At 40.1% G+C, this 144,179-nt stretch overlaps 3 protein-coding genes and 1 non-coding gene across 4 annotated transcripts in view; 3 read left to right on the top strand and 1 right to left on the bottom strand.

Moving 5' to 3' along the window:
- Window positions 1-29,276: 29,276 nt before the first annotated feature.
- Window positions 29,277-103,374, bottom strand: CYP39A1 (cytochrome P450 family 39 subfamily A member 1). Its single transcript, XM_022582055.2, has 12 exons — window positions 102,702-103,374; window positions 97,354-97,489; window positions 93,948-94,122; window positions 92,296-92,445; window positions 90,954-91,047; window positions 81,553-81,660; window positions 76,173-76,263; window positions 60,460-60,593; window positions 53,183-53,278; window positions 52,027-52,115; window positions 38,541-38,628; window positions 29,277-35,138 (listed from the first exon to the last, which is right to left on the bottom strand). Exons 1-12 carry the CDS (start codon window positions 102,876-102,878, stop codon window positions 35,067-35,069), a joined length of 1,410 nt encoding a protein of 469 aa, XP_022437763.1. The 5' UTR covers window positions 102,879-103,374; the 3' UTR covers window positions 29,277-35,066.
- On the top strand, window positions 73,304-73,410 carry LOC115801790 (U6 spliceosomal RNA). The gene has a single exon (XR_004022136.1). It is a non-coding gene; the product is annotated as a U6 spliceosomal RNA (small nuclear RNA).
- SLC25A27 (solute carrier family 25 member 27) lies at window positions 103,083-132,963 on the top strand. Its single transcript, XM_022582057.3, has 9 exons — window positions 103,083-103,620; window positions 106,112-106,303; window positions 108,087-108,171; window positions 111,620-111,742; window positions 113,954-114,066; window positions 117,869-117,953; window positions 122,323-122,415; window positions 123,023-123,125; window positions 128,256-132,963. The coding sequence occupies exons 1-9, from the start codon at window positions 103,515-103,517 to the stop codon at window positions 128,325-128,327; spliced, it is 972 nt and encodes a 323-aa protein (XP_022437765.1). The 5' UTR covers window positions 103,083-103,514; the 3' UTR covers window positions 128,328-132,963.
- Window positions 132,964-141,850: 8,887 nt separating this feature from the next.
- Window positions 141,851-144,179, top strand: part of TDRD6 (tudor domain containing 6) — an 11,449-nt gene continuing 9,120 nt past the window's right edge. The window contains exon 1 of the mRNA XM_089918646.1: window positions 141,851-144,179. This exon is cut by the window's right edge and continues 3,747 nt beyond it. Coding sequence (XP_089774772.1) covers window positions 141,851-144,179 — 2,329 coding nt within the window.

The following is a 144,179-nucleotide window of genomic DNA, read 5'->3' as shown; positions in this document are numbered from 1 at the left end:
CTGAGCCTCATGTTCCTCTAAACTGGGGGAAAGAATACTGAACTTGCTGACTGTTATCTCAATCAAATGATCAAGTGAGATGATATCACAAGGATCTCTGGCGTGCAATAGGCTGGGTTTATTATCACTGCTACCATCAGTAATTATGCTCTAGGGTTGTGCCCCGGCAACCACACTCAAGTACTTATCCATTTGTCAGGCACCCAGTTCACTTGCTCAAAGCCCTTACTTTGGAGAGTCCAGGACTTTTTGCCAAATGGAAAGGGCAGCAGACCCCGGTGAGGGAAGCCGGCATAGATGAGGGGTTAATTGCATAGGCTTTAGAGCCAGTCAGCCTGGATTTAAATCCTGGCTTGTCTACTTATCAGCCTGCTACCTGCGGACCATTGGAAAAGCAACTTAACCTCTCAGGGCTTCTGTTTCCCTATGTGCGAACTGTGAGTAATAGTACCTACCCCATAGAGGTATGTTATGAGGGATTCATGCACATGAAGTCTCCAGAACAGTGTTTGGCACACAGCTAGCCCTCAGTAAATAACGGCTATACCTGTTAGCTCTTATTTTCCAACAACCAGCTCCTCTTTTCCCTAGATGTCCAACACCCCATTTTGTTCAGATATGGGGGTGCAAGGTGCTCAGGGAAGGGGCGGTTCTTCCCTCCAGCCCCAGGGAATGAACTATGATTGGTACAAGTGATCTCTTCTCTTATTCCAGTTTAGGTATGGGTAAGTGGCTGAAATCTGGCCATTGGCACCTAAGGGGAAATCTGCTGGTAGCTTCTAGGGAACTCTGTTTGCCTCCTGTATTGAATGCTGCGCGAGAGGATGTGCAGCCAGCGTATGGCCGTGAAAGGAGCCAGGAGAACCACAGAGAGGCTACCTCAGAGCCCAGACATCACTGAGCTGCAGAGCCATCTACCCTTGTTGTTTTTTTAGCATTTTTTTTCTTTTCATTAAAAATTTTTTAATGGAAGTATAGTTGATGTACAATAATATTACAGGCGATTCACAATTTTTAAAGGTTATACTCCATTTATAGTTATTATAAAATATTGGCTATATTCCCCATGTTGTACAATATATCCTTGTAGCTTATTTTATACCTAATAGTTTGTATCTGTTAATCCCCTACCCCCATATTGCCCCTCCCCCTTCCTTCTCCCCACTGGTAACCACTAGTTTTGAACCATCTACCTTTGGACATCTTGTTATGTGAGATAATACATGTCACTTTCAGTCAGGGTTTCTTTTACTTGCAGCCAAAAGCAACTTGGCAAATAGTGGAGGTCACAGAGTTGGAGCAGTATCATTATTCCCCGTGTTGTGGGTAAGGAACTAAGTTTCAGAGAGATTAAAATCACGTTCCACAGGGTTATACAGCTAGTGAAGAGCAGCGAATGAGAGGGGAGTAAATAAAATATATTTTCACCTTGGCCATTGAACTTGTTCTTGGTCTATTAATTTATTTCAAAAATATTCATGGAGGGCTTCCCTGGTGGCGCAGTGGTGGAGAGTCCGCCTGCCGATGCAGGGGACGCGGGTTCGTGCCCCGGTCCGGGAAGATCCCACGTGCCGCGGAGCGGCTGGGCCCGTGAGCCATGGCCGCTGAGCCTGCGCATCCGGAGCCTGTGCTCCGCAACGGGAGAGGCCACAACAGTGAGAGGCCCGCGTACCGCAAAAAAAAAAAAAAAGTTCATGGAGTCCAGAAGACACCTTTATAGGCCCTGTGGAATTTTCTGAATTGAGGGCTTGGGCGGAGCTTCCAGTGGACAGAGATGTAACGTATGTATTTCTAGTCTTTGATGACTTGTTCAGGGAAAGGTATGCCACTGCATAACTGAGGGAACAGTCTCTAGTAGGATAAAATATTTCCAAGACGTCTGAGTTGAGAATTTTGTTTCCCACATTTTTGAAAAATCAGAGTCCACAAGCTGTTTAGTAATTAATTATTAAAGCTAATAGTAATCTGACAAGATACTTGATTTGACGCCAGTATTTCTTTGGCACGTAAAAAGTCAGGACCAGAAAGAAAGGAACCAGAGTTACCCAGTGTAAGCCCTTGTCTTCCTTCCCCTTTCCGGTATCTCTATCTTTAAAAATAACTTGGATCCACCAGCAGGCTTATAGCTTTTCGTCTTACTCATTTACTCATTCTTTTACTTATTCATTTATTCAAGGAATTTTCTAAAGCAGCCACTCTTTCCTCATCAAGTTGGGGAAAACAGTTAATATAAGCAAACCAAGTATAATCATATCACAACAGCTATGTTTTCCTCAGGTGCCTTACAGACGTTATGATTAACCCTCTAAACTATTTTTTCAGGAGACACATCATTTTTTCCCAAATTATGAGGAAACCAAGTTTTAGGGAGGTCAAAGCCATTTTCCACAGGGTCATACAGCTAGACAAGTGCGGACTGGGGTTTGAATCTGGGTCACTTACACTCCAAAGGCAGAACTTGTCCACAGCAAGAAAGTGGTGTGAATATGGCAAAGAGAAGGGTTTGGGAGACCAAATCTTGTTGGCAATGCTGGGATCAGAGTGAGAGCTATAAAATGGGAAAGATATGTGGAGGACAGGAGAGAAATGAGTATGAGAGGAGAAAGGGTGTGTGACAGGGCAATTCACCAGGACAGCTTTGCTAAGGCAAAGATATCTAGAGTTAACTTAGGCCATCACCTGTCATAGTTGGTTGTTATATAGAGAGGATAAGCCCCCCTTTTCTTTTTCGGAGACATCAAGAGAATAAAGAAGGCAGGGTGGCAGGATATACACCAGAGAGGCCAACCTACTAGCAGCTCCAAGACCCAGGAGGGTCCAAAGACATGAAGTCTTTGCCCAATATAAATTTTTTTTTTAATTTTATTTTATTTATTTTTTTATGCAGCAGGTTCTTATTAGTTATCCATTTTATACATATTACTGTATATATGTCAATCCCAATATAAATTAATTGCCAGTACTTAATAAGAAGATTTCTTTTTTTAAAAAATGTTTATTTATTTAGTTATACCCCCCCCACCCCGGCTGTGGCGGGTCTTAGTTGCAGCACGCGGGATCTTTCATTACGGTGCATGGTCACTTCGTTGTGCCTCTAGGGTTTCTCTCTAGTTGCGGTGCTTGGGCTTCTCTCTAGTTGTGACGCACGGGCTCCAGGGCACGTGGGCTCTGTAGCTGTGGCCTGTGGGTTTCAGAGCACGTGGGCTCTGTAGTTTGCAGTATGCAGGCTCTCTAGTTGAGGCACGCGGGCTCAAAGTTGTGGCTCGCGGGCTTAGTTGCCCCGCGACGTGCAGGATCTTAGCTCCCTGACCAGGGATCGAACCCACGTCCCCCGCTTTGGAAGTCGGATTCTTTACCACTGGGCCACCAGGGAAGTCACAACAAGAAAATTTCTCATAAATTCTGCATATACAGTAACTCTTGAAAAAAAAAATCAGAATATCTGGTTCTGGTTTTTTGGAGCTCTCACTTTCAGAGAAAAATAGGTCGCCCTAGCTGAGTAATGTCTGCCGTCTTTCAATGGCAATAGGCCCACCCACGCCCTACTGTTTCACTCTCAGGCTGCTTTGCAAATTTCCAACCCCTGCATGGGTCCTGTTGGCATTGTAGTTTGCTACCCTTAATAATCATAAAAGTATTAGTTGCAGGTATCTCTGGATAGTGAGATTGTTGCGGATATATTTTTTTAATCAGCAAATTACCTGACTGCATCTTTAAAATTTCCCCCAATTATTGTGTACGGCTTTTATAATAAAAGAAAATGTGAATGTTATTTTTATAGCTATCAATTCCACAAATATTGAGGGAGAGGAGCTGTGGCTTGGCAGGCGTCCCTGTGAAAAGATCCAGGGGTTTTATTGAAGTCAGGCCCCATGTGAGGCAAGATCATGACACAGCAGCTAGAAAACAAAACAAAACAAAATCCTAACCCATCATTGGACACCATGGCCTCGTGGTGCTTGGCATGGGTCAGGCCTCATGGACCATAAGCCACATTTTGTTGGAGAAAATAATAAACCAGAGAGCGTTTGCTGCTGGGAAATCAAGTTAGAAGGAGTCTAGAAGTCAAGTCACGTGAGAAACAGTTACGAGAAAACGGACATTCTTAGATTGGGCTTCTTTAGAAAAACCAAAGAGACATAGGATAGCTATGGTCAGGATTTGGAAAAATGACATGTGGTCAAGACAGTGCCTATATTTATCCACCATTGATGCGATAGACAGGGAAATCACTAGTGAGAGATGGAAAAGGGATTCCACTGTGACCAAAAAAGAGGGATTTTAAAATATGAATTTATGCAACAATGCACCACCTTGTGAATTGGAAAGCTCTACCTCATGAGAAATCTTCAGGCAGAGATCAAATGGCAGCCAATTTTAGGTCGAAGTTTGGACCAGGCAACCTCAACATGCCCTCCAGATCCAGGGGTCCTTTCTTCCTCTCAGTTCAGGACTGTTTACAAACATCCAAGTGCAGACCACTGGGATGATGACAAGAAAAGCTGATATCAGTCAACCTTCAGGAAGACATGAAGCAGGACCGCTAATGGCTAATCTGCCTGAGTTTCTCCAAAACAATCTTCCTTTGTGAAGCGGAACACAAAGCATTTTCTAGGCATCAAAATAAGCACGAGGCTCACCCACCATATCTGTGTCGAAACGTGAAAATACCCTCAATACATCTATGCGGGGAAAGCTCAGAGAGCTCACGCTTTTTTAAATTAGAGGTTATAGTGTCCATACTGCCAGGAAAACAATGGTCCCCAGGTTTAGACAGCACTGGGCATTTGCTTCAATGGTCAGAATTCTGATTTCATTTCCTTAAACCCTAGAGCCTTGTATTTTTAAGATACAGCCAAGTAGTCTGTCCTCGCTGGAGCACAGATCTCAAAGGTTCCCCAAAGGATAATCAATGCATCTCCTTCAGATGAAAGGAAGCGGACCATATCTGAGAGGTCCCTTCCTTAGACCGGAAGAGACTTCTTCCAGCCTCAGCAATTTTTTTGGTGAAGCACTGAACGAATAAAATCAGTGCTAAGTGATGAGACGAGTGGGTACCGTGGGGAGGTTTCGCCACAGGGACAAACAGCTGAAGCTACAGGTTCAAGGTATCTGGGAGCCAGCTGCAAAGGGAGAGTTGCCAGTCAGGTTCGTAGGGTAGCAGCGTCTTCTCTAGAGTTTCTTACCTGGAGATCTCTGACCTCGCAGACTCCTCGTAACTATGAAAGGTGTGTAGAGGAGTTGATAGAACCTTTCGGATCATGTATACAGCTGGGTTCAGAACCTGATAGAGCTGTGGAGCTTAATCATTCTCCCTTCTTCCTTCTCCATCCATTCCTGCCCTTCTCTTTCTGGCTCTGTGCCCTGGCTGCATCCCGTCCTGGCTGGTGGCTGGTTCCCAGTGGGAGGTACTGGAAGAAGATCAGAGTGGAGCAGAGATAAGTCAAGGGATCTCATTTCCATTCCAAGCTCCCTCTGCACTTTGCACTTTTGGCAGAGGTGGTGTCCCTCCATCACCACTGCTATGGTCAGTTGGCCTCTCTGCTTGGGATCCAGCTCTTCCCCCTCAGATCTCAAAGTGGTCCTGCTGTGCCCGTGTTCCCAGCACCTCAACAGCTTTTGCTAGTTCCCTTAATACTGCCTGCACATCTACAAATAGTCTCATTACTAGTCTCTAACTACCTGAGCTGAATTCTTTTTCCTGCCACATTCTGGCTGGTACAACTGCTTCCCGGCTGTGTGACCTTAATTATTTTGAGTCTTAGCTACCTTAGTAGTGAAACTGAGATCAAACTTGTTAGGATCGTTTTTGATGCCTAAGTCTCTGTCCTGTCTCTTATCGTAAAAGCACCCTCAATTTGTGGGGGAGAATCGCTCTTTCCAGAATGAACTTCGAGCATGTAACTGAGACTGTATCCATGATCTGGCCAACAAGAGCATCAGATCCCCCCGGCAGCAATGATTGGATCTGGGCTGACCACATGACTCATTCAGGGCCAATGAGATACTGTCTAAGATTTGGGCAGAGGGTTTCTTTCCCCCGCTAGACGGGGAGCTGTAAAGATGTAAGAATGGAGCTGCTGGAGGTCACAGTGTAGAGAGAACCTGCCTGAGAGTAGCTAACAAAGAAAGAAAGCAGGACCAAGAAATTAAGAGACACAGGATGCCAAAGAGCTTGTTTGGGCCCCTGGATACAGCCATGCCTGCACTCCACAAACTCTGGGCTTTTCACTGATTAAACCAATGAATTACCTCTTTATTCTTAAAGCAGTTGGAACTGAATACTGTGGCAATTGCCACAAAGGGTCCTAACTGATATAACCATACATATTCTGTAGAGCTGTAGTGAGGATCAGAAAGAGGATATATAAAATATCCACTTCAATACTTACAGAGTTCATCATCATTCTTTCGAAAGCACAGAGACGTTATCTTCTATAAGAAACAACTGTATATTAGACGTTTTGAGTAAAAAAATAGATCTTAGAAATTATCTGGATCTGTAGGGCAAGGGTTGAATAGTGTTCCCTAAGGTAGCAAGAAAAATCATTATCTCCTGGGTGGTCTCGATTTGGAGGCTCAGATCTGAAATTGTGACCTGTCACCAGACCAAGATTAATATGCTCAGTGGAGGAATAGGCCCAGGGACTCTTCAGGTTCTAAACTGTCTGGGTAAGAGTGCTGAGGGGAGTACAGTATCTGCAGCGGCACCTCAGAGGTGTCATTGGCAGTCGTGGACACTTTGAGAAAGGTCCCGCCAACGCTTCAAAACTTGTTTAAATCTCTCCTCTTTTCCAATTCACCAGATCATTCCATCCAACTTCTTCTCTCTCCTGCTCTCCTGGTTCACTTCCGAGGAGCTTCGATTACAGCATTGTTGCAGCCTGGTTTTTTTTTTCTTTACATCTTTTTTGGAGTATAATGGCTTTACAATGGTGTGTCAGTTTCTGCTTTATAACAAAGTGAATCAGTTATACATATACATACGTTCCCGTATCTCTTCCCTCTTGCGTCTCCCTCCCTCCCACCCTCCCTATCCCACCCCTCTGGGTGGTCACAAAGCACCGAGCTGATCTCCCTGTGCTACGCGGCTGCTTCCCACTAGCTATCTATTTTACATTTGGTAGTGTATATATGTCCATGCCTCTCTCTCACTTCGTCCCAGCTTACCCTTCCCCCTCCCCGTGTCCTCAAGCCCATTCTCTAGTGGGTCTGTGTTATGTTCCCAATAGGAATGGGAGCCTGAGGAGGGCAGGGCAGCATGGTGTTGTTCTTCAAATCATTTTATTTTGATGGTCATTTATTTATGACCCATCACCTCCCAAGCACTACAACAGACAATGGAGCTACAAAAGGAAAAAGAATCAGAGGTCCTGAGTCCATTACCCAGTGGAGACAGCCAAGGTAAGGGAGTGAACTAAGAGTTTCGGTTGCATGACAGGGGCTTTGCCTCCAGAAACCATTTTGAGAATGGGATCGATTTGAATTGGAGCTCAGGTTCTGTTTCTAAAAGACTAAACTCCTGGTTTTATCCAGATACTCCTGCGGTGGTGTTCCCAAGGCAGCCAGACACCTGAAACCAGAGGAAAGACTCTCATTATCAAAGCGGATTCTGGAGCCACACGTGGAGGCAGGACATTTGGAAGCTGAGAGTGAGAAGGGGATTGATCTCTGAGGTCAAGTGTTCAGAAGAGAAGGGAAAGAAAACAATCATCCAGGGTCAACGGCACGGATTGTAGCATCATTAAAGTATGGGAGAGGGGGACTTATGTCTTGGAAATTGTCTTCACCCAAAATATGCAGTTTTCTGGGCATCCCTGGTGGTGCAGTGGTTAAGAATCCACCTGCCAACGCAGGGGGCACAGGTTCGAGCCCTGGTCCGGGAAGATCCTACATGCTGCAGAGCAACTAAGCCCGTGCACCACAACTACTGAGCCTGCGCTCTAGAGCCCGCACGCCACAACTACTGAAGCCCGCGCGCCTAGAGCCCGTGCTCCGCAAGAGACACCACCGCAACGAGAAGCCCGCGCACCGCATCGAAGAGCAGACCCCGCTCGCGGCAACTAGAGAAAACCGGCGCGCAGCAATGAAGACCCAAGGCAGCCAAAAATAAATAAATAAATATGCAGTTTTTACATGGCCAAAATATAAATGCATTCAATTTACAGATCAGAATTTAGGTAGCTGATTTCATCAACTTCTGACATTTCTATCATATTTTTGATTTATTTTTCAGTTGGAAATTAGAGTGTTGGATCTCTTGGTCTTTACCTGCTCCCAGCCTCACACCTCAGCTGAAAATTCCCCTTCCTCTGTACCCCGGGGTACAGAAAATGGGGGGAATTTCCACAGCTTCAGACTTCGGGGCAGTGGCTCAGGGGGACACTGGTGAGAAAAGTCTCAAGCATTTGGCACGAATATTAACCTGGGCTTCCCCTGCATAGCTGGGCAGTCTACCCACAGTCCTTCATGTGTTCCAACAAGGTGTGTCAGGCCCAGTAAGTTTATGCGCTGACAATCCCTGACATCTGTGCTCTTCTTTGGCCATTTAGAGTGTTCTTTGTTTTATTTTCCGTGTGGTTTCACTAAGTTATTGGGCAGAGGGCACGGGGGGAGACACGGAACGGGCCTTTGCAAGCTCTTTTCCTCACGTCTCTCTCTGACATGCAGAGATAGCCCAGGACCTCCCTACCTGCTGACTTCTCTTTCCATACGGGGATGTCCACAGCAAGCACGGAGGTCTGAGCCTTGGAAGATCATAAAAACAATAATAATAATTGATAATGATGATTATGGCGCTAACCCTTATTGAGCACGTAGTCTGTGTTATGCCAGACCCTGTTCTGAGCGCTTTCCGTGTGGTCTTCTCTAGAGCTCTATGGGGGGGAGGGTACAATCAGGGGGAAACTGAGGCACCCAGAGGTTCATGACTTGTCTGGAGAATTGGTGAGGTGGCAGGACCAGACCCCATCCACTCTGTTAGCTCCCCCGCTGTCGTACATCATCTTCACCTTGCTCTCCTCCCCCAGCAAACACCACTTCAGAGCACTGGAGTGCTCCGTGGGTGGGTGGCCATCCTCTCTCCCACCCAGAAAGGACATGCTTACACTGGGGCTGGGGTTAGACTCCCAAAGAGCTGGAAGAACGCACTTGTTTTTGTCAGATCATGGCTAAATTGGTAAAAGTGTTCAAAGCCCTAGTTCAGAATCTCCTTGTTCTTGGAATAAAGTCTATTTCTTTTTCTATAAATAGCCATGAAACAAAAAATGAGGGAATATAATTTAATACTTTATTTTATAAAGTTAAGTAATCAAATTCCTCCTAAGAGGAGACCATGGCTAGATTTCTAAATGTCCTCAATGCTATTTTTAGCACTTTAAAAGCTCTGTGCACAATCTCTTGTCATTTCCTAATTTTACTGTCTGAATATTTACAGTAGAAAATTACATCTTTCTCTGGTTTTCGTTCTCCTTATTGACTCATATGAAAGACGTTTGATACTTGAAACTGCTAAATCTGCCCTGATTGGTTTACTTGTTGTTCAAATAAGACTAGAACATCTTAAAATGTTCATCTACATATTTAATTGCATAAAACAATGTTCACCATACTGTAAGTACAAAGAGCAAGTTTATAAAGTTCTCTTTAGTATGATACCCTTTTTTTTGTAAAAAGAGTTAAAATATGTATAAATACGTACATACAAAGATACAGAGAGAAGCAAATTTTTTAAAATGTATTCAGAATATTAACAGTGATTACATCTGAGAGCTTTATATCTGAGCATTGAGAATGTGGAAGGTTTTTAATTCCTTATGCTTCCTTATAGCTACTTTGTAAAGTTTCTGTATTAAGTTTTACAAAGAGAAAAAATACTATTCCTTTGAATAAGAACTAACATTTGAGTTCCAGGCACTATTCTAGGTACTTTACATGTGTTAACTATTCTAGGTGCTTTACGTGTATTAATTTGTTTTAAGTCTCACATCAACTTTTTGAAGTGGACATTACTTGTGAGGAAACTGAGGCAGAGAGTGGCTCCATGGGGCCAAGCAGCTGGGTTTCGGACCTGTGCTCTGAACCACTTCAGTGTCTGGACTTACTGAAGCACTAAGTCTTCTGCTGAACAGGGACTACTTTCTTGGCCCGACCTTAGGACTATGGCAACCCCTGTGCTCTCTGTTTCAGTTGTGCATTTAAAGTTCTTTGACCTGGAGCCAGCCCTGACCCAATGTTGGTCAGGCAGTCCACTCCGATCTCTTGAATATTTAGCTTGCGATATCTCTGAGAAGCTGAACACTCAGATTCAAACAGACAACTAGTATCACAGAGCAGCAGATGTCAAGTTTCAAATGTGAGTGCTTCAGGGGTCAGAGGAGGGGAAGAGAGTTCAAAGAAAATAAGGGTCACTACAACCTTACCATTCAAAGATATCCACTGCCGGTAGTTTTAGTATGTTTATTTTCAGTCCTCTCTCTTAACCAGCCTTAACTTAATGTTGATCAGGCAGTCCACTCATACATTTCAAATATTTAGCTTACAATTTCCTTGAGAAGGCAGAATTCATTAATCTCTCTCTAACACTCTCTCTCTTCTATCTATCTATCTATCATCTATCTTTCTTTCTTTCTTTCCATCTGTCCATTATCTGTTTCATATCTATCTACCTACCAAACACATTTCTTTTTAACTTTGTTTGGAAATAATTTCAAACTTACAGAAAAGTCATAAGAACATGACACTCTCATAATGCGATCCTATCTGTTAGGTTTTGTAATCTACTTATTTCATTTAATAATCTACTGACATTTTTTCATATTCATGATTCTTGCTTTTTTTTTACGACTTAATCTGAATGTTAATGGCATGATGGTTTTTTATTATTTGGTTCTTAAGCTAATTTATTTTTCCAACCCCTTTCTCCTGGATATTTAGTTGCTTCTGATTTTTTTCTTTTTTTTTGCTACTACAAACGATATTATAAAGAACTCTTTTGAGGATATTTCTTTTTATACTTCCATGATTTTGTTAAAATAATTCCTGGAAATGAAATTCGAGGATCTTGGATCATGAAGTAGAAGCCATGTGCTGATAATGGTGGAGCATCGGTGGGGGGGGTCCTCGCCCTGGCATCCCAGAGTCAGTGACTGCATATTCCTGGACTACTCTTATGGGAGAGATAAATGTATTTGCATACTACTTAAGAAATTGTTCTGTAAAGTTAAAAATGATGCGTGGCCAAATCTCATTGTAACTAATATAGACATCTACCTGACCACACCCCCCAAATTCCCTTCTCTCTTAAAATTAGTCTGAGTGTGTTAATGTCACTTGCAACAAAAAAGTCCTCACTGAGTTAGATATATGCTGTATAATGTAGTGTATAATTATGCACACTTCTCTGTATGTGCACATGTAACATGCATCCATTCACTCACACTGTTCAGAATATAAGAGCATTTACACATATATGCAAATGTGTGTGTGTGCATGTAAATTTGACTTGGGGAAAGATATAAGAATATTCAAAGGAACATACTTATTTCCAGTCTTGGGAGCAGGCCATGGGGTATTATAACCAAAGATATGTATAACAAAGTATATACTTTTGAGAATGCTGGAAAGATTTTGTAAGGGTTAGAATTTATAATCATTTTAGAATCTGGGTCACAGTTTAGTTTTGGCCTTTAATGAAGGTCAAAGGAGCAGGTCCACTAGTCCATTCTGATGGTGGCTGTCATTTGTTGGGGCAATTTTTTTTTTTTTTTTGCGGTACGCGGGCCTCTCACCGCTGTGGCCTCTCCCGTTGCGGAGCACAGGCTCCGGACGCGCAGGCTCAGCGGCCATGGCTCACGGCCCCAGCCGCTCCGCGGCATGTGGGACCTTCCCGGACCGCGGCACGAACCCGTGTGCCCTGCATCGGCAGGCGGACTCTCAACCACTGCGCCACCAGGGAAGCCCTGTTGGGGCAATTTGTACACATGTTCTTCACATGAAATCTCTTTCTCTTTATAACAACCTTACAGGGTTGGTGCTTTCACTACATTCTCAGGAGTGGAAACTGGAGCTCAGAGACGTTAAAGAACTTTTCTAAGGTCTAACAGCCAAGAAGAACAGACAGGACTGGGATTCCACTCTCTTCTCTAAGCACTCATTAATCGACAAACATTTCCTGAATTCACATCTTCTTTGACTTTCGATGGGGTTACATCCTGAGAAACCCATCCTTAGTCGAAAACATCGTAAGTAGAAAATTCATTTAATACACCTAACCTAACCTACACAATATCATAGCTTAGACTGGACCACCTTAAACATGCCCAGAACACTACAGTTGGGCAAAATCATCTAGCACAAAACGTATTTTATAATAAAGTTGAATATCTCAGGTAATTTATGGAATACTGTACTGAAAGTGAAAAACAGAATGGTTGTCTGGGTACAGAATGGTTGTAAGTGTACCAGCTGTTTACCCTCGTGATCGCGTGGCTGACGGGCAGCTGCCACTACCCAGTCTCGCAAGACAGGATCGTACCACATATCGCTAGCCTGGGGAAAGATCACAATTCAAAATTTGAAGAACAGGGCTTCCCTGGTGGCGCAGTGGTTGAGAGTCCACCTGCCAATGCAGGGGACATGGGTTCAATCCCTGGTCTGGGAGGATCCCACGTGCCACGGAGCAACTAGGCCCGTGCACCACAACTACTGAGCCTGCGCTCTAGAGCCCGTGAGCCACAACTACTGAGCCCGCATGCCACAACTAGTGAAGCCCACAGACCTAGAGCCCGTGCTCCGCAACAAGAGAAGCCACCACAGTAAGAAGCCCGTGCACCGCAATGAAGATTAGCCCCAGTTCACTGCAAGTATAGAAAGCCCACGTGCAGCAACGAGGACCCAACGCAGCCAAAAATAAATAAATTAAAAAAAACAAAACAGAATTCGAAGTACAATTTATATTGAATGCGTATTGCTTTGGCACCATCGTAAATTTGGAAAGACATAAGCCAAACCATCGTTAAGTCAGTCTGTACTTAATCTGTAATACGTGCACGTTGTGGTGAAAAATACAAATGAAAGCTAAAACACAGCCTCTATCAACAAGGAGGCAGTAGCCTTAATGGAGATACAAAGTAAAGAACAGAAAAGGTGGCCGTGCTATACCCACCAGGCTTACTCTCAGAGCCAGTGAGCTCCTGGTGGAGGCGAGAGGGGCAGGATGAATCACCAGGAGGGCTTCCCTGAGGAAGGTGGTCCTGGAAGGAAGAATAGGGTTGGAATAAGAGGGGATGGGTATTCCAGGGGAAGCCTTATTGGTATGAAGATATGGAGGTGGGAACAAGATAAGTATGGGTGTGGGACAGTGAAGAAACACACGACAGAATCAAACAAGCAGGTCCACCAATACAAGGATGTCAGGTAGGGCTGCAGGGTAAGGTCAGGTTTGCCGGGGCTCTGAGATTCCAGCAGAGCCGCATGGGTTTGAGGCAAAGAGCACAAGGTATACAAAGATGCCTCCTTCACGTATGGTCAGGCAACCAAGGCATTATCATTTCATACTCTAAATAAAATGGACATTCCATGTTGACTCAGGTTGATGATAAATAAAAAAAGAAATTGACTGGCTTAGAGGTTTTAAAACATTCCTGAACTTGTTTATACAGGGAAGGATCTTTCGAAGGTCAGACTTCCACTGCTGTAATCACCTTTATATATCTATGTTCAGTATTACTCTAGTTCCATAAACAGGCTTAAAATAGAAGTTGCTAATACCATCTGATTTTAAAAGGGGAAGAGCTTCACATTTCTGCATATCTACAGCCAAATACATTTTTTTTAAGCAAGGTCAGTAGTTTTGAAGAAACTTTGCATTTTATGGAATGGGTTTAAGCAATTCACCAGGAATAGCTTCAGTTTCTTTTTTGTGTAGCATCAAGAATGAGGCTTAAGAGTACATGTAGTCGCATGAAAACTTGCTTACAAACATTAATGAAAAAATAGCGTACCATTAAAAGAGCAAATTCCCACTTTTAGATTAAAACTAGGTACATAATGCATAGGAAGTATATATAGAATATACAGCTATGGTTTTGTCTAGGGACAGAATTGCAGATGGTTTTAGTTTTCCTTTTTATTATCTGTAGCTTTTCATTTTCCACAATAAGTATTCCTTGTGAAATTTTTCTTCAAGTTAGTGTCCAAGGACATAAAAACTTGGGTACACATGAGATGTTAACACATGGTTATATTTGGGACAGGATCATAAAGGGACTTTATAGTTTTGGGAGAGGGATGGGAAAACTAATATCAATATTTTTCATTTAAAAAAGAACATTATAGTAAAATTATAGCCTAACTGCTCTTATATATAAATGGTTGTGATGACCTTGGGTAAGTCACCTGAACTTCTGAGCCTTATTCTCCTGTATGTGAAATGAAGAGTTGGATCATCGTAAGTGTCCTTGAAAAAAATTACCATGACTGGCACCTTCTTCAACAACCTTGGGACATGATGAACTCACTCCTGCCACCTTTCCATCCTAATGCTAAAAGAATGTTCTGATCCTGACCTACATGCCCAGAAAAAGCCACATTATCTAAGAGAGTTAACCTTAGTGAAGCAAGGGCAGCCAATAGAATCTCTTGTAATCTGGATGTTCCTTAGGCCCTAGGATAAACTCTACTATTGAAATTGCTGGTGAAAGATCAAGTTAATTACTGGATTTTCTAATTTCAGAGAGCATTGTACATTCCTGTGTGAATTCCCTTTCCCTTTTGTTTCAGGAAAGTTCCTCATCCTTGGATGTTTGCCAGTGGGCTGTGCTCTGTCCTTGGAGCCACAGTTTGGCAGGGTTTAGTTCATAAGATGAGAAGATAACGGGAAAACAGTGCCCCTACCCGTCACCTTCCCATATATATTTTCTTCATGACTTTCCTCAATTGTTGTTGTATCAGCCATTTCCATCCTAATTCTTCTTATTCCCCAAGGTTCTGCATTCATTTTTCCCATGAAGCATTGACCAAGTTATTTTGCCCACAAAACCCACTCCCATGTAGGAGTTTCTATGTGCCTATTTCCAATACCACACAAAGTAACACGTGCTATATTTTTGTCTGAGTTTTCATCCACTTCTTTACACAAGTCTTTTCACTCTACCTTGATTAGAAAGACCTCAGTAATAGAGACAAAGTCCTTAAGGGTTCTTACTATTCCAGTAATTCCTGACATATCCTTCAGGCCACAGAAGGTGGTAAGACATACATTTTGATTGATGAAAAAGTCACCAATAAACGATTTATTTTTGAATACTATTTGGAATCTAATATGGTACCTGCAACAGGTATAGAAAAAGACCAACACTTAGAACTACAGGTTCAACCTCATGATTTTTGTGATTCAGGAAAGGGGGTTCTATTCCACCATCACAATCAGTACCTAACTTCTCTCCTGATAATCCAGTAGGAGCCCTGTGGAGCCTGGGATAACTTGGGCTTCTAGGTAAAGATTTAATAGAAAGCAAACTGGTAAAGAAGTACCATAACAGTAAGATACCTGAATGCCTTGAAAAATCAGGAAAGAGAGAAAAGGTTATGAATTTGGGGCCATGATGGAATCAGAAAACTGGAAGACATATTAGAAATAATCTATGAAATCATCATTTTACAGAAGAGGAAAGTAAAACTCAGAGAGTAAATTGCCTAAGGTAGTAAAGTAGTAGAATCAATACTGGACCCCAAGTCTCTGGCCTCTCACATTCAGGATTCTTTCTACTCTGATCATGATTTATTTTTCCTATAGTATTCTGATGCAACAGGATGCACTCAATAATTGTACCCATTTTCTATCAGGAGGCAATGCATCCTAGAAGAAGGAAGGATATACAGTGGAATGTTTCTACTCCCCTACCTCCCATGATATGCTGCTCCCTTTCTTCATGCCAGTAGTATGATCCCACTCTTTATATTACACAGCTCTGAAATCAACATTAAGATGAAAACTAAACAATCAAACCAAAAGAGCATACCACTAGTTCAGCTTTGGGTTAATATTAGGTATGACACAAGAGGAAATTCCTGATAACTGAAAACATTGATATAAGGTAGTGCTCTGTACTAGTGGGCTTTTAAAAAGTCCTTCATGGATGTTCCTTAAGCCCGAAAAATATGTTTCATTAAGCTGTCTTCTAAAATGGTGTTCGTAACCAGTTATTATCAAAGTTAAATTGTTGTTGCATTTGGTTGTGTGTGGCCCACTGGAAATAGTGCAGCCATGTAAGACTGGGGGTAGCTGACTCTCCTCCAGGATGCTGTGGGGGGAAAACCAGTTGGAGACTACAGTCCATGGTTATTATTATACAGCTGACATACTGAATTCAACAATGGCTTGTTGAGATTTTCTCCATCTTTAGAACATTTTAGGGAGCTAAGGAGAGAGTATTTCATTAGCCAGGGACCCCTGTTAGCTTGGTTTGGGTGTGTTGACCAAAAAAATGCACAAACTAAAAGTTGAGAATTATGTTTTATTCCATGGACAAACTGAGGACTTAAGCCTGGGATACAGCCTCTCAGATAGCTCTGGGGGACCGCTCCAAAGAGGTGAGAGAGGAATCAGGATATATAGGAGTTTTTGCAACAAAGACCAAGTAGTCAGAACATCAAAAGATTGCTGTTGATTAAAGAAAACCAGACATCTCAAGTCAAGGAATTGACTTTTCTATGTATGGGAAGATGCAAGAGTCTGGGCTCACTGAAATCATTCCTTTGATACGCACCTCAGCTATCTGGGGCCAGTATCCTGTGTTTTCTCGTCCTGAGTCTCTGAATGCACCACAGGGGAGGCTGTAATGTGATGGCTCGATGGCTGCAACATCCTTTGTTTACTGATATGGGAGGCAACAGTTTTTCATTGATAAGTGAAATACGATGGGAAGTGTCTAGGTAAGCTGTGGCTCAGAATGTGGCCTGTCATACACGATACTTGCTGAATAGCTCATTTCACACCCATAAAATAGAACACTAATTTTACTTCTTCACTAACTGAGTCAATAAATCAGCACTCTGTGAGTCATCATTGTGGAAATCAACACAGACATTCCGTTTTCCCCATTGAATCTCCAGGGGGAATTGAAAAGACTTTTAGGGGGAGAATACATTGTTCTCAAGCAAATATTTCAGAAAGAAGCTAGCATCACACGGTCCTCCAGGCCCTTTACATCAGCTTGGCTCCTCCTCCAGATAGCGGGATATAGCGATTACTATCCCTATTTTCAGATGAGAAAAGTGAAGCTTTGAGAGTTTGAGTAAGTTGCCTAAAATCATCTCTAGTAAGCGATGGAGTGATGGAAATGGGCATGGTGTCCACATGTAAAACTTCATGAAGTTTCTGGCATATTCTATTGCTTGCCTTATAACTGAACCAGACCAAACCAAAGGCAGATCTGCTGGAATGTGGTTAACTCTCATGAAACAAAAAAAGAGGGAACCCCAACAGATCCCCCTTTCACATCAGAACTTCAAAAAAACCTCTCCAGTAGCTGAAAAACTAAACAAAAGTAACTCCCTAATCAGTCCAATAAGTTTCGTCAAAGTGGGTAGTGTATGTAAGTATGATATCTAGAGTTTATTAAGTTTCTGTTAAGTCTGTGTAAATATCTCATTTTAGAATTACAAGACTTATGGGCAAAGGATTATCTTCCTCCTTTTCCCTTTGTGCCAAAGCTTCATCTTTATAACAGTATTTCCCAAACTGTACTTTAATGTTAATAAGTGTACAGAAAGAGGGAAAAAATAAATTTAAACTAAAATTTAAAAACAAGTTGAGAAAAAAAACCATCAGGATACATTTAACACATGTTAGTTACTCTGCTTTCCGATGTCTCTGAGACTTTCATATACCACCATTCATGAGCTGGTTCACAAACATACTTGACCACAGGACCTCTTTCTTGGAAGGTGCATCAATGACTGTCTTATGTCTGCTAGGACCTACTTTAGAAAACATTGCTCAATACAACAATTTCAAAATTAGTTCCCTGGAGAGCCCAAAGCCTGAGGATTTCCAGGTTTTGCAAGATCTAGGAAGAAAGCTGCATCTGTGACTATAAACCTTGTGGACTAATAACTGAAGAAAATGCTTCCAGAATGAACTAAATAGAGCTCTATAAATTTAAGTCAAATAAATGTAAAACAGTGCTTGTTGAAGAAATCTTCAACAACAAATCTAGATCGTCCCATCACTGGTTCTTCCTTATCACTCAGGACTTTTCTGATCATCTGATTGAAAGTTCTTTTTGCCTCCTTCATATTTACTGAGTCAATTTCTATCACGCAATTCTGTTTAATTTTTCTCATAGTACTTAATCATTATCTGAAATCATCTTGTTGGTTGGTCCAAACTTCTAATCTGAGATTCATGAAAGTTGGGTCTTGTTTATACATCCAGCAACCACTTCAGTGCCAAATATATAGAGAATAAATGAAAGTTGTTTCATTCTTTCATGTATTTATTCATTCAACAAACATTTACTGCATACATACCACGTGCCCCAAACTATTCTGGTTCTGTATGTAAAAATATGTAAAACAGACATCAGTTCACTCCTTGAATTGTTTGGACATTAAATTTTTCTGAAAATTGAATGAGACATTGCATTTCCTTTGGGGATGGAATATTTTAAACCATTGTAATTATTGGGTTGGCCAAAACATTTGGGTTTTTTCCATAACATCTTACAGAAGCCCGAACGAACTTTTTGGCCACGTCAATGTTATTAAAAATGCAAATTATCAGTAACTAACTTACCTACTTCAGTAAACATGAATTTCCATGACTGTTTTTGTTCCAGTTTGTTGTTCTTTGTTTAAGGTAGAAGGGCCAAAACATTTATGTTTGTTACCTCATTTAATTCCGGCCACCACCTTCTGGAATGGAGACTATTACCTCTGTTTAACACATGAGGAAACTGAGCTTATAGAAATAGTTTACCCAAGACACTTAATTGATAAATAAGTAGTATCTGAATATAAGCTCAGAAATCTGAGCCCACATCCTTTTCTACCACACCCACTGCCTCCTTGTTATATCAGTATAGCCCAACTGTTATTAATAGGGGAAAAAGCCAAAAGCACCAAAAATGACTAAGTCAATGGGACCCTTGCGTCCCATTCCATAATCACATAAATTCTCTCTGATTCCTTTGTACCTGTGCTCCCTTTCTGACCTCTGGGTGTTGCATCTCTTTTCCTCCCAAAGACCCTGTCCGAGCCATAATTAGGTGCCTCACCACCTCAGAGTCAGTGCCTTCTGTATTTCTGACACTTACTGTCTTCCTGATGAATAAGACCAAGTGGTGTATTTCATCACATGGATGCTGCAAAGGGAAGATAATACCAGCTAAAGGAAATCAGAGAAAAGAAGAAGATAAGGAGAAAAAAAAGGCAAGTTCACAGTGAACCAAATTTAGAAATGATTGGAGTTCCACTGTTCAAGTTAAAAATTTGTCTTGTTTTCCAGCTGTCCAAGTTCTGCCAGTAATTTGATGTGTGACCTTATCGGGTCTCTTTGCCCTTCTACATGTCAGGTTGATGACACTATGGGGTGTCAAGCCAGTCCTGGACTGCTGACCTCAGGCATCCTTAATGTGAGATCAAGAGCCCTTGTGTGTTTACATCGCTATGTCCTGGAATTTTTCCATTATATGCAGCAAAACAGAAACCTAATTGAGACAATTGGTGTACAGTTTTAGTATTAAAAAAGTACATTTTGAAAGAACCTCTTGAGACTTGATTGAACACTCAAATAATTGGAAAAGGTATGATGTAAATAGTGATGAGGACAAGAATAATAAGAAAGAAGAAGAAAGAGGAAGAGGAAGAAAGAAGAGGAGGCAAAGAGAAGAGTGAGGATGAGAAAAGAAAAGGAGGAGAAGTAGAGAAGAAGAAGAAGAAGAAGAAGGAGAAGGAGAAGGAGGGGGGAGGAGGGGAGAGGGGGGAGGAGGGGGAGGAGGGGGAGAGGAGGGGGAGGAGGGGGAGAGGAGGGGAGGAGGAGGAGGAGGGGGAGAGGAGGGGAGAGGAGGGGAGAGGAGGGGAGGAGGGGAGGAGGGAGTTAGAAGATGGAGGGGGATGAGGGGTAGAAAGGAAGAAAGGAGGGAGGGAGGAAGGAAGGAAGAAACAACAACAACAGGAACAGCAACAGCAACAGCAAAACCACAAACAACAAAACAAAAGGAAGAAGATTCAAATACAGACGGAAACTCTTCCACTGACGTTCAGATAATATTTGCCAAACTCTGAGTAACTTTGGGGGTCCCCTTATTCACTAAATACAACTTTCCCCAACAATTTTGTTATTAGATTCTCCTGTCATTCCCACCAAACCCCATAAAACCAAGGTTCAAAGTTCCTATTGTGTATTACAGACCAGTAATGCTTTATCTTTTAAGTTAACTTGACCAAACACAAAACTCATTCATTAACTACATTTTATCAACTACGCCTTACTAATCTTAGTATTCTGCCAAGGTTTACACTTTCCTCACTGAAGCCAAAATCTTCCTGAGATTTGTGTCTGGCTTCAATATTTCTCTCAAGCTTCAAACCAAAATCCCCTCCCTCTGGCTCTTTGACACGCCAGTGTGGAGTTGGTCCTCTCACTAGGCTACGGGTCCAATCCTGGCTAAGCAGATTAGTTAGAAGGAGCTCGTGGCAGGATAATGGCCTTTCCCTAAGAGGGGACTGCAGTGCTCACCACACTGATATTCAGCTCTGTGATTTGCTCTGATCAATAAAACGGGAGAAAAATAAAACTTGAGAAATAGAAAGGCTCTGTTCACCCCAACCCCCAGTTAGAAAAAGATTCTCTGGCAGTGGGAAGAAAAGAGGAAGGGGAAATAAAAGAGAGGTCAGAGGGGAAAGGGGAAATGGTGGCAGCATGATCTCAAGGGGGCTGAAAGAGGAGAGAGATGAGCATTTGAAGACGCCCAGCCTCTACTCCATCAACACCTTGCATTAGCCTCAGCCAGGGACCAAAGAGGAGCCAGCCTGGTGCCCTTGCTGTACATCCCCTATACTCAGGGGCCGCACTAGCTGTCCTTACGGCTGGCATAGGATGAAGACGTTCCTTAGCGGCAGTTGGCACGATCACTGTTTATCAGTTAGCAGGTGAGAGCTCATTTGAGCTCCGTGGCTTTTTTTCAGCCAGGTTTGACTTGCCTTGTATGGAGAATCCCCTGCCCTGTTCTCTACCACCAGCATGTCTATGCTCACAGCACTCTTGAACCCCAGGGGGCCCATCACGCTCGCAGGATGGAGCTAACTGGTAAGGGAAAGTTTCAGACTTGGGACTTGGGTGGGCCCAACACACCCAGCCTGAGATTTTCCCTGAACTGGTGCCATGATCATACATACCTTTGTTAACCTTGAACTTACTTCATTGCTCAGTCTTTTGGTTTAGCAGCCGTCTTTGGGCTCGTGTGCCTACAAGTGTCTCTCCTGTAGTAACTGATCCTTGGCTTTGCTTGCAGGTTCCACTGACTGGAATGAGTACACGCAGTCATTTCTTTCCCTTCCATGCCCGTGGTCAGCCCAGTCCCGACTCTATCAGCCTTCTTCGCCTGCCAGGTGTTTCCCTTCTGCAAATGAGCTTTTTTTTTTTTTTTTCTAGAATAAGGATTGGAGAGGAGTTAATGAACCTCTGACCACTTAACAATCACAACTTTGCCCTTGTACTCTCCTTTACTAGACCAGAATCTCCTAGTAAAGAAGAAAAAAAAGAAAAAAATTGTTCTGGGGGCTCAAAGCCTTTGAAGCTAGTGCTTGTGTTATTATTAATTTGGACTAAGTGGATGCTTAGCAACAATCAAAAATACTGAATTAAATATAAAACTACTTTCCGAAGTAGGAGCTCGGAATTACAAAAAACAAGCTCATCGGGACCCATATAAACAAGCTCTGGAAGACCCATATGAAAAGAACATAAACATTTGAAAAGTATATAGAGATATCTCACCATCTCATTTGTTGATGGATGAAATACAGAAAATCAAATCAAATTAAATTTTAATCTGCTTTAAATTAATTTTGTTTCATTTCATTTTATGGTATTTGCACTCCAAACTAAGAAAACTTTTTAGTTTTCTTCATGGCATGGTAACAGAAATAATTTTCAAGTGTTGTTGAAGCTTATTTAAATCTGATTCCAAGGACAGCACAGCATTTCAATTATGTTACACAATTCTTATGTAAACATAAAGTGTTGGTTATTTGGCAGAACTAACAATCCCAAAATTTTAGTGGTTTAACACTGAAAACTTTATTATGTACTGTCTTTTTTTAACATCTTTATTGGAGTATAATTGCTTTACAACGGTGTGTTAGTTTCTGCTTTATAACAAAGTGAATCAGTTATACATATACATATGTTCCCATATCTCTTCCCTCTTGCGTCTCCCTTCCTCCCACCCTCCCTATCCCACCCCTCCAGGTGGTCACAAAGCACCGAGCTGATCTCCCTGTGCTATGCGGCTGCTTCCCACTAGCTATCTATTTTACGTTTGGTAGCGTGTATATGTCCATGCCACTCTCTCACTCTGTCACAGCTTACCCTCCCCATATCCTCAAGTTCATGCTCTAATAGGTCTGTGTCTTTATTCCCATCTTACCCCTAGGTTCTTCATGACCTTTTTTTTTTTTGTCTTAGATTCCATATATATGAGTTAGCATACGGTATTTGCTTTTCTCTTTCTGACTTACTTCACTCTGTATGACAGACTCTAAGTCCATCCACCTCACTACAAATAACTCAATTTCGTTTCTTTTTATGGCTGAGTAATATTATGTACTATCTTTACATTTCAATGCACATTGGGCTGGGAGGAGGTCACCCTTCTCTGCACAGTCATTCAGCAACCCAGACATCTTCCATCCATGGCTCCAACATCCCTGAGGGACTCAGAGCCATTCACTGACACCCTGATGGAGGAAGAGAACAAAGTGGTGCACAGATGGTTTTTAATAGGCCTAGAAGTGATGTATCAATTTTGTCCACATTTCATTGGCCAGGACTTAGTCACATGGCCACACCCAACTGCAAGGAAGGCTGGGAAATGCAATGCTGCTCTGTTCCCAAGAGGAAAGGAACACAGTTTGGGGAAAAGTTTCTGAAGGTGTCAGTGGAGATTGGAAATGGCTCAGCAAAGGAAAACCAGAGATAACAGAAAGAGGCATTTGTATGAAGGGAAAAGACACAAAGCAAGGGCTCTGCAGTTTCTACTTTTGCCTTTCCAGCATGAAAGAAGATGTGGATCACAGCATTAAAAAAGGCTGAGGGCAGCTTCAGATGATAGAACTTCCTTTGCGTTCTAGAAGACGTGGATTTGATGCCCACCACTGAGGGGTGACACGACTCTTCGGCCACTCTTGGATTTTGATAGCAGCAGTTATTTCAGCATCCACTGAGGTTAGTGATGGTCTATTATTTTCTATCATTTTCTGCTTTTAAATGTATTCATTTAATCTCATAATAAGGATGCATGCCCTATATTTCAGAAAGTCCCAGTAAGATGTGTTGTATCTGTGTGTGTGTGTGTGTGTGTGTGTGTGTATGTGTTGGTGGGGGTAATGGATGACTGTTTTTTTTAATTTTAAAAATATATTTTATTTAACCCAAGGTACCCCAAATATTATCATTTCAGCATGTAATCAGTATAAAAATTATCAATGAGATATTTTACATTCTCTTCTTAATTTAAAATAATTTATTTAAATCAATAATGGAAACAATAGTATTGAATGCCTTTTCAATATCCATTGAGATGGTTCATTTTTTCCTCATATTTGGTCTATCAAAGTGATGTTTTATTTCATTAGCTTGCCTAATATTAATCCATTCTTTTCTTCCTAGATAAAAATCTTCTCAATTATGGCAATGGATGACTGTTGAAAAGACAGTGAGCTGAAATGTACTGATAGGAAAAATATTTAGTAGAAACTAGTTGCCTGGGAGAATAAGGTTGAATGTGCTTCCCCCGCACCCCCCCCCCCCCAGCTACACTCTCAAGCCTTATAAATGCTAGTCATTGCTGGCTGGTAGCTGTTTTGTTGGAAATGTATCCAGATTTTGCAGCATTTACGGCACTTGCCATCTATCACACATTGAGTCGGGAGATTGATCCTGTGGGTCCATGGAATGTTGATGGAGTTCGGTAGATATTTTCAGCGTGAAATCACAGAAGCATCTTGATAACAGGGCTAACAAGCTAGACAATGTGAATGCTTTTTGTTACTGTTTAATTCTCCGTCCTCTGATTATGTTATTCCTCCCAATGATGGCAGTGATAGGAAGTGTGAAAAGATTTAGGGAAAACGGATTTTTCAAGTAAGAACTAAAAAGGCACGAAATCATCCTCTTAGTACACAACACTGCTTCATGAGATTTAAAAGGTCTCAGATATGTTTGGGCTTATAAAGTACTGGAAGAGATGACTGTCTACTTGATGTTTAGACAGAGGTGGGGGGATTTGAAAGCCTTCAACATAATATCTGAAAACTCTGCGTGACTCACTCCTTTGAGGGAAAGCACTGACAGTTGACTATGGAAGAAGAAGCTAAGACAGTTAGTAGCACAGGTCCTGGATCCAAAATGCCTGGGCCGAATCCTGGCTCTCCGCCTCCTCCCTGTGTGACTTAGGAAATTACTCAACCCTTCTGTGCCTCAGTTTCCTCTTTCGAAAAATGAAGATACTGTTAGTACCTATGTCATAGGATTGTAATAGATACATCATATTAGAAGGGGTCTTGGGAGGGAGACAGTCTAACTCCTAATAAGGACATTCTTGAGGGCAGGGTGTGACTCTCCCTCTTTTTTTTTTTTGCCCAGTGCCTGTCACTCTCTTGGTTCATTTTTGGTGATGAATAAATGAGTGAACCGATGAATGAATGAGTGGATGAATATCCTCAAAAGTAGTTTCTGGCTTTCCATGAAGTCATCTTGAATGACATATTATGATATAGGAAAAGCTCAGCAAAATCTCAACATGTAGAGTCTTTCAAATTTGATTGTGGTTTGGGGGCTCATCTAGAAACATTTTTATGAAGGTTACTCTATTTATGTTTCAGACCCTGACCTATGGAGGATAATGCCTTACTTTTTTATTTTGGACTTGTTTCTCCTTTTGGACCGATGACAAATTAACACTACATGGGAAAAGAATGCTGAAAATGCAACTCAGAGGCTAGACACGGTTTTTTGTCTTGTATGTTGGGTTTTGGTCTTTATCTCCCCACAAAGAGCATTTTCGTGGAGAAGAAGGTTCCAGGATTCGCTGTGGCCTCTTCCACAAGAGAAAGAAGGGGAGATAGAAACCTTGAAAATTTAAGTTAGAAAAGAACTGAAGTTGTTCACAGCAAGCTGGCCGAGGAGAATATGAAGTACGTGAGGCTCAGATATGAGCCTTGTTTGCCTGAAACTGCAAGGAAGGGTCAGGACAACTGTGACAGGGAAAGCAGAGGGCGGTGCTTACAGCTACTGGAGAAAAGCACAATTGAGTTTCCCCAGAATGACAGCTAGACATTTCCTAGGTCTAACAGTGCCGAGAGCTACAGTGAAAATTGAAGCACAGGGGCGGGGAAGTTGATCCAGACACGTCTTTATCATGGTTGAATCTCGTAACTGTATGATACTTGCTAGGCAACGGAGTTCACAAAGTGAATCGTCCTAAACACTAGGGTAAGGCAGCTATTATCATTATCCCTGTTTTATAGGCTAGGAAACTGTGGCCAAGAGAGGTCAAGTAGTAAGAGAGCTCATGAACGCATGAGCCAGAACTGGGATGGAGAGGTTTGAGCCTAGAGTCAGGATTCTTCCCACTGCTCCAAGCTACTTTGCCCTTCATCCTCTTTATGATAAAAGATTCAGAAAGGCCTATAGCTGGGGCTTATTTACTCCACAGAGTCTGCCTTTAATAGGCACCTACTATTGCGATGTTTATTGCACAACCGTGTGTGCAGAGCAATCAGAGGACGTGAGGCATGTGGAGGGTCTTGTGGCTTCTCTAGTCTAGGCCAGCCTTCTCATGCTGCAGAGGAGAACAAAAGGCCCGGAAGGCATGACTCAGCTGTGCAGCTGGGACTCAGTTTTAGAGCTTTTGCTTCTAAGCCCCACTGTCCAGTCCAGGAAGGCCCTCCCTTCTTTATCCTGGGCTCTCTCCGTGAGACAGTGGGTGATCTCTGTTGAGTGTTGCAAAGAAAAACATTGCCTTGCAAGCTCTTTTTCTTAAGTGAAAACTCTGCTTCCATTTCTTTTGATGGGTAAATGAACTGAAAAACAAAATGCTCTTTCCTATTTTCACCAGCGTAAGCAACTATACAGCAAGCATCCCTGGTGTCTTAGCCAATGTCCTCAATAAAGTATTGTAAACAATTTCAGGATGCTTATTTTATGAATTAGTTTGTCACATTTCTTGGAACTGAGGCCCAAAATCAAGATTTCCTTACTGAGTGTCGTTCTTATTTGCTCTTGACAGAAGAAAGGTAAAGCATGGAAAGTGCTTATACCATGCCGAACACAAAGACTCAATTAATGTGTGTTTATTTTTATTGTTATTAGCATTAACTTATTATTATCTGTAACTCATGGTATCATTATATCAAGGTATATATAAACCTCCAGAATGCTCTAATCTAGCAATTTAACTATTCTCTTTGTTCTTTTCTTTGCTGTACCAGAAAAATGGAATGTAACTCTTTCTCATCACTTCCTGGAAAATTTTTAAGTTTAAGCCATTTCTGTCCTTAAAATTGAGCTAGGTTGTGAGTTTTATGAGCCATCAAGGCCAATTCTTTAAGAACAAGTAGAATTGAGTTTCGGGGACACCACAGTGAAGCTTGGTCCCTAGGCCGGCGAGGGGTGAGATGGCCGAGCCCTGGAGACCGGAGTCTGATGGAGATCTGAGACCCAGGGAGTCCAGGCAGAAGAAAACACAGGCTCCAAAGTCCTAGCCATGCTGAGCGAGGCACAGAAAACGCAGCAAGTTATGGGATTTCAGTGGACAACAACACTGATGACGAGTGGCACTTGCCCATTTTTCTAAGCACCAGATATCATCCCTAATTCTACTCTGAAGCTTGGGAGGATAGAGGGCCTCTGAATTAATTATTCATAGAGAATTTACAGCTGGCCCCAAAGAACAGGGCCTCAGAATCAAGAATTATGATGCTTTACAGAGTATTTAAAAAGTTGCATGTTTGGCCTTGAGTTCTAAGAGTTAAACTTACCATACTGATTATTTTTCACAACAGCCTTTTTCCTTTTTTTTGGCTGCACCACACATCTTGCGGAATCTTAGTTCCCTGACCAGGGATTGAACCCAGGCACTCAGCAGTGAAAGCGTGGAGTCCTAACCACTGGACCACCAAGGAATTCCCCGTAATAGCCTTTTAAAAATAGTCTTTACTGAGCTATAATTGGCATAACACATGGCCACCCATGTAAAGTGTCATGGCTTTTAGTATATTCACAGAGTTGTACAACTATCCCACAGTCCATTTAAAACATTTTCATCACTCCCCCCAATAAACCCTGTGCCCTATAGCTATCACTTGCTCAATCATCCCATACCCCAGAGCCCTAGGCAAACACTACTCTACTGTCTTTGTGGATTTGCCTTTTCTGGAAATTTCGTATAAATGGTATCATACAATATGTAGTCCTTTGTGTCTGGCATCTCACTTAGTGTAAATTTTTCAAGGTTCATCCATGTTGTAGCATTTATCAGTACTTCATTTCTTTTTATTGCCAAATAATATTCCATTGTATGGAAATACTACATTTTATCTATCCATTCGTCTGTTGATGGACATCTGGGCGGTTTCTACTTTTTGGCTCTTATGAATAGTGCTGCTGTAAACATTTGTGTAAAATTTTGGTTTGAACATCTGTTTTCAATTCTCTTCGGTATATACCTGAGACTGGACTTTCTGGATCATATGGTAACTCTGTGCTTAACCACTTGAGGAACTGCCAGACTGTTTCTCAAAGCAACTGCACCTTTTACGTTCCTGTCAGCATTATGAGGATTCTAATTTCTCCATATCCTAACACTTGTCATTCTGATGATAACCATTCAGGTGGGTGTGAAGTAGTATCTCATTTTTATTTTGATTTACATTCCTCTGACAGTTATGTTGAGTATCTTTTTATGTAATTATTGGCTATTTTTATGTCTTCATCAGAGAACTGTCTATTCAGATAATTTGCTCACTTTTAAAATGGGTCATCTTTTTATTCTTGAGTTGGAATAGTTCTTATGTATTCTACGTACAAGTCCCCATTCAGATGTATGATTTGCAGAATTTTCTCTGATCTTGTATTAGTCCATTTGGTCGCTAGAACAAAATACTATAAGTTGAGTGGTTTATAAACAACAGAAATTTATCTCTCACAGTTCTGGAGGCTGGAAGTCTGAGATCAGAGTGCCAGTACGGCTGTCCTCTGGATGGCACATGGCTGACTTCTCCCTGTGTCCTCACATGGTGGAAGGTGGTGAGGGAGCTCTCTGGAGCCTCTTTTATAAGAGGCACTTTATAAAGGGCACTAATCTCATTCACAAGGGCTCTGCCCTCCTGAAGCTAATTACGTCCCCAAAGCCCCACCTCCTAATATCATCACCTTGGGCATTAGGTTTTTAACCTATGAATTTGGGTGGGGGAATGGACACACATATTCACACCATAGCACAGCACACATAGCACACTTTTCACTTTCTTGATGGTGTCCTTTGAGGCAAAGATGTTTTTAATTTTGACGATGTCCAGTTTATCCTGTTGTATGTGCCTCTAGTGTCATATCTAAGAAAACATTGCCTACTCCAAGGTAATGAAGATTTATACCTATGTTTTCTAGGAATTTTCTAGATCTTATAGTTAGTTCTTTGCTCCATTTTGAGCTTATTTTTGTATATGGTGTGAGATAGGGGTCCATCTTTATTCTTTTGCATGTGAAAATCCAGCTGTCCCACACATAGTCTTCTGAATTAAGAGTACAGTATGATGTTTAACTTGTGAAGAAACTGAAGCTCAAAGATCTGAACTGATTTGCTCATTATTATATGAAACTGAAGGACAAAGCTAGAATTTGAACTTGTATCTTCCCACAGTACAACCATTATTCTTTCTTTTATACAATAGTTTCCTACCTATCTCCTACTTCAGAGAGCTTTGGACATCAACTGGATTTGTTCCAGTTTTGAATTGCTATTTTCTTTACTTTTAAAAGTGGAAGAAAATAATCTCTGTTAAACTAGTTAGTTCTGCTATGGTTAGACTCATGTGTTAATGAACAGATAAGGAATATTACATTAGATGTGATGGAAAATATTTAATGCAATCCATGAATCAAATTAATTAAATACACAATGGCTGGTTAACAGATTGAAGGGGAAAGAATAAATCCCTGGTTGCTTTTAGACAAACATTTCATATTGAGGTGATTAAATGAAGGGAGAGAGCAATTTAAAATAATATTCCTGATTACCATTCAATCGAGCAACATATTCTAATAGAACTAAGTATTTTTCCTGTTCTTATACTTTTGCATAAGAAATTATTAGTGATCTAATAAGACTTTTTTTATAAAACAGAAAGAAAATTTCAGTCTTGATGATAGAGTTGGTTAAAGTCACCCAATCAATAATATTATGTTACTTGGTCTGTACTTACCATGGCTCGACTTTGTATTGGAGTACTAATTCAAGCCATAGCAACCTTAAAGAGTGGGCCTTATTTGCTTCACTGTAGTCCCGAGGCTTAAGGAGAGGAGTAACTTGCAAAAAGCCTCACAATCAGAAAATAGTGGAGTTGGATTTTGAATGCAAGTTATTGGATATCAGATTTTCTATACTGAACCTCTACGCTCTATTCCCTATAATTACCTCTTACACAGTAGGTGCTCAACATAAACTGGTTGTTATTAACATCTCTTACACGAGTTAATAACCTACGTGACTCACTTAGAAATTATTTTGTGTGGGAACCCTTTTCTATTTAATAAGCCAATTGATTGCTCAGAAAATAAAGGACAGCAGCCAAAATATAATTTTGACTGCAGTGTTACGACCATAAAAAATGTTACTGCATAGCATATCCGTGAAGTCAGTTTAGTATAATCCACTGCCACCCTTGAGCTGGAATGCAGCACGCTGGAACTGTGTATTCCTCTGAAAGATATGAGATTAAAGAAGGCTAAAAGCAAAAAAAAAAGAACAGGAACTAGAGAATTCCATTTCTGAGATTGTTCGGATAGGCTAGTTTATGCTGTGGTAGCAAACATCCATGTCTCTTGCTCACGCTGAACAGCCAGTGCAGACAATGGGAAGGGCTCTCTCCTCCTCACTGACACTCAGGGTCTTAGGCTGATGGAGGCTCTGCCTTCTTGTTGCTGCATGTCTCCTCCATCGCAACATCAGGGGAAGAGGGAAGTAAAGACAATATATATCCTGATGTCCTTCTTCAGCTTGGAACTGCCACTCATCATTCTACTTATATCCCATTGGCCCAAATTGGTCACATGACCCCGTGAAACTGTCAAGGCACTGCGAAATTTGGGGAAGCACCTAACATTCAAGGTTTATCTAGTTCAGTGTTTTTCAATATGTGCTTCTTTGACCCCTAGGGCTCTGCGGAGGTGTGTAATGCATTCTGCAAACAATGAAGTATACTCAACTAAATGCTGAGTTGGATCTATCAGCTTTAATCTGTTTTGTCCTGGAGATCTATAAACTAATGTGTTGTAGGAAGAAAAGTTTTGCTGCCAAAAGAAGTTGGAAATTTACTCATTTGTTCCATTTTTTCTGTCTTCAAAGAATCATTCATTTAAACCATCTCACCCAGAGGGTTGTCTTCGCTAGCCATGGAACATCGAACAAGTGCACATAACGTGACATTTCTCCCACTTGGATTTCAGCTTCTTAAGCAGCAAAGACAGGATGTTAGGCTGATCTCTCTCCTTCTGTATTATCATTCTAACGTTCCCCTCCAGCAACGACAGCAATAAAAAATCAAAGGGGAGTCTACAGGCATCTGAAGTAAACATCACTCCCCTTCCCTTAAGTGCTTTTCAAAATAATTGTTCAAGTCTCTTACATGAGTTAATAACCTTCCCCAAAGGTTATTTCTTCTGCAAATTCCAAGTCACCTGAAGACAAAGCTTGAACTAAGACTGTTCAGATTTCATCTAGTTCCTGTCTCTGCCAGAAGAGAAAAATCCATATACATTCCTTACTCAATGGCCTACTGGGTCTCTAATGACCAGGGCTATTTTTGTGAAGGAACAAAGTAAAACACTGCTCAAAAAAAAAAAAAAAAAAAGCTAATTGCTGTGAATAGACAGTGCATGCTAGAATATAGCGCTAGAATTTATAACATTTGTTCAACATTTACATTTATATGCCCTCACTAAAAAGATGCATTTTTATCAGCTATTTTTCTTCAAAGAGTGAATGCCCCCCCTCTCACATCTGCTAGGTCTCATCCTAGGCTGGTCTATTGCATAATTCTCACAAGGATCGGGGGTATTTGGGGGCTTCCAGAGAAGGAAGCTGAGGAGGAAGGAAACTGGCATACAACAGGAGTCCTTTTCCATTTGTAATGTAGGTTATACAACAAATTAGCCACTTTTTCCCTAAGACTTAAGAGAGAACCCAGAGTGTAGATTATGATGACAACAAAGTCAATGGTGCTGTCTCTTGTGGGTAACAATTTTCTCTTTAAGAAGGATGTAGCACTATTTAGTGTTATGAGGACGTGCTTTGGGGCCAGGCTCCCTGGGTTCAAATCCTGCCTCTGCCACTTCCTAGCTAGGTGACCTGAAGTATGTCACCCAGTCTCTCCAAGCTCGATTTCTGTCATTTGTAAAACAGGGATGATAATAATAGAAACCACCCTGACACACTGGATTATTGTGAGAATAAAAGTGGGTGAGTGAAATGGGCTTAGCAAAGTGCCTGACTCACAGTAATTGCTCAAGTGATAGAAGCTCACATTATTGGTTTCTAGAATGTAATAGGCATCTTATCAGGAAAATAAATAGTTTATAGAAGTTGTACCCTTGTCAGTAACCACCCATAGCCATTAATTAAAATACCAAGAAATAAGATTTAAAAACTAACAACAAAACTCTAATAAGTTCATTTTAATTACCCAAACCCAACATTAATGGAGAAATATGGAGACATTTATTCTAAAAACGTTTTGAAAACAAAAGATGCTATGCTGATGAAAGCCAGGTGTCATGGTCCACTCCTGTGTGGATGCTCACAGAGACAATCCCGGGCTCCTGGCTGCTTCATCAAGAGATGGGGGGCCCCCAAGAGCAGGATTCATCTGCATTTCCAAGTGCTGTCCAGGGCCCTCCTTCAGAGCAAGATATATAGCTAGACTTCTACTATACTACTTAGGAAGTTAAGCAACTGTGGAGGATTACTTCCTGCTATGGTCTGAATGTTTGTGCCTTCCCCAAGTTCACATGTGGAATCCTCCCAAAGTTGATGGTTTAGGAGGTGGGGCCTTTTGGAGTCGATTAGGTCATGAGGGTGGAGCCCTCATGAATGGGATGGTTACTTTTATAAGAGACCCCCTCACCCCTTCCACCACGTGAGGACATAGAGAAATTACTGACTATACCAGGAAGAGGGAGAGAAATTACTGACTATACCAGGAAGAGGGTCTTAGTAGAACTCAACCATACTGGCACCTTGATCTTGGTCTTCCCCACCTTCAGAACTGTGAGAAATAAATTTCGGTGGTTTATAAGCCACCCAGTCTATGGTAGTTTGTTACAGTAGCCTGAATAGACTAAGACACTTGCTTTTTTTTCCACATTAAAATCTTGAAAGGACGTGCCTTTTAATGAGTACGAAACTCTGACTAAATGCTTACACTTAAGTTTCAGCAGGTGACTTCCTAATTTAAGTTTTAACGGCCCCTCCTTCCCCATTTCCTGCTTTAATTACAAGTTTCCAAGGGTACCACCATTTAGTTCTGCAATTCTGTCAGTAAATACGTGAACTCTTCCTTGTTTCAGGCTGCCAGGTAAAAATGAAGTTATAATTTGTGCCCCTGCCTGTTGGGGGACAAGAGAAGAAAGAGGGTTGCTATTAATTATTACACATGCTGTGATGGCTACCTGCACAAGGATGTCCTGCATATAGGTGATCTCACATTTGTATTAAAACATGATCAAAACTACACTGAGAATTCCATGCTCATCACCTAACCAGCACTCCAGCCACCCCTCACGTGCCCACACTTGAACGTGGTCCCCCCACCCCTCATTGCTTGTCCTCTGAAATAGGGGCTAGGACATCTACCTTGATAACGTAACTCAATTACGGTGTATTCTTTCCGATCCCTTATTTCTGCTGCCTGGGAGCACGTCTCAAGTCAACTGTCTGCACTGCACTCAAGTCTGTCTCAGACTCCGCTTTCTGGAAAACTCAAGTTAACACATATAAATGTATACCAATGTATGTATTTTTACATATATATATGAATATACATTATATTAATATACATAATATAGAAACCCAGGCTAGGGAGATAAAAAGAAATAGGGACCTCCAAGTATATTCATCTCACCAGGTATCATTTCAAAGGTCAGTACACCTCCTGCATCTGCACTGTTTTTTTAAAGTGCATGAACTTGTCAGCTAAGGTTCATCCTTACCAAGCAATAATAAGGAGATAAACACTGCCCTGAGGGTCTGCAAATTCAGCTCAAGTGTTTATTATTTGCAAATACAGTGTATGGCTGTGGGCCTCAGCTGCTTGGAGGAGGACAAGCCTTCCCTGGGAACACACCTGCCATATTTAGAAGAACCCGCCAGGTAGTTGTCTGCCGTTCTCAGATCTCCTGTGGATTCTAAACTGCTTTCTTTAGCCCCTTCAGTCTCCAGACCTCCGCGCCTGCTAAGCTATGCTGTAAACTGCTAGCTAAGCTTCAAAATCACTGTATTAGTCCCGGAGAGTTAATGCATTCCAAAGCACTTAATTTTCTCCTAGGGAGTCATCTGCTCGTTGGTAGGAAATAGATGACTAAGCAATCGTTATCAACCCCGCCAGATAATTCTCGCACAGGGGAGCAAATAATCCAGAGGACAACATGCACTCCAAAACTTACTTATTGTGAAATCAAGGAGGCAGGCGGCATTTCACTGACTGTTAGAGGACAAATCATGACATCACCGATCATGCTGTTATTAGTATCATATATTTTCCCTGAACATGATAGGATTTCTTTTCTGGATTTCATAGTAAGTATTTCAGGCAAAAGTCTTAAGTAATAGATTGAAATGTTGTTATTTGCCTTGACACATCATTTGAGTTTCTATAAATTAGGAAAAATATTATCTCAAACTACAATTACAAACACCTTGAGTCAAAGGAGTGCTTTTATCGTAACTAAAATACAAATCAGTACACCAATCGACATACATGTATTGAATACGTCCTATAGAGAAGGTGCTGTCCTAGGCATAGTTGAGTGTAGAAATGAGTGTCAGACATGATCCCTGACCTCACAGGTGTTAGAAAGCTATCATATTATTCATACTTTTAGTGTTAGACATGTTTAATAAAGTTATGTTAATAGCGGTTTAAGAATTTCAGTTGCTAGAGTTAAGAATCATATTAAGAAAAATAGAAAATTTCCAGAAATCATTATTTAATACTTTTTAGGGTCTAAGACTTTTAGCCTTTTGCAAAATAGAAGTTTAAGTATGTCGTCTTCACAGTAAATTTAATATAGTAAAATTTTCATGCCTCTTTTTGGATCATGGAAACATTTTCTATAAACCCTGTATTGGGGTCTCTATATCAATAGATATAGAGTGATGTCAGATTCTTGGTCTACTCTTGAGATACCAAACACACATCCCATCTGGACACTGTCTTGAACTAAATCCTTAAACAAAATTAAGTGATAGGTTTCAGTCAAACTCAGGTCTAGGTGCTGCCAGGCTAGAGGATGGGGGGCAGTCACTCCTCCAGAAGGCCTTGGCCCTCCTTAGGCCCAGCAGACGTCATTTTCTTTGTTTAAATTGAATTCGGCATTGTCCTTCCGGCTGCTGGACACCCACCAAATGGAGAGAACTCTAAAAGCAGAAATGCAGAAAATATAGAAGTTAAGGGACATAAGCCAACAGTTTGGACCTAAGGTTTATTCAATGTGATTGTTCCTGAAACGTACAGAGTTTAGGTTTGGAAGACTGGAAGGTTTTGCTTGATGAGTTCTCCATGGCAAGCATCAATTTTAGCCTTCTATTCAAGGGACAGCAAAGGAGGCAATTCCCTTATTCTAATAGCAGTCTCTTCACAGTTTCACACACCCCAGTGCTATGGGCCTGCCACCCACCTTTCACTTTATATCCGGATAAAGAGGATACCCTTTAATAAAAGCTCTTTCTACATTCCTGGCCCCCAATCTGTGACACTTCATGTATAATCGCTGGGTGAGACCTCTATGCCACATGTTATAGATGTTCATAAGACAACATGGTGTTTTGGTGGTGCGATCCACTATTACAGGGGACCTAAGATCACAATTTTCCATAAGGATCTTTTGTGGTTCCAGATGTTCTGATACGTTATGTTATGTCTTAGTTATGAACAAAGGGTGAATGTGGGGGGGGGGGGTGAGGGGAGGTCGGTTCATTGCAAAGAATATAGGGTTGACCAAAAAGTTTACTCGGTTTTGCTCGGTAACATCTTACGGAAAAACCCGAACAATCTATTTGGCCAATCCAATATAAAGAGGTTGTTGAAGCTTAGGAGCTTGAATAAGAAAAGGAACCTGTTCTGTCAGCCCTGAGGGTTGGGGGAAGAGTGAGGAAGGAGGAGGGCAATCCAATTTAGATCATCTGTTTTTTTGTCATCAGTTTGAAAGAAAGGGCTCCTCCCCAAGGGGATTCTTAGGACAGTTGACAGAATGAGTTGCAGAACTACCACGGACTCTCTGAAATTGCAGTCACAATTTTGTGTGTATGAAGAGGTGTGTACTTTTCTAGAAAGGGGATCCATAGGTTTTGTGAGATTTTCTACGAATCCATGCCCCTACCCCCAAAGGTAAAGCAGAGCAAAACCAATCAACCAAATAAAACCCCACTGTGTTGGCAAAAAATGTGCTTGCTTTTGAGAGAGAATTGAAGTGGGTCTTCTTATGAATGCTCCAACTGGAGTAGTAGTCCCCATTGCCAGCAACTGGACGTGGCTGACCAATCACGGATCCTGGAAAGTTTTGTAATGTTTCCTTATTGTTTGGTTCTTATTGGGAGAGAACTAAGATTAAATTACTTTCTTCACACCGTTTGAGGTAAAGTAAAACACTGTTACAAAAGTAAAATCACGGGGATGTTAGCCTTTGATTTTTGCTCTTGTGGCAAGTATATTCCTTTGGGGGAGCTGGTTTCCAAGCCCTGTGATTTCCCTGCACTTGACAACAGAGTGTCTGGAACACGCCCTGGCAACCCATCCCCCTCCTACAAGAGCTTGGTAATTGGAAGGTCATTTCCTGTATTTTTTGATCACCTGCTTTCACAACTTGGTAACATAAGTCCAATAATTAAATAATTTTAATTGATCTTTCTAAAATAGAAACTGTGAAATGAAATGCCCTTTGAGATGAGAATTCTCTTAGACTTGTATTTTTTACAAACTGAGGTAACATTTCTTTGAAAAATGTTCTTAGTTGGGTCAAAACAGAAATAGGATGTATGTTTTTAAAAAAAAGTATAGGGGCTTCCCTGGTGGCGCAGTGGTTGAGAATCTGCCTGCCAATGCAGGGGACACGGGTTCGAGCCCTGGTCCGGGAAGATCCCACATGCCGTGGAGCAACTAGGCCCGTGAGCCACAACTACTGAGCCTGCGCGTCTGGAGACTGTGCTCCTCAACAAGAGAGGCCGCGATAGTGAGAGGCCCACGCACCGTGATGAAGAGTGGCCCCTGCTTGCCGCAACTAGAGAAAGCCCTCGCACAGAAACGAAGACCCAACACAGCCAAAAATAAATATAAAAATAATTACTTAAAAAAAAGAAAGACCTAAAGAAGAAATACATGGCGAATATCTTCAAAAAAAATTTTTTTTAATTAAAATTAAAATTCAAAAAAGTATAATAGATACAACTAATAGAATCCCTAGCTAGGAAGAAAGTGCTGGGAAAAATCCTGCCTAAGGATCTGGTCAAAATGACTGATCTCCAGAGTTCGGTGTCACATGGTTTTGACAAATGACATCCTTCTAATGTGAAAAGGCATTCCTGTGTCTTCTTGCTGGTGGGAAAATAGTTAGATGCTGAGTCAGTCGTGGGCAAAACTGTGACATCTAACTCGGAGGATGAGAAACTAGTATTTGGTGCCTGTAAATCCTGGCCTCAATCTTCATTTTGCCAACAAAACTGTACTCAGTGGAAAACCTTTGTGAAGGGTGTTTTGATTTCCCTTTCATCATCAGATTTTGAGAGCTCTTTATCGCTGTTGCTTGCACTCAAAATAGAAGAGTAAAAGAAATCAAGGCAAAGTGCTGAAATGTGCATACTTGTGAGTAATATAATATTTTCTGTGTCATTTATACATTTACAGAATTTCTACTGAAATGTCACCCAAGAGTTTATCCCTCCATATATTAGCCCTTAATAATCAAGAGTAAATCATAGCACAAAATGCTACGTGAATAGCCCTGAGATTGCAATACTTAATTTCTCCACTTCACACTCAGTTTAAATAACACCTTTTTATCCAGAGTTTTCAAAGGGACTTCCAAACATTTGGAATTAAATGGAACTTTCCCTTGTTTCCTAGGACAGTGGTCCTCAAAGTGAGGCATCAGCGGTACCCAGAGCTTGTCAGAAATAGAAATTCTCAAGCCCCTCCCTAGATATACTCATCAAGAACTCTAGGGCTAGGGCCCAGGATTCCATGTTCTAACAACCCCCCATCCCAGGTAATTCTGATGCTCACACCAGTTTGAGGGCCATTGGTCTAAGAGAACAGAACTATAGCAACAGAGAGGAGTTAAATGATTGAGATATCCAATGGTCAGAGGTCAGAAAAGGTCATGGCCTTTTCATTTATGTTCACTGTTTCTACTGTGGGTTAATCTCCTTTGTGCCATTGCTTTCCAAATGGACTAAGGGTTCTGACTTGCCTCCAAAACTCACGGTTCACTTTTGGACCCAGAGACATGCCTTTCTAGGGAAACAAGCCCAACATCAAGGCCATGTCTATTTTACCCTGGGAAAAGGGTTAAAACTGGTAAATTCATTGAGGAGCTCCTAACACTAAGTGGTGGAAATGCTACTATTAGGTCCTGGTCTTGTGATAATGGGGCACATAGAATTGACCTGGAATTAAGGGAGTATCTTCTCAGTCTGCAGAGATCATCTGTTAAGATGAGTCTAAGTGAGGAAATCAGTCAGCTCATCCCCAGTAATGAAAACCAAAGAGTTAGAGTTTATATCAAATTTGAAAGTCATGCTATTCAAAATTCTGAAAACACTTACCTGTCTTGGCAATGGGTCTAGAAGACTACAGTCATAATAATACAATATTAAAATAATAAATATTTGAATCTCCAACAGAGCCAGCCACCTGAAAGAAAAAGAAAATAAAATTGGTGCTTGGTTGTAAAAGATGCATAAATATCTACCAGTAAAGAATATCTATAAATTACACATATTTCACAGCAAATGTGCTCTTCTTTGCAATATAAACTTTTACTATTAAAAGGATAGAGTAAAGAAGGGTAGTTGGGATGATCACATTGCTTTAAAATGTATGTAAAATGCTTAGCCAGTGGAAGCACTTAATGAATGAGATCCCAGGTCTCTCTCCTAAGTTTTATATCTGTCCTTTCTAATATGGTAACCAGTAGCTACATGCGGCTGTTATTTAAATAAATTTAAATTTATCAAAATAAAACATTTCAGTTCCTCAGTTGCACTCACCACATTTTAAGTGCTCAATGGCCGTAAGTGGTTACCGGCCGCCATACTGAACAGTACGTATTTAGAACTTTTCTATGATCACAGAAAGCTCCATTGGACAGTCCTGTCTGATCTAGACCCTTATTGCCCACTGGAAATTACTGCCTAAATGTTCTGTAGGCACCTAAAATTCCCCATAACTACCAAATATTTTCCTTTTGTAATCTTGCACTCAGTCTCCAAGTTTTTTGATCATACACCTCTCATAATAAAATGTTTGAGCATACTCTACAATATATTGAGAATCATTTATTTATAGATTGTATAGCATACAACCGTACTAGTTTATTGTCGACTTTGTAGACACATATACATAGAAATTTAAAAACCGAGAAAAGTGTAAATGGAATTCTGCTACATCTCCTGGCATGCCAGTGGGTTGTTTTGAGCTCTCTTTAGGGAAGGCAAACCATTTTAGGGGGAATGGCCCCTAATAAGTACGATTAGTCCAACATCAGAGAACTGTTCCTCATCACAGACGGAATCCTCTCCATTCCCCTTCCTGCCCAGTTAGGCACCGAGGTGTTTTATCTTCCAAATGTTTCCCCGGTCCCTCTCCTTATGCCCTATCTCCAGTCCATCCACTGCTCCCCAGGGCAGGTCTTCGTCATCTATTTATGTCCTGGATTCCTGAATCACCTGGGTTTCCAGATTGGTTGCTTTGTTTCCAGTGTCACTTATCTCCACTCTATCCTTCACTCTCCCACTAGAGTAAACTCTCTAAAACAGAAATCTATCACTGTTTCCTCATTTTACACACATACCACCTGTCAATGCTTCTCATTTCCTTCCAAATGCCACAGGGACCACCACCAGCCCTTGAAGATCTGCTCCCTCCCTATTTCTCCAGACTCCTTTCCCCCAAAGCTCCTCCTTGAAACCCATGCTCTTGCCACACCGCATACCTGAGTTCCCTGAATGGCTATGTTCTCTGTTGCAAGCCCTTCCCCTGCCTGAGGCTCAGTTTCCACTGCAGGCATTCCCTGGTCTCTTGCTTCTGGGCTGAGGTGTCCTTCCTCTCCATTCCACGGCTCCCAGTGCACATTTCAGCCTTTGTATCTATTGCACTGAACTGTGATTGCTTATTGGCCATCCCTCTCCTGGGGTTATATTTTTAGGCCTTAACACAGTGCAGAGGGCTCTGCTGGTGCCTAATAATGTTGACTGAATAGATGATGGAAGGTGATGCCTCCATAAAGCAGATTCAATTTCCTTACCTTTCCATCCTTTTCTATGTTTCTGTGGCACTTGTAACATCCCTCAACTAACACCCTTATCCTACAAGCCCACTCTATTACAGTTAATTGTTTTCATGTCTGTCTCCCCTTATAGACTACCGTCTTCACAAAAGCAGGAACCATGTCTTATTTATCATTGAATCCTCAATGTTTGTTGATTGCATGAGTGAATGAATGAACATGAATGATCTGCTATTCATATCAGATAATTAGATTTGCTTCCCGCTGGTATTCTTGAAACATCTTGCCTATATTTTACTTCAGATGAAATCTGGACCACTCCAGGTGTTGTTAGGACCTACTTGGATACCAGATCAATTCTTCACGAATATTTGTGACGTAAATTTAATCCTACCTACTTAGAAATGCTAAAGATAATTCATTCCAACTGAGTGTCAAGGTCCATGAAATACAACATCCCAGTCTTTATTGATTCAGATCAAAGTTAGCAGCGATTCCAAGAAAAAGCAATTTTGCTAATTTGGAGGTTCAGAATCTCTCACAACTAAGTTTCTGTCACACTTCTAACAAATTAGGATGTCCACTTCTGGCCATGATGGTTGTCCTTGGGACTTGAGCTTTTCAAAGCAGCCCGCGATGGGCACACCATGTCCAATTTCCTTAAGATATATCCAAATGTTTGTTCTTCAGATTCTCTACAGAATGACTGACTATCACCTTAACCTTATGGGCACATTAAAGACTTCATTTTGTTCTGTGAGACAAGCCATTAGACAGTTTTAAACAAATCTGACTTAAGTTTTAAAAAGGATCACTTGGCTGCTACATTGAGAATAAAATATAACGTGCTGCTAGAAGGCTGATTAGGAAGCCATTATAATCTTCCAGGCAGTGGAAGATGGTGACTCGGACCAGGATGACGGAAGAGTCATGGTTGGCGTCTGTATATACTTTGTAGGATGGCTGATGGTTTGCGTGACAGGTGTGGAAAACATAAAGAGTCAAGGACGACTCCAAGTTTTTGGCCTGAGGAAACGCAAGGATATAGCAGTGGGGAAGGCCGAAGGAAGAGCACTTGCGGAGCTCACTTTTGGACCTGTTCAGTGTTGCTGGCTATAGACAAGTGCCTTGGAGACATCCAGTGGAGATGTTGAGTGGAGGTTGGGGATGAGCCTGGTGTTTGGGTGGGGATTCAGTCAGGGCTGGAGGTACAAGAGATATAAATACAGAGTCATCACTATTCAGACAATTATTTAAAGCCAAGGGATAGGATGAAGTCACTTAGGGAGCAAGTTAAATAGAAAAAAATAAGAAATCTGAGGAGAGAGCCCTGGGGCAGTCCAAAATTTGGAGGTTAGAAATGTGAGGAAGATGAGCAAAGGAGCCTGAGAAGAAGTAGCCAAAGGGGTAGGATAATGAAAAGAGAGTGATTATCTCCAAAGCCCTGGGAAGAAAGCGTTTCATGGAGGCCGCGAATTCCGTATCTAACGGGAAAGGTGGCAACGAGTACCCACGTGTAATATGAAACATTAACATTCCCGCTTGCATAAAACAGCCAATCCTTCTCAGTCCTTAGCACCCTTCCTAGAAGTAAATTAGATGAGCTCACTAAACTGACATTTTGTGTTTGGTAGAATAAGCAGTGACTTCCCGATATTCAGCGGTTACCTGGCAGCACTAGAAAAATGCTTGCTAATTTTGCATTTGTGAATTATAAAACAGTTTTTGGATAAAGGTTCTCCTTTATCCTAACAAATCCTGTTTTCTTAGAACTCTGTTTTCAGCCCTTCTCTAACTTTAGCTTGCCATGACGGGAGTACTTCTCTGAACTCAGCCCCCTGGGGAAAAGGTGGCTGGCATCCTTCCTCTCCAGTCCCTGGAGGAGAGGCACTGCGGCGATAAGGACAATGGACCCATTTGGCAGGGTAGGTGGGGCCGTTCCCGGGAAGAAGTCCCTCCAGTCAGAGGGTAACCAAGGCACAGACTTGGAAGGGGCCCTGGAATGCCTAGGGGCCTGCAAGTTGTCTACTCCCTGTAGAAGGTGAGGTGATGAGAAATGGAGTGGACCGAGCAGGAAGAAACGAGGAACTGGCTCATCGAGGGGCTTGAGTATGTCGTGTGACAGTGTTGGGACTTTGACCCTGAAAATACAACAGACCTTGTGAATAAATTGTACTGAAAAATTATACTTATATGTGAAAATGAAGGTTCTTTAAGCATTATTTTACGTAAGAGGCCCTCAATGAATATTTCCTCTATCACGCAAATAAGTCATGTAAACAAGAAATAGTTCCTAAGCTATTTAAGAGCACAAGTTGAACTATTTTAGAGACATTACGCATGTTTTGATTAGAAATAGAGCTAATGTTTATCAGTTCATTAAAATAGTTTTCCACTAGAACCTGTAAGCATTTCCTTAACTAACTTTAGTCCCTGTGATGTTCTTAAAAATCATAAAACTGAATTTCCTTTAAGGTAAAACTATAGTTCAGGCTTTTGACCAACTAATACTGTGTGCATTGTGAGGCTTTAGTATTTTTCTTCTTTTATTTTTGAGAGTTAAGTTAGTTCAGTTATTAAATTAGTATTAGTTATTGAAATAGTATAAATATTAATATTACATTTACTATCATTTCTAAACATTTTGATATTCTGGTTAAAAAAAGTAAGATGAGTTAATAATACAGATAATAAAGTAATATGTACTAAAACTCTTATTTTCTCCAAACCCAAATATTTGGATATTCTAGCAGAATTACCTAAATTATCCACTAAATAAAGTTAATTTTTTTGCAATGGCAAAAAATAAATTGTGCTTTCAAGCCTTTACCATGTTACTGAATTTTGTTCGATGTCTAAAACATCAGGGACTAACACATACATAACTGTGACATTAAAAGCTCCGTTACTCCAAAGAAAATGAGCCTCATAAATCCGTATTTTTACAAAAGCGCCTCAGAAGCAAGCTGAGCTATGTTCATGCTAGGAATGTTTTCTTAATACTTCTAATGTCAAAACAGTGAAAATAATGAGGCATATTATTTATAATATGTATCTTTTACACTTACAAGAACATTACACATCTACAAATAAAGCTCATTAAAATGTAAACATGTTGGAAATTCCTTAAATGCTGAGTACTTGTGTGTTTTCCCCATTTGTAAATAAATGTTCAAGCTACACAGAACACAAAGTCCTACAAAACCTGGACTCTACCCTCACATTGCTAGTAATGCACACGGAGAGATGGGAAAGGTAACAATGTAAGATAAATGTGGAAACAGAAGGGCTTTGGAGATTTGGGGTCTGGAGCAAGCAGTGTAACCCAGAGTTGACCAACTCTATGTGGAGGTGACACCTGAGCTAGACCTGGATGGAAGGACAGGCTTCAATAAGTAGACATGCTGAGTAGGGGCATTCCAGACCCAGTACAGAGTAAGAGTGAGTGGAGGAATGGGCACGGTAGTCAGGGGACAACTGGTAGACCCTCTGGGGTGGGCATTCCCAGATGTGCAGAAAGATGTATTTGTGTCAAATTTTTGGAGAGTCTGGAGTCCTAGGCTGATGAGTTTGGCTGGCAGGCAGTGGTGCCAGAGTCTTAACAAGAAAGTGACAATTAGAGCTAATTATTTAAGGAAAATCCATCTGTATGTAGTGAGTGAGATGGATTGAAAGAAGAGATAATACAGCTGGGGGAAGGGTAAGAAAATGATGACATCACCTGGGGCATGACGACCTGGTTTAGGAGGTGGGAGTAGACACCTGGGGGCAGGCCGAGAAGAGGGAGGAGCAAAGGGGGCTCCAGAAGCCCAGGCCTAGGAGATCAGTGAGACATGGAAGAGAAACCGAGAGTACAGGAGGAATGCTAGGGTTAGCGGTAAGTAAGGACTTTAGTATTAGATGTCTGGATTTTGAGACTGAATCCCTTTTTAAAAGAAAATCTCTCTCTTTTTTTCCTACTAGACATCATCGAGGGCAGTGCCAGCATGGGCTGGAAAACTGCCACTGTTACCAGGAGCAGGGGCTCTGAAGTATATTCCTAGTTGCTACCAGCTGCAGCTTATGAAAATAGAATGGTCTTGCCCTGGAATTCAGAGAAGGCAGCATACAGACATACTTTCACAGGCATCCTTCATTGAAGCATGGCTATTCACGTTAAAGGGGAAGTACTTTTCCCACAACCTCATCCCCTTTAAGAAATCATATAGGAAAATAAAAGCCTATAAGACAGGAGGCAAAATAATCTAGACCAGTGTTTCTCACACTTTAGCATGCATCAGAATCACATGGAAAAACTTGTTCAAACGCAAGTTGCTTGGTCAACGCCCAGAGTTTTTCTGACTTAGTAGTTCTGGGGAAGGGCAGCCCAATTTGCATTTTTTACAAGTTTCCATGTAATGTTATTACTGGTGGTCTGGGGATCATACTTTAGAATCACTGATCTAGAGGCACTTGACAAGCAGAAAGGGAAAAAATATGTTAAAAGATGTAGTTTATCAAACCTTTAGTTTTAGCACACAAAATTAAAATTACCGAGAATACCTCAGCTACACAGGAAACTTTATGGCCGGGGCACCAAACGTTTGATTGGGAATGATGGTGTGGGCAAAATCTGGAAGAGTGAGCACAGGGAAGCAAATCCAGAATAAAATAAGAACCGGATTAGGGTAAACTGGAAGAACAGGAAAAGAAGAAAAGATGTGAGAAAGAGAAGAGAAGGGAATGGGACATATTTAGAAGGAGGACAAGTTGGAGAGAAAGCAGTTGAGGAAGCAAAGAGGAAAGGTCTGGAGGACCTCAGGGCTTCTTGACTTGAGACACCATTTTCTGTTTCACTGGGGAGATGAGAATCACGTCCTAGTGGGAGTACTGTCTCTGAGGTCACTGCTTTTCAGAGGGGCAGGCAGGATTATTTTAACGGTTATCCTCCTAGAAGAAAAACTCCCCTATGTATGAACTATGAGCTAGACACTGGATACCTCTTTCTAAAGCTTCTTATTCAAGAAGAGGTCAAAGGAACATTACTGCCTTCATTAAGATGAATTACGCACCAAATAGAATTGATCTTGTGCTATATCTTAAATTCCAGACCCTCCAGGAGGAAAAATTTAAGATGTGACATTTGTTTTTGTTTACTTTGGTGATATACCCAGAGTAAATGAAACTCCACCCCCTTACAAAGCCCAAGCTATTTAGAAAGCTATTAACTGATGTGGTTAGTATATGTTAATACAATATTTCATGGAGTTCAACAGATCTTGAAAGAAAGCTTTTGCATTTAAGGAAATTATCTATTACTTAGGACGCTTTTGGTTGCAAGTGACAGAAAACCCCATTAGACTGGCTTCTGTATTGAAGGGACTGTATCGACTTATGTACCTGAAACACCTAGAGCTGTGCTGGCCTCAGGCAGAGATCACTCCAATGGCTCAACGATGTTACCACGAAGCCAGTTCGCCTCTGCTGCTCTGCTCTATGGTACCAACTTCATCCTGCTTTTATCGTCTCAGAATAGCTGCCGACAGTTTCCGGGGCCAAGCGCTTCATTATTCACATCCTACAGGGAGTGATTATTTCTGACCCAGAAGTCTCAACAGAAACTTTCACTTGGTAGTTAACTGTAATGCTTAAAACACAAGGCAAGAGTAGAATCAGTCACTATGGGAAGGGAGGGAGGGTTAGGGACGGGATGTGAGAATTGGCTTAGGGAACAGTGCTTCACTCCTATAGAGCTGGGGGCAGAATCAGCACCTCAGCATCCCACGAATCTCCAAATGAAAATCAGGGCAATTAGCAAGGAAGAAGAAGACATTAACGATGGAGAGATAATAACCCATGGGCAACTGTGATATAGCACAGTGTTAATGCCAGTCCTCTTTTCCTAGGAGCTGAAACTTCTTTCTGAAAAACAAAGAGACCAAACTTATCAAAGAGCGGTAACTCAGTCTGATGAGGGGAGAAAGCCCATGAGAAAAAAAAAAAAGTGGTGGGGAGATACCCAGCCCAAAGTGCCCTTTTTTCCTCTCCACCAGCTACAAATCCTGTGCAGGTGTCCTGTGCACGACTGAGAGGCTAGCGATCTATTTGGTAAATAAAGGAAAAGAGGGTCCTTTCTGCCATTTTTGGAGCAGGAATGAACATGTTTTATTTTAGAAGCACTTTGGCCTAAGTATCAAAAATCACTCTGGTTTGCAAGGCAGATGTAGAGAACAAACGTATGGACACCAAAGGGGGAAAGCGGGGGTGGGCGGGTGATGGTGGTCGGATGAATTGGGAGACTGGGATTGACATATACACACGAATATGTATAAAACAGATAACTAATAAGAACCTGCTGTATAAAAAATAAATTTTAAAAAAGTCACTCTGGAATTTGCTGCTTCTGTTCTTGACAGACTTAAACCTTAGCCTCATAATGAAGTGTCAGAATGAAATGGCTGGGAAAGTAATGACTGCGATTTCACCAATGGTTTCTGTGCTCCTTTGAGTGAGTCACTGCCCCTCAGTAAAGCAGAAAGGAGAGAGAAGCATGGCTAGAAGTTAATAAAGGACCTGGCAGCCTCGCTCAGCCTTGGAGTTAACTACATCCGCTCTTCCCACTCTCGACCCTTTTCACATCCCCTCCAGGACGTGTGCATGGCCATAGTGAAAATGTTAGGGCAATATTATGTTAGTAAATCCAGTTCATTCCGTTCCATTTACCAACGGGAGTTGAGGGGATGCATTTGTTTATGTAACAAATTCCTCAGAATGAATTGAATTCGTAACTTCTCATGAAATCCAGAGGGACTGGTGTTACTCACTCCTCTAGAGCATTCAGCTACCTCTAAGTATAATGCTTCTCAAATACAAGGTTGCGCAAAGATGTTTTACTGAATAAGGCACACTTATTAAAATTACATCATCGTTAATATAATAAACATATAGAAACTACCGTACTCAGAGCTTCACAAACCCCAAATATAGAGTTGCCTTGCTACCACTAACACATAGGTACATTACATTCCTGCGAGCACCCTCAACGTTTGATACCACTGCCTTTCAGGAAGGTATGCTTTCTTTTGTGCTGTTTACTAATTATTCTCATCTAGTCCATAAAGCCTTTTCCAGTGCCCTTCCCTCTGAGTTCCTACGGCAATTATGATATAGATGCGTCCTCTGGCATTTCTCAAGCGCCGTCTCCTGCTATTAAGTAGAGCTTGTTTTGCACGCTGCTATGCCTCATCTCTCCAACTGCATTATAAGCAACTCAGGAATGTTATGTGTCTTTGACTCTCCCTAGTGTTTAATAAGGTGTCTTGAGTTAGATTATAAGCTCCTTGAGGGAAGGGACTTCATCCATTATTTTGTTTTCCAAGGTAGCTCCTAGAACTCTACCCTGACATATAGCATACAATTGGTAAATATTTACTGAATGAAGGAAATCATATTCACACTAGGTTCTCAAGAGATACTTGGTGGGTTGAATAATAGTACTACTAACCTACTATCAGCCTGACCTAGGTTTGAATTAATTTTCCAACAGCAATGTGATTTTCATGAGTAATTCCAGATTAGTTCATGACTTTATGACTTGTACTGCCCTAGGATACATGAAGAACCCAAACACACAAAAAAGTAGAAATCAGAGTTTTTATCCCCGAGGAATCCATGCCTCATTTCCATGTCTCAAGTACTGCAGCCTTCCTCTTATTACACCCTTTTCTCATCCAAGCATATGCCTTTGTAAGGGGGTTATCTTGCCAAAGATGAGGGCTATTGTTTTACATTGGAATTTAACCCATACCAGTTAGCGCAATGATACAGCCAACTGGGATCCTCTTGCAGGGATGGGAACCAAGGAAAATCAGGGCTATTGGCTTTGGTGTGCATTCCAGGGGGTGGGGATGGCAAGCACATCCCTTTCTGCTAAGATCATCAACTCTCAGAGGCGCCCACTGGAAATCCCCTGTCCTATTCCTCCATCTAAGTTCACAGTTAAGAGGAGAATGTCCACTCTTCATTTCCCACACTACCGTGGCTGGTAAAGTCTAGTAGTTCGCGTGCTTTCTCCTGTTTGTTTTTCTGCAAAATCACTGGACTTCTCCAGCAGTAGATTTCCTGGGAAGGGGTCCCTTCCACGACAGGGAAGCGCCTAGCAAGGGGCTCACCCTCCACATATATTTTCTGAACTCCCATCATTCTGAGGAGGAACTCTAGGTCTTCCATTCTGCTTTCTGGTTGGCAGGTGATGGCAGCACTGGGTTCTTATTTAGTGTTCACTTGGGAGAGGGGCTCTCGGACTGCCTCAGTGGCCTGAACACCAAGGGGCGACAGCTGCAAGGCCACAAGACTGTTTTCTTGACAAACTTTGGTTGCCATCTACTTCCCAGGCAACTTTCTCTGAGTCACTGAGTATTTGGTACATGAGAAAATAAATTGGCTTGAGGTACACAAACTAAGAATGGGTGCAATTTTCTAGGGATTATACTAAGGGTTTGTGGGATTAACTTTCTAGTGCAAAGATCTATCTTGGCATATGTTGTCCACATGAAGTCATTCACCCTCTTGAACAATCTTCTGTTTTGTCTGTTTTTTTAAAAACATGTTTCATGAGTTGGCTGTTTAAAATAAGTAGCAGGAAAATTATGGACTATTAAAAAATAGAAGCTTAATGGAAAACTACATTAAGTAGGTTTTTAAAAATTAAGTCATATTTATTCAATATTCATATTTAATCTGTAGATTCTGGTTATATGATATATATTTTGCTGCACTTCACACTCAAAAGTTTTCAAAGGAAAACTTAATATCTTGTCCCCCAAATTGCTCCTGTTCCTAATTTCTCTATTTCTACCATCTCTTCCAGCCACCTAGATTCAAAGCTACAGCATTCCTCAAATCCTACATCTCGCCTGGTCACTGTTTCTAATCCTCTTCCAAATCTGGTAGATTGCACCACTCCATATCTCTCACACGGAACGTCAGCATGCCCCACTCTAGCCTGCTCTACCCAAAACGTTTTAATACTTCATTAGTGCCTGTGAGCTGTGTACCTGGGTAGTAAAGGGCCTTCCCGGTTGGGCCAATGTCCCTTTTGAGTCTGTCTTCTTGCTACTACTTGTAATCTGGTCTCAATAACAGTAAAACCATAACCCCTAACCTACATATCCCTGTACTAAATGACCCCTCGATCACTGTTCCCTCAGTCTGGAAGTTCATCCAACCCTCCAAAGGCCTCTCTCCCAAGAAAATCATCTAAGATCACCCTGACCAGATACACCCTCTCTCTTGAACCCCCACAGCGTGATGCTTGGCCATCTCTCACCCTGCGTTCCTTGCAGTTATTTATGAACTCGATATGGTATCCTCCTCGCCTTCTCACAGGGCTGAGGGCTGAGAACATGTCTTACTCTTGCCCAAAGCTTCTGCAGTACCCAGGACACTGCCTTACATATAGTATAAGCTCGGTACATTGAAAAATGTATAGTTTCTGTATAAATAATATACTATTGATTGAGGTGAAATATCATGGTCCCCTCTTTTGTACCCATTACTGTCAAACTCAAGCAAATGTCTGTCAGCCTCAAAAGATATCACAGTAATGTCATAACAGCCCCTCTTAGAAACCATAGTCATCAGTTAATCCTTGACCATTGGCCCATACTACATGCTTCATTGCAAAGCATTTCAGTTCTTGGTCTAAAATACTTCTAGCTCAATTTCAAAGATGCTTATAGTAAACTCTTTAGTTACAACTGGGAATATATATAAAGGGACCTGAAAAAAAGTAATACCTAACATTTTTAGAAGACCTACTCTTACAACATTGATATTGGTGACAAAAATAATAAATGTATTATTGGTTTAAGAACTGCTTTTCTGGGCTTCCCTGGTGGCACAGTGGTTTAGGAATCCGCCTGCCAATGAGGGACACGTGTTCGATCCCTGCCCGGGAAGATCCCACATGCTGCGGAGCAACTAAGCCCATGTGCCACAACTACTGAGCCTGCGCTCTGGAGCCCGGGAGCCACAACTACTGAAGCCCGTGCGCCTAGAGCCCGTGTTCTGCAACAAGAGAGGCCACCGCAATGAGAGACCCATGCACCGCAAGGAGGAGTGGCCTCCGCTCGCCACAGCTAGAGAAAGCCCGCGGGCAGCAACGAAGACCCAATGCAGCCAAAAATAAAAACAAATAAATAAATAAATTTAAAAAAAAAGAACTGCTTTTCTAAAGTAAAAATGATATGAGAAAGGGTGAGCATGATGGGTTTTTGTAGTTATTGTTTGTTTTTGTTGGTTATACTATTCCCTTAAAGTATCTGACACTCAATTATAATGTTAACTTTGGAGTTTTTTGGTGGGTATGTCAGCATGCTTTCAGATCTAACCAATGAAACCTCCAACTCAAGTTGCCTTAAAAATAAGTGAACATTTATTACATATATATGTAATATATATTATTAATAAAAGCATTTATTATCTAACATAACAGGAAGTAGAGTAGCTCCTCAAAACTGATGATTCAGTGGCACGTGACATCTCACGGACCAAGCTCTTCACATATCTCTACTCTGTGTCCACAGACTCCAAACCACCCTAAAGCTTATTCCTCTTGAACTTGCTCTTAGCAACAACTGGAGCTACCTACCTGCTTGCTTGTTCACTCCCAGTGGGAGAGGACAGTATATACTTTCCTAACCGTGAAAGAAGAAAGTCTCTCCTTTCAGTCTGATTGGCCAGTTTAAGTCAAGGACCTACTCCAGGACGAATAGTTGTCCCCAGGGAAACACCAGGCACAAATCTGCTTAGCCCTCAGCTTCTAGAATAACTTCTAAGAAGGAAGATAGAATTTCCATGGTTGGCTAAGGGTAATTAAAACCATTTTGGGGGAGGTGTCAATTATGAAAAGCAAGTTGACATTATGAAACATAAAACAAAGGAGGAGTTGAACGGATGCTATTAAGTCACAATTGCAAATATGGATTGGTAATTATGTTCAAACAACAAAGACAATTGCCTTAAGAAACTACAATATTTCGAATATAGAATTTTTAAAGGATTTGTATGTTCACTGAGTGAGATTTTGTTACAAATAGGTACCAACATTTCTCCAACAGAACCATCACCAACAAGGAAATGGGATTTATTTAATGTAGGCTGTAAGTTTTATGAGGTCAGGGACCATGTCCCTCTTCCTCAGTGCTCTATCCCTATGCCTAGCAGAGGGCCTGGCACAGGTGAGATGTTCAGAAAGGTTTCTTTTTGAATAAATAAACAGTAAATAATTTGCACTAGAACAGGGCATCACATTGAAGAGGAGGCCTGGGTGCCATATTAATTTAACTCAAAAAGATATCAAAGGCAACTTTTTATAGAACCAAACTAACTCAATAAAGCAAAACCACCCGGTAAGCTGCTGTCATGCTCGAAGTGAAAGATGTTCTGTAATCCCAGCAAATGTCTGTGCTAATGTTGTTCAAGAAATATTATTCTTCTATCTATGTCTTTAAAAAAGGTAGAACTCAAACCACTTCAAATTATCCTTATAGGAAAGCTGAGCATTTGAAACACAAACCCAGCTTTCATCTGGCAGCTGCAACTATAATATTTTATTCTCACAAGGTCTCCTATCAGAAGCCACTGCAGACATTCCCACAAAGACATCGCACAATGTGAGGGCCAATCAAACAGAATGTGGTCTCCTAGATTTCCCTGTAGTTTTGATAATAGAGAAAAGAGGGACTAAACCAAAGCTTTCCCCCTCCAAGCCCTCGTCTTTCTGCAGACTTTCTGGATAAATGTGCCCCAGCTGTCGCACTGACCTTCCAGGACACTGGTACTTCCCACTCCCAAATGCCATGAAGCAGTCCAAGAAAGCATGCTTCTCTAAATTTGCCTTTTTCCAACGTTCCTGTGGGAAGAAAGCATTTTTTTTCTAAATCAGTCTTATATAAATAAGCTTAACTTTATTTCTCTAGGCTAAAAATGATCTTGTACAGCTAATCCTTGCATATAAAGTTGCAGGGTTGTTGGTAATTTTTTCCAACCTGTTATTAATATCAGCCACAATTATGTTTTTGGAATGGGAACTAATAAATAAAAAGGTTTAAAAAGAACTTTGATAAGTGGTAAATGTAAATGATAATGTAAATCAACCACAGAATTGACCTCAGAAGAGGAAGAATATTTATAATAAGGCCTCAGGCTCCATCATAAAATTGCCCTTGGTAATAAACTTAGTAATGAGACACTGACAGCCCTCCCTGTTGGAGAAAGCTTGGTCTGCAGAATTCATTCATCTGGATGCCATTTCTGACAGTTTTACCTAAAGGCAGAGAATGGAAAATGACCTCTTAAGAGTTTGTTTAGCCCTGTAACTCCCCAGTTCTAAGAAATAGCAGAACACAGTTTTAATTTGGTTCATTTTTAGTTTCGTACTCCTTGGAAACCAGTAACAGAAGCAATTGTCTAAAGAACATGAAATATGGCTTCTATCGGAACCAAGCATATTTTAATATGGCTTCTATCGGAACCAAGCATATTTTAATATGGCTTCTATCGGAACCAAGCATATTTTAATATGGCTTCTATCGGAACCAAGCATATTTTAATATGGCTTCTATCGGAACCAAGCATATTTTAATATGGCTTCTATCGGAACCAAGCATATTTTAATATGGCTTCTATCGGAACCAAGCATATTTTAATATGGCTTCTATCAGAACCAAGCATATTTACTTTTAACATGTCCTGCTGGTTTCAGTCAAAAATGTATTTTAAAGTTGGTGAAGCTTATTCCAAAAACTTTTCTATCTGATTTGTAAATGTTATGACATCTATATTACAGATCTAGTCTGTGATTTGTAGCCTTAGTTACCGGAGAAATATGGCTGCTTAATGATATAGCCCTAGTTAATTTATGAATTCATACTCCTGGCGGAAATCCAAGGACAATGTATACTGAAAGAGACAACTTACAGGCTTGAACAGGTCAGGTTCAGGAAAATACTTTGGATTTCTATGCAGCCAAAATGGAGACAACATCAACAAGTCACCAGAAGGAACGGTATAATTCTGTAACAGAAAAATGGTTCCAAGTCATGTTTGGAGATCTGCTTTAATGAGAGCTTGGGTCATTAAAAATAATCCTACAACCATATTACCATATTAGAGAGAAGACATATACATCGTATAATCAATGGTGAGAAAATCCCTTTCCTAGATGGATCATTTCTATTTTCCAACGTAGGCAATTACTGATTTCTAATTCTGATGATCAGTTATACATACATATATCTTTGGTTACATGGAGGAAGATAGAGATACATGTGAAAATTTTAGACACTGGTCTAAGTCCACTGTAATGCAGCTTTTGATGTTTGATATTGGAGTTTGCAGCAAGTGGTCTTGATGATGGAAACCACAGTGGATTCCCAGGTTCTAGAACAGAAAAAACGAACTCTGAGACAGGACACTGGCCATACTGGCCCTGAGAACAGGGGCAGTGAATGTTCTGTCTTTGGGGATGCGGATGGCAGTGGCAGGGCAGGGGCAGTGGATTCTGTTTGTTTGTTTCACTCTAGCAGCAGCTGTTAGGGCAGAAAGAAGTTGAAGACAACTGCTTAGGAAGACATAGGACAAAGCAAGTGTTGTGGGCTTATTGGGTTGGTTTCACGTTTGAGGTCTCAGTGGTTGTGAAACTGACGATAAACAGTATGTTTCCTCAAGCAGCAGAGTCTGCGTGATCCTTCCCCATTCACATTATAATAGCTTTTCATGATATATAAACTATACCAAGGACTAAAAACTATTTCACAAAATCATCTTTACATCGCCTTGCTCAGGAACCAGAGGACAAAGAGATCGCTCTTTGCCTTTGTGAGATCGCTAGAGAGCTACCATCTCTACTGAGGTGAAGACGTTTTATTAGTAACTCCCTTTGCCACGCGTCAGAAGCCACATCTGTTTAATCCTGCGTAATTTTGAAGCGTCCTCAAGATATCTGCAAAACACTTACTTTAAGTTTACGTATCTACAACAGTAGCATGTTCCAATTGAAAACATGTCTTTTTGTGTGGGCAGGGAGTGGAGTATGGGGAGGGGCCATCGTTTTTTAACCCAAGAGAACCCCTGTTGACTCCGATGGTTGCTGAGTATTGCTTGAGGTTGGTAATTTCAGTGCCAGGATTGCTGGAGAGAGTCAGGTCAAGATAGGAAGAGATGGAGACTTTTGCTCATGCCCTCTTAGCATTTTTAAAGTGGAAAAGACCTGTGAGATCCCCGTCTTGTGTGTTTGTTCTACCTCTGTTGGAACTGAGGCTAGAGGGGTCATGATTGGCTCTGAAATCAGGTGGGGAGGGCCGTGATATGTCTGGGGGCAGCCCTGGGCCAGGCATCCTGTCAGGGCAGCTGCTGCCCTGCCCCTCCCCCCACCCTCCCCACAGCCCTCTTCAGTGGCTGCTGACCTAGGATCGTGATGTGGAGATGCTGACTGCTGCAGCCTACAAAGCAGGGTAGCAGAGGAAGACTTCAAAGGCGGCCTCGGGAAGAGCATTCACACTAGCAACAGGGAGGAGACCAGACAGAAGTTCCTGGTGCAGCAGCAAATGCCAGGCGGGCGAGTGGCAGAAAAGGGTGTGAGAGCTGGTTGTATCAAAGGAATCCTCTGAGCAAACGGACATCGTTATGTCTGGGCCAGACGGTCCTGTCATTGTTAACATGGCACATGAAGAGAAAGATCAAGAGGGAGACAAAACAGTCAGAGGACCAGGGCATAGATCACTAGGAAGTGGAAGTCACAGCTTCCCTGTGTTGGCAATAAAGACACCTGTCAGGTAGACAGAAGTGAACTTGGCCAGCCCACCCCACAGGGATGCTGTGAGGCCAGATGAACTTCATTTGCTAGTCCGGAGACTGGCTTTTCTTGAAGAGGGAAGAGAAGAAGGATTCTCTGTTGTAACTCAAGAAGGATGCTAAGACCAAAGTGGGTGCAAGGAATGCAGACTCTTACTTCAAGAAAAGAGGAGTCCTGTAAAGGCAAAGCATCCATCAGAGGAGCCCCAAAGCACATTCTTTCTCTCTAGCTCTCGGCCAGGAGCTTGGTTGGTGTTAGTTGCTTAAAAAAAAAAAAAAGTACTTTAAAAATTAAAAGTATATTCTTTTGTGTAATAAAAACTGCTTTCTAGAAATTTTGGAAAATTCAGAAAAATAGAAAAAACTGGAAAAGAAAACAACAAGAGAGCTGGCAACAAGACAGTTATCAGTTGGCTAGACTTCCCTCGAGTACTTTTACCTAATAACAGTAGTTTAGCTTTGTGGTTTTTTTATTGTTGTTTTAAAATATAGTTTGTTGTTTATATATACTGATATTGTTTACATATATAAATACCTAGTATATACATATTGTTTTTATCCTACTGAATAATTTTTGACTCTTATATTGTTCACTTGATATTATAGCATAAGTATTATTTTTATATTGTATACTCATTTAAAATAATTTTCTCTCCAGTGGCTTCTTAATCAATCATTCGCTACTATTTTTGCTATAATAAATATTGCCATCCCAAACATCTTCTTCCACAAAGCATTGTTCATATAAAATCTTTTAACATATATGTTCAGAAGACATAGGAATATACATGTCCTACATCTTCTGAACATCTAAGGCTATTAATACATGTTGCTCAACTGTTTCCTCAAATTTTGTAGCAAGATATGTTTCTAACTAAATATATGAGAGAATCAATTTCATTGCCCTCTCATCTGCTAATCTGACATTTTAAATAAGTTCTTTTTGATTGCTGCTTAAAAGTTTATGTCTTTGCTGAGTATTTTCCATGTTGTTATTTTCTTCTATAAAACTTTTGTGCTCATGTCCTATCCTCATTTATCTATATATATATATTAGTCCTTTACTTATGGATCTGTGAATTCATTAAATATTAAAATTATTAATCCTTGAATTGTACTTATACTGACATTTATTCTTAATTTTTGGCTGACATTTAATTTAGGTTATACTTTAAAAAATAGGACATGTTAAATTTTGATATGGTACAGTCTGTTCATCTGCTTTGTGGTCTCACTGATTAATCCTAAACATAAGAAGCCCTCTTCTCTCCACAACAGTGGCTTTCAAAGGTGGCTTAGGGTCTTCTGGGAGTCCCAAGACATTTTCAGAGAATCTGCCAGATCAAACACCATTCCTGGGTAAAAGACTCATTCAAAGTATAGGATAGACCAATGGATTTTAATGTAACTGAGTACAAAAAATTCATTAATATATTTTCAGATTGCAACAAACTTTTAAGAAACTACCTCTGTTGAGTTTTAGCGTAGTATCAAAGAATAGCCACAGAAATATCTGAAAAGGCTAATAAAATACTCCTTCCTTTTTTGGTTACATGTCTGTGAGAGGCTGAAGCTTCTTCATTTCCATTAATAGGAAACAATATATCACAACAACTGAATGCAGACACATATATGGGAATTCAGATTTCTTCTATTAGCAAAAGGCATCAGAGAGATTTGCAAACGCTTAAAATGATGCTGTTCTTCTATATTTTTTGTGTTTTGAAAAATATAGTTATGTTTCATAAAACCACGCTATCTGGGGACTTCCCTGGTGGTCCAGTGGTTAAGACTTTACCTTCCAATGCAGGGCATGTGGGCTCAATCTCTGGTCGGTGAGCTAAGATCCCACCTGCCTCGCTCCAAAAAACCAAAACATAAAACAGAAGCAATATTGTAACAAATTCAATAAAGACTTTAAAAATGGTCCACATCAAAAAAAAATCTTAAAAAAAAACCCACACAATTATTTTAATATGTATTAGGTTTCTTATTATTTTAAAATGAATTATTAAATAAATATTTTAACAATTTCTCAGCTTTAGTTTCTAATACAGTAAATACTGATAGTAAATACTGATAATACTGATAATAAAGAGAAGGAAGGAATACAATAAACCAAAGAAACCAGAGTTTGTCCATTCTCACTTATTCCAAAAAAATATAGAAAGGAATGATTATAGGAGCAAAACTAAATATTCTGTTCAGACTGTAATAAATATCCTGTTCAGATTCCATTAGGAAAGAGCAGTGGAGAATACTTCTAGCATTCATAGCAAGGAATCTTGACCTGTTGTCCAACTGGTCAAAACATAGATGATCCCATCTGAAATGATTTTTATGATCCAAATTCCTGGGAGCATATTAATATGTTCAGCAAAGACATTTCACCTGTTTTAGAATATACTTGAAGTTTAAAAGAACCAAGTCATATGAATTTATACTAAGGAAATAATCAGTGCACAAATATTTAGCTACAGGAATGTTAATCTTTGCACTATTTATAATAGTGAAAGAATGGAAGCCACGTACATATTCAAGAACATTGAACAGATTTTAAAATTTATTTGATGTCCATATATTAGATTACGCTGTAATTCAAAATGATGTAGATGTCTTTTATTGATACAGAAAACTATTTGGGATCTATTATTAAATAAAATAAAAGCAGGTTGTGAGAAAACTAGCTTTGTGTGACCCCAATTTATTTTTTAATGCACATATTACAGAAAAAATTCTGAAATTATAATAATACCAAATGTTCATAGTGGTTATCTCTAACTTGCAAGATTCTAAGCAATTTTTAATTTCTTCCTTTAGCTTCTTTTTATGGTCTTTTTTTCCCCCTAATTACCATGCTTTGCTTGTGTAATAAGAAAAAAAAAACCTGTTCCATTTATTAATTTTAAAGTCTCAACTCTGTAGGGTGAACATCACAGTGATTAGTTTGGGCCTCCTAAGAGGAAAGGCAGTGTTTATTTTGTGTACAGAAGAAATAGCAGGTACAGGAAACACTGCACCTTTTACAAATATTAAAAAGAGATGTGAAAAATAATGAAAGGAAATGCTGGAACATTCTGGGATGATAGCAGCCTGAGTACGTGATTGTGGGGTTGCTCTACCACTGAGAGAGACATAACTGCAGCTGCGAGGGCTTGGAAGGCGCCTTGGATGCTTCTGAGCCTCATGTCCTCTAGGAAGAACATGTGGGTGTGAGGAGGTAGAAGTAAGGGACTATGAATTTTTAAAATAATTTATTAAATTGTTTTGGATATCTATTATATTTAATTAAGATTTTTTTTATTGGGAATCCATAGGTGTTGGACCTATAAAATAGCCCAGTTTTGTAAAAGGATTTTAGGCAGTGAATCATAAATGTGTTCATACCCTTGGACCAGTAATCCACTACGAAAACATAATTCAATGATAATCCTTAAAAAAGAAAATGTACTAGGCACAAAGATACAAATAATTACCATATTAAAAACAAAACTACCTAAACTCTCAAGAGTCAGGAAATAATTAAATATTTAAGCTATCAACTCAATGTACTATTAATGTGGCCTTGAAATAAATGTGAAAACTCCGTAGATGCATGAAATGTGAAGAATAATGTATAAAAAAATTTTTCAATGACAGATTTACACTGTAATGAAACTTAGGTTTCTATATTGACGTCACAACATTGCAGATACAAGGTCAAGACACAAAAATCAACTATATTCCTACAGACAAGTAATGTACAATGGAGAATCAAAGTTTTTAAAAATGCCATTTACAGGGCTTTCCTGGTGGGGCAGTGGTTGGGAATCCGCCTGCCAATGCAGGGCACACGGGTTCAAACCCTGGTCCGGGAGGGTCCCACATGCCGCAGAGCAACCAAGCCTGTGTGCCACAACTACTGAGCCTGCGCTCTAGAGCCCACAAGCCACAACTACTGAGCCCATGTGCCGCAACTACTGAAGCCCGTGTGCCTAGAGCCCGTGCTCTGCAACAAGAGAAGCCACCGCAATGAGAAGCCTGCGCACTGCAACGGAGAGTAGCCCCCGCTCGCCACAGCTAGAGAAAGCCCACGCACAGCAACAAAGACCCAAACGCAGCCAAATAGAAAATAAATAAATAAAAAGAAAAGCCCACTTTATTAAAATAAATAAAAGAATAAAAATTAAAAATACCATTTCCAAAAGCTCCAGAATAACAGAAATACTTAGGTATTAATCTAACAAAACTTGTATAGTATCTATATGCTTAAAATAACAATCAAAATACCCACTTATTTGTCAAATAACTATTCTGCATTTCAGCTAATTTCCTACTACCCAGAATATAGATAAGGCTTACTAAAAGTTCAATAACAATTATAGTAATATTCAAAGTAATAAACACATTGCTCTACTTAATTGCACCAAGTTGTTTGACTATTTCCTCTCAATACAGAATATATATATTCTTTTACTACATATATAAATTTATATATATTTAAATTTATAAATATTTAAATATATATTCTCTTATAGTCATAGTTTTAAAGTAATTGATAATTTGATTATTTAAAAGCAAAAACTGTTAAAATCTCGCTGAAACTAAATGCTACAATCTACATAAGATCAGTTAAACTATGTTTTTTTTTGGATTTAGCAAGTTGCAACTTGTATCAAATTTGGATTTTTTTGTCTCTTTTGAATTCTATTACTACAAAATTGTCTTGATTTTAATCCAAGCACTCTTAAGCCGTGGGGAAAAAAAGCTAACAAGAGCGGAGGGCTGTCTAATTATAATCTATCTGGATAATTTAGGTCCCAAATCATTCCTTTAAAAAATAATTTTTTTTGTTCTCCTGAATGATTCACCAAATATTGAACTGAACGTTTGCCACATGCACATACCTTTCATGGTGCACTTGAGAATATTCTCCTACTTTGCCCATAGAGCGGACCTCACTCAGTCACTAATTCCTAATATCAGTTTCTATTACCCATGGCATTCCTGCTATCTGTTCCGGTATCTGTGATCTGTGGTCTGAACTGTCTTCCAGTTATCCTAAAGGACTTCCCTCACGCACTCAATTCCTCAACCTATTCCAACTCAGGAATACTCATTGGTTGATTCAGCAGAGGAAACGCTATCCGACCCTCCTGCCCGACTGAAATAGGATTATACTAATTCTGATGTAGAATCACATAGCCAAAATGATTATGAAAGGCTTACGTTTTAGCTAAAATAGCTACCAATAGATAGATAACTATATTAACAAACTGGTGCTGCCCAAATCTTATTAGTAACCTATTCTAGGGTCACAGAGTACTTCATGGAACTTAAGAAATTATCTAATCATAAATGGGCAAAATAGCTACTTTTCTTCCCCAGAAGGTTCATTATTTTAAAACAAAACCAACGCTCACCAAAATTTTAACTGGCTTCAGCACTTTTCTAGTAATGACACCAGGGGCTCTTAAACGAATGGTTTCCAAAATACACCATTTAATTAGAGGGAGTTTCTTCAAGTCATCCTCAGACACTTTAATCTTATCTTTACCTGGAAAGAGAATTTCAAAAAAAAAAAAAAAAAGATGGACTTAAAGAGGCCAGAAAATGATTTTATGTAAGCTATATAAGTTAAATACTGTCTCTGAGATCAGGTGTTAATATTATTATTACTTTTGCATACCAAGTTTAGTAAGTTATTGACTCTTTTCATCATTTTCTTCTTACCAAGATAAAATGTATGGCATATAAAACTAAACCAATGTTGATTACTGTAATGTAATGGATTGGTATCCAACCTTGGTTCTCACAGTCCTGTGGCTATCAGATGACTAAGATAGTCCCTGTCAGAAAGATGTTCAATTTTTACTCATTTCATTGTTTCTTGTCCAAATTCTCATTCCACTTAAGGAAAGAGCAATAAAAGATCGGCATCAAAAGTACGAAGTAAGAGATCTGAGAAGCCACCTGACTTACTACTTCTATCTCTTCCCTGCTGATTTGTTTTTGTTTTTGCTTTTGCTTTTTAATCATACATTTCAGAAAGCCCAAAAAGAATATTAGGAAAGGGGTGATGGGACACATGTATTTCATCTGGAATGATGAGCTCTCTAAACACAGGTACATCAAACATTCCTACTGTAAGTTGCATACCTTAGCTAATATTTAGATTGAAGTCACGTGGAAAAGGATTGCGGTTGATCTTTCTATGGACCAACATATGGTCAGGGCCTTCAGTCAAATGAGACAGTTTAATTAGTGATATTTCAAGTAAAATGTTTACATTTTGAAAATTAAACAACTCAGCTTTCAATTTTGACAGTATTTGCTTAATAAAAGTCAACAACATGGTCAGTTTAAGTCAACTTTCACATTTTCCCCCCAACTGTACTGGGCATGAGTGGATGAGAATGGAATGTGGGTCTCCAGCCACATTTCTCTTTGACTCTGGATGAGGCTTGTCCTAAAGCCAGCCCATCCTGCAGAAGAGGGTTGGGTGGGTGCTGCCTGGGAAACCTTCTCTGTCAGTACAGGTGGAATTCCTGAGGCGTCAGAAGCAAATGTTTCTGGTTAGTGGAGTCTGGGAACTAGGGTTTTTGAGCTCTGGTTCTATTAACTCCCATTGGGGCGTCTATACACTCCATTAAACTTGACAGATTTTTGAGCACTGAGCAAGAGGCAGGAGTTGAGTCAGGCTCCACCAGGGTTACAACAATGAAGGCATTCTTGCAATACACTCAGTCTAGGAGGTGAGAAATAAACACACAGTTAACAGGTACACCATGCAGGCAAGGAAACCGTTCTATGAGATATAAAATATTTGAAGATACTTAAAAGCAGGGAAGGTATTGAAATGCAGGATAACAAATTTTAGAAGACAACTTAAAAATGTGTGAGGGGATCTGAGTTTCTTTTAGAGTGTACTTGAGTGTAAAAAAAAAAGAAAAAGAAGACCATTTGTCTACATGGCAGGTGACCGACAACCTATCAGAAAACTAAGGAAAACTCTCCAAGGGAGAAATGGTAGATGGGACTTTTAAGAACAGAAAATTCAACTTTATGTCATATACTCAATTTTAAGTTGTTTCTGGCTACTGTGTAATTTTCCCTTTCCTTGTCCTATATTTTTTAATATTTTAATAAAGTCAGCTAACACATACCTTAAGTTAACACTTGGGGAAATAAAGATCTGGGTATGTCCAGGAAGCAATGCAGTATGGTAAAGAGGCAGAACTGCAGAAGAGAAAATAGCGGAAGTGGAGAAATCAGGAAATGCGAGACTGGAAGTCAAGAGAAACTCCGAGAGGCACAGGCCTCCACTTCTGGCTGCCTCCATCACTTCTCCCTCCAAAGATCCCTAGAACTCTGCGAGGGAGTTCAGACCAATTTCACCTTTATCTTGGAAACCAAGGTGACCCCAGCAAATGAGGGCCCTTGCCGAATGGACATTACAAATAAATTAGCAGTAACCTACACTTCACATTCTAAATCTTACTTTAAAAAAGGTTTTTTCTCTTTAAAAATCTATTTAGCGCATCTACATTAGACAAATTCACCAAACAATCCCTCTACTTATTTTTTGTATTTTACTTTACTGAAGCTATAGGATACAGAAAATAAATATTTCTCTAAGTGATCACGGATAAATGACTACCATGGGTCAGATTTTGTGTTTGAAATCAGGTCTGTGTGACTCCAAAGTGACCAACCTATTATGAGACAGGCATAATTCTGGACTTGAAAAAGTTTGGACTCTGGTAATAGTGAAGTTTCTGACTTTCTTTTGGAGAAAAAGTTTTTTATGAATTATTCTTAGGAGACTAATTGAATTATAAAGTTCAAGAAAATGTTTTGTATTATACAATAAACAAAAGCTTGTTCTGAGTTGAAAACAAAATCTATTATGACCTACAAATGTAGAAGAGATGTAGACTACACTTGGAAAATAAATGTTTTGAAAAAATATTTTTAGTTTCTCAAGTCCCAGTGTGATGCAGGAAAAATAAGGTAGTATTCTCAGACTAGACAAAGAAAAAGAAGATGTTGTTTTCAAACAACATCTTTAGGTTAAAGACCTTTCTTATTATAACTCTTAGAAATGGCTCTGTACCCATACTGTACATATTTCAATGCACATCTGTGGTTTGTTCTTCCAGTGCTTTGACTCTAAAATTAGAAGGCTCCACTTGGAAGAATGCCAAGGTAATCATCGAAAGGGCTAGGGCCTAATGGAGATGGGGACCAGTACAAAAGGCAGCCAGGGAAGAAACCATGGGTGATTTGGGGTAAAATTCAGAAGCCATCTGTTTAATTCTTGGCACAAATGCAATAAAAGTCAAACCAGGGGCTTCCCTGGTGGCACAGTGGTTGAGAGTCCGCCTGCCGATGCAGGGGACACAGGTTCGTGCCCCAGTCGGGGAAGATCCCACATGCCGCGGAGCGGCTGGGCCCGTGAGCAATGGCCGCTGAGGCTGTGCGTCCGGAGCCTGTGCTCCGCAACAGGAGAGGCCACAACAGTGAGAGGCCCGCGTACCAAAAAAAAAAGAAAAGTCAAACCAAATCATAGGATATTTGAAACCAAATGAAAGAAAGGATGAGTCTTGAGTTCAGAAATAGCAAAGAATGTTTCTAAAATATTCTGTATAGTTTGGGGTTTCCGCAGGTATGATGACAAGCATGTTAGAACACAGTAACTGTAATTTATATTTGTTAAGGACATATAATAGATTAAAATTCTACTACTTCAACCATTTATTCACTCAATATATATTTGCTTCATATCTGTTACATGTTAGCCCAAGCATAGGTGCTGTAAGAGATAGGAAGAGAATAATACTAATTTATTGACCATCTAATGTCACCAATATGTTGGACCACTTCATTTATTCCTCGTCACAATCTGCCGACTATCAAGTTATCATGTGTCCAAGGAGAAGCTTGAAAGTGTCAGAGCAGCCTTCAAACCTATGTCTGTCTACACTAAAAGCCCTTACCCTTGCTCCCTGGGTCCCAGCACCTCCCCTACGAGGAGAAACGAATAAGAAAGACACAGTCACTGTTTTAAAGGAGCTTGGACATAAGGACACAAAATAATATCTGGATACAAATAACTATAATATAAGTTTCATAAGAGAGGATTTGAGTCTCAGTAGCATTCATTCCCTCTTGCCTAGGGCTAGAGTTTCAGCTAAGCCTGGAAGGATGAGTAGCACTCACCCAGGCGGAGAGAAAAGTAACTTAAATTCCAAAATTAATTATAAAAATATGATTTCTTGGACCTAAAAAAAAAAGGAACATGAATCAAACAGGATCACTAAAGCAGGTCCTTTGTTGAGAGATGACTCCTCTGTCTTCTTCATATTTCAAGCTCCCTCCCCTTCACACACACACACATTTATTCAATAAATAAATACATAAAATACAAAAATTCTGTTCCTATAGTCCTGAAGTAACATTATATCAAGATTTAACTGATCATTTTGGGAAAATAACCCATGTTTTGCGAAAAAAAAGGAGAATGACAGGCATTTGCCGAGTCATTCATACTTTTGGAGACATAATTCTGAGGAGATTGAATCAGAAGGTGGGGATGAATACTGAGGAGGCCGTGTGCTTCCCCACAAACGAAAGACAGGTGTATGTCTACCAAGGGACACACAGAGAAGTGAAGCAAAGAATATACTCTACTGAAATTTAAAGAGTGCATCCCTACACATTCTACCACCTCTTTCTTTACTTTTGAAAGCAGGGATTCTCAGTTCTGTTTGCTGTTCTATACTGTGAGGTTGTCTTCCTTCATAGACGTTGTCTTTCATATTCACAGAACAGCTTATTTAAAATGTTTAAAATTAAGGTGTGTGCAAAAGGTCATAGGACACATGAAGGACAGTGAACTGGGATAAAAAATGCATGCGATAAAGGCTGAAAAATAAAGAATCTGATGTAATAACCTTAAGCAATGATTCCTACCAAATTTGGTCATGAAATTTGCTTTCCAAATTTTATAATAATTTTGCTAAAAGGCAATATCAGATAACAAAAGTTGGTGTTTATACTGTTATTTGGGGAAATGATGTAACAGCTTTGAAAAAGTCCAGCATTTCTATGATTTCTCTTAAAAAGCAATGAAGCAGAGACATCAATTGCTGACACAGAATAACAGTAGGAAGCTAGTTTTCTGGCGTATTTTCTCAAGCACAGACCTCAAGATAAGCTCCTGAAAAAAAAGTCAGTTTTTAAAGAACAGAGATGAAGCTAAAGAGAAATAGTAAATAAAGAATTTACAGTATTCCAGAGGAATATAAAAGAAGTATCTTACATCCTTTCCTTCATTTCAGGAATTAAAAAAAATTTGAATATGATAAGTGATGTTCAAATATTCAATTAAAAATTATATCTCTATTCCAGAGATATTTTCATATATTTACAAAACTGCTGTTTTCTTCTAAGAAGAAACCTACATTCACTGGAAAAGGTTAGCACATCTCAGAAAGAGTAAGAAAGGATAAAATGTCCTGAAGTAGATAATATCATTTACAATACATTTTATATGCCCAATGATCCTATAACAGTTATTTATAGGCAATGGGAATGTACTGGTTACAAATTTCTGGAAATTTTTAGTGAGATGAAAATTAGTTTGGTGACTTGTCTCCCAAAAGGAGACAGCAATAAACCCCCTTCTGCAATATTCTTTTAAATGTGAAAAGAAATATTGTGAATCTTTTAAGATTCTCTCTTTGTCTTTAACTTTTGCCATTTTAATTATAATGTGTCTTGGTGTGGGTGTCTTTGGTTCATCTTGTTTGGAACTCTTTCTGCTTCCTGGACTTGTCTGTCTGTTCCCTTCACCAGGTTAGGGAAGTTTTCAGCCATTATTTCTTCAAATAGGTTTTCTGTCCCTTTCTCTCTCTCTTCTCCTCTGTGACCCCTATAATGTAAATGTTAGTATGCTTGTAGTTGTCCCAGAGATCTCTTAAACTATCCTCATTTCTTTTTTTTTTTTTATTTTTTTTAAAGATGTTGCTGTGTTGGGTCTTCGTTTCTGTGCGAGGGCTTTCTCTAGTTGTGGCAAGCGGGGACCACTCTTCATCGCGGTGCACGGGCCTCTCACTATCGCGGCCTCTCTTGTTGCGGAGCACAGGCTCCAGACGCGCAGGCTCAGTAGTTGTGGCTCACGGGCCTAGTTGCTCCACGGCATGTGGGATCCTCCCAGAGCAGGGCTCGAACCCGTGTCCCCTGCAATAGCAGGCAGATTCTCAACCACTGCGCCACCAGGGAAGCCTTCCTCATTGGTTTTTATTCTTTTTGCTGTTCTGATTGGGTGATTTCCACTACCCTGTCTTCCAGATTGCTGATCCATTCTTCTGCCTCCTCTAATCTGCTGCTGATTCCCTCTAGTGTATGTTCTCTTTCAGTTATTGTATTCTTCAGCTCTGATTGGGTCTTTTTTCGTATCTTCTATTTGCCTTTTCAAGGTTTCACTGAGTTCATCCATTCTTCTCCCAACTTTGGTGAACATTTTTATGACTATAATTTTGAACTCTTTGTCTGGTAAATTGCTATCTTTGTTTCATTTAGTTCTTTTTCTGAGGTTTTTATCTTTTTCTTTTGTTTGGAAGATATTCCTTTATCTTTTCATTTGCCTAACCCTCTGTGTCTATTTCTATGCATTAAGTAGATCAGCTATATCTCCTGTTCTTGAAACAGCAGGCTTATGTATAAGGTGTTCCGTGGGGCACGGGGTGCAATCCCTCTTGGCCACTAGAGCCAGGTGCTCCTGGGATGTCCCACATGTGTGCTGTGCACATCCTCCTGTGTGGTTGGATTGCAACTGTGCCCTGGCTGGCCTGTGGGCTCTGCTGTGACTGCTGTGGGTTCATGGCATGCAGGGTGCCCCCCCGCCCCCCAGAGGTGGAGCCACTTTGTACAGTTGCCGGGGGCCAGCTGAGGCCACTTGCCAGGTGGGGCAGGGGCCGCTTTGAAGGGGCTGGCTGGGGAGGGTGGGATGGGCAGGGTGGGTTCTCAGGAGAACGCTGGCATGGGGCACATGGTGTTAGCTAGTTGATGGAGAGTGACAGAAATGTTGCCTGCCAGTACTGGGCCAGATGGTGGAAGGAGAGGTAAAAAAAAAAAAAAATGGCATTGGCCAGTGCCTTCAACCCTGGAGAAAATTCCACCAGATCCCTACCCCTCCAGCACTCACCCCCAAATTGTTCAGGGAACCTCCTGCAGCATATGACCCAGGTACCCCTCACATTCTCCTGCCTCTGTGCTGGTACTCAGAGTAAGTGAGTTTGTGTGTGCACCCTTTAAGAGCAGAGTCTCGGTTTCCCATAGCCCTCCAGCTCTCCCAAATGTAGACCCCACTGGTCTTCCAAGCCAGATGTTATGGGAGCTCATCTTCCCTGTGCAGGTCCCCAAGCTGAGGATCCCCACATGGGCTTGGACCCCCTCACTGTGAAGCGGACACCTCTGCAGTTGTGCTATCCCTCCCACATGTGGGTCACCACACTGGGGGTATGGGTTCTGTCTAGACTGCATCTTTGACCCTCCTACCCATCTTAACATGGCATTCTGTTTACATTCTTAGTTGTAGAAAATCTGTTCTGCTAGTCTTCAGGTCATTCTCAGAGATAATCATTCTACTTGTAGTTGTGGTTTTGGTGTGTCCATGGGAGGAGGTGAGCTCAGGATCTTCTTACTCTGCCATATTAATCTGGAACTCCTAAATGTTTCTTTGATAGAGAAAAATGGTGTACACTTTGGGTTTTATTCCTTATAAAATACTAACTTCCTTTATTATTATGCATGTCCATTACTGTACACGTCCACTACTGAACATGTTCTGTGAGACAAAATTCTGTAAGAAAGATATTAAGTTAAATTTATTTTTAAAAAATCAAGAGAAAGAAGATGAGAGTAGATGAAAGATTATGAAGTATATGCTAGGCTGTGGAGATACATGCTTTTTAGTTCACTGTCGTTACCTATAAACTGACTATAAATATAGTCTCCCAAATGACTGCAGGCTTCTAGAATATTAACTCATTGCAAATGTTGACAGTTTAGAAACTTTTGCCTCAAGAATATGAAACAAAATAGAAAAGTGACTTTTTTCCGGTAATTTTTTTTTTACCTTTGAAAGAAAAGATTCTGAATTTGCTTTTTTTGGCAAAAGGGAAGCAAATAAGGGCCATGATGATCAATTACTTGTCCTGTGCCAGTCGTGTACTCTTTTGTTATAGCAACTTATATAATAAGTTTTACTATCTGGTAGGGCAAATATGGCCTTACCTATTTACACTTCGATTAATCTTGATTTCTAATCACACTTATTCTTCAAAAAAATATTTAAGTCATTTCGTTAATTTCCTCCCCACCAAAACCATTGGAATATTCCTTATAATTAATTAAATATATATTAATTTGAAAGTGGTTGGCATTTTCATGATATTAAGCCTTCCCGTATAGGAACATGATATGGCTTTTTCTTTATTTAGATTGTTTTTTAAAAATATGTGTATATGTATATATTTTTATTTTATTTTATTTTATTTTATTTTTTTTTGCGGCCTCTCACTGCTGTGGACTCTCCCGTTGCGGAGCACAGGCTCCGGACGCGCAGGCTCAGCGGCCATGGCTCACGGGCCCAGCCGCTCCGCGGCATGTGGGATCCTCCCGGACCAGGGCACGAACCCGTGTCCCCTGCATCGGCAGGCGGACTCTCAACCATTGCGCCACCAGGGAAGCCCTAAAAATATGTATATTTTTAAATGCTGTAGTTTCCTCCCTCTAGGTCCTGCCCTCAACCTGTCCTCAGTGTCTTTATGTAAGAGAAATACCAGTTAAATAAACAGGAAGGACAGATGGAAATTGGAAAGGAAGACTTAAAAACAGCTTAAGGTATTTGTGGTGGATACAGACTGGGAAAAGCAGAGAATAAGCCTAGAGACTGTCCATGGACAGTGAATACGGGCATTAGGGCTTTAGGGACTGTAGCTGCAGCCTGGCAGGTCGCAGCCCCTTCAATTCTCCCCCTCTAGTCACCAGCTTCTTCCAAACACCTCAGTCATTTCTGAACTTCCAGCTCTGGTTCTTCGGACTTTTCCAGGGGTGGATATGACTTTTTGGCATCTTAAGGATTTAGGATGAATTTTGATGATCAGACACATATTCCTATTGTTGGGAAAAGCGGGTCTCACGCTCAGTCTTTCAGCCCCAACTCAGCTGCGGAAGGGTGGGCCTTGGGCCTGGAACACTTCCTCACCAAGAGACAAAGGGCCCACACAGCCTCTACACAGCCTGTGCCAGGTGCATCACCTTGTGTGGGAATATCTTTCCTTGTTTCAGGGGCAGAGAGTACTCTTCTGTCTCTGCTTAAAGTATGTGCAGAATACGGCACCTGTCCAACCCCACTGTTACATCTGCCCTCCGAGGAAATGGGACAGGGTTCCTTCCACTGCGGTGTGAGAGGGGTGTGCAGTGGCCAATTTCCCTGCGTCGCCCACAGGGAGAGAGACATCCTGGTGATGGGGGACTGACACCCACTCCTGAAGCTGATCTTACTCTCTTTCTTCTCTATGTGAGTTTAGTATTGTTGCATCCAGTGCCTGACAGCATTGTGTTTTCCTTGGCAACTCTGATACCAAGATGCAGTGAGCAGAAGTGTTTAGAGTCCTCCCCTGGGATCGATAACCACTCTGCTTGACACCTATTGAAAATTATAAGCAATAACCTTTCGGAGGTACACTTTGATTAGCAGCTTCAGTCTGATGTTCATAACTACAGACCAAGAATGAAAGGGGCAGCTATAACAACGAATTGAGAAAGATACCAAGGACTACAATAGTGCTCAGAACAGGTTATTAAGATGGACAGAAGACAGAGTCAAGAATCAACAGACTGACCCTCCCCACCCTTCCTTCCATCTGTCAACGCACATATAAAAATATACCGAATCCCACTCAATCATTTAGAGAAAAGATTAATGCCACTATACCAACACAACCAAATAAGATTCTCCTCTAAAAAAATAGTACCCTATGTTATTGGCAGAAATATTTCTTTCATATATTAAAAAGAGATTATCAGTTCCTCTCCTACTAGAATATAAAATGAAGCCTGCTTCATAATTATGATGGTTTTTTTCAAGGAATAAAGGACATAGTCCAATTTATAATAAATAAAAGGTAGAGATATTGATGCAAAAAGACAACAATGGGTAAACAGTAACAGGTAAAATCGATTTAGATCTAGAAATACCCTTTCTTTATAAACTCTGCATAGTAATTCTAAATTTTTGGATTGCGTTCTCTGGAGAGATGCCGACCTGGCTTGAATACCTTTATCTCATTATTTTCTAAAGAGGGAAAAAGATTATCCAAATGCCTGAATAATTCTCCAACAGAACACTCAGAGAAAAGAACTGTGTCTGAATGAAAAATGTAGAGAATGAGCAAAGCAGATTAACTGTGCTACACTGGGGTGAGATAGTGAAAGACTTAATAAAATGAGACCTGCCAGAGCAGGACCGATCTCTAAGCTTGTAAATAATCTACAGCTATCAGAGGTATCTCCTTCCACCTGCTGAAGCTAGGCAATAAATGAAGACAGAATGACTTCACACAAAATCTCCTGGGTTACGGTGTCATAAGACACACCTCAGGTATTATATAGGCAGAAAATAATGGAAGGAATGTAGCCTCCCGGGAAACCTCTCGGGGCCAGATATCAACCACTCAAGTTTCACCCTTGTCTTTGTGCCTGGATTAGCGGATTGGAAAGTAACCAGTTGTGAGCTCCAAGATGACACCATCTTGGTCATTAAGGCCAAGGGGAAAAGAAGACAAGAAAATTATATATTTGGAGTGGGTTTCCAATGAAATCTCCTGCATTTATAAACACTTTCTTAGGTAATCTACATAGATTCTGCAAGGTCAATGGATGAGAAGTAGTTTGTGAAAAGCTCTGGCATAATTTAATGTCTTCTGAGTTTATTCCAGGATTTTTAAAATCTGGGCTAGCAGGGGAAAATGAGGCTATGTAAGAAATTTCCTGTATCGTATGCCGGAGCCTCCAAAATCTCCAAATTAGGTTCATATTGTCCGGCTAGCAATGGGAATGGAGAGAATTTTTTAAAACAAAATAACTTTTCTCCATTCATAACTTCATTGTAGTGACCTTGGCTCTGCTACTGATCTCTTTCTTCAATATTTTGGTCGATATGTGGCATAAGGGCCAAGGCTCTACCACAGACACAACTTTGGCTAATCAGCCATCGAGCCCTGGCAGGCTGCAGAGGGGTAGCAAGAGTGAGCTTCTTCAGTTAGCTGGAGGGACTCAGGTCTTTCGTACGCCATGATGGAATCCTCCAAGGATGTTGCTATGGGTTATCTAGATGGTACTGGGACACATCCAAGCGGATAAAAGTTGAATACGTTATAACATGGGTAAGAGATGACTACAGAGAAGATTTCAAGAATAAATGAAAATGTTTAAATGCAACGAAGTAAAACTGATGAACTAATTAAAATAATGCAAACAACATGGAATTTGCCTAGAACATCATCACAGGATCTGAGCCTCATTTATCACTCTGCTAGTTTTTATGCTTGTTTATAATTATGAGCAGAGATGAAATCTTTTCTCACCAGTGCATGGTGAGTGTAGCCATTAAGTTAGTGTGACCAGGTAATAGCATCTGGTCACTTGACAGTGTTGGTCTGTCCCCAGGCAGGATTGCTGCTAAATCAGAACACAGTGGTGTCAAGAAACGTTATTGCTTGGCTCTGAGTAAATTTTCTCTTTTATCCAAAATCACACAATCAGTGAGTGACAGGATTGAAAGTCATAAATCAAATTTCTGACTTTTATCCAGTGAAAATTTTGTAGTGTGTCTTTTATGATCCACAAATCATGACTTTATGTAAGATAGGAATTGTTTCTATGCAGGTGCATTTCTGTTAACTAACCTGATTCCTTGTAAATTAACAGAAAAAAATTTACTAATTTTTCCCTTAAATAAATGTGCAATAAAACTGAATGGCCACTAAAAACCAAAAACAATACACACATGCAAAAAAAAAACAACACAAAAACAAACAAGTGTGCTGTATATGCTACCCTAAATTAACACAAGAAGGTGAAAAGGGCCAAATGCAACCAGTTTAAAAATTTAAATGCATTTTTATTTGTTTTTGTTTGTTTTTAAGTTCGAATGACCTTCTGCTGGTGGGTAGATACTCACAGTGGGAATCCTAAATTAGAAAAGAAAATTGCTTGAAAACACAGTCTAAATAGGACCCAAATGTTAATGCCTGTGAGAATTCTGTGAGAACACAGTGAGGCCAGACCTGCAGTCTCTAACTCAAACCAGCTCTTCCTCTAGATATGTGTTTTCTAACGCCTAACCATCTTCAAGTCCTTGCTCAATATCACCTTTCCAGGAAGGCCAACTCTGATCCAACTATTTAAACCTACCACTTTCCCCCCATTTCTGGCACCCTTGATCCTCCCTAATCTGCTCTGTTTTCTTTTTCACATAGCATTTATCAACATCAAATATTTTTGGAATTTACTTATGTAAACAAACAAACAAGCAAGAACAACAAACAGCAATAATAAGGAACCCTGAGCAGAAAGGAGAATCTGATTTCCAGAATTACCACATTATATTATTTTAAATGTCCAGCTTTAAATTGGACAAAATTTAAAAATTGTAAGACACATGACAAAAAATATGAAATATGACATGCAACAAGAACACATAGACCACACAGGGAAAAGGCACTCAATACAAACTATCCCTGAAGAAACTCAGATATTGGATTTACTAAAGAAACACTTATAAATCAGATACTTTAAATATATTCAAATAATTAATCATGTCTAAAGAACTAAATAGAGAATATAGGTAAGGAGATAGAAATGATAAATAATAAAGATTAGAACAGAAATAAATGAAATAGAGAACAGAAAATCAATAGAAAGAATAAGATCAAACAAATCAATAAAATCAACAGTTCTTTGAAAACAAAATTGATAACCCGTTAGCTACACTGACCAAGAGAAAAAGAAAGAGGACATAAATTACTAAAATTAAGAATGAGGGAGATGTTTTCCTAGTGAGCTTACAGAAATAAAGAAGATTATGGGGAAAACTAGGAACAGTTGTATGCCAACAAGTTAAATAACCTACATGAAATGGATAAACTCCTAAAAAGACACAAACTCCAAAACTGACTCAAGAAGAAATATATAGTTCTCACTTCAGCAGCACACATACTAAAATTGCAAAGATACAGGGAAGATTAACATGGCCCCTGTGCAAGGATGACACTAAAATTTGTGAAGCATTCCATATTTTTCTGGCGATGTAATGTACAGCATTGTGACTATAGTTAATAATACTGTACTATATATTTGTAAGTTGGTAAGATAGTAGATCTTAAAAGTTCTCATCACAAGAAAAAAACTGTAACTATGTGTGGTGATGGATGCTATCTAAATTTATTGTGGTAACCATTTCACAATATATACATATATCAAATCATTATGTTGTACATCAAAAACTAATAGGATATTGTATGTCAATTATATCTCAATTTTAAAAAAAGAAGAAATAGATAATCTGGACAGACCTGTAACAAGTAGAGAGATTGAATTAATCAAAAACTTCTCAAAAAAGAAAATTTCTGGACCAGATCACTTCACTGGTGAATTCTACCATATGGTTACAGAAGAATTAACATCAATCCTTCACAAACTCTTCCAAAAAATAAAAGAGGAGGGAAATACTTCTGAAGTCATTCTATAAAGTCAAAATTATTCTGATACCAAAACCAGACAAAGTTATCACAAGAAAGAAAACTATAAATCAATATATCTTATTAATATAGATGCAAAATTCCTCAACAAAGTACTAACAAACTGAATCCAGCAACGTATATAAAGTCATATGTTTTATATGAATTATACACCATAACTAAAAATTTATCTCAGGAATGCAAGGAGGTTCAACACCTGAAAATCAACTAACTTAAAACATCAACATACAAAATATAACATTATACTAAGTGAAAGAAGCCAGATACAAAAGACCAAGTATTCAACAGCAGCTTTTGCCCTCAGACTTATTTTATAAGGAAGTTGGGCAAAGTGTCCGGGATGGGCTCTAGCAGTGAGTATTGAGGCTAGAGAGATGCTGAGTTAGAAGTTCACTAAAAGCGTCTTCAAAGAAGGAAAAGGTAATCTTGTAATAGAAAAGAGCATAAGAGGGACTTCCCCGGTGGTCCAGCTGTTAAGACTCCGCGCTCCCAATGCAGAGGGCCCAGGTTCAATCCCTGGTCAGGGAACTAGATCCTGCATGCTGGAACTAAGACCAGGTGCAGCCAAATAAATTAACTTTAAAAAAAAAAAAAAAAGAAAAGAAAAGAGCAAAAGAATGGGAGAAATGCCATACTCAGTCCAATTCTTATTTCATGCACTTTAATGTCCTTCCTTTGACAGGATCCTTTGTATGGGCACATGGCTATCTCCCTTGATATCAACCTCCAAAGCTCTGTGGCCTTCACTCACAATATCTAAATTCTTGAGCTACTATATCTTATGCTTCGATTGATCTGAACTGCTTCTGTATAAGCAGGGAAAAAACGTTTGATCTTTTATAAACTGAAAGCGCTGATATACTATAGCCAGTACACGGGTACTACTACTTGAAGGAGAATTGTTCTGTCAGAGGAGAACAATAGGTTCTAAAAATAAACAAGAATATAGAAAAAGGGGAAAAGTTTTGTCTTCCTCCACTAGAACTGTGTTCAAGAGTTCAACATTCAAGCACAGTAGAAATTTCAATTAATGTAAGGCTTCTGTTGTGGCCTTTGGGTCAGATAGGCTCCCCATATTACCCCAACCATCCCCATCACTACCTTTTTATTTCTTAAAGACCAGGAATTTGGAGAACCCTATGTCAGGAGCAGACTCTGGTAAGATAGAGCATGTGATGATCAAGAACACATTCCCTTTGTCATTTGTAGACACGCAGGCAGGCGCATTTCCATTAGCTTTGTAGATGTAAGCTCCATAAAGGCAAGTCATCTCTTACATCCACCAGTGTATCTCCAGAATCTAACTTGTTAGCACTGTTTGTACTCAATGATTCTAATGCTCACCATTTCTGTGAAATACAACCTAGCATCTGGTGATTCACACTCAGGCTCAGAGAAAGTATGGCTTCAATATCCATGTTGGCCAAGCCAATTTGATTTTTGGTTTAACTCAATAAGAAGCAGTCAAAATAAATTGAAAAATCCAATAAAATACGTTCAGCAATCACGAAGGAGAGGAGGGATAATTGTTCATTGGCATCACAGTCTTTTGTCTTACTATTATATTGTGTTCTTCCAAGAAAACCAAGTCATTTATTATTTTTTTACATCAGAATATACAATTTGACATATTAAAGGGTTTTTTTGAAAAAAAAATCTACTCCCAAACAGGTCAATTTATGCTGAATAAACTAGTGGAAACTTCTCCATTCAAGCTTATTTCTGCTGTTTAAAACTGACGATAACTGATGAGCCCAAATCTGGACCAAAAAGGGCAAGGTAGCAATCTCTACCTGCAGTTCTAACCCACTCAACCTCTAAAAACTGTAACTTTGAAAATAATTCCTTTGGTGGTGTAGCCTTACCTGACATCCATATCCCATTAATACAGTTAAGCAGTACATGGAATATGCACCACATTACTTTTATAAAATCTGGAAAACCCTGAATTCCAAAACTACGACTTGTAGTTCAACTGAGGCAAGGGGCTAAGAGATTAGAAGAAAAACCCTGTGCATTATACACTTATGTTTAAATAGGGAATTTAGGCAAGTCACGATCTCTGTTTCATCATTTGGAAAATAAGGGAGTTGGTCCAGGTGACTTCTAAAATCCTTGACAGTAATTAAATTCTAGGATCCTACCTGATCAATTTATATCCTGAAGCACATAACAAATGATGTTCAATTTGGACTACTTTGAAATTCTATTAAATTATGGGCATTTAACTTTGCCCATAATGTGTGACAAGCACACATTATTAGATATCTCTTCAATAATGCAATTTAATTCAGTTTTAGTACCTGCTGTGCCAAACACAGATGATATGCCTTCCACAATGGTCCTGTGGATATTGGGATGAGAGAGGACAAATGCAAATGTCCAAAATGCAACCTTAAAAAGAAAAACATATGTCAAAACATACAACCTTCTTTGAACGTGAACAAAAGCATACATAGTATTAGCCAGAAACATTTAAAAGAAACGAGAAATTTAAACTAAACTTAAAATCATGTTAGTAAAGAGTATCTTCGAAAACAACTAGATTTTATGAACAAAAGAGATGTTACATATCTCTAAGGGGTCAAATTTATGATTTTATTCTGCCACTATAGTTTCACAATATTGTCTATATAGAGTAAACTATTTTCACTAAAAAAAATGGGAAAAGCAGCGTGTTTTATTGTACTAATATACAACATAAAATATTATATAAGCACATATTAGAAATTTAGGAGCAACAAATTATGACACTTAAGAATGTTAGTCCAAAACAAAGGCATTTTTCAAGATGTAATTCCTTGAAATACAAATAAATTAGCAAATCATATATTCTGCAAATGAAACATGGGAATTTTAAATAAGTCCCAGAAACTATACCTAAAATCTTATCAACTAAATTATGAAAGTACTTATATCAAAACTAGGGTCCTTTCATACCCTATTGAAAAAGGGTACTTGCAAGTTTATAGGGTATTACTGAACATAGTATGTTTGCAAGTTCTCACTATAGACCAAACAAAATTATTTCATATCTTTCCTCATTGTGGTATTATAAGATAAAATTACACTGCTAAACATCAAAGACATACAGATGGCTAACAGGCACATGAAGAGATGCTCAATATCTCTAATTACTTGAGAAATGCAAATCAAAACCACAATGAAGTATCACCTCACACCTGTCAGAATGGCTATCATCAAAAAGTCTACAGATTACAAATGTTGGTGAGGATGTGGAGAAAACGGAACTCTTGTGCACTGTTGCTGGGAATGTAAATTGGTGCAGCCACTATGGAAAACATTATGGAGGTTCCTTAAAAAAACTAAAAATAGGGGGCTTCCCTGGTGGCGCAGTAGTTGAGAGTCCGACTGCCGATGCAGGGGACACGGGTTCGTGCCCCGGTCCGGGAAGGTCCCACATGCCGCGAAGCGGCTGGGCCCGTGAGCCATGGCCGCTGAGCCTATGCGTCCGGAGCCTGTGCTCCGCAACAGGAGAGGCCACAACAGTGAGAGGCCCATGTACCGCAAAAAAAAAAAAAAAAAAAGCAAAACTAAAAATAGAACTACCATATGATCCAGCAATTTTATTCCTGGGTATATATCCAGAAAAAATGAAAATACTAATTCAAAAAAAAATACATGTACCCCAGCGTTCACAGCAGCACTACTTATAGTAGCCAAGACACGGAAGCAACTCAAGTGTCCATCAACAGATGATCGGATCAAGAAGATGTGGTACATATATACAATGGAATACTACTCAGCCACGAAAAAGAACGAAATACTGCCATTTGCAGCAATGTGGATGGACCCAGAGAATAGTATGCTTAGTGAAATAAGTCAGACAGAAAAAGGCAAATATTGTATACCACTTACATGTGGAATCTAAAAAATAATACAAATGAATGTACATGCAAAACAGAAACAGTCTCACAGATATAGAAAACAAAATTGTGGTTAACAAAAGGAGAGAGAAGCGGGGAAGGATAAATTAGGAGTATGGGATTAACAGATACAAACTACTATGTATAAGATAGATAAGCAACAAGGATGTACTTGTACAGCACAGGAAATTATACTCATTATCTTGTAATAACCTATAATGAAGTATAAGCTGAAAAAATACTGAATCACTATGCTGTACACCTGAAACTAACACAATAGAGTAAATAAACTATACTTCAATTAAAAAAATTAATTTTCCATTAATTCAGGTAGATATTTTTGCTTCTATTTTTAGGTTACACATGAAAGGAAACGTATCAAATCATCAAGAGAAGATTGGGTTCCCTTTCATCTGCTTTCTGTAAACACATATTGTGAAAGAAATTTCATCTTAGGAAAACCAATCCTGAAAAGACTCAGACAACACTGTGTCACTTAAGTTTTTCTGTCTCTTGTGAGGGACTGTTAAACACCTTTAAATGATCCCAATACTCCCCTCTGTGGTCAAAAGAGGAAGAACAACGGTCTGAAAGGAAGTGCTTGGACAAAGCCAAATTCAGTACTACTCATTGTTTTCCCCTTTGTGACAGTAAACTGATACTGTGGGCATAAACATGGTGCCGTTTACATAAACAAAGTGAATGGGAGAACTGAGGCCTCTATCCCAAGATCCACTTTCTGTGGCATTTTCCAGATTAGGAAAGGCTTACCCTAGAGATCAACTAGTTCATTTTTACAGAGGAAACATGCTCAGACAGCTCTCTTCAACATGTCTCCCCACGTGGGCCCCTTCTATACTCTCTATAGATGGAAGTGCTGAATTATTGGATTTAATTAATAAGCACTCCATACTCAATCCATCATTTTTTTTAACTTACTTTATTGAAGCTTAGTTGATTTATAACGTGTTAATTTCTGCTCTACAGCAAAGTGATTTAGTTTTATATATATATATATATTCTTTATCATATTCTTTTCCATTATGGTTTATTACAGGATATTGAATATAGTTCCCTGTGATATACAGTAGGACCTCGTTATTTAAAGACTCAAGAGTTCATGTTGGGGAAAAATATACCTTAGTGATAGTACATAGATTTTTCAGTTACACAAAAGAGGGGTTTAGAGTTTTACGTGGTTAATTAGAGTTTTAGAGATTCACTAAAATTGGGTAATACCTTATTTTAAAGCAAACTCAAGGAATTCAGTTAAACTATAAATGGTTGTGCAATGGTGTTAGTTACTATGTTTGATGCCTCTTAACAAATCTCTCTTCTAAAAATCTATATTATATTCTACTTAAAATTTTTTAATTAAAAAATTACTCTTTTAAAAAGAAAAGAAAGGCATATAAAAGAGTAACCAATAAATGCTGTGGGAATTGAGAGTGAGGTGGGGAAGCCACTACTGAAAGTGTTTAGAAAGAGCTTCAGAGAAGCAGATTAAAAAGGTAAAATGTCAGCTTTGAGGTTCATTTGGAAAAGTTTTCTTAAAAAGTACATTTGGCAGCCACGAATTTCTTGGGACTTGGAAATGGTTTTCCCATAGAAATAATTTCATAAATCATGGTTAATATCTTGGGCCAGTCCACCAAAGTTCACCTAGACTTTGGTCTCATAACAGGGCTTCCTGGTGCCTTGTACCAAGCCTGTCTGAAGCCTGAGCTCTGAGTTCTGTAGTCCTAGAGACAGAGCACAGAGTAAAAGAGAAGAGAATGATCTAGGCACCAGGAAAGCACAGGCCCCTGGCAGGGCTTCTGGCAGCTCTCCTGGCCGCCTTGGAGATCACAGAAGCCAGGACAGCAGTGGCCACTCCCACCCTTGGGCATTTGAGAGGTCAAGTTTTGGAAGCCAAGGCAGTTCATTATTAGTGGGCCATTGAAAGAAATGACTGATTGAAACCATGGTGTTACTTTTTATAAGAAAAGAAAGCTAACATTTATTGAGCCAGGGACTGTTAGCCACTTTCCACTTCTTAAAAATATAATCCTCATAGTATCCTATGAGGTAGATAACATTCATGCTATTTTACAGATAAGGACACTGAGGGTCACAGTTAAACACTTGGCCCATTGTCACCCAGCTGTGGGATCTGCCTTTGGACCTGACTCTAAAGCCAGTCCAGGGTCTCTGCCCACACACCAGCTGCCTCTTAGAAGTGCCAACAAGAGCCAGCAAGATGGAACTTCTGCTGATCATCAGACACTTGCTTTCTGCAATTAAGTTAAATTCTTTCACACCAGTGCCAGGAACAAATTCCAAAAATCTGACTCCCCCGGAGTCAGATCAATGCGGCTTTGTGTCCCTTTCTTCTGGGGGGGGGGTGCTTTCTAATGAGATGTTGAAAATTAATCCTGTGACAGGAGTGGCTGTTTTGTTGCTGCTTTGGGAGTTGTTTTGATATTTGCCTTTTAATTTTGCTCTAGCTTAATCAGTTTCCAAGAAAATTGTATAAGGAAAAATCAGAGAGTAATATTAGAGATACCTAAAGAAGAGGAAAGGGTTAGACTACTTTTATTTGCCCATGCCAGATGAAATACGTATTTTAGTGGCTGACACACATTTGAGCAGAGAAGCCAGAATTTCTATTTCTGCTCTGTTACCCAGTTAGTTTATAATGGGTTAAAGACAACTAGAATATCAGGACTTAGAAAGCCCTCTACAACCTTTATAAGAGGAAGGGGAAACAAATAATACTTAACACATCTTATTTCTATTTGTTAGAAGAAAAAAGAAAAAATGAATACCTTTATCATTATAGATAGGTTGAAAGTTCTTATTTAGTAGAAAACAAATACATAAAAAGTTTACCCTTTAATCTCTCAAATAATTTAAGTGCAGCTTAAGCTGATATGAAATCCTCCTGATGCAGGAAACTGCTGTGCATCGAACATGAAGTGCCAGACAAATCTCATGGCTGTATTCTAGTTCATAACAGCTTAAAAAAAAAAAACCAGTTCAAAAATCTCTGCTCCCTTTAGAAGTATCGTGAGTTCCAGTGTCACCAGCTCCATTCATGGGGAAGCTTACAGGACCACGATGCCAAGCAATGCAAACAGGAATGGTGCATAGAAGGAGAATGGGTTCAGGGGTCGACAAAGAACTCATGATCACCGGGTGGCAGCTGGGCTTATCTCGCTAAATCCTCACAACAATCTCGCAGAGAAATGAGCGTTACCGTTTATTAAGTACCCAAGTCTAGGGCCATACTAGGAGTTTTATTATCCCTTTTTTACCAATAAGGAAATGGAGGCTCAGAGTATTCGTTACCTCCATGAGATTCTATGGCTATGGCTGGGATATCTGGATTCCAGTCCAATTCTAACTGAGCTATCCGTTTACCTGCTCTCTCCCCAGTAAATGTCTGGGGTCAAGACTTACTTATCTTTGCAGCACCAATACTAAGCATGTTGCCTGACATGGAAAGTACAGAAAGTGCTGCATATACAGGTGTTGTCACAACTGACCCCAAAGTGCAAATGTTTCCCTTCACCTGTTACATGCTGCCTTTCAAAGGGCAGAATTCACTTCAGTTCTCTGCTTTGCCTCCTTTGTGATCTTATCACATTTTCTTAGGCATTCAGTTTTGTTTTTCTATCTCACAACCAAATCCATTACAGTCTTTTTCTTCCCCATGATAAGAAGTGAAAAGAATTTTAAAAAAAAAAACCAGAAAGAAAAATGAAGGGAAAAACAGTAGACAGAAATGCAATCCTTCCTTTACTAATATACTTACAGGGACAGCATTGGACAGAGAAGCCCAAAGTAGTAAGAGCCCATAATTGGGACTCTTTTGTTCATTTGTTTCCATCTCTAGGAGATCCAGCAGAGCCTGCATTACTGTCTGTTTAAAAGAAATAAATATTGTCAAACCAGAGTTATGTGACAAAGACTGATGTTAATAAACAAAGATCATGCATTTTTCTTTAATCTGAAAGATACTATTTTTGCCATTCTTAGGTCTGTGATTTCAGGCATGCTAAGGGATTTACATACTTACTGGTAGTATAGTAATTGGGAGCAGGGACTCTGGGGTTCAACGCTCTTACTGCATTGGTTCAAATCCTGGCTTAATTTTTTAAGACTTTATTTTTTAGAGTGGTTTTAGGTTTACAAGAAAATTGAGAGGAAAGTACAGAGATTTCCCATATAACCCTTACCCCCACCCAAGCATAGCCGTCCTCATTATCAACATCACTCACCAGAATGGGACATTTTTGACCAAGGAAGAAACGACTTTGATACATCATAGTCATCTAAAGTGCATAATTTACATTAGGAGTCACTCTTGGTGTTATAAACTCTATGGGTTTGGACAAATGCATAATGATATCTATTATCATTATAATATCATACAGAGTATTTTCATAGCCCTAAAAAATCCTCTATGCTCTGCCTATTCATCTCTCCCCACCCCTAACAACCACTGATCTTTTTACTTTCTTCATAGTTTTGCCTTTTCCAAAATTTCATAGTTGGAATCATATAGTATGTAGCCTTCTCATACTGGCTTCTTTCACTTAGTAATAGGCATTTATGGTTCCTCCATGTCTTCTCATGGCTTGATAGCTCATTTCTTTTTAGCGCTAATACTCTATTCTTTGGATGTACCATAGCTTATTTACCCATTTACCTACTGAAGGGCATCTTGGTTGCATCCAAGTTTTGGCAATTATGAATAAAGCTGTTACAAACATCCATATGTAGGTTTTCGTGTGAGTGTAAGTTTTCAAACCATTTGGGCAAATACAAGGAGCACAATTGCTGGACTGTATGGTAAGAGTATGTTTCATTTTGTAAGAAACCTCCAAAAAGTCTATACCATTTTGCATTCCCACAAGCAATGAATGAGAGTTCCTGTTGTTCTACAACCTTGTCAGCATTTGGTATTGTCTGTATTCCAGATTCTGGCCATTCTAATAGGTGAGTAGTGGTATCTCATTGCTTTAATTTGCATTTCCCTGATGACATGTGATGTGGAGCATCTTCTCATATGCTTATTGGCCATCTATATATCTTCTTGGGTGAGGTGTCTCTTAAGGTCTATTTTTGGTCTGTTTTTCCATTGGGTTGTTTGTTTTCCTATTGTCGAGTTTTAAGTGTTCTTTGTATATTTTGGATAATAGTCCTTTATTTTGCCAATACTCTCTCTCAGTTTGTGACTTGTCTTCTAATTCTCCTGATATTGTCTTTTCACAGAGCAGTTTAATTTTAATGAAATCCAGCTTAATAGTTTATGAATTGTGTCTTTAGTGTTATATCTAAGTAGGCATCGCCACACCCAAGATCAACTAAGTTTTTTGCGTGTGAATGTCCAGTTGTTTCTGCACTATTTGTTGAAAAGTCTATCTTTGTTTCATTATATTGCCTTTGCTCCTTTGTCAAAGATCAGTTGACTATATTTAATGGGGTCTCTTTCTGGGCTCTCTATTCTGTTCCATTAATTTATTTGTCTATTCTTTTGCCAGCATCACATTATCTTGATTACTGAAGATTTACAGTAAATCTTGAAGTTGGATAGCATCACTTCTTTGAAGAACTTTGCTCTTTTCCTTCAACATTGTGTTGGTGATTCTGGGTCTTCTGCCTCTCCATATAAATTTTAGAATCCATGAAATTTTATAACTTGCTGGGGTTTTTTATTGGGGATTGCATTGAATCTATACATCAGGTTGGGAAGAACTGACATCTTGACAATATTGTCTTCCTATCCATGAACATGGAATATATCCCCATTTATTTAGTTCTTTGACTTTGTTCCTCAGAGTTTTGTAGTTGTGCAGTTTTCCTCATATAGATCTTGTTTTGTTTTATATATATGTAAGTATTTCATTTTGGGGAATGCTAATGTAAAGGGTATTGCGTTTTTAATTTCACATTCCACTTATTCATTGTTGGCATGTAGGAAAGCAATTAACTTTTGTGTGTTAACTTGGTATCCTACAACCTTGCTAAAATCACTCATTAGCTCCAGTAGTTTTTTGGTTGATTCTTTTGGATTTTCTCTACATATGTTCACATCATCTGCAAGCAAAGACAGTTTTATGTCTTCCCTTTCAATCTGTATAATTTTTATTTCCTTTTCTTGCCTTATTGCATTAGCAAGGACTTCCAGTACTATGTTGAAAAAGAGTGGTTGGAGGGGACATCCTTGCTAAAGGGGTTCTGGTACCAATTTCCAATGTGTGTGAGGGGGGTTCTACACACCACAAACAATGCTTGGTTCATCATCTGGGTGTCTTATAATTCGGCTCAATTATAACACTATTTACCCAAAGATAGCATCATGTTCCACAGGCTAAGGGTTTAGTCCCACAAGACTCTGCCCTGCTCTTCAGATGTCAGTTGCAAGCCCAGGTTATTGCCTGTGCTTCTGACTAACTGGCTAAGGATCGGAAGTTACACAGACCCCCTCCTTGGATTTCAGATGCCAGTTGCAAGTCCAAGTTGTTACCTGTACTTCTAACTGACTGGTTATATAAATCAGAGGTTCCCATGAACCCCCTCCTCAGATTTGATTAATTTGCTAGAGCTGCTCACAGAACTGAAACATTTTACTTATTAGATTACTGGTTTATTATAAAAGGATGCGATAAAGCCTACAGATGAACATGCAGCTGGAAGAGATGTGTAGGGCAAGGTAGGGGTAAAGGCCAAGGAACTTTTGTGCTTGCTTGCCACTCTCCCCAAATCTCCAAGTGTTCATCAACATAGAAGCTCTCTGAACCCCGTCCTTTTGGGTTTTTATGAAAGCTTCATACATAGGCATGATTGATTAAATCATTGGCCACTGGTGATAGCTTCAACGTCCAGCTATAAATTTCCTTCTAAGCATTGCTTTCACTACTAGGTTGTTTTTTCATTTTAGTTTGTTTCAACATATTTTAATTTCTCATGAGAATTCTTCTTTGATCCATGCGTTATTTAGAAATGTGTTGTTTAATCTCCACGTATTTTTGGATTTTCCAGTTATCTTTCTGTTATTGATTTCTAGTTTAATTCCACTGTGGTCTGAGAAGAGACATTATATGATTTCTATTCTTATAAATTTGTTAAGGTGTGTTGAATGGCCCAGAATGTGGTTTATTTTGGTGAATATTCCATATAAGCTTGAGAAAAAAATATGTATTCTGCCGTTGCTGGATTAAGTAGTCTTAATTAATTATATCCAGTTGATTGATGGTGGTGTTGAGTTCAATTATGTCCTTATTGATTTTTGTCTGTTGGATGTGTCCATTTCTGAGAGAGGGGTGTTGAAGTCTCCAACTGTGACAGTAGATTCATCTATTTCTGTTTGAAGTTCCATCAGTTTTTGTCTCATGTAGTTTGACACTCTGTTGCTAGGTACATACACATTAAGAATTGTTATGTCTTCTTGGAGGACTGACCTCATTGTCATTATGTAATGTCCTTCATTATGCCTGATAAGTTTCCTTCCTTTTAAGTCTGCTCTGTCTGAAAGTAATATAGCTCCTCCTGCTTTCTTTTGATTGGTGTTAGCATGGTATGTTTTTCTACATCTGTTTACTTTTAATCTATATTAAATATAAAGTGTCATATTTAAAGTGGGTTTCTTGTAGACAACATATAGTTGGGTTATGTTTTTAGATCCACTGTGACAATCTCTGTCTTTTAATTCGTGCATTTAGGCCACTGACATTCAAAGTGATTACTGATATAGCTGGATTACTATCTACCATATTTGTTACTGTATTCTATTTGCTGCCCTTATTCTTTGTTCTTATTTTTGTATTCCACCATTTTCCTGCCTTTTGTGATTTTAACTGAGCATTTTTATGATTCCATTTTCTCTCCTTTCTTAGCATATCAAGCTATACTTCAATTTTTCTTTTTATTAGTGGTTGCCCTAGAGTCTGTAATATACATTTACAACTAATCCAAGTCCATTTTAAAATAATACTGTACCATTTCACAGGTAGTGTAAGTACCTTCTAGTAACAAAATAATCCTAATTCCTCCCTCCTGTCCCTGTATCATTTCCATCATTCATTTCACTTATACATAAGCACACATGAGTATACATACACACATGTATATACATATAATATACATATGAGCATATATAATTGAATATATTGTTGCTATTTTATTATCTGAACAAACTGTTATCAAGTTGATATCAATTTGAACTGTTAGATCAATTAAGAATAGAAAAAATAAGTTTCTTTTTCACCTTTACTTATTCCTTCTTTCGTGCTCTTTCTTTCTTTATGGAGGTCTGAGTTTATGACCTATATCATTTTCCTTCTCTCTGAAGAACTTCTTTTAGCATTTCTTATAAGGCAGGTCTACTGGCAACAAAATTCCCTCAATTTTTGTTTGTCTGAAGAAGACTCTATTTCTCCTTCACTTCTGAAGGATAATTTCACAGAGTACAGTGTCCTAGGTTGATGTTTTTTCCTCTCTCAACACTAAATATTTCATTCCACTCTCTTCTTGCTTGCATGCTTTCTGAGGACAAGTCAGATGTAATTCATATCTTCGTTCTTCTATAGGTATAGTGGTTTTTTTCTTTGTTTTTTTGTTTGTTTTTCTCCCTCTGGCTTCTTTCAGGATTTTTTAAATCTTTGATTTTCTGTAATTTAAAAATGATATGCTGAGGTGTAGTTTTTTTGGTGTTTACTTGATTGGTGCTCTCTGAGCTTCCAAGATCTGTGGTTTGGTGTCTGACATTAATTTGGGAGAAATTCTCAGTCATTATTGTGTCAAGTATTTCTCCTGTTCCCATCTCTTTCTTCTTTTTCTGGTATACCCATTCCATGACTGTTATATCTTCGGTCGTTTTCCCACAGTCCTTGAATATTCTGTTCTATTTCTGTTTTTTATGTCTTCCTTCTCTTTGCTTTTTGGTTTTCAAGGACTGAATCTCCTCTAGCTCAGAGATTCTTTCTTCAGCTCTGTCCAGGCTACTAATAAGTCCATGAAAAGCATTCTTTATTTCTGTCACTTGGTTTTTTTTTAATCTCTATCTAGCATTTCATTTCGGTTCTTTCCTAGGATTTCCATCTCTCTGCTTACATTGTCCATCTGTTCTTGCATGCTGCCTACTTTATCATTTAGTCATTAGCATATTAATCATATATTTTTTTAAAGTCCCAATCTGTTAATTCTAACATCCCGGCCACGAACGGTTCTGATGCTTGCTTTATCTCTTCAAATTGTGGAGGTTTCTTTTTGCCTTGTAATTTTTCTTGATGGCTAGACATGTTGTGCTGGGTAAAAGGAATGGTGATAAACAGGTCTTTAGTAATGTGGTGGTTAGGTGTGAGGGGAGGGGAAGCATTCAAGTCTTATGATTAGACCTCTGTCTTTTCATGAGCCTGTGCCTCTGGACTGTGAACTTCACAAGTGTTTCTCAGTCTTATTCTCCCTCCTTAGGTGGGACAGGATGGCTAGAGGTGGCTGCAATTGGACACTCCTCTTCCCCAGGTCAGTTAGGCTCTGATAATCCTCCAGCAGGTTAAGTTTTGGTTAGCTATTTTCCCCCTGAGGGCAGGCCTGGTTAAGAACAGAGTGCTCTAGCATATTTCAAACTTGTTCTTTTCCCCCTTCCCCTGTCAGAAGCCCTAGGGGATTTTTCACTGGTCCACCTCCTGGAGGTAAGTTTCACAGTATGGTGGAGGTCCTTCTATGACCGGGTCCCAGGTCCCATGGAGTTTTGAACTCTGAGAATTGTCTGCACTGAGCCTCTAGCAATTCATTAATTACAGCTCAGGTTTTCCTACCCTGGCGCAGGTTCCCAGGGCAGTCTCCACTCTCAGGTCTGTGCTCTGGGAAATGTCAACTCCCTGTAGTTGCCTGTTGGTCTCTAGTCTTGGGGGCAGCAGGTTGCTCTGTGTCCTCTCTTTCAAGAAGAACTGTTGATTTTTCAGTCTGTTAAGCTTTTTACTTGGTGTGAGGATGAAGTGGCAACTTCCAAGATCCTTACATGTGGAACGGGAACCTGGTTTCAATAGCTGGGTAACCTTGGGCAAGTACTTTAAGCTCTCTGCGTCTCAATTTCCTCATCTGTAAAATGGTCATAATATGGACCCTACCTCACAGGATTGTTGTGAGAATTAAATGAGTTACTTCTTATAAAGTACTTAAAACAAAACTTAGTACACATTACCATTTTGACGAATGTTATCTTTCAATTTTTTTTTCTTTTTTTAAATAAACATCTGTTCTTAGGAAAATGCAAACAACACAGACACAGATCTCTGGAGCATTCCGGAGAAAACCCTACCCCCATGTGCCATGCAAATTCTCAGCCTACATATCATGGGTAAGGGAATTGCCAAACCAGTATATGATAAATATTGCAATACTCTAAAACCATGCAGAGAACTGACGTTTGACATGGACGGTACCAGGTCAGATCAGGGCCTCTCCAAGGTCACCTAGTATGGCTGCTCTCAAGTGATCACACAAATTCCATGAAAGCATTTCCTTCCTTGGAAGGCTTCCCAGATTTGCCTTTGCCAACGGTCATCCCCATCACGAGGAACAAATTCAGACATTATACCATTTTCATTAAGTTACTTGTGCACTTCGAATCTTAACTAATTCAAGTTAGGTAATAGAAATAATGGTAGCTAAAGTCTAGTCACTGCTCTGGAAGGCAAGTACTGTTTAAGGGCTTCACAAGTATTTAAGCGTTCGTTCCTCACCCCAGCTCCAAGGAGTAGATCTGTTATTGTCACCATTTTACATTTGAGGAAATGGAAGCACGATTAGGTTAGGGAACTTTGCTAGTGACATACAGCTTGTCAATGGTTGAGCTGGGATTCGAATCCTGCGAGGCTGGCCCTGGCTCCAGTGCCCACAATCTTAGCTACTAGGTTATGCTGCCCCTTAGAGACACAGTCCTTAACTCTCACGGGTTAGGGACTCAGAGAGCTGCGCTGCACCAGAACGCAGTGGTTTTTCTTCAGATCCTACAACACAGAAAATACCTATTACATCACTCTCAAAGAAAATACATGACGAGAGGCTGTTGCTGTTACTTACAGAGGCACGTAGTGTTTCAAAAGTGATTAACCACTCTGATCCCTGGCTTTCTGGTTTTAGTAATCCCCAGTTTCCCAGGTACTAAAGTTGTTGCGAAAAAGAAATGAGCAGTGAATTTGTGAAATGTGTTAACACTACACCTGGCACAGAGTAAGTACCCCATGAGTGTTAGTGATGTCTTATTGTTACTGTTTCTGTAATAATGGATTACCAGATTTGAAAAACATTTAAGTACAATTTTCATTTACTCCTGGTCTCTATCAGACTTACAATGCAAGTTGTTATGGTACAAAGTTTATATTTCATGAAAAATCCTATAGATGTATTTCATTCTTTTGGTATGCTATTCTGTGGTGCAGTCTTAATTGTAAATGAAAATACTAGTTTAATTTATATCTAGAATAACATGGGAGAAATCACTCATGTTGAAACGTGATAAAGTTATGATGTGATAAAATGTGTGTATAATATTTAAAAAACAAAAAAACAAAAAACTTCTTCCAGTCCTTTGCTTAACTAGGACATTGAAATCGACTTATGCAGTAAAAGACAACAGAATCTTTTATTTTCTTCTTAGCCTGCATTTTTTAAAAAATTGTGGGTATAAAAACGTAAACTCTGTGTGAACACTGCTGCAGGAAAACAGAAACAAAACAGTTTTTAAAAAATGAAGTTACGCAGCTCATGAGTGTTCAAACTGAATTCTATCCCGGTCATAAACATTGAATTAGCGTCAGCAGAGGTCAAAATTTGTCTTTATTCAAAGCGGGAGTTCGAGTACCTATGATTAAAGTGCCTCATTTCTTCAGAGTAAGAAAAATAAATGCTATTCTAGAAGTATTGTCAGTGGGGAGTTTTAACTGGGGCATTAAAACCCCTGTTTTCTAGGCTCATAGATTACAGATCTATTTGGGTACAGCTTTTATACACACATGGCTTTACCTCTAAATCCTGGAAAATAATGCAAACAAAAATGTGTTTGTCTGGATCCATTTATAAAATAGATTCTTTAGCTGAAACATAGTTTGTCAGTGAAGGGCATTCCAGTCTAGCTCTCTATTCCCTTTATTCCAGAGGGAGATCCCCAAACATTCGCACATTCCTTTTTTTCTAAGGTGATCTTCCTCTCCAGTGTTAAGCAGAGTTGTTTGTGATAACACTTGCTATCATAACTAAACGCAAACAAACAAAAATGTCTGATATCATCTTTCAATGCTAAAAGATATGAAATGATTTCTTCCATGATAACAATGATAAACTCTCACACAGTCTTTACTATGTTTCAAGTGCTTTACAAATATTAACTATTTGTTAACAAAACTGAGGCCAAGAGGTTAGGTACCATGCCCAAGGTCACAAAACTGAGGCCAAGAGGTTAGGTACCACGCCCAAGGTCACACAATGGTGACTGGATTTGAGCCCAGGCAGTCCAGGCCAAAAGGAATCTCCAGACGGTGAGTCTGGAGAATCAGGTAGTTTTCAAAAGCTTTCAGAGATTCTAATGAGCGGCCACGGCTGAGAACCATTCATTAGCAAGCAACAGAACCATCTGGAAGGTGTATAAAACCCCAGATGGCTGGGCTCCTAGCGTTTTGCCCTGGTTTCCCAGGCGACGTTGGTACCATTGGTCTAAGGACCACGTGTAGAGAACCACAGATCTAGGACACTTAGGACAGTGACTCCCAGTGCGTTGCTTTTTAAATTATACCACACTACCTGGTTGCATTTGAAGAAAGAAACAATTAGCCGTGGTGGCCTCAAGAAAAAAGTCAACTTTGTGGAGCTTTCTTATCTTTGCCTAATTTGCCATAACTCCCACCTGTGACTGTTGACACAACCAACTGTATAATCGATAAATATTAAAAAAACCCTCAGGCTGTTGTGTTATTTTGTTGTCTGTAGCCTCAGTTTTTTCTTATGTAAAATAGGGTTAATATCTCCCTCACTGCTGTGAGGATGCAATAATAAAATAACGTATGTAAACATCCAACACAGTGGTTGGCACAAAAATGGTATCTATGTAACACATCTCATGATTTTTAGCAAAAATATTTTTTTAACAATCGTAGTTTATGACTGTTTTCATCTCAGGTATTTTAGCAAAAAAAGCTAAGGAATACTTACCGGGGAATTATCTTTTGCAGATTTGCATGTTTTTATATCTGGAATGTTTTTCTCAAAAAGTGCTAGAAGCCACTTTTTGGATTTTGACCAGTTTCTAGGTGAGAAAAAATATGTGGATAAATTAATTTGAAAGCACTCTAGGAGTAACAAGTCACAGCAGAAAAGGGACTATGTCTATGGAATCTTAATTATTTCTCCAAATGTCTTCTTCATTTTCAGCTGGAACTTCATGAGAAATCTACCTTCAGACTTATTAATCCACAAGGAAAATTGAGGGGGCAAGGCAGCCACATTTTAGTATCCTTTGCAAATAAACATTTGCATTCCTAAAGGGCCGGCACTAAACAAGAAAACATGGCTTGGGGACTTCCCTGGTGGCGCAGCGGTTAAGGATCCACCTGTCAATGCAGGGGACATGGGTTCGAGCTCTGGTCCGGGAAGATCCCACATGCCTCGGAGCAACTAAGCCCGTGCGCCACAACTACTGAGCCCACGTGCCACAACTACTGAAGCCCATGTGCCTACAGCCCATGCTCTGCAACAAGAGAATCCACTGCAATAAGCCCACACACCCCAACAAAGAGTAGCCCCTGCTCACTGCAACTAGAGAAAGCCCGTGCACAGCAACGACGACCCAACACAGCCAAAGATAAATAAATAAATTTATTAAAAACAAAAAAAGAGAGAAAACAGGGCTCATGATTTGCTTGGTCTAAGTTTGCTCTGGCTGTTGTCAGTCACAGCAGGATCAAAATCTAGCCCAGGGACCCGTTGCTGGGTTAAGTGAGGCAAAGCAAACTGACTAAAAGCTCTTTAATCTTTTCCGACCAGTCATCATTTCAGACCAACTGCCAAGAAACTAAAATATCATGTGTTACTTTGCAATCAAACCGTTTTATAAACTTATCTGAGCCAACTGTGAGAAATACATTTGACCACACCTACTTCTGCCTCAGGGAGAATAAGGACTTTGGATTCTGACACGGGTCACACTTGATGATGTAGCAATGACTGTGATAATAAGAAGTTGTAAATGGCATAAAAGGCCTCAAAATAGATTCTTCACTTCATTCTCATATTCTCCCCTCTCCTTCTTGTTTTTGTTCCTCAAAATGAGAATAAGAGGAAATCATCCATCTCTCTTCAGTTCCTCCCTCAATTCACACACACACACACACACACACACACACACACACACACACACAAACTGGTCATAAGAAATAGCTTCTGTCTCTTCCACTTAAACTGCTGTTATAGCTACTTAGAACAAAGAAAGGAGAGAAATGTATGAATAGCTGAGAAGAGCTTGATCGGGGAATTAACATAGGAAACAACTCTCTACCTGAGGAGACATTCTGGCAACTGGGACCCATATTCGAAACCTTCATCATAAGCTTGAAAGTGCTGATGGAACTCCCTGATTTTCCTCTCATTTGTGGGAAACAGACCTTTTTTAAAGAGCACGTTCACTGTGACCGGGTAAAGGAAATGCCTACAAAGATAGAAACACATAAAACGTCAGAACCAATGACCACAGAAGAAAAGCATAGGTTACAAAAGAAGGCATTATTGAATAGCTATATATTAGGGGTAGACAATCATATGTGATATATTTTTTTTGTGGGGGGGGAAGTCATTCTTAAGAGGTTTTAATATTTGCTTTCTGTGCTCAAGATAACTTAGGGGTAACTGAAATTGTGGTCTTATTTATCTGAAGATTTTCAAATGCTTTCTAAGCAAGTATTGTTAGGTCCTGACAAATGTGAGATGACACACAGAAAGAGCTCGATTCAATATGATTTCAACGAGCATTTATTTAGCAAATAATAACGATAACTGAGATACATTTCGTACCTTTAGACAGCAGCCAAAAATAACCAAATGAAGAATCAAGGGCAATATTAGTCACCAAATTCCTAGTATCTCCCAGGATCCTATAACTTTGAACTATACCGAACGGCTGAAATATAGTATCTATCATCAGCAAGCTTTCCCTCAGGTGAATAAAATTATTTCCGCGGGGTACTTAAATAAGGGAATATCAGAGACTGTTAATATGCCCCAGGTTACTAACACTAAGTGCTGTTTATTCCATTTTTATTCACCATCATTTCCTCACAGAAATTTCTCAGGATCTCCTTTCCCTCCAAGTTTCAAAGTCATTCAAGAATTTGCTTTGTTTTGTTGTAGATATTGGGCGTGTTAAAAGTTTGGTTGATTGGTTGCTTGGTTTTGTTTTCACTTTTCCGCTCTCTCTTTCTGGAACCCTAACAAACTATTCGATGTTGCTGTATTTCTGAGTCTGGATGGTTGGTCATGCCTCCAGCATCCCACTGAGATGGAAAAGTGCCTCATGGGTAACTTTGATTTACCAAATCGCCCTGCGCATTCTTCTCACAGCTCCCTGCTAAGCCCTTACATTTGCCAGAAAGCTCCAGAACATGGCTGAGTGCTACGTGGTTCCCCCCACTGTCCTCTCCTGTCTCGCTTGCCTCTCAGTACCTCCCCTCTCAGAGGACCTGGGCTCAGTCCTGAGGCTCGTGGTGGCTTTCCCTCAGCCACCTTGTCAAGTCTCACAGACATCTCCTGGACCCTTGTCATCTACTTTCTGATTCTATCCTCTTCCCTCTCCTCTCAATGTCCTCTTCTTCTAATGATCACAAATTGCACTGAATGTTTTATCAAAATTGGATGCATGACAATTATATGAGGAAAATCCATGTAGCGCGTACAAAATTATAAGGAATGAAAGAAATTATTATTAAAACGTGTTAAAATGATACTATTGGCCTGTTTGCTTACCTTCAAATTGAAATGCTAACTGAAAACTGCCCATTAATCAGAATTTAAAAGATTAATAGCATCTTTTAATTGCCTAGCTAGATAGACTTCATTAATCCACCAGAAAATTTGTGAAGTCCAATGTATAGGCTTCTAATTTTTTTTATTCCGAAAAAATAAAAAACAAAATTAAATAATAAGGCATCTATTTACCTCACTAAGTTGTTCAGGTCCATGGTCCCATGAGGGCCTAAATTCTCCAGCTGTTCATGTAATTCTTCAGTCAGTTGTCCAGTGAATCGATATAGGTTGAAAGTCCCCATTTTCCCTTTCACCATGACATAAAGTTTCTCATGCAGTTTTAAAAAGATATTCTTTGGGATTGATGCTATAAACAGAGAAAACACTTTTCAAAAGAAGCAACCATTTCTTTTTTTTTTTAACATCTTTATTGGAGTATAATTGCTTTACAATGTTGTGTTAGTTTCTGCTGTATAATAAATTGAATCAGCTATACATATACATATATCTCCATACCCCATATCTCTTGTGTCTCCCTCCCACCCTCCCTCTCTCACCCCTCTAGGTGGTCACAAAGCACCAAGCTGATCTCCCTGTGTTATGCAGCTGCTTCCCACTAGCTATCTATTTTACATTTGGTAGTGTATATATGTCCTTGCCACTCTCTCACTTCATCCCAGCTTACCCTTCCCTCTCCCCGCACCCTCAAGTCCATTCTCTACATCTACATCTTTATCCCTGTCCTGCCCCTAGGTTCTTCAGAACCATTTTTTTTATAGATTCCGTATATATGTGTTAGCATACTATATTTGTGTTTCTCTTTCTGACTTACTTCACTCTGTATGACAGACTCTAGGTCCATCCACCTCACTACAAATAACTCCATTTCTTTTTATGGCTGAGTAATATTCCATTGTATATATGTGCCACATCTTCTTTATCCATTCATCTGTCGATGGACACTTAGGTTGCTTCCATGTCCTGGCTCTTGTAAACAGAGCTGCAATGAACATTGCGGTACATGACTCTTTGAATTATGCAACCACTTCTTGAAGCAAACAGTCAATAGACCTCCCTCTCTATTGCTTGATCAGCAGAGACTAGAGTCAAAATTTACCTAGTACATAGAATCACCTCCTGCAAATAAAGTAGGTGAAGATCCAACATAGACTGTGAGATAGTGAAAGTCTGTAGGGTAATTCACTTTAAGGGATGATTTGTATGGGGGTGATTAAGGAAGCCTCTGGGAAACACACATCTAGTGATTTTGTTTCCATGTTTAAAACTTTTCATTGGCTTCCTATCCTTAACAAAGTTTACAAGGCGTTCTACCCTCTTTCCAGCTCTACAATCACATTGCTAGCCCTTTCTCCCTCCAAACATATATCCCAGGTATATTGAAAACACACACTCTTTTATACATCTCAGCATTTTCATGAGCTCTTCTATCTGCTCAGAATGTTCTCTACTTGGCCGATCTCACCCTCCCACCCCTATCCCCCCACCCCCCCACCTACAAGCCATACATTTCTTCTGCTAACTTCTTCTCTCCTTCAAGTGTCTTCTTGAATATCACCTCCACCAGCAGGGCTTTCCTAACCCCAATAGCTTTAGCCCCACTGTTTCCTTTATCTTAGTGTTCACGCTCCTTTCATGATACTCACACCTGGTCTGGTTGGGTGCTAAGAGTATGAATTTTCTTTTTTTTTTTTTTTGCGGTATGTGGGCCTCTCACTGTTGTGGCCTCTCCTGTTGCGGAGCACAGGCTCCGGACGCGCAGGCTCAGCGGCCATGGCTCACGGGCGCAGCCGCTCCGCGGCATGTGGGATCCTCCCGGACCGGGGCACGAGCCCGTGTCCCCTGCGTCGGCAGGCGGACTCTCAACCACTGCACCGCCCGGGAAGCCCCAAGAGTATGAATTTTTAAACTCATTACACTATTCCTTTATATTTTTCTTTAATCCTCTTTTATTGTCTTCAAAGTAAGTTTTCCAAAAAATAGTTTTTAATTTTATATTTCATCATCCTATTACATGTAGGATACATTTTGTATAAGTTAATGAAAAATAATTTGTGGACTTCCTGAGCATGCATTGTCTCCGTGGTAGGGGAATAACTGAAAGGAATGGGAAGCTGGCTCAAGAGTAAATATTAAGATATTTCATCTGTTAAATAGAAATATTTAAGCATGCAAGTCCCCAGGGGAGGCAGAGGTGAAAAAATGTGATCACTTCAATACACCTATGATAGGTGAGTAAGTTGGTATATTTTTATCAAGGAGTATGTGAATTTACAGATCAAGAGTCTTCAAAATATTTGTATTTCTTTGATCTGGAATTCCATAGTCTAAATATCAAGAAGCATTAAAGGGTCAAAAAAATGGAACCAGCATGTTGTGATTTTTCATGCAAGCAACAAGAAACAATCATCATGCTACCGATCAACTGACAGCCTTGAAAACAAACTTTTTGTCTTAATGGCAAGAAACGCGTAAGAAGAAGCTATATGAAAATGAACCTAAGAAAGATGCAAAAAGGGAAGCAAGGAGAAAAAAGATGGTAGAAGCAAGCACAGACATTGTGAAGGCAGAGAAAAGAACCAGGCACAAAATGAACCAGCTCTGCATTCTTGGGAGGACAAATGGCCTCAGCATGTATGTCTGCAGCCTGGGAAGAAATAAAGGCAGACACGGGCTTGCCTGGTGGCGCAGTGGTTGAGTTTGCTTGCCAATGCAGGGGACACGGGTTCGAGCTCTGGTCCAGGAAGATCCCACATGCCACAGAGCAGCTAAGCCCATGCGCCACAACTACTGGGCCTGCACTCTAGAGCCCATGAGCCACAACTACTGAGCCCGTGTGCCTAGAGCCCGTGCTCTGCAACAAGAGAAGCCACCACAATGAGAAGCCCGTGCACCGCAACGAAGAGTGGCCCCCACTCGCCGCAGCTAGAGAAAACCCCACACACAGCAACGAAGACCCAATGCAGCCAAAAATAAAACAAATAAAATAAATAAATTTATTTTAAAAAAAAAAAGAAAAGAAAGAAAGAAAGGCAGACAGTCACACTGGAAGCGTGCTGACAAATTCAGTCCAGCAGTCTTTGAGGATGGGGAAAGAAAGGGCACCAATTATATGAAGCTGAGCCCCACTTACCTCAATAACCCTGTGGACTATGTCAGGAAATGCCATAGTAAAGGGCTTACTAAGCAGTGCAGTTCTACTTTCAAGGAGCAGAGTAGCAACATGAGATAAAGCCAAGAGCTACAGCCTGTAGAACATTGTATACACAGCGGCAAAGCAGAGTTAGTGACAGTTTGGGAGCTGCAACAGGCTGCAGGTGCCACTATTTTCCCAAGTAAACATCCGTGAGGTGACCTCATCTCTTACACATATCTAATGGAGATCCAAATGTTTCAGGTTGCCAATAATTTGTTCTACATGGGCCAAATTCATCACATACTCTTTTCTATCCCTACTCTAAAGAACAAAATAATGGGTCTGCCTCGTTCTTGATAGAGGAGTGAAGATGTGATTGGTACCTAAAACTGCTCTTGGATTCCATGTTGTATTTCAAATGAACCATCTGAGAATACTGTTTACCTGTACGATAGACGGGATTTTGCACTGCTAGTTCAAAATTTACTTCTTTGGATTTTAGAAACACATTAATTCCCTCTTCTTCAGTAACAAAGGTCATTCGGGTGCCCATAGCAACGATTGTAAATATCGGTCCATACTGAAAGAAAACACATAAATACAGACCATATTAGTAAGCATTTCTAATAAATAAGTTACTGGACCATGGGTTATGCTTCAGACAGTGTTCCTCAAGAACCCCAATGCTGAATTCACGGTCAAGATAAAAACTATTATGATTATATATAATAATTATAAATTTTGAGCAAAATCTAAATTATAAAAATCCTAATTTATTCTGTTGTAATATTTAACCTTCCTTTTGATAGTGCTATTATTTGCTTGTACCTTCCTTTCTGGTAGTGGAAATAATAATTAGAAATAATGATTGGAAATTATATCAAACATTGTGATATTTGAGCCCTGTTTTCAAGATTATCAGGAGGGTTAGAAACAACCTATGGTTGAACTTTGTTCAAGAAAAAGATAAACTGCTGACTGATTTCACCTTCAGTCTGTAGTCACTCAACAATGTCCCGCAATCCCCAAATTTCTGTAATGTGCTCACTTTCTCCCTTTCCAAAATGACCCACCTGTTCACCTAGCCCAACCCTCTCCACTCTGAGAGGGTGTTCCTGCTTTGTAACTCACTGGGAAAATGAGCACTGTCAGCTTCTCACCACCAGAGCTTGCAGACAATTGTACCCATTTGTACCCATTCTCCATGCCTCCCCTTGAGTTAACACAGGTGGAGGGTCCTGCCCCTGGGAAATGCCCACCCTCCTTCACTTGTGTTATGGGTTCCACACTCTCTCTTTGTTCCATGTGTACGCCTTCTCTCTCGTACACCATCAGTTTTGCCTTTTCTATCAGATAGCTCCTAGGAACCTACAGTCATCCTCCAGTGCAGAGTTTGATTTGGTTTTAGGGAGTCCATGACTTTATTTGGAGAAAAATATATCATTATTTTCACTGGCCTCTGATTATAACATTTTCTTCAATTATGAATGGAGGCAGTACACCACAATCTTCCCCACGACTCTATCCTCAAAAGAACCTACTGTTCCAGTTGCACTTTCTTAGATTTGGTGTCTTTTGGCATCCATCTGTCATAGGGCCAATTATATTAGCTATCTTTTCTTATTCTTGATGCTCAGCTTTGGTGGCCTCACTACTGGGTAGAGACAGCCCTCCCAGGGCTAGCCGGTTTTTAGAGACAGCAAAGGACTCAGCCATCCAGGAGCATGCCTTTCATAGGGAAACCAACCCATCTTGAGTCTGTGTCCCCAACCACCTCCTGATCTAGCTCTCACACGCCAAGCCAATATTATCCTTGCCCTAAATCATCTCAGGGCGAGGCACCAGGCACCCGGAGACCAACCTTATAGCCCAAAGCCCTCAGAAATGATTCAAACTAGTCAATCCTAAATTGTTTACCCTGCCTCGCCTTGCCTTTCCTGAGCAAACCCCAATAAAAGCTCTGACCAGGGCCTTCTCTTGCTCCCATCTTCTGCCTCCTGACAGGGTGCTCTCCCCTGTGGCCCTGCATCACGTGCAATGACCCCCGCCTTGGACCTGTGAGTATAACAACCTTCCTCCTTCCAAGTCTCATTCTCATTTCCTCCTTTCCCAGACCACATCCAACATGTACATTTTTGGAAAAACCACCCGTACTTTTATATCCCATTACAGTTATTATAAATCTCTCGAAATAACATTTAGACTCATCAGTACTTCAATATTACAGTCATTCCAGATCTGCATGAAATGGCACGTGATAGCTCCCGTGACCCAGCATTGGATGCCATCAGGCAACTGTGGGCCCAGTAATCATTGATTCCCCCAAATAGTGAAGTCTCATTTTCTTCCATTAGTGATCCAGACATCTACATTGCTTGCCAATATTCCCTACCTCGTATTGTTTATTAATCAATACTTAGAAGAGGATGAGTCGTGTTCATTGTTGAAGGTTTGTTCAAATGAGAATTCTTAACTTTCCATTAGGAAAGTGGCTTTTGGTAATACATATAGGCACTCGGGCCACATTGTAGGCAATCTTGATCATCTCACTTGATAGTGAGTCCATGTTCTAGTTTCTCAAGTCTAACTTCTGGGAGCCACCTCTGCTCCTTTTCATTCTTTCACACACCACATTCCATCCACCAGTAAATCCTACTGCTTCCATCTTCAAAACAGATCCAGCCACTTCTCAGACTTCCACTGCTATCACCATGGTACAAGCCACCAAGATCTCAAGCTTGAATTCTTGCCCAAACCTTCGAATTATCTTCTTTCTTTTAGTTTTATGTTCCTGTTTTTAACAGAGTGCCCAAAATGACCCTTTAAAATTTAAATCACATCACATCACTCCTCTGCTCAAAACACTCACAAAGTTTCCCATTTCCCTCTAAGTTACAAATGTATTCTCAATAATCTGTAATAACCCACATGGGAAAAGAATCTGAAAAAGAATGGATATATGCATATGTATAACTGAATCACTTTGCTGTACACCTGAAACTAACACAACATTGTAAATTAACTATACTCTAATATAAAATAAAAATTAAATTAAAAAATACATTTACACTTTGAATGTGATAATTTACTCCACAGATATACTTGCACACATAGAAATGACATTTGTTGCTACATTATTTACAATAGTAACATATGGAAAACAAACGATGTCAATCATTAGGTGACTGCTTAAGTGAAATGATTCAGGGAATATTTGGCAGCTTTTAAAACATGCAGATGCTTCTGTTTCTGTGTAGGATGAGAGAAAAGAGGGATAGATTACAAAGATCATATTTTTAGAGGCATCAGAGAGTTGGGGAAACAATAAGAACTAAATGGACTAAAACTCCACAGAGAAGTGTGTAGAAGTGAACAGACAATAGGTCATGATTTATTTCCCTGGTGGCGTCTGTGAATTCTGAGTATCGATCAAGGTCGGGACTGAAATAGGCACCTGTGAAAAAATCTACAGATAATAAGAAATTTAATGGTGAAACATTCACTTTTCCCCGAATATTAGGAAGAAGACAAGCTTGTCTATGCACATCACTTTATTCAACAATATATTATTAGTCCCTCTTTATTTATGCAAGAAAAAAGAAATAAAAGGCATAAAGATCAGAAAACAGGAAATAAATGTATCTGTTTGTAGGACATATTGTGTATGTATAAAAATCCTAAGAAATCTACAAAGTAACTATTGGAACTAATAAGTGAATTTGGCAAGATCACAGGATACAAAGTTAATATACAAGAACAATTGTGTCTTTTATGTGCCAGAGGGATACCACTGGAAAACAAAAGTGAAAACAATTGTATCTACAATAGCCTCAAGAATATAAAATATTTCAGAAAATAATTAACAATCACAGGCAAGACACCATCACTGAAAACTACAGAATATTTCTAAAAGAAATTATATAGCTAAATAAACGGGAGAGGTATACAGCATTCATAGATTAGAAGACATAATATCATTAAAAAGTCAATTCTCCCTCAATTTTTCCATAGACTTAACAAACTTCCAAACATTCTTCCAACAGTCTTTATTATAGATATTGGCAAGCCAACTCTAAAATTTATATTAAAATGCAAATAATCTTGAATGCCACATCAATGACAAAAAAACATGAACTTTCACTACCTGATTTAAAGATTTACTATAAAGCTGTAGTATTTAAGATAGTGCAGTATTAACAAAGGAGTGGACATACAAATCAATGGAATAGGATAGAAAGGCTAGACATAGATCTACACATATATGGTCAGTTAATCTTTGAAAAGCTGCAAAGGCAACTCAATGAGGAAAGGAAAGTCCTTCAAGAAATTATACTAGAACAATTGGACATCCAGAGGTCCAACTGAAACTCAACCCTTATGTAGACCTTACAAAAAAACTAACTCTAAGTGGATCATAGACCTAAATGTTAAATGCAAAACTATAAACCTTTTTTTTTTTTTTTTTTTTTTGCGGTATGCGGGCCTCTCACTGTTGTGGCCTCTCCCGTTGAGGAGCACAGGCTCCAGATGTGCAGGCTCAGCAGCCATGGCTCACGGGCCCAGCCACTCCGCGTCACGTGGGATCTTCCCAGACCGGGGCACGCACCCATGTCCCCTGCATCGGCAGGCGGACTCTCAACCACTGCGCCACCAGGGGAGCCCAAAACTATAAACCTTTTAGAAGAAAACAGAACAATCTTTGTGACCTTGCTTGACCTTCTGAGACAAGCTTTTAGAAACATTCCTTAAGACTTATCAAAATCATATACCTAAGGAAGGCTATGGGAGACAAAGAAGTATTTCTTTAAAAGATAGTATTTTTCCCTAAGATTTTCAAAAATACAATCTTGAGTATAAATTGTGTGAGTATTGAAAAATAAAGAATGGTTAGAGACTTCTAAAAAAAAGATATTATTTTACATCTATTAGACTAACAAGAATTATGGTACTTAGTGTGGTCCAGGATATGAAGAGCGAGGCAAATCCCCTACACTCAAAGGAAAAGAAAAAGGAAAAGAAAAGGAAAAAGGATTTGTACATCCTTTTGCAAGAGTAACACAATAATATAAACAATTTAATGTCCTTTGGGCAATTTCACTTTTAGGAAGTCATTGTGATGAAACAATCAGGTAAGTGCAAAAAGTACAAACACACACAGGAGCATACACACAGGAATGTCCATTGAAATAAAGAAAAAAAAAGCAGTAACCTATGTACTATTTTTGAAAGATATATTTGAAAGCTATTTTAAAGATAAAAATATGTACTGCAACAACAATTACTAATATCCTTAGTGGACAGTGAAAATGTTATCACCAAATAACAACACCAGCTGAAAATATAGTGCCCACTATGTTTGTAAAGACCGAATTTGCAAGCAGTTTTTACAATAGCCTGGTGTTAACTCTTGATTTGGATACGAATTTATTAAGCAAATTGAAATTACTTGTATTACGCTTCTGTCTTCCCAATTATTGCAAGCATTTAGTTAATATGTATACACTTAGGATTTTTTAGCTACGATGAAGTAACTAGCACTTTTAATCTCTACTTCCAAAAAGGCAGTTACAAGCTGCCTTGTACTTTATAACTGATGAAAATCTATTTCTTTCGAAAAACCTTGCATAAGACACAGTTGTTGATTGTTGAGGAATTCATAAGTGGCTAGATCGTTTAATTCTGGTCAGCAGGTAGGTTCCCCATGTTCTAACATTGCACTTGAGATACAATGAAAGAAAATAAAAAAGAAAACATTACCTCTTCCGGAAACCCCACCTGCTAAGGTCACATACCTTGATTCTTGCTTTCTCTATAAATTCTAGAGGGGTTTTTCCAAACTCAAATCCAGCTCCAATCCAAGGAATCCAGCCCCCTATGCACGGGGGTCCACGCAAGTTCTTCCACTGAAGAAATAATAAAAGAGCAACACAACCTAAGATTATAACCACTGTTGGGGAAATGAATTCCATGTTTTTGTCTAGCACCTTCCTGAATCAGAGAAGGGAAAAGTCTCGCTGCTGTGGTACTTGCTCCTTCCCCCGGAACAGGGCACCCTCCCGACCTCCCAACTTTCCGCTGTTCCTTTTGCAGCTTGTTCGCCTTCCTAACTGTAGCCTCCGTTCCCCGCCCCAATTTTTGGGTAACTTTTGCGTCATCACTCCCTCCTACGCCCACTTTTCTTTCAAGTTCTGGCCACGCGGGACGGAAGGACGGGGCTGGATCCTGCTGGTGTGGGTGCAGGGGGTGGAGGAAGAGAAGTGGCGCTGTTGCCATGGAGACCGCGGCTGGTGGCGCGGCGGGCGGCTCGTCCGCGACCAATCAGAGAACTCGGTCCAGGAGGGGCGGAGCCACTCGGACTACATTTCCCAGAAGCCTCGCGGGCTTCGCGTTGTTTTCCGATTTCACCCCACTGGGCTGCTCAAGTCCGAGGCTGGTAGGGAGAGGGTGCAGGTTCAGTGGGCCCATCTGGCGGAGTCGAACAAGGGAAATGGTCCCCGCCCCGCCGCTCGCCGGTTGAGGAGGAGCCGCTCTGGCCAGGTGGCAGGCCAGCCGCGGCGCGGGGCGCGGGCCAGAAGGGGCGTATCGTCCTCCCGTGCTGCTGCTGAATGTCGACTCCGGAGGATGAGGAGAGGCTCTCGCCGCTCGCCCAGAGATGGCCCCGCGCGAGCAAGTTCCTCCTGTCGGGCTGCGCGGCCACCGTGGCCGAGCTAGGTACCCGGCCGTCCAGCCTGGGCCTCCCCCGCGAGTCGTCGAGGGGTCGCGCGGGGGTGGGGGGCCGGGCGGGTGGCTTCGTTTCTGGGTGGATGCAGCCCTCTTGGTCCACACCTGTCCTGCAGGTGTGGCAGGGTGGGGGCAAGGCCAACCTTGTAAGGAGGAGGGATTGGAGGTCACGAAGGTCTCTTCCTTCCAATTTCGTCTCCCTCGGGTGTGCTATTGCGCCTGAATATGTCCTTTTAGAAGCTTCCTGAGCTGTCATTCCTCTATAGGGATCATTTTCTCTTTCGTGAGGTTGCCCTTTTTAAAACCCAGTCCACTTTTCATCTTTATTGAGGTCATCTCTGTTATTTATATTCTTACGCAGCCTCACTATATCGTTGTGTTCTGGGTCCAAGTTGTGAACCCAACCTGTGGGACTTAAGTTCGTTACCCATCACTTACTGAGCATCCACTCGGCATCTGCCAGTTGACCTCTTTGCGTGGAACTCATCTATACTGTGTTTACCTTGCAGGACTCTGAGAAGTTAATAATATATAAACGTTAAAGCCAAGGCAAGGCAACCGCTAATTGCGACATTATTATGACAGTAGAGATATAGTTCAGAAGACCCAGCCCTGACCTTCTTACAGGCTGGTGGGGAGACATGCAGAGACAGACAATTACATTATGCTACTTATTATAATGAAGATGTTATTAAGTATCATAAGAGCAGAGAGGATGAACAGTTACATCTGCATAAGCAAGTCAGAGAAAACTTAAGGGGCTACCTAGAGCAGAACTATCACGCCCTTGCAAGAACAGGTGGTGTTTCTTCCAAGAATTTTGTGACTAGAGTGCCTGTGTTTTCCCTGCCTTCACTGTGCATTTTAAGATTACCCTTTCATTTTCTTGCCCGTTAAAAAAAAAAAAAAAAAAAGGAATAGCTTGGATGTGTAAGTGTTAGTTTGTCCTGTTCTAAAAGGAGTGTACTTTGTATTTCCAGCAGAGGCAGATCTGTTGTTTGCCCTTAGTGCTCCTCCACTCTTGCCCTTTGGACCCTCTGTTTTTTTTTTCTTTCTCTTCTCCCAAAGCTGATGGCGAATTTTTATTATTCATTGTTTCTACTGAAATACAATTCATTAACTTAAACAAATCTTAAAAGCAGATTGCTAAATGATTAGGTATGTTTCCAGTTTTGTTTTTTTTAACCTGATGTTCCCCCTGTGACCAATGGCTTTTGTAAAGGAACATGCCTCCTGTTAAAATTTCATGGAGAATTGAATGGGGGAAAGGGAATCAAAATATGAGATGGTTTTGAGTACCAAATGATTTAGGATCAGAACCTGAAGCATTATTTAAGTAACCAGCAAGAAAACCAAAGTGATTTTAAGAGGCATAACCTATGCTAATATAGAGGTGCCTATATCTTAAGACTTTTCAGGTTTCATATGTCAACAGAGGATTGCTTAAATTCTCTATGTGCACACAACTTGTGTTTTAGAAAAACCAACAGCAAGATAATTAACTTTTCCAAAGACCAGTGGTTAAGACTGAATATTCTCTTCCCCCGTCTCTGTGTTCTCTTGGAAAAGGCATAGCTATGGTTTTGTATCAGGTGGTGGTCACTGAAAAGACTTATGTAATGTCACTAATGTTAATGAACTTATCTGAATCATTGTGTGTATAAAGTTATGAGCTTGATCTTCCTTATGTGAGCCAGTTAGCTTCACTCTGTTTTCAGATGAGAGGTCTATCTCTAATTCAAGATGTAATCATTAGGGAAAAAATTTTCAAGTACAGGTGGTATTTGTAAGGAAGCCATGCATAAAACTCATCAGTGCTGGAAAACCAACTCAACATATTCCTTAATTGAAAGAATATTGAGCCTGCCACCCTTTGATATAAAAGACACGATAAACCCTATGTTGCATCTTCTCTTTCTCAGACATCAGGTCAGTGATTCATCTACATGCAAACATCACCCACGAAACGACAGAATTCAGCTTCATCTGGCATTTATTAAGAACCTGTCATAAGTAGTACAGTATTCTAAAAGTCACATTGGCTCTTAATCATGGTTGCAGTCCAGGGCACATCACAGGCAATGGATACTGGAAATTATTCACATTGGAAGGCAAACATTAAGGACTAAAGTAGGTTTTGGACTGAAATTTCTGACTGAAAAAGAACCCAAGGGCTTGTCACTTTTTGTTTTCTTTCTGGTGCTCTGGGGCTGCTCTGGGACAGTGATTCTCAGATTTGGGAGTGTATAAGAATCAACTGATGTCTAAACCCCATCAACCTACTGAGACTCCATAGGCGTGGGGCTAGGAAATGTGTAATTTTTAACAACCTCCCTGGCTGATTCTGATGTATTCTGAAATTTGAGAATCACCCATCTTGTGCTGACTAAAATATGGGTCCTGTGATTTTTTAAAAAATTTTGTTTGTTTCTCTGAATGTTATGGGTTTCCCCCTCGTTTTGTTTTTTTTTGTTGTTGTTAGCAACCTTTCCCCTCGATCTCACAAAAACTCGACTCCAAATACAAGGAGAAGCTGCCCTTGCTCGGTTGGGAGACGGTGCAAGAGAGTCTGCTCCCTATAGGGGCATGGTGCGCACGGCCCTGGGGATTGTCCAAGAGGAAGGCTTTCTAAAGCTCTGGCAAGGAGTGACACCTGCCATTTACAGACACATAGGTATTTATCTTGATTCTAGCTGGTGAGTTTGTCACGAGTTCTGTGTTTGTCTCCTCTGCTTTCCTGTTGAGCTGTGTTCAAAAGCCAGCTAGTTTTCTTCTGCTAATATGATAAATGAATATAAGGTTATTAAGGAATTATAGCCTTAGGGTTTTAGAAATGCATACAGAAGTATTTAGGGATGAACTGTCATGATGTCTCTAATGTAATTGAAAATAATTAAGCAAAAAAAAAAAAGAAGCAAATATGGTGAAAATGTTAGCAATTGATAAATCTCCATGATAGATATATAGGGAATTGTATTATTTTTCTCTACTCTTCTGTATGCTTGAAAATCTTCCTAATAAAAATGTTTTTTATTTAAGTTTAAGAAAGAAAAAGATGAATAGTTGATTTTTTTCCACTTGAGGAACTTTAAACGCAAAATTTAAAAATTTTTTTTACATTCTTTGAAAATTAAACTATATTTGAGTGCAATGCCTCACCAGTCTCTGTCCCATGTGTCAGAGGCCAGGTTGATCTGAAAGTGAACAGGGATGACTGTCTAATCCAACCTTGGCAATAGAGTAAATGCAACACAGGTGATTTCTTCCTCAGTTCCCAGGCTACCTATGTGGGTCCTTAGTCCCTCTGAAAGGAAAGTAGTTGAAATTACACTGCTGCCAACGAGGACACTTTTCCGCTCTGCTTCCAGAGCGGCACTCATATAGATAGGAGTTGCTGAGTTTGCAGCTTGTGGACAGGAGAATAAACTTGCCTTCAAAAGGAGATAGGACGGGTATGGCGTTTTTCTTCTCTAATCATGATAATTCCTCAAATACGTAGGGACTCTTGATCAGAAAAGTGCCCGGTACTAATGTTTACCAGCTCTGTGTTTTTAAAGCTTCAGTTCTCCCGATGAGCAGGTTAGAGTGTATTCACCAAGAACTGTCCAGAAGTGTGATTAGACTGTCACTGTTTTGGTGCTTTGTATGTTTTTGAATATCTTAAAATACTTCATTAAACTTCTTCAAATATCAAGAAAAACTCTCTATATGAGTACCATGTACTGATTTTCACAATTTTTCTTTTTTATTCTTTTTTTTTTTTTGATAGTTTCTCCTTGCTTCCCATTATCGTCTTGAGTTTTACTTCTTTTCATTTGTATTTTGTTGACCACCATCTGTGGTTTTACAGTTAAGATTCATTTCATATGTTTGACACTTGACTGAAAAATTACCTTAACATAATAAATTATCCAGTGAAGTTGTGCGTGTTTATTGAGTGAAAATGCCTGCTGTGGACCAAGCTCTGTACTAGGGCATATAGTGTAATGAAAAGACACAAAACCCGCCTTGAAAGGCTCATGGTCTGATGGAAAGATGAACAAGAAAATCAAGTTAATTTCTAATCAGGATGATAAATGCCGTATTAGACACATGCCTGGATAGTTCTGGGGGATCAGAGAAGCATGGCAGGTGCAATGACAGCCTAGAACGCTGGAGGCCAGGTCAGAGGGCACTTTTTGGAAAACATGTTCTTTGAGTTGAGTATTGAAAGAATGGGAGGAGTTAGCAAGTCAGGAAAGGGAGAAGCCATTCAAGAAAGATCAGATAACACAGGAGAAGGCCTGAGGTTTTAAAAGGCATGCCCATTTGGAGAACCATCAAGACCAGGTGTCCGAAGCCTAGGGTGTGTAAGAGAAAGACACAGCTAGAGAGGTTGACCAGGCCATGTCAAAGCATCCTCTTATTTTATTAAACACAGGGCCAGATTCACCCTTTCAATGCTCTGTCTTGCACAGTGTACTCTGGAGGTCGAATGGTCACTTACGAACATCTCCGTGAAGTTGTGTTTGGCAAAAGTGAAGATAAGCATTATCCCCTTTGGTAAGTTTTGTTTTGAAAATAATATACTGTATTGTACAACAGAGGGAATATAGCCAATATTTTATAATAACTATAAATGGAGCCTAACCTTTAAAAATTATGAATCACTATATTGTACACCTGTAAATTAGTTAATGTTGTACATCAACTATACTTCAATTAAAAAAGAAAAAGAAAATATACTAGTGCCCGGAAGGTTTTACTGTTTATCCATTAGATTTGTATAAAATTGTGCATTTGTACCAAAATTGCCTCAAGGTATAGGCTTAAAATAATAAATAATTACAATATAAATCCAAATAATTGAACATTTACTGCATATTGTATACAAACATACATGTATATACCTAATTATGTATATATTATTTAATATTTTAATATTAAAAGAATTCTTATGGAGCACCTTCTTTATGCCTCTTTCTACTGAGAAACCCTAAGCTTTAGAGTCAAACAGACATGGGCTCATATTCCTGCTCTATTTCCATGTAGCCTGGGCAAACTACTTCACCTTTTTTTATCTTCAGTTTTCTCTGCTCTGGAAGTTAATACCTACAACCAGGATTTTGTTTTTGTAAGATTAGATGAGATGATGAATGTAAGTGCATATCACTTATAACGTTTAAAATAGAAACAGAGAAAAATAGGTTAATACAAGTAAAATACACAGAACTCCAGTAGATCAATAAAAAATACATAAAGAACATAAAAGGAAAAATCAAGAAAGGATATCAACAGGCAACTCACAGAAGAAGGAATGTAAGTGTTCATTAAACATGTAAAAATGTTCAACCTCACCAGTAATCAGGGAAATTAATTATAAGCACTTTTAGCCATTAAACTGTTAAGGGGAATGTAAGTTACTATAACCTTTTTGGAGCATAAAGTTTACCTGTTAAAATTTTTAAATGTGTAGTCCTTTGACCTAGCAACTCCTTCTTTATGATTAGAATCATTCAGAAATATTTGTACCTATGCATAGAGTCTCTCACACACACACATGCACACAAAGATATGGACTGTAGCAGTGTTGATAATAGCGAAATTTTTTAATTTAAATAACTAGCAATTTGGAAGTAGTCAAATAAGTTATGAGACATTTATACAGGGAGACATAACACAGCTATTTGAAGAATGGGTTTTATATGAAGAACATATAAAGATGCCTACAATATCTTTTTTGGGCTGAAAAAAAAAATCCAAGTCACAACTATAAGAAAAGGGCAATAAGTAGAATTTCATCTTCCAGGCAAAATCTCTTGGTGCTGTTTTTGAAAAATTGTAATGTTTTAAGCTATACTAGTTGCTTTCCCAGAGTTGGAGAAGGAATAGATTAATAGTTCTTGCATTCTGTAATTTCTTCCAGATGTGAAAGGGTTAGGTAAGGAGTTCAAAGGAAACATGTCACCAAAGCCAGCTCTCAGGGTGGATTGCCTCCGTGTCCTCTGACCCAGTCAGAACAATTCACTCAGTCACTGGGTCTTTACTGAGTGATTATGCTGTGTCAGTCCTATACTTAGTACCGAGGATATAGTGATGAAAAAGGCATGGTCCTCCGACATAGTCCCTGACTAGCCTCACGGTAATAGACACAGTTGCCTAAATAAGTAGAATCATGTAACAATCACACAGGAGGTGTGGTTATGGGATTCGAAAAGAGAAAAACCAGTGGTAACATACTGCACCCATCGCTGTGAGGAGAAACAGTCATGCTCATAGGTGATTGGTGGGAGCGTGAATTGATACAAGTACTGTGAAAAGGAACTTGGCAGGATCAATCAAATGTCATATAAATGTTCACATTTCTTAGTGAAGAGTTAGCTGCTTATATAAATTATGGAGTGGTCATAAAATGGAATGCTATGAAACTTTTTTAAATGAGGCAGCTCTATATGAATTGACAGAGATAACCTTTAAGAGCAGAACAGTATACAACCTGGCATTCTGCATTTGTACTTTTGTTTTGTTTGTTTGTTTGTTTTTTGCGGTACGCGGGCCTCTCACTGTTGTGGCCTCTCCCGTTGCGGAGCGCAGGCTCCGGACGCGCAGGCTCGGCGGCCATGGCTCACGGGCCCAGCCGCTCCGCGGCATGTGGGAATCTTCCCGGACCGGGGCACGAACCCGTGTCCCCTGCATCGGCAGGCGGACTCTCAACCACTGCGCCACCAGGGAAGCCCTGCATTTGTACTTTAAAAAAAGATACTTTATATATACGCGCGCGTGTGCACAAGCCGTCCGTTGTAACTTAGTGGCTAAGACTGTGGACTGTGCACTCGGACTGCCTGGGGGTTACATCTTGGCTGCAGTCCTCACTGTGTGAGCTGTCATTTAACTGCGTTGTGCCTCAGTGCCCTCACCCGTAAAGAGGAAATAACAGTGGTACTAGTGTCGTAGAGTCTATCTGAGAGTTACATGGTATTTTTAAAAGCGCTTAAAACAGTGCCTGATGTAATGCATTCAGTGAACGCATTGTTATTATCTCTAGAAAAGTATAAGAGAGACTAGTCGTTGCGATCACTTCAGAAGAGGGGAACTGGGGATAGGGACCCTTTTCTACTCTGTACTCATTTGTACCTCTTCAAATATTGTTTTAGAGTACAAAGAAATTAGCTGCCCCTCTCCCCACAAGAGGCCACTGCCATAATCTCAGTAGAAGATGACTGGGGCTTGTCCTGAGACAGGAGCAGCTGGAGTGGGGAGAAGACGAAGGATTCAGGGCATGTTTAAGTACAATAGCCTAGACTTGTTCCCTGTTGGCTCCAGGGGGTGAGGACGAGGAAGAGTCCAGGGACAGAAAGAGTTTCTTCAAAGAGAGGAGCATTGTCAAAACCCCTTCCCCTTGGAAAACTACTAAAATAGTAATCCATAAAATTTGCCTTACCCGGGCTTCCCTGGTGGCGCAGTGGTTGGGAGTCCGCCTGCCGATGCAGGGGACACGGGTTCGTGCCCCGGTCCGGGAAGATCCCACATGCCGTGGAGCGGCTGGGCCCGTGAGCCCTGGCTGCTGAGCCTGCACGTCCGGAGCCTGCGCTCCGCAATGGGAGAGGCCACAACAGTGAGAGGCCCACGTACTGCAAAAAAAACAAACAAACAAACAAAAAATTGACCTACCAGCCTTTGTCTGTTAAACTGATTACATCAATGCTGTTTTTATTCTCCTGTGGTCAGAATTAAACTGTAGTTAAACTATGTCTTTGAAGCAACTGCCCTTCCTTTGAATTTCAGGCCATGAAAGGCCCCTGGCACTTCAGATTTGAATTTCGATGCCTCCGGGTCCTTGAACCCTCCCATCAGTAAAAAGACAAACCTCTGTGATTTGTCTGGGTCTATTCTTTGCTTCACTGTGTCTTAAATCTCTTATGCAGGGGCTGTACCAGCATGTTATTATTCCCTACAGAATCTGTGAAATTGATAGCAACCTTTAAAAAAATGTATCCCCTTTTATAATTAGGAAATCAGTGATTGGAGGGATGATGGCTGGTGTTGTTGGCCAATTTTTAGCCAACCCAACTGACCTAGTGAAGGTCCAGATGCAAATGGAAGGAAAAAGGAAACTTGAAGGAAAACCACTGCGGTAAGTTCTCCAACCAATGAGTAACTTTCCTTTCCCCCTTGAACATTCCCTAATGACTTATGCATTTTTGTAACCCAACATTCAGTAAAGACATTAATTCTGACTCTTAATTTGGAAGTGGTATTCACTAAGGGGAGAGGTGAGATGGACCTTTTCTCTGCCTGACAATGTGTACATGTTCTCTACCAGACAAATTGTACATATGCATCGCTCTTTGCTGCTTTCCCAGACAAGGCAGCTAGATTTGTCCCCTACTGCAGCTTGATATAAAGAGTCTGATCATTAACAGTTGCCCTGGTGTGAATTCTGATTCTGCCACTGTGGCTTGGCATTGTGGAAGTCACTTAACATTTCTAGTCTGTTTCTTCATCTTTAAAAGGGACTGTCTCAGATGGTTTGACAGAGTGCCTGGCTCATCAGGTGCCAGAAAGCTTGCTTTCTTTCCCTTTCTCTCTGAAGGAAGGGAAATAGCAAGGTGAACCTTGCAAATTGTTCCTCCTTCCCTAATTTCGCTCCTCTTTTCCCAAGTTTTTATTATTATTATGCTGTTGTGATATAAAATCCTCCTATTGCACTACCCTATATTGTCGAAGTCTGCCTTTCTTCAAAGGGCCTCTTGTTCAGCAATTTACTAAAATACCGCTTAGGCAGTTTCCCCTGGGAAAGGGGCAAATCTTGCAGATAGATAGACAGACCTCTCCCAGGAAAGAGGAAAAGTGCAGGATGCCCTGAGTTGAGTATGAAGGGGTCTGATCCTCTGAACACTGCGGGTGTGCTGCTGAGCCAGAGGTCGGGGGGGTTGGGGGCCTCCTTTGGAGGTTCACCACGATCACTACCCTCCGCTCTGCTGCTCCTCCGGCTGACTCAGTGGAAAGTGGGGTTGGGCTGTGGCAGTCCAGGCCCCCTTCCCAACAGGGAGATAAGTAACATGTACAGCAGAGGAGAAAAGGGTACCGCACTGACTTAACCAAGTAGTTTACAGAATCCCAGGACCCGTTTTCTCATCCTGTAACAACTTCTGATTACTATGTAGCAGGGTGAAGTAATGTTGCCTTGGTTTGATACATGGAGAGAAGGAACCGTTGGGGTCCAGTAATGTCTGAGTTTTAACTGATCACGTCAATGTTTTTCCTTCTCTGTCACTAATGTTGGACATTTTGGGTTTGATATAGTAGGAAAAAATATTTAATGTTGTAAAGAGCGTGAACCTTGGGATCAGACAATCTGGGATTCAAATCCAGCCTTTGCCACATTTTAGCTCTGTTACCCTAGTCAAGTTCCTTAACCTCCCTAAGCCTCAGTTTCTTCAGATGAAAATTTGAATAATAATACATACTTCATAGAGTTTTCAGGAATAACTTGTATCTTATGTATATAAAAAGTCTGGTGCTTAATAAGTGCACAATAAATGTGCAATTGTTAATGTGACCTCATTCGTGAGCATATTTCTTATATAGCATGATAGCAATTATGAATGTCCTTCTTTTTGGTAAGACTCAGAGAGTTTAATGCCTGAGTAAAAGCCACACAGCTAGTAAGTAGTAAGATGGCATTTGACACCAGGTATGTCTGACTATATAAAACCCAGGCTTTTATTTTATATCATAGGTTTCCACATTCGGTTCATGGTTCAGCACCATTTTTCATCTGTGTATAGAAAAATGTGCAAAATAAAGGCAAGATAATAAATTTTCATAAAGCCCAAAGTATTCAGTTTTAAGAACTCTTATGAAATCTTCCTCCCTACTTTTTGGTCTAAAAATATCACTTCTTTTATGAGATGATGTGAGAATTGATTTTTTTTGATGTTATTTGGTAAAATTACAAAACCTGAAGGTCTCCCACAATACTAGTAAAATGAACTCAGAGGTCTGATAACCACTATTCCTGCCTATAGTTAATATGGGCACAGATGATGTAAAATATCAAGAAAGGAGTTTTAATCTGTTTAATAATCTGAGAAGAGGATGTCACAGATTATAAAGATCTCCATAAAAAAATGTTTAACTCAAAAGTTGGCCTTTTTTTCTAAAGAACTAATAAGTTTCTCTGGAAATTAGACTTACGTGGATTGCTTTAATTTCTAACAATTCTAGATAGTTAAGATGTTACTTTACTCTAAATCATAACAGCTACAGGCAAAGCTTATACAATTGCATTCCAAACACAGGAACGCATAGAGTTTTCACATTTATTATTATTTTCCTTTAGATTTCGTGGTGTGCATCATGCATTTGCAAAAATCTTAGCTGAAGGAGGAATACGTGGGCTTTGGGCAGGCTGGGTACCCAATATACAAAGAGCAGCGCTGGTGAATATGGGAGGTAATGGAAACTTCGTTGAATTCTGCGAAGTCCTAATCGCCTTCATCATTTTAATTATAAGCACTCCATCGGGGAAAATGAGAATATGTATTTTATTATTTTTAATAATATGTACTGGCAACAGTCTTCCCTTATGTTATAATGTCATAATTGAATATTTTCCCTAGAATATTTTCACTTTATTCTATGATGATGTATGAAAAGGATTTCCTAAAACTAGCAAATTGTGACGATAAGGAGATAATACCAAACCATTTCTAAGGGCTACGCTCCACACCATACCTTCCTCTCAGATTCAAACTGGTATATGTACCGTATGTGATGGTCATTAAATGCAGACTACAAATCTTGCCCCCCAGTAATCCTGCTCCTCTTGCTGTATAATCCATTCTGCACAGCTGGGCACCTCAGGCTGGAAATCTGAATGTTTCCTTAACTCATCCCCATCTCTCGCTTCCCATATTCAGTCATTAATTTCTCCTATCTTCTAAATATTTCTTAAATGCCCCCCCGCAGTATTATGCTAAGTGAAATAAGTCAGACAGAGATAGACAAATACCATGTGATCTCAATGTGGAATCTAAAAAACAAAACAAAACAAAATGAAAACAGACTCATAGATGCAGAGAACGAACAGGAGGTTGCCAGAGGAGAGGAGGGTAGGAGGCCAAAATAGGTGAAGGGGATTAAGGGGTACAAACCTCCAGTTATAAAATAAATATGCCACAGGGATGTAATACACAGTATAAGGAACTATTACAATAATATTGTAATAACTTTGTATGGGGACCGATGGTTACTAGACTTATTGTGGTGACCTTTTTATAATGTATGCACATGTCAGATCACTATGTAGTACACCTGGAATAACCGTAATATTATACATTAACTATATTTCAATAAAAAGAAAGTTTCCCCCCTCAATGTCTACTACCTTAGTATCCTTAAAATGACTGTTTTTACAGTAGTAACCATCAAAACACAACTAGACCACTGCCACAGCCATCTAACTGGCCTCTTCCCCTGCCCTCAAATTTGTACCCAGTATCCGTCGAGCTTTATCTAAAATACAGGTCTGAACATGTTATTGGTATCCTTAAAACCCTTCACTGGCTTCTTATCACTCAGAGAATAAAGTGGAAATTTCATAACATAACACAGCAGGCCTGTATAATCCAACCTGTGTATTCTGGGGTTGAGCAATTCATTGACTCTGGGGCAGAGAGGGAAGCAGAGTCAAGAGCTAAAATGTTCCACTGCCCGCACACACCAAACTCTTCCTCACCTCTGTACTCTCTGTCCTCATCCCTCTTCTTCTGTTGAGTTTTCTTCTGCAGATCGTTTCATACGTAGCTGAGGTGTCTCCTCCACCCATGTACTTTACCCAGACCTCCTGCAGCCGCCCCTCCCAGGTCATGGTGTGTTAGATGCCCCTTTATGTGTTTCCATAGTTCCCCGTGCTTATCTCTGTTACTGGTTTTACCTCATTTCATTGCTTTCTACTATGTGTCTATCTCCTCCTCTAGATTTTGAGCCCCCTGAAGGCAAGGACTATGTTTCATTTTTCTTCATTTCCCCAGTCCCTCGTACATAATCAACAAGCATTTAGTGAATGAATCAATGGATGAAAGACTCCTAAGACCAAAATTATATGATTCTAAGAAACTGATAAATAGCATTTTTGAGAGGTATAGTAACATATCACTCAAACATCAAAAGGAGTAAATCTATTTTATATACTGCTATTTCAGTCCTTTCATGTCTGCTGCATCATATTGGTGGATAGTTTGGTTTTCAGAAAACCTTTCAGATTGTCGTTCTCAATTCATTGCTTCAAAATCTACTGCAGCCCGGATTTCTCTTCCAAGTTCCAGCTTATCTTAAATATATCACTTTGAATGTGTCCAAACCAAGCTCATTTACTAAATCACTTCCTTCTCTGTTCTTCCCAATCTCAAAATATGATATCATCATCTTTTTAGTTGAACAACCCAGAAACCTGGGCCTGATTTTGATCTCTTTGCTTTCCCTTGCTCCTTACAGCCAACCAGTCTCCAAATCCAGCCAGTTCTGTCTTGCATACATATCTCAAGTTCATCCACTTCCCTTCATCCCTGGAGCCACTGCTTTGTCCAAGTAGTATTGATCTCCTCCTACTGGACCACTACAAATGTCTCCTAACTAGTCTCCCCACGTACACCCCACAGCCATTTTGTCCCACTATGCACCTGAAACTTTTCTAATCAGGATCACTGGGGCTTATCATCTTACTTTAAAACATTTAAATTAGTCCATTCTCATTTTCCCATCTCCATAAATGGCAGCTGTGTCCTTCAAATTGTTCAAACCCAAAACCTTGCCGTCATTTTTGCTTCCTTTCCTTCCCTCCATATTCAATCTGCTGGCCAATCCCTGTTGATCCTGTTGATTCTGTCTTCAAAACACCCGAACTCTGACCAGCACTCCAAAACGCCTTTATACAAGGCGCCATCATTTATTATCCAAGGCGCCATCATTTCTTATCCAAGGCACCATCATTTATTTTCCAAGCCGCCATCATTTCTTATCCAAGGTGCCATCATTTCTTATCCAAGCCGCCATCATTTCTTATCCAAGGTGCCATTTCTTATCCAAGGCGCCATCATTTCTTATCCAAGGCGCCATCATTTCTTATCCAAGCCACCATCATTTCTTATCCAAGGCACCATCATTTCTTATCCAAGCCGCCATCATTTCTTACCAGAAGAACCGCAACAGCCTCATATCTAATCTGCCTTGTCTCCCGATAGTTTACTCTTAATAGAGCAGCCAGAGTGATCTTGTAAATCGTGGCCCCGGTCAGTCACTCCTTTGCTCAAATCATCCCCTTCTCCAACTCTTGCTGCCTCTGCTCCTGTTAAACTAGTGTTCTTGCTGTTCTTCTAACATACAAAGCTGACTTTGCCTCAGGGCTATAACACACACTGTGGCTCTGCCCGGGACGCTTTGTCATAGATATCTACAAAGTGTACTTTCTCAAGCTTCCTTAAGGTATCTGCTCAAATATTATAGCGAGGTCTTCCCTGATCACCCTATTTAAATTCACATACACCAACCTTTCCCACCCTCACACGCTCACTGTCCCCCCTCCTTGCCTTGTCTTCAGAGCAGTCACTACCATCCGAAATGCCATGTGTTTACGTACTTGTTTATTGTCTCAGCCTCTAACAAAGAATGGGGATTTTGTTCATTTTGTCCACGGCTCTTTCCCCAGAGCCTAGAATAGCGCCTACCACACAGCAGGTGCTCAGATATCTGGTGAATGATAAAATGCATCTACCCATTCTTATCTCTTTCCAATTCCCTTCTCTGTACTTTGCTGTATGTAATCTTTACAAAACTCCGTATTGAGATCTATCCCTCCCCTGCTTAAAACCCTTCAACAGCTCTTCACTGTCATTAGGAAAAAAGTATACAAAACTTAATGTAGAATAATGACCAGGACCTTTTGTTTAAAGTGATGGAATCTCAACTCAACCTAACTTAGGCTAAAAAAAGGAATTCATCAGCTCCAACACTGAAAAGTGCAGGAGTTGAACTGACTTTAAGCAGAGCTGGATTCAGATGTTCAAATGATATAATTGGGTGTCTGTCTCTCTTCCTCTTTTCCTCCCCCTCCATCTGCTTTCCTCTGCTTGAGAACAAGAATGGGATCTTTCATCCTTCTACACATTCCTGCCCCATTCTTAGCACATTCTTGACACAAAAGACATTCATTGCTGAATGAATGATATTTAAGCTTTCTTTTTCTATGTATTGCCAGATTTAACCACTTACGATACAGTGAAACACTACTTGGTTTTGAATACGCCACTGGAGGACAATATCATGACTCATGGCTTATCAAGGTAAGACTGTTTTAGTTTGTCTCTTTCTGTTTTTTCCTATCTCACCCTTTCTCCCGTATTTGGCGTAAATTCTAACTTTTGTCTCTTTCGATTGAGAACCTACTGATATCACCCTTAAAGAAAGGCAATAGTACATTTATAAAGAGCAATTTTCTTAAAAGTTTGTTGCAGTTAAAATGGGGAAGGGAGGGGCAGAGTTGCAGAATGTTTCAGGTTAAACCTCCCCAGGTATTTGCATCTTGATGGGGCCATCCCAGGGTCAGATTCTGATAACTGATTCTCCAACTCAATTCAACGGGTATATCTGAGCATCTTTTAGGTTAAAGGCACTGTGCAAGGCCCTGCAGTGGATACAAAAGGTAAACCACACTCCTTCCCAGGGAGTGTACCAAGGGGAAAAACAAGACTAGTGTAAGAAGACTGTACAGTAAGTGCTAAAAGAAAGGAACTAGTTACTGTAGAGTTGGGGTGGGAGGTGCAGAGAGAAAAAATAACCGCTCAGAAGGGCCTACAAAGGAGACAGAATTAGGTAACTGTTTTGAAGGGCTGTGGCTTGTGACGGCCAGAGACACGATAAAGAAGAGCATCCTAGGAAAGAGAAACAGCTTAAATTCTTTGCAACACAAGTTCAAATTATCCATTAGAGTGAGTTAACTTTATAGATGTCGAGGGTCCTTATGATTCTATTTAGCGTCTGATCCTGTTTCCAACTTCTAGACCCCTTTATGCTATTTAGACAACCCCGAAAGTACGTGAGAAGTGCCAAATTAATGATATTTGGAGATATACAAATAGACATAGATATAAACGATTCCAAATTTCAGGTTCACCTTAATATTCCTAGAGTAGTTTTTCTTCATTCTTCCTCTTTTAAAATAAGTGTTATCTTTAGTGCCGCTAGGGCAATCTTTCCGTCTTTGCTCAGCTTTCTGTCACATTCTGAACTTTCCTCCAGGTGTGTTCACAAGCAACACCATATTTTCTGTAGCCAGTAGTCCAGCCACCTCTTTCACAGAGAAGACTGAGGATTTTAGGCCTCTGTCCTATAAACATCTGTAGGATATCTGTACCCACCCTTACATTCTTCCCTTCGCTATCTGCGTCCATGCTGTTCGCTCTGCTTGTGAGACTCTTCCCCAGTTCCTACCCAGTCAATCATTCTACCCATATCATCTTGAGAGATATTCTTGTCTTTCAAGAGGCTTGTCTGTTCAGTGTTATGATCTATTCTCGGAGCAGGATATTCAGTTCTAACAGTCCCACAGTGATGTTACCTCTTGTTTCTTTTTCATTGTCATTCTACCCAAATGGTCTTCAAAATGCCACACTTCTAACTTAAGATTCAAGAATTTCCCAGCAGGTGTAAATCTGCCTAACGGACCCGACTCCACCTAATAGATCTGTCTTTTCTGGAAAGACATAGGATTTCCCATCACTGTGTTCCAGCCCTAATCTGAAATAACTTCGTCTTACTGTTCTCTAAGTCAGGTTTTAAGAAAATGGGGTGGCTGGTACTTGGTTCAATCTTGAGCTCCACGCGCTGGATCAGGTTTTTAACTGGGTTGGTAGAAGTCTGTGGGTACATGAGGCAGCTTGAAAGTCGCTAACCACAAACTCACAGCTAAGTAGGTAAACTGCTGTGCGATCTGGAAGTTCTGCAGGCTGTGTCACAGGGTAAAATGAGCGATCATGGAGGTTTGAGGAGGATTGCAGCTGTGCAATCGAGAGATTTATACGAGCCATCAGCATCTGAGGGAGAGGAATCTGGTATGAAGAAGAAGAGTAAAAATGGCGCAAGCACTGAACCATGTGCTTAGAAATGGCTAAAATGGTAAATTGTATGTTATGTATATTTTACCACAATTAAAAACAATAGTGTAAGTAAAATGAAGTTCTGGGGCGAGGGAGGAGCAGCAGAAGACTGGCTAGGATTTTAGGGAGGTGGGGAGGCAGGTGGCAAAGTACGTTACTACAGGATGCAGCAGAAAGCTGGGGTGTTGAATTGATTCAGGCAATTATACAGAACAAAAAAGCCAGAAAAATTCCCTCTTCCCTCTTTGTAAATCACGAGGCTACTGAGAGGTAAAACTGTGCAAAAGGTTAGCTGACACTGTGTGATGATCACAGATGAGCATGATTATTTAGTCGATTCTGACAGTGCTGATGGACTGTTACAAACTAGCCTTGCAGATGGCCATCTGGTCTCCTAGAGAGAACGGAAGACTTACCCAATCACTCTTGGTCCATTACCACTTTAGCCATGTCCTGGGCCTCACTTTGGGGTGTTACTAGCAAGGAGTGATAAAGGTCAGTAGCAAAAAGCAGCAATGTTCATGCCAAGTAGCTTGATGAAACTGATGTTCCTTTTACTCCTCTCTCTTCTCACTTTGACCATCTTACCTGAGGCCTCCTTAATATACTGTTTGCTCTCTTTTAATATTTATTTTTTAAAGGAGCCTAGCCAGATCACACTACCTCCTCAAAACAATTCGATAAGAAGGGGATGAGGCAGACCACTGGCAGCTGCCCCTAAGGTCTCTGTGTGCCACATGGGGTGACAGTTGCCAAAGGGCGTTCTTGATGTAGTTATTATACAGGTAAAAATAAATCCTTTAATAGTAAATTAATTAGTTAATGACTACTAAGTAATGAGGGCTACCTACATTTTAAAAATAGAATTTATTAATAATATTAACACTCTGGTAGAAGTCGTTTCTACTCTTGGCACTTATGTGTGAAGCGGAGCTGGCACCCAGCCTCTCTGAAGCAAATGGACGAGGAAAAATGTAGTGTTTCCCTCCAATCTTTTGAGCCAAGAAGGGGAAATTGTGTACCTTTTTCTATCCTATTTCTTTGTTCTTCCTTACCTCTTGATTGATCTTGTATGCTGTTTCTAGTAGACGTAAGTTTTAGAGCGTAGGTGAATTTTGTGTTAGTTGAGACATTTCTATGTAAAAACGTGAAGGTATATTAAAATAAATGATATTAAACTTGGACTTGCAAAGTATCTGAACAAATAGGAAAGAATGTTAAAAGAGCAGCAGTCTACACCTCCTGGGATATATATGGTGAAACAGTAAGTTCTTTCCACATAGGCAATGCCTGTCATGTGGACAAAGGCCCAAGAAAAATTACGTGCACGGTCGGGTCATTTGCTGGAAGATGTAAATAGGTCATATGGGCTCCTTCTCTTGAATTCAAGAATTCCTAAAGTGAGTTTCTACTTTGAACAATCAATCCTGACCTGAAAGAGTCATAAAGAGCTTGGGGACTTCCTGCTGCAGCAGTTCAGAGTAATAGAGTGTGAAGATTCCTAATGCAGCTTCAGCCTCCCTGCCACAGAGCCTTCAGAAACTTCAAAGGCCTTGCTTGGCATGGAACTCAGTGATCCTTATCTCTGGGAGGTACTTGATGTTCCAGAAGGACATAAAAGTTTTCCACAGTTTTTCTTTCTAGCTTTCCACTAGCCCAGTCTGACCCCCCTGATCCCAGTCTGTGGACTTAGCTGCCACCTCCTGGGTCCTGGGCCTTCCATTTCCTGTGATTCAGGATATCCAGCCCCCTTCTCGTCATCTGTGTTTCTCCTGGAAAAGTTTACAGCAGTTAACGGGTTCTCGGGTTATGAGATGTCGATAATGTTCCTGTATTGCCTCGCTCATGCCCACATTCATAATGAACTGATGGTGGTCTCTGAACTGTTTAGTCACTCATTTACAGAATCTTGATTTACTCTGTAGTGGGTTGGCCACATCCATTTTGTCTGTCTTGAGTAACTGACCAGAAGCCTTTCTCAAGAGGGGGTAATTATGAACCAAATTATGTGATTCCCCCACTTACGATCCTTTCAATGACTTCCCTTCGCATCGAGAATAAATCAAACTCCTTGAATTAGCCTTCTCTGCCTGTTTCTTTAGTCTCTCATCTAGCTGGTGAGAAGGAAGCATCTATGTCGAGACCTGCCGTCACCCACGAGCCTTTCCATGACTGCCTGTCACCCAGTTACTCCCTATCACATGATCTCATTTTATTTTTTTCATAGCACTAACCACATCTGAAATTATTCATTTCTCCTCTGCCTCTCCCAAGTAAGTGCCTTGAGGACAGGATCTTATCTGTCCTGTTTACTGCCTACAAGAGTGCCTGCCTACAGCAGATGTTCAATGTATATTTGTTGACTGGAGATTCTTCTTTTTTTCTACCTCTTTAATGAATTAATTTATCATTGATTTTAAGCTAAAACAGCATTATTACGAAGAATATTATAGTACTAGATTTATTATTCCATTCTTTCTAAATATCAAATCCCCTTTCCTTAAAATTTAGAAACTGCTACATATTATCTTTCGATTTCATTTATTTGTATCTATAGTTTATGTTCTGGACTGGTAGCTTCTATTCTGGGAACACCCGCTGATGTCATCAAAAGCCGAATAATGAACCAACCGCGAGATAAACAAGGAAGGTAGACAGAAAGTCTTCAGTATCCATGGATCTGAATGTCTGTAATAATATTGTTCTTTAAAGACCCTTCCCTGTATTTATTCTTGATGGAAATGTATTTTTGTGTTTACATGTGTTCAACCAGGAAGTTGTTTTTACGCAGTTACCTGCTTTGTGTCTGATGGAAAAGTACTGTGCCTTTGGGGAAATAAGCTAATTTACCCATCGTATTATTTAGACACAAGGTGTTTATTATGACTTGGTTGTTTTCAAGGAGTTTTTGAAAATATACTCTGCTGAGAATTTCCAGAGCACTTCCTTCAGAAGCTTATGACTTAGAGGTAACATGGGTAATTTGACCTGATATAAAACAGTATGTTCTCTCTGGAAGAGATCAGGTGGAGTGAACTCTAAGTTATCAGACCAAGGATGGGGTGAATCAGGAAACTCAACCTTGAAAATACCTTTAAACCCAAAAGAGGTGCTCTCTATATACAGAACCACAAATATTATTTTTTCTAAGCTAGCAGAAAATAGTTAAGTAACTTTTCTTAGACCATTTAAACATTCTATTTATACATCTATTTACACATAAGAAATTTAACAAAATGGTCTTCTTTCCTTTTTAGGGGCCTTCTGTATAAATCATCAACTGACTGCTTGATTCAGGCTGTTCAAGGAGAAGGATTCATGAGTCTCTATAAAGGCTTTTTACCCTCTTGGCTGCGAATGGTAAAGTTAGGTTTTTCCTGCCTTTGTTTTTGTTTTCTTTATATTGATTCTTAAATCACTTTTCCTTTCTAAATATTTTCCTTTCCTCTTCTGGCTTTTGGCATGGTTCTGCCCCCAATCATGGTTCTTTCTTTCTTTTCTACATCTCTTTTCATTTTCTTTTACCTCCAAGTCCCTTGGTAGATTAAGGTAAAATAATTCAGTTACATCAGAAATGATAGGTTGATATTATGTTGTTAGAAAGCCAGTGGATAGATTGTTCTGAAATGTAAAGCCTTTTGCTATTTAGCCAAAATATTATACTTTGAGACAGGTGTACAGATTTCATTACTAGAGACCATTCCTATCAAAATGTTACTGTTTCAAACAAAATTAGTTACTTTGATGATAAATGTTGCATTACCCATTAATACTTATCACCACAAAGCTCTGCTTAGGAAGAAAACATTATATAATTTTTATTTGGTCTAGATGCTGTTTTTTATTGAAGTGAACTAAGATGTAGAATTAGATAGACTTATGGAAGTAACATAACAAATATAATAAAAACAAGGTACTCAAGTATTTGGTAAGTTTGAACATATTTGAAAGAATGGATGAGTTATGGGTTTAGAAATTCAAACAATCAATACTTTACACAACATGATATAATAATATTAACTGAGCACCTACTCCATGCAAAGCCCTGTACTCAATGCCTGGCTTTGGGATGAACCTGAGGGTCTCAGCCCCTGCTCCAGTGCTGGAGCTTCCAGTCTAGGTCAGGAGCTTCCAGTCTAGGTCAGGACAAACACTGAGTAAGAAACCAGCAGCAATGAGTGGAAGAGTCGGGGGCATGGGGTGGGGATCCCTGGTGCTATCAGAATAGATATAGCAAGTAAGGACAGCCTAGCCTGGGAGATTAAGAAAACCTCCTTGGAGAATGGACTTCTGAATTGAGATGTGAAGAATGAGTAGGACTTTGCCAGGTCAAAAGGGCAGAAAAGAACATTCTAGATGGAGGAACTAGATGGAGTGGACAAAGAATATGACATGTTCAAAGAACTGAAGAAAACCCAGCTGTCCAAGGCACGGAGACGTGGAGGAGAGCAGCACAGGGTGAGACCAGAGACAGGCAGGGGCCAGATCAGGAAGGGCCACAGGACCCATGAGAGTGAGGGGCATTGGCTTGATGACGTGTGCACTTTTAGCAAGACCATTCTGGCTGCCATGTGGGTTGAGGAAAGACCAGGAGTAGTGATAGATGACAGATAATGATAACTTGGACTGGAATATAGCAGTGGGGACAGAAGAAGATAGAATTTTAAAATATTTAGAAAGGAGCTAAAAAAGAACATGACTGGATGGGGAAATGGTTGGAGAAGGCAAGGAAAAGTCGGGCTTCATTCCCAGATTCCTGCCCTGAGCAAACAGTGCTATAATTTCCTAAAATGGGGACCATTTGCAGGGAAGAAGATTTTGTGGTAGGATAACAAGTTTAGTTTGGATATGGTAAGTTTGGGATACTCATAGGTCATCTAAGAAGAGACGTCTAGATGACTAGCTTAATATATTGGCCTGGATCTTAGAATCATGAGGATGGAGATTGAGATTTGAGCACTGTCTACACACAGATAATAACTGAAGCTTTGGGGATAAATGACATCACCAAGGGTAGTAGGTATCTATCTATTAACATGAAATTAATAGCCAAAGCCCTTGGCAATATCTGATACAAAAGCATACCTAAGTTGTGAAATACAATTTTGATTGTCTTGATTGTACCTTGAAGTTATCTCAAATCTGTGGCTATTTAATGGAAAGGAAGATACTGACTTGGCCTGCATGAACCAGGCACTATTACAAGTGCTGGTAACAGCAAGAAATAAGATGTTTATTTTTTTTTTTTTTTTGCGCTAGAGGAGCGTACAATGTGATGGGAGAAGATAGACACGTAAGTAGTTAAAATTACAGAAATTATGAAGCTAATATTACTAAATCACTTGGTATATGGCCAGTGCTATGCTAATCATGCTCTCAGATTAACTCACTGAATTCTCCCAACTATCTATTTAGTAGGTTACTATCATGTCTCTCTTCTATAGAGGAGGAAACAATAGTGCAAAGTGTCTGAATAACTTGACCGGTCTGGGTGGTTAGTAACTGTGGAGCCAGGGACTCAAACCCAGGCAGTCTGACTCCAGAGGACATAGTCTTACTAAAGAGGCTACCAGTGCTGTGAACAAAACAGGAGAACACAGGTAGTGGAGTAAAATGGCTTGAACTCTTTGGGAAGTCCCAGAAGGCTTCCCAGAGGTGATATTTGATCTGAGCTTTGAAGGATCAGTAGGTGTTTTCTTGATCAGTAGGTCAAGAAAAGCATGAGGGGGCCACATGAGCAGGGGCACCAAGTCATGTATGGTCCCGATATGTCTGGTGAACTGCAGAAAATTCCGTGTGGCTGGACAGTAGGTCCTCAGCGGGCAGGTGGTAGGAGGGAACGCTAGAGGAGCACTTAGGGACCAGGCTGAGAAAGATCTTGGGGGGGCAAGTTCAATAGTTTAGGTGAAGCTCTGCAGGTAGCAAGCATCTGTTTGAACGTGGAAGCCATGTGCTAAGATTTGCTTGGGGACAAGACTACTGTGGCAGCAATGTCAAGGCTACACTGAAAGCTAGAACACAAGAAAGGGCGTTTCGGCAGTGGTCTAGCCAGGAGATGATTGTAGAAATGGAGAGGAGATGGATTCCAGGAACATTTGTGCTTGACTCCACAAGACTTAGTAAATGATCAGATGGAGAAAGGGAGGGAGGGAGAGAAGGAAATGGGACTTTGATGTTTCTAGTGTGAGAGACTATGAGGACGGGTGAGACCACTGATGAAAAACAAAATCGGTCGGGAGAAGTGAGGGGCAGGGAGAATATCACGTACAAAGGAGCACTGAGACCAGCTGATCTGACCCATTCTCTTTATACATGAGACTCAGGAAGTATAAATGACCCCCAAAATGAGTGCTTAATATATGACAAGCTCTGTGCTAAGCTCTTTACACACATTAATTATTTTTTTAAGTCTTACAAGAACCTAGTAGAATAGGTGGGGTTATCCTCCTTTTTCAGATTAGAAAAACATGGCTCAGAGTATATAAGAAACTCGCTCAAGTTCATGTAGCTAGTATATGGCTGAGCTGGGAATTAACTGCAAGTTTGTTCAACTCTAACTAAACCCATGCTCCTAACTAAGACAGTATACTGAATTTCTCAAGATCCTACAGCTCATTATAGAAGTTTTAAAAGAAAAGAGACAGGTCATGGTGATGGAGAAATGTTACCAGAGACAGGCTGGATTACCACCAAAGATGACCAGGGTGGCACTGCCTTGTTGATCTATCACAGTGCAGAACCCTGAGCTTAGAAGCCTAACTCCTGAGCACTTCCGAGTAAACTGGCCTTGCACATACAGATACCCTTCAGCCCAACTCGTTGAAACCGATGACTGGACCACAACATTGGCTCAGCCACACTGAGAAATACACTTGGCCAGTGATCCAGATGCTGAAGTCCTCTGGACAGCTAACTTCAAGCTATATGGGAGCCAAGTTATAATCAGAAGGTTGCTTGCTGAACACAGAACAATAACAGGAAGAGCTTATTTGTGAACTTAATATTGAAAAAGATACACCCAAGAGCACTTATGTGTTGCGCCCCACAGTAATAGGAATGGAGAAAAACTTTTTTTTTCCAGCAGTTACGACAACATGGGTTCACATACACTTGGATTATTTTCGGTGGTACAACTATGCCAGTGAGGAAAAAACAAGTAAAAGCATGTACTGGCCACACGCGCGTCTACGAAGAGTCTCAGTATATCCCGTTTATATACTATGCGTGCTACTTGGCTATATGATCTTCCCCTAACTCCTCTTCAAAACCCAGCTAAACCCAATCCCAGTTCCTTCCACTAGTTAGAGAAAATATGACCTCGCTTTGCTCAATCCCTGATGAATATTTATTTCATTTGCATATAGTTTGGGTGCTATGAAGAAGTCTGACTACCAGAGCAAGTAGGAATGATTGCCTAGTCCATTCTTAACTAAGACCTCTGCTTCTAGATCCAATTGCAGTCATATGCTTGGCTCACTTCATTTTTATTGTCACAAGACTGTGGTTTCGTCACAACTTCTTTATTTTGTCTGTGTCTTCATACATTTCACTAAGATGTCTTCTCCTAAATCCACTATTATATTCTCAGTCTACCAGTATAACTTGCACAATATTTCCAAACACGAATGATATAAATATTGCTTTACAAACTTTCTAACCAAATACATTTTACATTCTAATTGCTTAAGCTTATTTCTCTACTCTAATGTGATCAGAGTTCCTCTCTGATCAATATTACCCATAACCTATCAACCAAACCAGATGAGAACTGGATCCGAGACACACTTTCTCTGATGGCTACTTCCAGTGTTTCCTCTGTGATTTTCCCTCTGTGTCTTTAGCGTTTTTATCTTCTGTTATTGAATAATCCTCATTCCCTTATAATTCCTTTTGGCACAGTTACACCTTCATAGTCCGTTCTTTCTGAGTTAAAAGCCCTTTTCTCCATTTAATGTGAAATTTTTATATTCATTAGGTGATACACCAGGTGTTGGTTTTATGACCTAACTCTCAAAGGATAATCTTTCATCTTCACTTTCAAGTTCTTAAGTGCCTCCTTGTCATGCTCCATATGTAAACTACATGTAGAGGCAAGGAGCCCAGCCTAGAATTCAGGCACGCTGAGCCCTAGCCTTTTATCCAGTAACAGTCAGTAAGAGGAACCCTGGAATGGAAGCCAGAAGCCCATGGTCTAGCTCCACAACGTGCTAACGGGCATCTGATTGCTAAGTCTTAGTGTCCTCATCTGTAAAATAGGGATATCAGTACCTTTCCTTTCCATTGTAAATGGTTCAGAGAAATCTGTGAGAAGTAAGACATGAAAATGCTTTGTAAATTATAAGGTGCTCTACAAAGGTGAAATACCAAAATACTTGTTTTCAGCCTAAGTGGATTCAAAATGAGTTCATCATTCAAAGACGTGTATGCATATGTGTAGAAGATTTATAATTGCTTTGAAATATGCACTAACTTCTTTGATTAATCTTTCAGACCCCTTGGTCACTGGTGTTCTGGCTTACTTATGAAAAAATCAGAGAGATGAGTGGAGTCAGTCCATTTTAAGCCCTTAAAGATGCAGCCCTTAAAGATACAGTGTTCATTATCATTGAAATGCGGGCATCTGCAACATACACCCCCTATTATTTCTACCTCTTTAGGAAGACACCTTACTCCACAGAGACTGTGATTTATAGGGGGCAGCATTTTATTTTTATCTGGAAACCCAAGTTCTCTTTGACTCCTCTTTTTGTTCAAAAGCAATCTGATTGGATCACACAAGTCCTCCCAATGAGACCCAGCCCAGTGTTTTCTAAGGAAGAGTCAAATCCCGACCACTTACCTTGAGCAAGAAGATTCGACCTTCGAGATGCTATTCTATGCTGAAGAGCTTGCTTAGAGGAGGAAATGCCAGAAGGGAGACAGCATCTTAGACCTGAAGCAGACAATAATAATGTGGAAAAATGCATACGTACATAATGACCACGGAACATATTTAACCTGTCGTGTCAGTATTTACGACTGAAATTTGATAATTCACTTTTCTGTTGCCGTTAAATTGTGCATACCTTAAATTAAAGGGAGGTGAATGAATAAACATTTTGAGATTTCCCTAGTGTTGAAGGAAGTTGATGTACCTTTTCTTGCCAGGAGGATGAAGAAAAATCAAGTTGAGATGATGTTTGGATCTCGAGGGAAGAAGCCGTTTTCCGTCAGTGCCCTGTCGTTAGTTGATCTGTGTTCATTGGTTAGCTCTCCAGCACACAGGCTAAGGACTTCCTGACAGCCACCGACCGCATCTTGATGAAAACAGAAAAGAGTCTTTGCTTTGTGACATATCCCATTCCAGCTTGAATTTGTCACTAGCTCTCAAGAATCTCAATGTATGAAAAACGCAGTTTATTTGATTAAAGCTCGAGTGGACAGGTCCTTTTAATAAAGAAACGTCTGTTATCATCAGCCTCTCAGTGGCACGTTAACAGCAAAGCTAAGATGAAGTCAGTCGACATAAATCCTTTCTTAATCTCCCCTTCCCTAACGCTTAGGGTCCTAGAGAGAGAGAACTCAGAAATCACACTAAAGCTGTCTCTAGCCTGAATCTTATTCAATTTGACAAAGCCTCCTGCCTAAAAAGTGATAAGTATAAACTGCTTATGGTGTACAGTTTTGTCTCCAATCACTAAATCACATCCCTTTTCTTAGAAAGGTGAGAGATTTCTTCAGATTCACCTCTATACCACCTGTTCCCCGCAACCTCAGACAGTGTGCACTTCTGGATGGATGGCTACAGTTATGGGTAGAGGCTGTAACTGTCAAAATAGGAAAACCCCAAAAGCTCAGACCCAAGAAAGACCGTGGAGCTGACCAAACAGGATTTATCATGGGCATGAATGATGTGGAACAGAAAAAAGTTTACAAGTACCCTGTGGTTGCACTGATGTATAATCACTGCCATTTAAGAGGGGAAGTATGCTTTAAAATATATTTTAATGTGATGTACTAATATGCAGTGGTTTATTGTTTTTGTAGAATTTACAGAATGTGAAGTTTAATCTCAAAAGCTTTCGGTGGTCTGCTTTCCCATTGCATTTGTCAGTCTGTATGAATTGACTTGTTAAACATATTTAAAATAATATTATGTACTTAGGTTCTCAAGTGTTCTGTATTAGAACCACTTCAGGAAACTTTGTTTTTTGTGTGTATTTTATACATTTTTAACTCAAGTAAATATTGGATCAAAATAATTATATGCAAACTGGACCATGAAAACATTTATTTAGCTTTATTCTTTGAGGGGCTTGAGGTAAAAACATTGCTTACATAGTGAGACTATTCCTTGGTGTCTGGATTCAACACGAATAATTGGTTTTTTTTAACTGGAAATGACTCCTTAGGATGGTCTGGTTTAATTCTTCCATTGTCTGAGTTAGGAAACTGAGGCCTAGAGAAGTAGAGTTGTTCATGCTCATAACTTACTTAGTAGCAGAGCCAGGATAAAGATACAGATCTCTTAATTATTATTACAACTGACAGTTATTGTACACTGATTAGGTACCAAGTAAATGCCTTGTGTTATCTTCACAACATCCCAGCCCAGTGTTATTGAATCTTCCAGAAACAGATTTTTTCTTTATGGCATTTCTTGTCTTAGACATTTTAAATGAATTTGAATTGCCTTTAGCATACATTTTAGAATGGAGTCACCATACTTTGGCTAAAACATAGAGACCCTCCAGAATCTGACCAAATCCTGTAGATCCAACACATATATCCTATCACAGTTATACTTTTCCAGTGAAATCATTTTCATTAATGTATCTTGGAACTTTGCTTTATTTTACCAACTTGAAATCATCTTGTTCCTCTCCAAAATAACCCACAGTAAGTAAAAAGAAATAAAATTTCAGTAATTTTGTGTCCATACTGAAAGACAGCCATTTCAGCCTCACTTCCTTATAATACAACTGTTGGTGGTATTTATCTTCAGCTCAGTATTGATAATACTTAACCTCTGAGCTTCCTTTGCTTAGCTTCCCCATTTTTTCTCTTCACAAATGATTTTTTTTTCTCACTGAAAAATATACATGTTCTTATTTTTAATTATATACAGTCCTTTGTTTTTATATGTATAAGTGAATTAGCATATCTATCTAAATAAGGAGATAACATTTCTTAAATTCACTTTTAGTGAAGAATAATGTGTCTTTATCAAGTGCTCCAAATCCTATTTAATTATAAGCCACTAGAGGTAGGACTATGTCTTGTTTTTATATAAATCTCTACTCTCATTAATAGCATTTCTTTGCTATTAGGTACTCAACAAAAGTTACATATGATGTGAATCAATTAATTTTGGCTTCATTATTTTAAGATCTGTACCTATCATAAGACTAGTCTGAAATTTCTTTCACTTTGCCAAGAAAAAAAGGAAGGAAACAAATTCAGGGAGGTTTTAAGTGTAAAAAAAAATTACTTTTCTGTCATCTTCAAATTTTTAAGTATAACCATTTATGTCCAATTGAAATAGTTATACATGTCCTTTTCTGTTAATGAAAACAGATTCCCTCAGGACCTCCATTGGAAAAATGTTTAATACTTGGTGGTTAAAAACATTGAAGGTGAAAATATTTGATTCTCTTCTCCCCAATTAAATCAGACCTCTTTAAAAATGATTACCAAACAAATATATATTATTATTGAATGCCAGGTAATGTGGAGGAAAGGCTGAACATGGATTCTCAAGACCTTTATCCTATTTTGGGTTCTCCTCCTGATAAAGTAGTATAACTATGATCAAGTCCCTTCACTTCTCTTCTCTTGATGTCCATTTCTTTATAAGATGAAGTGACTGAACTCTAGAATCGTAACTTGCATGTACTTGAAGAGAGCCATTATATGAATGTCATGTGAAAAAAATGTAGGATTGAAAAAAATTATTGGGATTTGTTGTTTCCTGGATTTAATGAATTTCTTGTGTTTTAGGATGAGGAAAGTTTTATTCAGGCCTTACAGCAGAATACAAACTTTTTATGTGGCTGGAAATCCTTCCTTCACCTAGTAGCAGAGTTCTCTTCCTTCAGGCAACCCTGGACACGTCACCCTGCCTTTCACCTTCAATTACTCCTTCACACACACAAGAAAAATTAAAATCTTTGACACTATATACAAGACCCTCTCAACCTGGCTTCAACCCATTTTTCTAAGCTTTGCATATTGCTCGGTACCTGCACCTTGCAAATTCATCGCCCCACTTATTTCTCTGGAGATGCTCTTTACGTGGCTGCTTCCCAGGCAGTGTTCATTGTGTGCTCTCCGCCGAGCTCTCCTCCCGTCACTACCACCATTCATCTTCACCTTCACTGGGGAAGTCCTACTTTAACATCTAGAATGATCTCTGAAGACTTGAACATCTCCAACACCTCCCTGCTCCCATTGCTTCTTCTGTGGATGTCTGTCTGTCTGCATGGATGTGTGTCTTCCTCCCTATACAAATGAACTCTCGCAAGCAAGGGTCATGCAATACATCTCTGTTTCTCTTTGAATCTTCACACAGAAGTCAATTAGAAGGTATTTGTTAAATTCAGAGATTTTTAGGGGTGGAAAGAAAAAGAAACATTTATGTACCCGTGATTAAGCCATATGTTGTTTTCCTCTTACCTTCAGAATAATTGTGTCAGGTCAGTAACACTCAATTTCAAGGGATTCTTTACCATGTGCAGTGCTTAACTGCATTTTCAAAGGACCTGTGTCTTTAAACATATGTAATTATTAGAATTTTAAATAAGTATTCATCAGTTTAATAGCTATTCTACAAAAATCTAGAATTTGATAGTTTTAAATAATACAAAATACTTGGTTAGCCAATTAACAGTTAATAAATATGTGATGAGTTTATATTATTCATTTTAGAGTGTATATGAAAATTATATCACTACTTGTATGTACATTTTACCCACTCGAGTGTTTTAGTATTTATGAATCCTGAGGAATACGTGATTATTTTTCTCTCCCCATACTTTACCCCCAACAGGCTGCTGTGATTGTCAACAGCAGCAGGATCCACTTTGAAGGTTTGATAAAAGCAGGTGAAGATGCTTAAAGATGTCTGTTTGCTGAAAATAACTGGTAACAAACAGGAATATATGTGAGTAAATATAGTGCATCATTCTGATTTTTAAAATAAATGTTTTAAAATGCCTAATGAGTTGTCAAGGGTTTTGTTTTGTCCTAGTGTGGTTTTGTCCTGGTGTGTTTTTGAGTTAACATGATAATAACAAATTTTAGAGATGGTTTTTAAATCTTAATCTTTACTTTTCAGAATTGAAATAGAAAGTACCTTAATTTAGAATGTCAGACTTGAAATACTTACATTAGCAAAAAGAACACCTATACCTTGTCGCTATAAATTTTATTTTATGGGTACTCCCTATTAATCCAGTTCTCCTTATTAATCCAGTTCTGCTCTGACTAAAAAGGATGGGTAACTAATAGTTACAGTGATGGACATGCTCACTGGCTACAGGTAAAAGACGAAAATAAAATTGAAATTAGTTAAACGTTGGAAAATTAGTCCCTTCTTTTCTGACATCATATTCTACTTTGATTACCATGATACCACTCCCTCCTGTCACTTATATTTTTGTTTCTCCTTATCAGTCTCTATTGGCTGTTTCTTTGCTACCAAGTCCTTAAATTTTGGTTCTTCAAGGTTCTGTTCTTGGCTGTCTTCTCAAAGTTCACTCTTTCTCTGGGAGGAGCCACACATTTCTGTGACTTTAGCTACTACACTTGGGCTGGTAATTCCCAAACACATAATAGGCAGTCAGTAGATGGTAGATGTTACCATCATCTGTGTTTCTGGTCCTTACTGACTTATCCAGCTTTACTCATGCTTTCTCAATTGCCAACTTTATCTCTCCACCAGGATGGCCCACAGTCCTGTGAGCGCAAAATTCACAATATTAAATCAGTAGTTTTTGTTCCAATCCTTTCTCACCGCCCTTTACAATGTACTCTTCTTCCAGGAGTCTCTCTTGTGCTACACACCTCGTACTGCAGCCAGGAAACGTCAGGACATCCTTGACTTCTCATTTGTTTACTTACAGTCCAAAATACTTAAACCCATTTATAAAAAAGAAAACTACAGACCAATATCTCTTAGGAACATAGATGCAAAAAAAATCAATGAGCACCACTTTACACCCATTAGGATGGCTATTATTAAAAACACAAAAAACACCAAGTGTTGGTGAAGATGTGGGGAAATTGGAACCCTTGTGCATTGCTGGTGAAAAAATAAAATGACGCAACTGCTGTACAAGACGGTATGTGGTTTCCTCAAAAAATTAAACATAGAATTATCATATGATCCAACAGTTCCATGTCTAGATATAACACAAAAAATTGAGAGCAGGGACTTGAACAGATATTTGTACACCAATGTTCATAGCAGCATTTTCACATAAACAAAAGGTGGAAACAATCTACATGTCCACTGACAGATGAATGTATGAATGGATAAATAAAATGTGGTATATACATACAATGGGATATTATTCATCCTTAAAATAGGAAGGAAGGGCTTTCCTAGTGGCGCAGTGGTTGAGAGTCCACCTGCCGATGCAGGGACACGGGTTCGTGCCCGGGTCAGGGAAGATCCCACATGCCGCGGAGAGGCTGGGCCCGTGAGCCATGGCCGCTGAGCCTGCGCGTCTGGAGCCTGTGCTCTGCAATGGGAGAGGCCACAACAGTGAGAGGCCCGCGTACCGCAAAAAAAAAAAAAAACAAAAGGAAGGAAATTCTGAGACACGCTATGACATGGATAAATCTTGAAAACTTTGTGCTGAGTGAAATAAGCCAGACACAAATTAGCATGTATTATATGATTCTACTTATATGAGATACCTAGAATAATCAAATTCATAGAAACAGCAGAATCGACATTGTGAAAATGACTATACTACCCAAAGCAATCTACAGATTCAACGCAATCCCTATCAAACTACCAATGGCATTTTTTACAGAACTGGAACAAAAAATCTTAAAATTTGTGTGGAGACACAAAAGACCTCGAATAGCCAAAGCAGTCTTGACGGAAAAAAACGGAGCTGGAGGAATCAGACTCCCTGACTTCAGACGATACTACAAAGCTACAGTAATCAAACAATATGGTACTGGCACAAAAACAGAAATGTAGATCAATGTAGCAGGATAGAAAGCTCAGAGATAAACCCACACACCTATGGTCAACTAATCTATGACAAAGGAGGCAAGGATATACAATGGAGAAAGGACAGTCTCTTCAGTAAGTGGTGCTGGGAAAACTGGACAGCTACATGTAAAAGAATGAAATTAGAATACTCCCTAACACCATACACAAAAACACACTCAAAATGGATTAGAGACCTAAATGTAAGACCAGACACTATAAAACTCTTAGAGGAAAACAGGAAGAACACTCTTTGACATAAATCACAGCAAGGTCTCTTTTGATCCACCTCCTAGAGTCATGGAAATAAAAACAAAAATGAACAAGTGGGACCTAATGAAACTTAAAAGCTTTTGCGTAGCAAAGGAAACTATAAACAAGACGAAAAGACAACCCTCAAAACGGGAGAAAATATTTGCACATGAATCAACGGACAAAGGATTAATCTCCAAAATATATAAACAGCTCATGCAGCTCAATATTAAAAAAACAAACAACCCAATCCAAAAAAGACCTTAATAGACATTTCTCCAAAGAAGACATACAGATGGCCAAGAGGCACATGAAAAGCTGCTCAACATCACTAATTATTAGAGAACTGCAAATCAAAACTACAGTGAGGTATCACCTCACAGCAGTTAGAATGGGCAGCATCAGAAAATCTACAAACAACAAACGCTGGAGAGGGTGTGGAGAAAAGGGAACCCTCTTGCACTGTTGGTGGGAATGTAAACTGATACAGCCACTATGGAGAACAGTATGGATATTTCTTAAAACACTAAAAATAGAATTACCATATGACCCAGCAATCCCACTACTGGGCATATACCCAGAGAAAAGCATAATTCAAAAAGACACATGCACCCCAATGTTCATTGCAGCACTATTTACAATAGCCAGGTCATGGACGCAACCTAAATGCCCATCAACAGATGAATGGATAAAGATGTGGTACATATATACAATGGAATATTACTCAGCCATAAAAAGGAATGGAATTGGGTCATTTGTAGAGACGTGGATGAATCTAGAGACTGTCGTACAGAGTGAAGTATGTCCGAAAGAGAAAAACAAATATCGTATATTAACGCATATATGTGGAACCTAGAAAAATGGTACAGATGAACCGGTTTGCAGGGCAGAAACTGAGACACAGATGCAGAGAACAAACGTATGGACACCAAGTGGGGAGAGCGGTGGTGGGGGAGTGTGACTAACCGGGAGATTGGGATTGACATGTATACACTGATATGTATAAGATGGATAACTAATTTAAAAAAAAGAAAATTACAGGCCATACACTGAGAGAAAATATACACAGAACACATATCTGATAATAAAACATGTATCTGGAATATACAAGAACTGTTACAACTCAAAAATAAGGTGACAGTACCTTTAAGAATGGGCAAAGGAGTTAATCAGATACTTTACCAAGGAGGACAGATGATGGCAGAGACACACATGAAGAATATTCAACAACATTAAAAATTACAAATTAAAACCACAATAAGATACCACTACAGACAACAAGAATGGCTAAAATGAAAAAGCCTGACAATATCCAGTGCTGTTGAGGATGCAGAATAGCTTATATGTTGTTGGTGGGAATGTAGAATGATGGTATTTTGGAAAATAATTTGACAGTTTCTTGTTAACATACGTTTACTATATGACCCAGCAATCCTACTCCTAGTATTTACCCAAGAGAAATGAAAACTTACGTCAACACAAAAACATGTACATGAATGTTTACACAGTTATATGGATAATCACCCCAAATTGGAAATAACCTGAAAGTCCATTATCTAGCAAATAAATGTATGTCTATACAGTGAAAAACTATGCAATCATAAAAATAAACTATTGATACAGACAACATGGATGAATTTAAAGGCATTATGCTAAATGATGGAGGTAGACACAAGAGGCTACAAACTCTATGGTTCCATTTATATGAATTTGGGAAAAGGCAAAATGATAGGGACAGTTGTTACCAGGGACAGACGTTGCCAGGGACTGTGGTTGCCAGGAACTGAGCCCATGATGGAGGGAGGGGGTAATCTGCAAAGAAGCATTAGGAAACTATTTGGATAATACAAATGTTTTATATTTTATCTGTGATGGTATACCTTTACAACTTTATATATTTGTACATTTGTGGTGATGTGCATTTATATTATATACAAATGCACACTGTATACTGTATACAAATATGTAATTGTGTACATTTGTCAAAACATCAAACTACACAATTTAAAAAATGAGTTTTACTCTATGTAAATTATGCCTCAGTAAACCTAATTTTTAAAAAATCTAATTTAAGATTTTTTAACCTTTAACTTAGAACTAAGAAAGTATTTAAAATTTTTATTTTATTTAACTACTAATAACTCTAGTTTGTTATATGCCTGCTGTGATGGGACCTTTATCTATATTGTGTCATTTAATCTTCAGAATAAAGTTAGGTATAATTCCATTTTTATAGATGAGAAAACTAACTTAGAAAAGTACATTGTCCATGTCATCCTGCGATGAGAACCAGGGACTTTTTATGGGGTTTTTTGCATCTCAAGTATTTATTCAATGCACACATGTTAACTGTACTTAAATCATGCTTCAGAACTTTCCTATAAGGTCTGTGTCTTAAACCCATTTTCAGATGTGGAAAGAAGAGGACAGATAAATAACTTTCCTTGGTTTGCTCCTCCTACTCTAATTGACCCCGTATAATAGCACAGTCTTGAATTATTTGTGTGGTTGTGTATATTCTAATAGAACTTTAGCTATGGACACTGAAATCTGAATTTCATAGAATTTTTTTAAAACTTCATTTTGAAATCATTTTAGATTCACATAAAGTTGCAAAAAATGTCCAGGGAAGTCCCATGCACCTTTCACCCAGTACTCCCCAATGATAACATCTTCCAATCTTGAGTAACTGTAGTATACAATCAAAACCAGCAAAATGACATTGGTATAACCCACAGATTCAGATTTTACCAGTTTTACAAGTGTGTGTGGGTGTCTGGTTCTATGCAATTTTATTATCTTCTTAAATTCATATAAACAACCACCATATTCAAGACACAGAACAGTGCCCTCTTGCTATCCCTTTATAGCCACTCATCCCCTCTCCCCTCATCCCTAACTCCTGGCAACCACTAATTTGTCCTCTATCACTACTTTTGTTAATTCAAGAATAGTATATAAATTGATTCATACAGTATGTGATCTTTGGGGATATTTTTTTCTCACTCATCATAATTCCCTTGAGAACCTTCCAAGTTGATCCATGTGTCAAGAGTTCATTACTCTTCCTTGTTATTGTTGAGTCATATCTCATAGCATGGATGTACTATGGTTTGTTTAACCATTTACCCAGTGCACATCCGGGTTGTTTCCAGGTTGGTGTTATTAGGAATATAGCTGCTATAAACATTTATGTAGAGGTTTTTGCATGGACATAGTTTTCATTTTTCTGGGATAAATGCCCAGGAGTGCAATTGCTAGGTCATATGGCAAGTACATATTTAGTTTTTAAAAAGTGGCCTACCATTTTACATTCCCACCAGCAATCAGAATGATCCAGTTTCTCCACATTCTGGTCGGTGTTGATATTTATCACTGTTGCTTTAGTTTAGTCATTATCCTAGGTTGTCATGATATATGCTTGTGGCTTTAATGTTTTTCCCTAATGGCTAATGATGTTGAACATCTCTTCATATTGCTCTTGCCTTCTGTATATCCTCTTCAGTGAAATGTCTCTTCATATCTTTTGCCCATTTTCAATTTTGTTTTACTGTTAAGTTTTGAGAGTACTTTATATACTGCAGATACAAGTCCTTTGTCAAACATGTGGTTTGCAAGTATTTTTTCCCTGTCTTTCCTTTTAGCTTGTCCTTTCATTCTCTTAACAGGGTATTTCTCACTTAAATAATTTTAAAAAATTATTTATTGAACAGTAATTTTCTAAGTAAGCATCTTTAAACCGGGCTAATTAGTGGTTAGAAACTACAGAGTCTAAAGTGTACGTGTTTCTGCTTAGAGTTCTCCATATACAGATATGATAGCACAGAATAAATGATTCATATGTTTTGCCCAATTTCTCTGCATTTTTTCCATAAAAAAATGCTGAAATAACTCACAATATAGTGTCCAAATATCTCTCAGAAACATTCTATCCCTCACCTTATCCTTTTCTCTTTTAACCCTTAAATATTTGTAAAAGGATCGGATTACTCCCTCTCACTTTTTCTGAGGCCAAGGCCCTCAAAGCCTAAGAGGAGGGAAGTTTTGTGCTTTCATGTTAGGAAATCATCATTAATTTATTAAGCTTCACTGAGGTTGTAAATAAAAGTCATATATAACAGTTGATACCACTTCTTCAGACTACTGGTGTCTTATTAAGGAATTTCTTTTTAATTAAAAAAAATTTTTTTCGCCGCACCACATGGCTTGTGGGATGTTAGTTCCCCAGCCAGGGATCAAACCTGGGCCCTTGGCAGTGAAAGTGTGGAGTCCTAACCACTGGACCGCCAGGGAATTCCCTAATTAAAAAAAAAAGAAGATGGAAGTTTTTTTATTTTTTATGGAACTCAAGATATTTTGCTTAATAACGTATGGGAAATATAGAGCAGGAGTTTAATCTTCACAGTGCCAGGGTCCGATTTTTTAAAGATCCCTGTCCAGCAGCAGAGCAAGACAGAGCAAAGTAAAGCTACCTATCCCAGTTGCAGCAGAGGCAGGACACTGGAAATATCTGGGAGGATGTGAGGAATGGCTCCAATCAGCCCATCAGCTACATGATACACCTTGACATTGAGGATTAGAGGCTCTGAGTTACAGAAAAAGGGTGGGGAGCAAGTTAAACAGGAAACAGAAGTCATTTGCTTAGATTGTTGTCTACAACGCTGTGGTCTCTGTAAGAGCTGGGTTATACAGCTTGAACTGAAATAGAAGATTAGTTGAAATCACGATTCCATGTTGGATCAAACAATCCCAAATGACAGACCATTTTATAATGAACACCTTTCTTCCATCATCAAGGATATAGTGCCAGATTATCTACTTTTTTGTTGTTGTTAAACATTATTGTGTGCTAATCAAAAGTCCAGCACTGTGTGGGGCACTGAGAATACAAAAATAAATGAGAAGAGTTCCTGCTTTCAAGAAGTTCACACTCTGGTAGAACAGAGCAAAACGAAACAATTGCAAGATGTGATAGATAATATAATAAAGGCATGTAAAAGGGGGGAATAATCAATTCTGCCTGGGAATAGTAAAGTCATGAGGAAGAGGCATCTGAGCTAGAACTTGCTAGATGTGTTTAAACCAAATGTTTATTTTTCTTCCATTATTATTGTAAAACATTAGAGAAAATTTGGAAAATTGAACTGAGTTTTCTAGGATGAGTTTATCAGGTAAAAGTCTAACATTTTAGAGAAATCAAAATCATTCTTTCATATATTCATTCAGCGAGTATTTATTGCCTCAGCCCCCTGCTCGATTCCAGGAATGCAACAAACAGTTCTTGCCACAAGGCGCTTTCAAGCTGGTGGGATGACAGAGTGATCAAAGACAACTGCCACACAATGTGAAACTGCATAGCAAGCACAGGAGGCTTTGGAAGCACCTGGCAACCTCTAATCTGGATAGACTGAAGACACTGAGATTTACACTGTCAGGCCAGGGTTATATTAAGCACTGTCTTGATTTCATCTATTATTAAATTTGCTGACATTTCAAAATGTGAAAAAGTGAAGTGGAAAAGTATGAGAAACCCCTAGGACTGTGCCTAACTTCGCCAATGAACAAACATTTCAGCACAAATGTAGTAATTCTGGGAGTTACGCCTAGTTTGCCTGCACTTTTCCATTCCCCTTCCCGTTGACAAACAGAGTCTCCTAAGGGTTACCTTGGTAAGATTTAGGTGGGAAAAAGAACGACAGTCCAGCCAAGAGGCCCTCCGCCATAGCAGATGCAGCAAGCGTTGGAAGTCATGTTTCTTCCAAAACTCTTGACCTCCTTCTCTGAGCCCAGTTCTGTGCTAGCTCCGTGCGTAAATGAAGACTAAACGCCTGCAAAGTGGGCAAACGATACAGCAAAGAAACTCACACCGGGTAATCGTAGGGAAAGAAACATTTAACAGTCTTCATATACTCTCATACTTTAATTTAACCCTTATCACAACTGTATCCATCCAGGCGATCAAACAGCTTGCTAGGAGAGACGGTCAGCGACCTGCTCGAGGCCACAACGCTGAGAGCACACAGCCAACGCCCTGCCCCGGGGGCGCAAGCGCCACCGCGCGGCCCGCAGCGGGAGAGCCCCGGGCCTCCGAGAATTCCGGCCCAACACCCAGAACGCGCGGTGGGCGCCTCCGTTTCTCCTCCCCGGTTCTTCAATGGCTAGCAACGCGCCGGGCTCGCCGGGCTTCGTCGGTCTCAGCCGGACGGCCGAAAAGGAGGTCCCTGCGTGGTCTGGGCCTCGCCGCCGCCCCAGGCCCGGCCGACTCCCTGCGTGCTCCAGAGTCGAAGGCGCTCTGAGAAGAGGCAGGTGGCGTCCGGATCCCGCCACGTCTCGGCCCTCGAGGCCCCTTCTGCGCCCCCCAGCACAGGTAAGCAGGCCCGCCCGCCGCCCGCGGCCAGAAGCCGTGCCACCTCGCGCTACAAATGCCTGCGCGGCGGCGCAACCGTGGGCGGTTGGTCGGGCCGCAGGATTTTACCAGTCAGCGCGAGTCCGGGAGGCCCGGAGGCGGCGTTGCGGCGGGGTCGCCCGGCTTGGTGTCCTTCCCAGTCCGTGTGTCCTGCGAGCCCGAGTCTGCGGGGCTCTCCTTCCAGCGGTGCGGGGGCTTCGCGGGCCGGGCGGCGCGGCAGAGATGTGCTCGACGCCGGGGCTGCCGACGCCGGGGGCCTCGCTGGTGCTGCGGGTGTCCTTCGTGGACGTGCAGCCCGCGGTGATCCCCGTGCAGCTCTGGGGGCTGGTGGGCGAGCGGCGGGACGAGTACGTGAGGCTGAGCCGGGAGATCCAGGAAGCGGCGGCGGCCGCGCACGGCCCATGGGCGCTGGGCGGCCCCTCGGCCTCGCCGGGCGAGCTGTGCCTGGTGCAGGCAGGTCTGCTGTGGCACCGCGGCCGCGTAGTCAGCCGGCAGCCGCAGGAGAGCCGCGTCTTCCTGCTGGACGAGGGTCGCACCATCACGGTCGGCGCGGGCTCGCTGGCGCCTGGGCGCAGCGAGTTCTTCCACCTGCCGTCGGAGGTGCTGGGCTGCGTGCTGGCTGGCCTGGTGCCTGCGGGCGGCAGCGGCGGCGTGGGCGGGGCCGAGCCCCAGCACTGGTCTGCCAGCGCCGTGGACTTCCTTAGCAACCTGCAGGGCAAGGAGATGCACGGACGGGTCCTGGACGTGCTGCTGCTCCACCGTCTGGTCCTCCTGGAGGTGCCCGAGCTGTGCCAGCAGATGCAGGAGCTCGGGCTGGCCCGGCAGGTGCCCGACGGCCTTTTCCGCTCCCTGCTCAAGCGCTACCTCTCGGCCACCGCGGCTGTCCTGGGCCCCGGGGCCCCGGTCGTCCCGCGAATCCCGCCCAAGCAGGAGCAGGCTGGCCTGGATTACTTCTACCCCCAGCTGCAGCTGGGCGTGACGGAGCCCATGGTGGTCACCCAGGTGTGCCATCCCCACCGCATTCACTGCCGGCTCCGCAGCTTCTCGCAGGAGGTCCACCGCCTCTCCGAGAGCATGGCCCAGATATATAGGGGTTCCCCCGGGACAGGGGACGAGAACTATACCAGTGCCACCTGGGAGGAGAGGGAGGAGAGCCCAGACAAGCCGGGCTCTCCGTGCGCATCCTGCGGGTTGGATGGACATTGGTACAGAGCGCTCTTGCTTGAGACTTTCCGGCCCCAGCGCTGTGCCCAGGTACTTCATGTGGACTATGGAAGGAAGGAGTTAGTGAGTTGTAATAGCCTTCGCTACTTGCTGCCCGAATATTTTCGAATACCCGTGGTGACATACCCTTGCGCTTTGTACGGACTCTGGGATGGTGGCAGAGGCTGGTCTCGGTCACAGGTCGGTGACCTGAAGGCACTGTTTCTGGGCCAGGCAGTGAACGCAAAGATTGAATTTTACTCTTCCTTTGAGCATGTGTATTACGTCACCCTGTATGGAGAAGATGGGATTAATCTTAACTGTGTGTTCGGAGTACAGTCCTGTTGCTTGGCTGACCGATTGCTTCAGAGCCAGGGAATAGAGGAGGAGGAGGAGGGGGGCGGGGAGGAGGAACCGGAAACAGCTTTTCAGTCTCAGTCTCCTGCTGAAGAAGTGGATGAAGAGGTTTCACTCCCAGCCTTGAGGTCTATCAGGTTAAAGACGAACGTCTTCTATGACGCCCAGGTGGAGTTTGTGAAAAATCCTTCTGAGTTTTGGATTAGGTTGAGGAAACACAATGGCACCTTCAGCAAATTAATGAGGAGAATGTGCAGTTTCTATGCCTCTGCCAGTAAGCTGGATGGTGTTATTTTGAAACCTGAAGCCGATGACCTTTGCTGTGTGAAATGGAAAGAAAGTGGCTATTATCGGGCTATGGTCACCCGATTAGACGACAAGAGTGTGGATGTATTCTTCGTTGACCGGGGCAATTCAGAAAATATGGACCGGTATGATGTGAGAATGCTGCTCCCTCAGTTTAGGCGGCTACCAATGCTGGCCCTGAGGTGCACCCTGGCGGATATTTGGCCTTCGGGAAAAAATTGGAGCCAGGAGGCAATTTCCTTTTTTAAAAAGACTGTGCTGCACAAAGAATTAGTTATCCATGTCCTTGATAAGCAGGATAGTCAGTATGTTATTGAGATTCTTGATGAATCAAGAACAGGGGAAGAAAACATTAGTAAGGTAATTGCTCAGGCTGGATTTGCCAAGTATCAGGAATTTGAAACAAAGGAAAATATTTGCAAAAGTGCCCACCCTCCACGGTATGTTTTAAACCATTTTACTGCAGACAATAACAAAATATCTTCTGCCAAGAAGGAAGTAGAACACAAAGTCAAGAGAGAGGGTGAAACTACAGCTGTTCCAGAAACTGTGAATGACACAACCGTTGTGACAAACGTTTCAACTGGACTAGTTGTACAGGACAAAGAGAAAAGAGGGTCTGTTTATTCTCCTCTTGTACAGAATTTCTTGGACATTAAGCCAGGCTCTTCTTGTAAAGAGGAGC

Source organism: Delphinapterus leucas, chromosome 10, assembly GCF_059928025.1.
Source record: "Delphinapterus leucas isolate spDelLeu-1000000601 "Yukka" chromosome 10, BTC_Dleu_Yukka2, whole genome shotgun sequence".
Taxonomy (NCBI): domain Eukaryota; kingdom Metazoa; phylum Chordata; class Mammalia; order Artiodactyla; family Monodontidae; genus Delphinapterus; species Delphinapterus leucas.
This window is presented reverse-complemented; position numbering and strand designations above follow the sequence as displayed.

Coding starts and splice junctions, on each gene's coding strand:
- CYP39A1 (XM_022582055.2), bottom strand. CDS start 102,878: ATGGAATTCATTTCCCCAACAGTGGTTATAATCTTAGGTTGTGTTGCT. Junction 97,490..102,701: donor TAGAGAAAGCAAGAATCAAG/GTATGTGACCTT, acceptor GTTTTCTTTCAG/TATGGACCGATATTTACAAT. Junction 53,279..60,459: donor TGAAGCCAGTTAAAATTTTG/GTGAGCGTTGGT, acceptor TTTCTGTTACAG/AATTATACCGTTCCTTCTGG.
- SLC25A27 (XM_022582057.3), top strand. CDS start 103,515: ATGTCGACTCCGGAGGATGAGGAGAGGCTCTCGCCGCTCGCCCAGAGA. Junction 103,621..106,111: donor GGCCACCGTGGCCGAGCTAG/GTACCCGGCCGT, acceptor TGTTGTTGTTAG/CAACCTTTCCCCTCGATCTC. Junction 114,067..117,868: donor AGCGCTGGTGAATATGGGAG/GTAATGGAAACT, acceptor ATGTATTGCCAG/ATTTAACCACTTACGATACA.